The 144,179-nt window shown below is 42.0% G+C and overlaps 5 protein-coding genes across 11 annotated transcripts in view; 3 read left to right on the forward strand and 2 right to left on the reverse strand.

Moving 5' to 3' along the window:
• The window catches only part of CHRNG (cholinergic receptor nicotinic gamma subunit), a 19,096-nt gene extending 4,340 nt beyond the window's left edge, over positions 1-14,756 (forward strand). Inside the window, exons 3-12 of the mRNA XM_075266687.1 lie at positions 3,094-3,138; positions 3,569-3,678; positions 5,771-5,926; positions 6,352-6,449; positions 7,255-7,455; positions 7,712-7,826; positions 11,361-11,475; positions 11,926-12,136; positions 12,226-12,359; positions 14,574-14,756. Of these exons, the coding sequence (XP_075122788.1) occupies positions 3,094-3,138; positions 3,569-3,678; positions 5,771-5,926; positions 6,352-6,449; positions 7,255-7,455; positions 7,712-7,826; positions 11,361-11,475; positions 11,926-12,136; positions 12,226-12,359; positions 14,574-14,756 (1,368 nt within the window). The remainder of the gene's footprint in view (positions 1-3,093; positions 3,139-3,568; positions 3,679-5,770; positions 5,927-6,351; positions 6,450-7,254; positions 7,456-7,711; positions 7,827-11,360; positions 11,476-11,925; positions 12,137-12,225; positions 12,360-14,573) is intronic.
• Positions 14,757-18,769: 4,013 nt separating this feature from the next.
• Positions 18,770-38,304, forward strand: LOC142197869 (phospholipid scramblase family member 5-like). Its single transcript, XM_075268522.1, has 7 exons — positions 18,770-19,199; positions 28,196-28,270; positions 31,800-31,992; positions 32,945-33,056; positions 35,142-35,241; positions 37,224-37,282; positions 38,278-38,304. The coding sequence occupies exons 1-7, from the start codon at positions 18,770-18,772 to the stop codon at positions 38,302-38,304; spliced, it is 996 nt and encodes a 331-aa protein (XP_075124623.1).
• A 4,240-nt stretch (positions 38,305-42,544) lies between these two features.
• On the reverse strand, positions 42,545-60,619 carry EIF4E2 (eukaryotic translation initiation factor 4E family member 2). The gene is made up of 7 exons (XM_075268496.1): positions 60,534-60,619; positions 58,675-58,789; positions 57,482-57,616; positions 53,420-53,524; positions 51,350-51,502; positions 47,393-47,529; positions 42,545-43,257 (listed from the first exon to the last, which is right to left on the reverse strand). Exons 1-7 carry the CDS (start codon positions 60,551-60,553, stop codon positions 43,218-43,220), a joined length of 705 nt encoding a protein of 234 aa, XP_075124597.1. The 5' UTR covers positions 60,554-60,619; the 3' UTR covers positions 42,545-43,217.
• Positions 60,620-68,325: 7,706 nt separating this feature from the next.
• Positions 68,326-98,217, forward strand: RUBCN (rubicon autophagy regulator). Of its 5 annotated transcripts, none has more exons than XM_075268505.1 (21): positions 68,339-68,428; positions 73,031-73,184; positions 75,001-75,084; positions 76,022-76,178; positions 77,305-77,411; positions 77,496-77,646; positions 78,621-79,082; positions 79,313-79,357; positions 81,912-81,995; positions 85,813-85,928; positions 86,051-86,246; positions 88,385-88,486; positions 90,077-90,131; positions 90,249-90,381; positions 90,508-90,653; positions 91,283-91,347; positions 92,916-93,154; positions 93,245-93,306; positions 93,418-93,571; positions 95,339-95,429; positions 95,947-98,217. In XM_075268505.1, the coding sequence occupies exons 1-21, from the start codon at positions 68,391-68,393 to the stop codon at positions 96,105-96,107; spliced, it is 2,802 nt and encodes a 933-aa protein (XP_075124606.1). In that variant the 5' UTR covers positions 68,339-68,390; the 3' UTR covers positions 96,108-98,217. The 5 variants fall into 5 exon arrangements, with proteins under 5 accessions (XP_075124611.1, XP_075124606.1, XP_075124609.1 ...); XM_075268506.1 differs by having other exon boundaries at positions 68,354-68,428; positions 73,028-73,184; positions 75,001-75,075; XM_075268508.1 differs by lacking the exon at positions 79,313-79,357.
• Positions 98,218-101,320: 3,103 nt separating this feature from the next.
• On the reverse strand, positions 101,321-117,742 carry LOC142197866 (deoxyribodipyrimidine photo-lyase-like). Of its 3 annotated transcripts, none has more exons than XM_075268516.1 (10): positions 117,579-117,742; positions 114,675-115,153; positions 111,755-111,900; positions 111,493-111,675; positions 111,026-111,184; positions 107,486-107,684; positions 105,348-105,500; positions 104,667-104,788; positions 103,884-104,043; positions 101,321-101,870 (listed from the first exon to the last, which is right to left on the reverse strand). In XM_075268516.1, exons 2-10 carry the CDS (start codon positions 115,081-115,083, stop codon positions 101,716-101,718), a joined length of 1,686 nt encoding a protein of 561 aa, XP_075124617.1. In that variant the 5' UTR covers positions 115,084-115,153; positions 117,579-117,742; the 3' UTR covers positions 101,321-101,715. The 3 variants fall into 3 exon arrangements, with proteins under 3 accessions (XP_075124617.1, XP_075124616.1, XP_075124615.1); XM_075268515.1 differs by having other exon boundaries at positions 117,534-117,742; XM_075268514.1 differs by lacking the exon at positions 117,579-117,742 and adding an exon at positions 117,232-117,307.
• Positions 117,743-144,179: the final 26,437 nt, after the last annotated feature.

The raw sequence follows: 144,179 nt of genomic DNA on the forward strand, positions 1-144,179 counted from the left end.
CTAATCCTCTGGCGTGTGGTACTGAGTGCTGAGACGCGTATCTAATTCTCTGGCTTGTGGTACTGTGTGCAGAGGCATATATCTAATCCTCCAAAGTGTGGTACTGTGTGCAGACACACGTATCTAATCCTCCCCTGTGTGGTATTGTGTGAAGAGGCACATATCTAATCCTGAGGCATGTGGTACTTTGTGCAGACGCGCGTATCTAATCCTCCCCGTGTTGTACTGTGTGCTTAGACATGTATCTAATTCTCTGGCTTGTGGTACTGTGTGCAGACACAAGTATCTAATCCTCACCTGTGTGGTATTGTGTTAAGAGGCACGTATCTAATCCTGCGGCATGTGGAACTGTGTGTAGACGCACGTATCTAATCCTACGGCATGTGTTACTGTGTGCAGACGCGTATATCTAATCCTCTGGCGTGGGCTACTGTGTGCAGACGCACGTATCTAATCCTCCCTGTGTGGTACTGTGTGCTGAGATGCGTATCTAATTCTCTGGCTTGTGGTACTGTGTGCAGAGGCATGTATCTAATCCTCCAAAGTGTGGTACTGTATTCAGGCACACGTATCTAATCCTCCCCTGTGTGGTATTGTGTGAAGAGGTGTGTATCTAATCCTATTGCGTGTGGAACTGTGTGTAGACGCGCGTATCTAATCCTACGGCATGTGGTACTGTGTGCAGACGCGCGTATCTAATCCTATGGCGTGTGGTACTGTGTGCAGATGTGTGTATCTAATCCTCTGGCATGTGGTACTGTGTGCAGATGTGCGTATCTAATCCTCTCCTGTGTGGTACTGTGTGCAGATGCGCGTATCTAATCCTCTGGCATGTGGTACTATGTGCAGATGAGCGTATCTAATCCTCCCCCGTGTGGTACTGTGTGCTGAGACGCACATCTAATTCTCTGACTTGTGGTACTGTGTGCAGAGGCATATATCTAATCCTCCAAAGTGTGGTACTGTGTGCAGACACACGTATCTAATCCTCCCCTGTGTGGTATTGTGTGAAGAGGCGCGTATCTAATCCTACGGCGTGGGGAACTGTGTGTAGACACACATATCTAATCCTGCGGCATGTGGTACTGTGTGCAGATGTGCATATCTTATGCTCTGGTGTGTTGAACTGTGTGTAGACACGTGTATCTAATCCTATGGCGTGTACAACTGTCTGCAGACGCGCGTATCTAATCCTCTGGAGTGTGGAACTGTGTGTAGACGCGCGTATCTAATCCGACGACATGTGCTACTGTGTGCAGACGTGCAAATCTTATGCTCTGGTGCGTGGAACTGTGTGCAGATGCGTGTATCCAATCCTTTGGCATGTGGTACTGTGTGCAGACGCATGTATCCAATCCCCTGGGGTGTGGTACTTTGTGCAGACGCGTGTATCTAATCCTTCGGCATGTGGAACTGTGTGCAGACGCACGTATATCAAATCCTTCAGTGTGTGGAACTGTGTGCAGAAGTGCGTATTTAATCCTCTGGTTTGTGGGACTGTGTGCAGATGCGTGTATCTAATCTTCTGCAGTGTGATACTGTTTGCTGATCTGTGTATCTAATCCTCTGATGCGTGTATCTCAGCTTGGATATCAGTGTTGTATTGTGCATGTGGAGTGACCATGTGTATTGCAGTTGGAATATGAGTGAAAGTCTTGCAGGTTTGTATTGGCTAAGGGGGGGGCACTGTGTTTGAAATGCTGTATCTCAGCAATGGTACGTCCGAGTGAGTTGGAGTCTCGTCTTAAACCTTCCCGGATACCTGAAGTATCTCTGTACCAAATTTGGTGAAGATCGGTCCAGTCGTTTGGTTCGCATTAGAGCACAGACAGACAGACAGACAGACAGACAGAAATTCATTTTTATAATATAGGGAGATTAGTAAGTTTGCTCCAATGTACCATTTTATAATCATCATGGCCGACTGTATTTATGTCCAGAACTTTATTCACAATTCAGCAGGCTGTCACTTATATACTGCAATATGGATATTTAGTTTCCTCATTAGGTTAATGTACAGAGCTTGTTATAACTATAACATGTCCCAGATTTCAGATCTGTGTATACTTTGATCGCAAAACATAACTAGACCATAATAGACTAAAAGACTAATAGAGTACTATTTTTTAGGAAGGCAGGGTGACACAATACATTTACTTGCACACTACGATTTATTTTTATTACAGTGTTCACTGTGCAGGATAAATGACACTATTTTGGGGTAGTGTGGACTTATACGAACATGTGGGGTACCTAATATTATTATTTTGTTGACATTATGCCTTTTTAAATTATAAATAGTTTTTTTTAAACTTTTTATAATTAAATGTTTACACTTTCTTTTATACTTTTCTTGTTTAATCTTTTTTCTGTTCCAGAAGTGGACCGGAACCTGGAATCTCTTGATGCCCAGTGCAATGTACTGCAATACTTCAGTTTTGCAAAGCATCACACTCAATATAACTATGTGCAATAGGGAAGGCATCTGGGAGGCCGTTGACTGGCTTCCTGGCTGCCCTAGCAAACCATTGGACCCCACAATCTCATCACTGGTGATCTGAGGGTGGGGGTGGGGTGATAACGCCCCCTATCCACCCAAATGCTGTGACTGCAAGGCCGCAAGTGGTTGAAAGACATATAGTACATTACGCACATGTTACATGTTCCTTCCTTGCACAATCCTGATGTAGATCTGAGCTATAGTTTATGTATTTTTGGAAAAGTGGCAAACAGGGCATAAAACATGTAAGAATCACACTTTTTCAGAGCCAGAATATCATTGTAGGTATTGTGTAATTATTATAGATTCCCTTCAATGTATTTGGAATTTACTCGCTGTTTAATGTAGAATATATATATATATATATATATATATATATATATATATATATATATGGTAAACTGTAAAATGGTGTCTGGAATTTGAGAAATTCTTACCTTACCTGCACTCATTGGATGCTAGGACATGCTAGTAACCCATAAAACTACATGAGTATACTATATCACTAGATGTCATAAACATACTCTATCAATAGATGACTTTGTAGTCTTTCACTTGAGATGTACAAATTTTTTCTTCCAATTCCTCTCCAGAACGAAAAAAAAGAGGCCTTGACCACCAATGTTTGGGTTGAAATGGTAAGATAACAAGATATTGTCACAGGAAGTGTCAGTGTGTAACATCTATATTTTTCTGATTATTCTAGTCTGGATTATTAGTCATTGACTAGTGTGTATCCACATGCATGGACTGAAGTATCACGTGTTGGGCTCCTTTTACATTGTTGTTTAGTCTTTTGTTCTGTAGTCTGTTGTTAATAAGTTGTTCTATCAAAGGATCAGAACAATATACTGAAGACGAATAAAATGAAGGATTGAGATGGATCACATTCTTTCTGCATCTGCCTTTATTGACTGTAATGTAAAAAAAAAAAAAAAAAAAAAAGATGGACCAGAGCCATGGACTAAACAAGAGCAGTGTGCACATAGCCTTACATTAACCAGCACAATTGTACATATTAACTTGTAAGTGTGATCCCGATGATCTTTTCTTTTACTCTCTTTTCAGCAATGGACAGATTATCGTCTAAACTGGAACCCTGCGGAATATGGTGGCATTGAAATCACACGTATTCCTTCCACCATGGTGTGGCTTCCAGATATTGGCCTAGCTAACAAGTTAGTAATATCCAAGACCATCCAGGCAAAGTGTGAGAAAAGCTATGTGGATTGTTCTTGATGTTTTGAGGTCTTGTTTAACTAGATGTTAAAGGATATGACTATTAACGTGAGATTTTTCTGGTATGCAATAGTAAGCACAAATTAACAAAAAGCTTAATGCTGGCTATGATGCAAAGGTGTCAGAAAACCGTGTATATAACAGCTGCATATAATAGCTGCAAAGCATTTTGCTAATTAATCATATTTTTTTTCGAATCATTGGATGGCTTGGTCCATGCACTTTTCTATGACTACAATCACATCTGCATCGGAAGCTGCATTTGGAGCCTCCAACACAGAGTTGGTGTAATCATGGATAAAAAAGGCCTGCAAGCCTGATGTCAAGGAGAACACAACAGATACCGGGTGGACCCGATTACCACCAATGGGTCCCTCTGGATCCATTGTTGCCCATCATAGGAGAAATCTATCTTTATTGTTTAATCCATCCTTTTATTCCTACGATGGAACAGAACAGTGGATTAAAGAACACAGATGTGAATATAACGTTATCTGTGTAAGCAATGACCTAAGGGAAAAACACAAGCCAGGGAAGGTAACGTGATTTTTTATAATGTTCTGCTGGGAAACCTGAGGTGTTAATAAACATATGGATATAACTTTGTACCATGTACCACCATCACAAATATTGTTACAGACCAAGTAGGAATAAGAAGAATATTCGCTATTGGAAGTGGTCTCTTTTAACATAATAATGTACCCTGTCCCACACTGAAAAATTTTCCAGGAACAGTTTTTGGAATGTGAAATACCGTTCAAACTTTGCACTTGGCCTCTAAATGTCCTAGATCTCAAAACTTATAGAACTTAAAGAATCTGCTGGTAGTGTCTTGGTGCCAGATACCACAGGACACATGCAGAGGTCTTGTGGAGTCTGAGGGGTTCAGAGCTGTTTTGGCATCACTCTTTTGGGACTATATAATCCTTGAGCAGGTGATGGACTTATTTATTTCAAGGAGCTACAGTAATTGCTAGTTATAAGCAGGAGCATTAAAAGTTTTTTTTTCATGGCTGGGGGCCAGCATTGATAGAGATGGCCTATTTTCTTACCAATTACAGGGTGTGCTAGTCACTGAATTTACCTGCTTGGTGAATATGACTTCTGAAAAATTTTAAGCCATTAGAATTTACCAATTGAATATTTTCTTCTTTTTTTTTAACATTAAAGTTTATTGGAATTTTTCAAAGAATTTTTACACAACAAAAAGGAAAAAGCTGGGGGGGAGGGGAAGGGGAACAAGGAGAGAGGGGGCACAACTAGAATGAGTCTCTGAGGTGGCAAAGATGAGCGGATGTCGTATGGTAATCAAAGAGGCAGGGGTAGGGGGGGCAGGGGAGGGGAAAAGGAGGGAACAGAAGGGCTTTGGCGCAGCAGAGCCAATATACAAAGATAAACAAAAACAGCAGAACAAACCATATGATTCAGGCACAGCTGAACCGACATACCAAAACAAAACAACAGATCAGGTAAATCCATAGTAAGTGAAAGCTGCGAGGCAAAACCAGGGGGACAGAGGACAAATAAAACTGACAGAGTGACATCAGACAGGAGACATAGAAGGGAAGAGGGAACGGAAGTCAGCAGAATAATAGAAATGGTTCCAAAAAAGCCAAGTCTGCAGATGTCTGGCGTCATCCTGGTGAAGCTCAGCCACCAGAGTCTCCATCGTGCGAATAGACTGAATATTTTCTTTAATTGTCACTCACTCTTGCTATGGGAGTCAACATTGGGGAAACCACCAGGCAGAACTGGTTCGTGATTTACAACAGGACATATGTGTGATGTCCTAGTACAGTGGCAGGTATCTAGTACAGCGACAGAGTACGGACAGACCACATTATTAGTATAGATGCTTTCATATTCTACACTAGATCTTCTCTTGAGACAGTCTTGGAGAACATCTGCCGGAATAAAGTAAATCTCTGACCAAGCATTTTCTTCAATTGCAAATGTCAAAATGTAATATTTAAGAAATGTATTGTTGGAGACATTCTGAATTAATGGAGTTTTCATCTTCTACATTTGCAGTGTGGATGGCACCTTTAATATTGCTCTGTATACCAACACCTTGGTTTCATATGATGGTTCCATGTACTGGTTGCCTCCTGCCATCTATCAAAGCGATTGCCCCATTGTTGTTACATATTTCCCCTTTGATTGGCAGAATTGTTCCATGGTCTTTCAGTAAGTAAATGGATATCTATCGTTTCAATGTATTATTTACTGAACTGTAAACCTCCTGAACATACCGTATATAAGATACCAGATTCTAAAACCTTAAAAGAACATTGATATAAGTAAAGAGCCCCTATGTGCATGTCATAATACAGGGTGAACCACCAGGGCCTTTCCTCGTTCTGTTATATTTAATATATGAACTTCTCTATAGATAAATTAATCTGGACAATTTTGTATTCTTGAATTATAATAATGGAACGCATATTGTAAAGGCCAATAGTAAAATATCTTAGACCAGTAGATTCTCAATAGTACATTGTTCCTTGTGACAGTTATAGAATACTTACAGAATGAGTTATGTGTTATTGTACATGAGTATGAAGACAGAGGGGACATCCAATTCCAATTGTGACATTCTACTCTTTACCTAGGTCTCAGACATACAGTGCCAATGAAATTGAATTGCTCCTGACCCAGAAAGAGGGGGAGACAATAGAATGGATAGAAATAGATCCAGAAGCTTTCACAGGTACAAAGCTATAGACAGACTCTGTATCTTAACACTCAAGATGGTTTTCTTCAGTCTCAAACTTTTAGTTTAGGCCTAATTTAATGTTTGATTGTCCCCTGCTTACTAACGGTTTCCAGCTTCTTGAGATAAATAGTAATTTATATTCTACTGTTTGTGCTCATCTAGTCTAGATTGTCTAAATTTTTGCCACCTTTTAGTTGCCTTACTCTGAGCGATAATTTTATATGAAAATGTTGGTGCAATATAGCACATTTAAACCACACCCATTTCCCACTGAATATACACCCCTTTCCTGAAAGTCACACCTACTTGTCTAAGTATTTATATTTTTTGTTCTTCACAAATGCTCCCCTTTTTTTTAGCATATTTTATACTGGGCTCAAGTCAAAACCACAACAATAAATCTTCCTTTATGTGTTTTGCAACACAGACAGCTGAGAACTCCTTTACTCTTCATGGGCCTCTTTTTTTCCCTTTATCTCAACATAGGGTACCCCACAATCCACCAAAATTCATTGGCCATGAAGTTCATTAGCAAAGGCATTTACATGTAATGTAATAGACAGTAAAAAGTTACTGTTAATGTAAAAGGGCCCCCTAACTTACTGGGCCCTTTGGTATATCTGTCCCTAGGTCTTGACAGTTTTTGCTCTTCTTTGCTTGTTGTATTTGATTGTGACAAGAAATAGACCAACAAGTTAAAATTAAGTGATGATTTCACAGAATTTCAGTTACAGCCAATTGCTGGAAATTTCTTAAACACAATGACTTATTAAATTTTTTGGGAATTAAATTCTTTTAGAAAATGGGGAATGGGCAATAAAACACATGCCGGCCAAGAAGATTATAGACCAGCGATATACTCCAGATGACCTCAATTACCAGGCGATTGTCTTCTATCTCATCATCCAGAGGAAGCCTCTCTTCTACATCATCAACATCATTGTCCCCTGTGTCCTCATTTCGTTTGTTAGTGTCCTGGTTTATTTCCTCCCTGCCAAAGGTATCATTCAGTATTAGTCTACTGTCGCGAGCATGGGGGGTTGTTTTTGGTTGTTTGGGTTAATTTATTCACTTGTACTAAAGTAGTTACCACAGAGAAGCTGGTGTAAAAAGGGCACAGAATAGCATATAATAGGTAACAGAATTGTGCTATGGCATTATGTATATACTATTTATGGAAAAATAAATCTAGAAGTTCAATAAATAAATTGTTATAAAATAAAAGGATAAACAGATTTTCATTATCTTTTTTTTAGCGGGAGGTCAGAAATGTACAGTATCCATTAACATCTTGCTGGCTCAGACTGTCTTTCTCTTCTTGATAGCCAAAAAAATTCCAGAAACGTCCACCGCTGTACCGCTCATAGTGAAGTAAGTATTACCTGAAGTATGTGTTTTAATTCTACTTAGTTGCAGTAGAAATTTAGTTATAGCTTATTATTTTATCAGAGAAAATCAAAGGTTAACACCCATTTGGATAATAAGAACTCATTTACATACAGCTTGCCAGGAGCCATATCTTTTGAACTGATAAACACGTTTTGTTTTTTTAATTTTAAAATGAAAAAAAAAAAAAAAGATTAGCATTAAGTAAGGTGTATCACTAAGCATTTTTGCTGTTCAATGGGCAAGCCGAGGGCAAAACAGTTTGTGTCTAGCTGTAATGAGGCACAGCACAGATAGCACAGGGTCAATACAGTGGTTAGGCAGAGATCAAATACGGATAGTAAGAGTACACAGTGATAGGAAAACACATTTGCAGGAACTAAACAAGCTAGGGACCTTTTTGCTCAGGCACCACTTCATAAGGAAGGTGTCTTATACTGTATACCCCGGGGAAACACAAGATATATATATATATATATATATATATATACATATATATATATATATATATATATATATATATATATATATATATATATATATATACACTCACCGGCCACTTTATTAGGTACACCTGTCCAACTGCTCGTTAACACTTAATTTCTAATCAGCCAATCACATGGCGGCAACTCAGTGCATTTAGGCATGTAGACATGGTCAAGACAATCTCCTGCAGTTCAAACCGAGCATCAGTATGGGGAAGAAAGGTGATTTGAGTGCCTTTGAACGTGGCATGGTTGTTGGTGCCAGAAGGGCTGGTCTGAGTATTTCAGAAACTGCTGATCTACTGGGATTTTCACGCACAACCATCTCTAGGGTTTACAGAGAATGGTCCAAAAAAGAAAAAACATCCAGTGAGCGGCAGTTCTGTGGGCGGAAATGCATTGTTGATGCCAGAGGTCAGAGGAGAATGGCCAGACTGGTTCGAGCTGATAGAAAGGCAGCAGTGACTCAAATAGCCACCCGTTACACCAAAGGTAGCCAGAAGAGCATCTCTGAACGCCGCACAGTACGTCCAACTTTGAGGCAGATGGGCTACAGCAGCAGAAGACCACACCGGGTGCCACTCCTTTCAGCTAAGAACAGGAAACTGAGGCTACAATTTGCACAAGCTCATCGAAATTGGACAATTGAAGATTGGAAAAACGTTGCCTGGTCTGATGAGTCTCGATTTCTGCTGTGACGTTCGGATGGTAGGGTCAGAATTTGGCGTCAACAACATGAAAGCATGGATCCATCCTGCCTTGTATCGGTAACGGTTCAGGCTGGTGGTGGTGGTGTCATGGTGTGGGGAATATTTTCTTGGCACTCTTTGGGCCCCTTGGTACCAATTGAGCATCGTTGCAATGCCAAAGCCTACCTGAGTATTGTTGCTGACCATGTCCATCCCTTTATGACCACAATGTACCCAACATCTGATGGCTACTTTCAGCAGGATAATGCGCCATGTCATAAAGCTGGAATCATCTCAGACTGGTTTCTTGAACATGACAATGAGTTCACTGTACTCCAATGGCCTCCACAGTCACCAGATCTCAATCCAATAGAGCATCTTTGGGATGTGGTGGAACGGGAGATTCGCATCATGGATGTGCAGCCGACAAATCTGCGGCAACTGTGTGATGCCATCATGTCAATATTGACCAAAATCTCTGAGGAATGCTTCCAGCACCTTGTTGAATCTATGCCACGAAGAATTGAGGCAGTTCTGAAGGCAAAAGGGGGTCCAACCCGTTACTAGCATGGTGTACCTAATAAAGTGGCCGGTGAGTGTATATATATATATATATATATATATATATATATATATATATATATATACTTTTATACTTTATAAACAGACTCACCTTCTAAGTAATGCTAAGTAATGAAGCTTAGATAACATTGTACAATTATATGATTCAGTTTTGTACAGAAAAATAGACAAGAAAAACCGCGCTTCCTTTTAGATCTTGGAAATAGCAGGAATAGTTCGCCTTAGTGGAAAAAAAAAACAATTTTAGGTAAATAAAATCTCTTTCAAGATATGCCGAGTATACAATGGCAGCGTTGAACTCACGACCAGAGGTCGAAGATCATAGTGGGTAAGTACTGGATAAACCAGGGAAAAGGTAGAACGCGCTCACTCGGACCAATTTAAAAACAATTATTGTAGTTTATTCAGATGACGCGTTTCGGGGTTTACTTGGAGTCACACAGGATTCCACCCCTTCATCAGATCTAAAAAGATACATGCAGAAAATATATATTTTACACTAAAAGAATTTTTAACAAGTAAAAAATCGTAAACAAAATCATAAAAATCATAAAAAGAACTTCTTTTTCATAAATTCAATTCAAAGGTAGTTCTAGTTAACAATTTGGTCCATATATTGTCATATTTATCGCACTTAGAAATATTAACTGGTTAGATGTAACAGGTAGGACCCCTTGTCTAGATGGGTTAAATTGCCCTTAGAGAACATATGTCATATAAAAAGCTTTCCAGACAATAAAAGACTTCCATATATTAGGTAGTTTTCACCATCCTTATATACATACTGTGTGTATACACATATATACACATATACATACATACCAGTAAAAAAGATATATATAAGGGTCAGTTCACACGTGAAAACCGCCTAGCTTATTTGTGCGAGGTAAAAAACCTCGAGGAGTTTTTTTGACGCTGTTTTTTGCATTCCACGCGGTTTTTGACGAGGTTTTTGACGCGGTTTTCGCTAGCGGTTTTCGCTAGGGTTTTTTTTTCCTATATGTGCTATAGAAACTGCAAGTGAAAACCGCGCGTTTTTTTGCAAAAAACCGCGCGGTTTTGTGTGCAAAAAACCGTGCGGTTTTTTACCGCGCGGTTTTCGCCTCCCATTCACTTCTATGCAATTCTTCAGGCGTTTTCCGCCTGAAGAAAGGTCATGTCGCTTCTTCAGGCGGAAAACGCTAGGAAGAAAAAAAAAGCTAGTGGTCTACATAGACCACCATGTTAAAGGAGAGGTTTTTGAAGCGAATTCCGCTGTCAAAAACCTCCCCTTTGCCCACGTGTGAACTAGCCCTTAAGTAGTGTAGAGTTCCTAAGGAAAGTCAATCTAGTCTATTAGAACATAAATTGAAATATAGCCAAAGATAGGTTAAATTAAGATATACATATAAATACCTTGAATTATTCTGCTGAACAGCATGCAATGTTGGTTGCACGCTGGTCAGCATCTTTTAAATCTACAGAAAAGCCGCGAAATTAACGCACGCTTTGTGCCAAGCCTCGCTGCCATCGCGAGGTCGGCACTCCACGCATGCGTTAGACCTGATGAAGGGGTGGAATCCTGTGTGACTCCAAGTAAACCCCGAAACGCGTCATCTGAATAAACTGCAATAATTGTTTTTAAATTGGTCCGAGTGAGCGCGTTCTACTTTTTCCCTGGTTTATCCAGTACTTACCCACTATGATTCAGTTTTGGTGATTTTTCAACATATATGTGTAATTATCAATACTGTTCGTTAATTGTCATTTTTCCCATTTTATAGGTATTTAACATTTCTTATAGTGGTCACTATCACCATCGTAGTTAATGCTGTTGTTGTATTAAACGTTTCTCTCCGCACCCCAAACACTCACAGCATGTCCAGTGGTGTAAGAGAGGTATGAGGGAGCATTTGTTGTGTTACTGGGTGCATGCTATTATGGGAAACTACATGACTTAATGATGAAAAAGATACTTTGGTGTAAAGTTTTTACCATTTGAAACATAGTATGATACACTTTTGAGAAATCTTTGAGCCAGTTCTGTATTTCCGCTGTTTCAGTGTTTAGAACATTTCTTAAAGTAAAACTTTACACTATTAAAAATTATATCATATATAAATCTTTATGTCATTAACAACTATATTACATAAAAAAGTGTAGTATGTTAAAAACTATACTGATGAATCACATCTCCCTAATACATGTACCTGTACATAAGGCTACGATTACATCTGCATTTTCAGTGTTGTCATATATAGCATATACAGTATACATCATTACCTGGTCCTTGACCTTGATCTGTATCTATCATCACATTCTATACTTACAATTATTTTTTGTGCTTAGCTCTTTCTGAGAAAGCTGCCACGACTTCTTAAAATGCATCTCCGTCGAAGTGACCTGGCCCCTGAACCTGCTCCGCTTACACGTCGAAGCAGTTCACTTGGGCTGATAATAAAGGCTGATGAATACATGTTGAAGAAACCACGGAGTGAACTTATGTTTGAGAAACAGAGACAAAGAGATGGACTCATGAAGATTGTGTTAGAAAAAATTGGTAGGTTTTTTTTTCATGCGCTGAATTTAGCTGAAATTTGAAACTATGAAACAAAGAATTATATTAAATATATATTATTTTTATTTAAGGGAAAGGAATGGAGAATGGCAATGTACAAGACCTCATTCACAGTCTGAGCCAGGCTGCTCCAGAGATACGAGACACAGTGGAAGCTTGTAACCACATAGCAAGGACCACCAGAGAAAAGAATGAGTTTAAAAGTGTAAGTCTGTACATCTATAGTCTTGTTTTCTCCACATATCTTTTTTTGTTTTTGTAGATTGTGAGCCACACATAGAGCTCACAATGTACATTTTTTCCCTGTCAGTATGTCTTTTTTGGAACATGGGATGGAAATCCATGCAAACGCAGGGGGAACATATAAACTCCTTGCAGATGGTTTTGTGCCCTTGGTGGGATTTGAACACCAGGACTCCAGCACTGCAAGGCTGCAGTGCTAACCACTGAGCCACTGTGTGGCCCCTTGCTTATACACAGATCTATTGAACATGAACAACCTGTTTGGATCTATTATAAATATATAGTATTTTAAGCATTTTAGAAATAATAAGTATATAATCAAAGACTCATTTTTGGCATGGCTATATGCTTTAATAAAAAAAAAAAAATAGCATGATGTCCAGCACTGTCACCTTGTATCACTGTGGTCCTAAGTACAAATCCAACCAAGGACAACAACAAGGAGTTGGTATGTTCTCCTTGGATGTGCATTGGTTTGCTCCCACACTTCACAGGCATTCTGATTTAGAATGTGAGTAATGACAATGTCTTGAAAGTGCCGCAGAATATGTTGGCACTATATGAATAAGATAAATCAATAAGATTTTCATGTAACATTTGTCAAACTTTTTCTAAGTTTGGTAATGATTTCTCTTGGTCGCTCTCTGATGCTGTTAGCTGACCAGGAGTCTTAATGTTTCTTGTACTTACAGATATTGACACTTTTCTGTTCTGGTTCTAGTTAAAAGATCTATTTTTATGCAAAAGTGTTAAGAGGAAGTACAGACATATTTGTTATCCCCTTTGAATTCTCAGCAATTGATGCTAAAACTATAACTTTATTATTCCATTCCCAGATGTAATAGTAAGTCCTTGGGTACAGTAGTTGAGAGACCATTACATACAATTATTAGGGTCGATGACATAGGCACTACCAATGTGCCATAAGATCACTGGCTGGAAGATGCATGTAGACTCCTGCCACAGGTTATATCACTACTTGGCCTGGTGGTTGACAGCCATATTTAATTTAAAAAAAGAAGTAAACTTGGAGAAATAATTTATGAAATTGCAAACATTTGCAGATATTATACTATAAGTCTACTATTATATTATTCCATCCACTGGTAAAAGGTTCGGATACCTTTCCAATATTGTCAATATTTATGTAGCCAGTACTTATGGCCATAACTTAGGGCTTCTATGGCAAGTCACATAGATGAGGGTCACAAGCCACATGTGGCTCCTAAGCTGAGTTCAGCCACTTAGAGGACCACTGACTTATGTGAACAAATAAAACTCAAATCCCCTCTGTAAAGCAACTGAGCTGATCATGGCACTGTCCCAGGGGTGGAATATAGCTGTGACATGATCCTCCGGGCTGCGGTCACTAGAGATACAGCCTAGAAACAGATAAAGGTCCACATCTGTTTGCTAAAATGAATGAAAAAGGGCAGCCCAAGCATACGTCTCTTCATTCACTTGTACAAGAGTTATGGAAATAGGTAAAGTTATCAAATATTTAAAGCATAGATGCAATAGACAAAAATACTGAAAAGGAAATACTCCTTTAAGAATGATTACACGTATTAGTATCATGTTAAGTGTTAAGTACACTCAGGAAATAGTATAAAATAAAAAAGCAATGTATACACTCACCTGATAAATCCCCTAGACAACTCTTATTAAGGTTATTGATTGATAATAATGACAAATTCTGAGTTTTAGCATTTTCTCAAAAACATGACAACCACTATAGTTGCTTTTCTATTATAGACATATTTATGAACACATTGGCGGGGTGTTCACACTTGCACCTGTGTTCGCACTGTCTCATTCCGCCAGGTTTCCGTCCTCAGCTCTGGCAAAACTAGACAGAGGGCGGCTTCCCGGCAGTCAGCTTTAAAACGCATTCATTTGGAAGGGTTTTTAAAGATAACCGCCTGTGTCCGTATGCAGCCTCTCCGCAGGGAAACCATTTATTTTTTGGCCGGACACAAAGTCCTGCGTGTCCTACTTTGTGTCCGGTCAAAAATGAATGGGTTTTAAAACTGACCACTGGGACGCCGTCACCTGTCCAGTATCACCAGAGCTGAGGACGGAAACCCTTTGGGATGACACAGGGCGGACATGGGCACAAGTGTGATCAACCCCTTACCTGTAAAACAATTTGGCTGATTGTGTTTCATGTTTCTAGGAGAATGAAGAATGGATTTTAATTGGTCGGGTAATAGACAGAGTGTGTTTCTTGATCATGTTCTCATTGTTCATCCTTGGGTCCATTGGAACCTTCTTGGCTGGTCACTACAATCAAGCGCCAGCACAGCCTTTCCCTGGAGATCCAAAACTGTATCTGCCACAGCCCCAAGACTCTACCTGAAAGCGATACTGTATCATTGGAAGATATCTGCACATGAGCCTTGTTATAAGTCTACCTCCTGTACTAAAGACTGTGAACCTGTAGAGCTATTCATAGGTTGGGTCATTAATAGATGGTCACACATACTTGATGTGTTATGGGCACTTGCGTGTACTTGAATACAGGATAATGACTTAAGTCTAGACTAGGTGATCTATATACTTGGAGAATGTAAGACACCTGAGAGAAGTGTCTGTATTTGTTTATGGTCTATGAGTTTATGGTATTTATGGAAAAAGCAGGATAGAAATTCATGGAAAAATCACTTTTAATCCTTTGACACCTTTATGTTAAATTTATGACTTTTAAGAACACAATGTTTTTAATACAATGTCATTTTTTTTTTATAAAACATGATGCAATGTTATTTGGCATTTTTGACAATATTAACTACAAAAGAACATAAGAAAATATTAAATGTTGCCTTTTTTCTGTATATTGATTGACATGAATAAAGGTTTTGTTGGAAGGGGGTGATGTAGAGCGGAAGCATGCAGTCTTGTCATGGTGATGGTAAGAGAATTTTTTTTTTTTTTTTAGAATTATAAGAAATTTGTGTTATATTTTTTTTATTATTAATATTCAGAAAAGAAAATGTGTGTTATATGTCTTGTTTTTCTGTGTATGTGTTATTACCAGAAAACTAAAGCTTTTTTTATTATATATAGAAAGTTTATAACTACTCAGATTCTCTTGTCAGAAAACATTCCTTTGCCTATTATGGAGCTGGAGATCAGGTGTCCATTTTTAGGTCAAGAGGATTGACCATATTGGATATTTTATATGACTTTATTTTGTTTTCTCTAGGGATTCGCATTGTCAGAGGTTTGCAGATTCTCCTTTAATGTTCTCACTCCATAGACATTACAAGTCATTGGGTGACATTAATACACTGAATTTGTGAATATGTATAGTAGTAAGAGCAGCTTTAGCTTCATCTTAACTTAAATCACAATTTACATTTATTTTATACTCTTAAAAGGATGGTATTTCCCAATCCTATGAATGTGTGACATAAGATACTATCATTTATTTATGGAAAATATTGTATATAAGGCATGATAAATACTGCTTTATATTTCTGAAGGGCATGTTTGGCACTGTTCACACTTCTTGTAGGGGCTTCTGTCTGCAGTACCTTCACATCACATAAAAGATAGCACTGGAATTCTGCTGGCAATATCTGAATTGGATGCATCCAGCATGGTGTCTCGACTTCTGTTAAAAATACAAACCAAAACTGAAATGCGGACAAAACCTTTTAAACTGTGAACGTCTTGGTGTTAAGACCAACACTCATATCCATAGTTTGCACTCACTTATATAAATGCGTCATATTCTTTATACTTGAACTGCAATATATCTTATATACTCACATACATGCACTAAATATGTATATACTTATAGCTGCCAACTGTCCTGAATATGGGTGGTCCTGGCACAAAAAGGCTAGCAGAATGATGTCCCAAATTGGGAGGTCCTGTCCGATTTAAGGGCTATGAGTGGGACTTCAAATGTCCCTATTCTGCCAACTATAAAGTTGGTAAGTATGTGTATTGTATCGAAATCGGTTGTGTATTGTTAAAGGGTGATGAAGTGCTGGTTTAACACTGAGTCCCTTTTGCTTTACGCATCAGTGGGGTTCTAGGGTTGAGATCTCCCACTTATCACCATGTGATGGCTTATCCCTGTTATATGCCATCTCTTTATCAAATGAAAATAACCCTTTAAGCTAAAAACAAAAATGGTTAAAAGAAAGGTTCTCTGGCTTTTTGTAATATGCTTTTTATGCTATGTTGTGTCATCTTCAGAGGTCTCATAATCTAAGCCTTTAAACATTTTGTAGATTCTCAATCTTTTCTTAGTCTCATTCATACATTGTAAAACCTCTTGTCTGTATTATTGTGTATCCTAATAAATATTATGGCTGGTGTACCATATCTATAACTGTTCATTATCTGGCATCAAGACTGAATTATTATTCATGTAGCTTGAGAAGCTGTTCTCAGCCCCTGCCATATCCTGGGCCATTTTATCTGCCTGCTCTTTATTCACAGTAGTAAGAATTTCAATAAAATAAACCCATTATACAGTGAAGAGTTTGTTCCATATTGTGTCTTGCATGTTGTCGCCATTGTGAATGTGCCTTGCTATGTGGTGCCAGCAGGGTGCTGTTGCTGGGTTGTATTATGCTCTTATAGTGATGATTAGTAATGCCAAAAATTGTATTGCAAATGTTTTGTAATGTAAATAGCTATTGTATGTGACTGACAGATGTTAGGCCACATGACTGAGTATATTTGGTGACATCAGAGGTATAGGAATTGTGCTATAAGTTGTATAAGTTGTGCTACCCCCGTTGTCATTCAGTCTGACTATAGCTACCAGCTGAATATAGGTGTGCCTATGCTGAGCTGGATGCATTTGTACTGACATCCATTTCAGTGCAACTGCCAGAGATATCTGAATACTGTACTTCAGCTATTTCCGGGGCTCCCTTTGCTTTCAGGAACATTGATGCGTCCCGATCTGCACAAGCAATCCTACAGTCAGCCAGTGGCTCAGACAGGATGACTGCACAATGGTTGTAATACACCCCTGGACTCAAGAACGGTGAGGGGTTCAGCAGTCAGACCCCGCCAATCTACTATTTATCCACTGCTACCCTATGGATAGAGGATAGATATTCTTCGTGGTTTAATGCCTTTAAGTCTCAAATAGGTACAAGTATCAATAATGAGTAAATATTCCTTGGTGACATCTGAAAAGTTGCTGGGGGTGTTGTTATGTTAACACTGTATGAAGCTACATAATACATATAAAACCATACAAAACATCTCTGTAGCATGTCATAAATCTATACCTGGACTATTTGGAGGGGCCCAGAAAGATTTACTCAGTATCATAGACACCTATAAGGGAGTTTCCACAATTAAAAAAAAAACTATGCTGTTTTATTCCAAAAACAGTACCACATTTGTCTGTGGCTTGTTTCTGCCATTACAGTTCAACTCCAGTGACATGCATTCGCCTTGGCTGTAATACCACACACAACCTGTGGATAGGCATGGCACTGTATTTGGAAGAAGGCAGACATTTTTCTAATCCCAGGCAACCACTTTAATCTGACCCTGTTTGGCATCACTAATGAAATTCAATTCTCGAATTCTATTGTGAAAGACACTAGTCCTTGAGCAAACATGTGGCCCATGTGGATGTGTCATGCTGGCAGACAGTAAAGAGAACCTTTCCTGGTATCTGTTCCAAAGTAAACATTGCAATGAATTGTCTTTCTCTTGTTTGTGTGTGTGGAGTTTGGAGTAGACAGCAGCCAACAACTGCCTCATTTCCGAGAACTGTTCCCGCAATCTAGTCAATAAGAGCATTGTGCTTCACCCCACAGCATAGACTAACAAGCGAAGTGATGTGATGTGCTTATTAACTGCTATCCCGCTCCTGGGTCTATACAAAGCATAGGATGAATGCATAGGGGAGCCTTACATTTGTCTATTTTATAAATAGAACCTAGAAGTTCCCTTACCATCTACTCTATTGATCTGAATGCATTTCTCATGGAGAACAGCAGATGTCTGCTCTGGTGACATCAGCCTATGAAAATGTGAACTAGAAATATGTGCAGTTCTTGACCTGGGAAACCGATAGACAGTTGTCCCGAGTAAAGAATGTGTGCAATCTCTTTTCTTGCCAGTAATCCCAGCAAGAATTTAGTTGACTTTCGCTCTCTTTTCATGGTAACCCATCTCCTTGGATGACAGACCGGACAGCCTCCTGCAGAGAATTAAGCAACATCCGGCTGGTTGAGATGGTAACTCCAATAGGGAGAGGGGATTGAGAGTAATAAAGGGGATAACTCCCCTCACAATCTTTTACAGTCAGGCAATTTGGGACTTGAAGAAAAATAACAGTTTCTTACTGTTACCTGCTGCTTTACTCAGTAGACACTATATTTTGACATGTCAGTTGTACGTTCTCAGCCCTCACCTTTCACATATCTCCAGAGAGAGAGACACATTGAGCATTATACTAACTTCCCTAAAGAGAAGAAGATGTGCAGATGTATGGAAGTTTCACACAGACATCCTTCTTATCAAAAAGATGATAACCACAGACATTCAAACAGAACAAAAGAAAATAGTCGAGAATACGGAACAAAAGAAACTGAAAAGTCTTCTGATCCAAAGAGTGTAAGATCTTCAAGGAGAGGAGTCACTCCCATCACCTCTGTGTCTGCTCCATCTTCGCACAACAGACCCACAGACAGGGAGACGAGGGTTCAAAGAACACTTACAGTAGTGGAAGAATTAGATGAATCAGTCTGTTCAGAGCTGCAGATCTTAGCAAGCGCTCAGCAAATCTGTATAACTTCCAAAGCCAAACCGCAAGGTAAGATTTTTTTTTTAGAATACTTATTTCTTACATCACTTGTACTATTTCAAGCCACGGGGTCACCAGTATTTTACCTATGGCCCCTGGCTTTTTAGGGTGTAGTCCGTTCTTTTTTCTGTTGAAAATTTCTTGAAGCTTTAATACAAACAAGTAAAACTTTATAATAATGCGCATTGTTCTTGTTAAAATGCACTAGCCAATCTTGAATGCTAAGTGGGGTTATGGACAGGGCCGCCGATAGGCCAGTACTACTGCTACTGGCGTCAGGGGCCCGGCCAAATTTTAAAATGGGGGGGGCCCGGGCCCCCTGGCACCGGCAGCAGTCATTATATGTCCTGTTTCAACTCAGATCTGCGTCCAGAGGACGCAGATCTGAGTTGAGCACATAACGCGGCTGAAGCGAGGAGCTGACACAGGTCAGCTCCTCGCTTCGCCGCTGCCGCCTGTCTCGCTGACACATATGTGGCTGAAGCGAGGAAGCGAAGAAAATGCAGCGGAAACGCATCCCATTTTTTTCCACAGTTTTTCATTACATTTTTGCTAAGTTTTCCTCTCTGGACTTTTTGTCCCTAATGATCCTATAAGGAAAACACCAGCATTTCTGCAGGAATAACTGTCATATTGCGGTTTTTGAAAATGCACTTTTCTGCTGCGGATTTTTTTCTGCACTGTGTGGATAGGATTAGCCAGAATCGCAAGATGGGGCAACCGGCCTGTGTTTTCTGCTGAGTCATCTTGAATACTTTGACCTAGTACATTCGGGAAAGAGAGTGGTGTGAGGATTCTAACGAAATGGGTGGAACCCAGTTGTGCCTATTGGTTGTACTGTAGTGGTATCCTTTTGTGCTACCTGCAGTACAACCTATGCACGCTATAGCCTTGCAGTGTAGCCAAACAGGAAAATTCTCATTTACAATGGAAGCTTTCTTGCTCTTTTGGGTCTTCCCTCTGCAATCGTTGCATCTAACCATCTGTGCCATGCAGTCCTGCAACTTTGCCCAGCTGTATCCAAAGGCAATCACTGAAACCCTACCACGTATCTGAAAAGCAGTATCCATAAAATCTGAGTGCAATTCCCTGTGAGAACCAGGCAATTGCACTGCGTTGCCTCGAGACCGCTGCTCTTATGTTGTGAGAGGTTGTCTGAGTGTTTAGAGCATCTACTGCTGAACTGAAATGCTGTCATTGCTCCTTGCTGCAACTAAGCAACTGCTGTTAACTACTTTGTGGCTGGATAACTGCTACATCAGCATACCTCCCAACCGTCCCGATTTCTGCAGGACATTCACGATTTGGGGGACGTGTCCCGCGGTCCCGGTTGGAGGGAGGTATGTCCCGATTTCAACTCAGATCTGCATCTGGAGGACACAGATCTGAGTTGAATACATACGCGACTGAAGCAAGGAGCTGTCACAGCTCAGCTCCTTGCTTTGCCGCTGTGCTCCAGCTAGTGGCTGTGTAGAAGTGATATGATGACGTCACATCGCACCTACAACTGTGTTAGCATGACTACAGAGAGACCGAAGGGGGAGAGAGGAAAAGGTGAGTTTAAGTGGTTTTGGTGTATAGACATTGAGGTGGAACATGGAACTGGGGGCAGATGAAGGAGGAGATGGCATGACACTGGGGGCAGAGATGGGGGACATGATTCTGGGGGCAGAGATGTGGGGAAATGAATCTGGGGGCAGAGATGGGGGACATGAATCTGGGACAGAGATGGAGAGGACATGAAACTGGGGGCAGAGGAAGGGTGTATATGAATCTGGGGAGAGATAGAGGGGGGACATATAATTTACGGGTGACTGTAGGAGGATTATACTGTGTGGGGGCACATGAAAAATGAATGAGAATGGGCGGAGTCAACATAAGAGTGGGTGGAGCTAAATTTGCTGCAGCACGCTATGCGCGCCGCACATCTTGTCCCTCTTTCAGTTCTTCAAAGCTTGGGAGGTATGCATCAGTGCTGGTCCAGATCCTAGGGAAATTAAGTGTATATCTTTATCTTGGCAGCCTCTCTACAAACATTCAAGTATCAGGGATCCAGCTGTCCTGTCCTTGGGTACGATGGAGTAGGGGAATGTCAAGTTTAGCCATGTAACAATCTTGTTGCTTAGGGCCCCAGCCACTTTGAAGTACAAATGAAAGGAGTTCTCCAGGGATGGAGAAAAAAAAGGTTAGTGTACTTGCCTGAAAATGCTCAAATAATAAAAATATTAAAATATTTATCTCATATGGAAAACACTATAGCAAGGAAAAAAACAAAATCACCCAATTTCCTTTTGCTATTTCGCCTCCTAAAAAGAACTTTAGAAAGAGTGATCAAAATGCGAATTCTGGATAATCCCATCCACACATTGCAGAAAAATACTTGAAGTGGAAATGCTGCAATTTCCAAAACCATTGCGTTTTTGGAAAGTGCGGCATGTCAAATATACCTAAGGAAATGCAGTTTCCCTATAGGTATAATTGAAGGAAAACTCTGCAGTCTTTCTATGAAAAGCACTGTGGGAAAAACTGTGATGTGTTTCCGACGTGTTTGTTCCTGCAGCGCTATTTGGCTGTGGTCCGCTATGTGGGATTTTAGCCTAACATTATGTTTCTACTGGGGTTTCTCTGAAATTCGCCTTACCGATGCCTAGAACCAGCGTTATGAAGAGAGGATACAAAATAGCAGGTGACCTCCTTTGGATTTACATGCTAATATTTAGAATTGTACCAACATTGTACATTAGTAGTTAGATCAGTCCTTTATATTATGGGACCCTTATTTTAAATGCTTAGTCTGTGGTATTTTAGGATATAAATAAACTGGTGTTTGTATCCCACAATATGTATTCCTACCAATAAACACAAGGTTGGGAAATTATGGTTTATTTGCTCGCTGCCAGATCTAATCTATAGCAGTCATGAGCTATAAATGTATATCCACCCACTGATCAAGATATTTTGTCTAGTTGGTATCTGTCCTGTACTCTGAATTAGCCATCTTTCCTCCAAGACGTCTCCTACAGATACAATTGTTCATAACAGATTGAAAACGATATTGCTCTGATAATAGTTAGTATTTAATATTGTAGTGGTTTGTCCACATTCGTCGCTGGTTATAATGAAGTGATTTTTTTAGGTGTTGGTGAAGGGTTCAATGTGATGTGCATGTATCACGTTTCAGCCACAATGACAGCATACTGAACTGTGCAATATACTGAGCTGGTTCATTACATATATTGCATCATTTTTGTCCGGTCATATTCACAGTTCCCTGCACCTGTCTTCTGGAAACATTGAGGCTCAGGTTCCACACCACTTAAAGGTTGGGAAAGGCATCCTTATTAAGATATACACTCACCAGCCATGACACAGCTATGACACATTGAATGGATTCTGACTCATTATTAATAAGACATGGGTGCCATGAGCTTGTCTGTATAGCAAGTGTGTAACTGGAGGCCAAATATGTAAGTATCAGATATCAGGTTATAGGAGTAACAGCTGAGCTTACTCTGTAACCTACCAGGTCAATATAAATAATGCTGTATAGAAAATTGCGTCAGTATAATCTGGATAAATCTTACTAATATTACAAAAGTGAAAGTTTGTGTGTTTGGATGTTTGTTATTCAAAAACGGCTAAATGAATTTGGATGAAATTTGGCACAGAGATAGTTTGTAACCAGGATTAACACATGTAAATGACATGGCTTGTTATGAAGTTATGTTCATATACTATATTAAACTGCTCTTGCCAGCAGCATTATCTCAGCTAATTGAAGATTGCTGATAAAGCCAGGTCTGTTATCTCTCTATGTAAACACACAGATAAAATTGAGTCCATTGTGTACAAACATCTACATATTATCTGATCTGGTCCAGTGCTGAGACACCAACATAAGAAAACCCCTTTAATCCAAGATGGCAGTTTGCCTATTTTAAACATGCTGGGGAAAAAAATCTAATATGTGGCAAAATTAAAAAACAACAAGAGCTATGAAGGTAGCCAGAAGTCAACAAAGTTCTCCTCAAACGGAGCTGAGGAGGATTGAGCAATCTAGGCATCAAGCGACTCTTAGAGCTGCCGAAATGTCGGAGTAGGCGGATCATCCACGCCAACAACACGCTCATTATATGGCATCCCAGCCATCTCCTAAGATGCCAGAATAATCACAGGCACAGTGCAAGGAACAAGTTCAGCAGCAGGACAGCTTGAGAATTGCTGAAATGCTGGAGCAGGCGAACCATCAACGGGAGCAATTTGCTGAATATAGGCATATCATCGATGCCAACAACACACAGACAAAGTTGTGGGCAGAGGCTAGTCTACCTATATAATGCAAGTGGCTCTGAATTCTCAAAGCGGAGAGAGAAGAGCAGACTGTGGATAACCAGATGACCTGCCATTCCAACATAGCTGCAGAGACATGTGGATATAAGCCTGCCTGCATGTGGCCGAGACTTCGTCCGCATGAGTCTGCTGCCATACTATAACATAGCTTAAAACTATACATTAAAAACTGCAAGTAAAACTGTAACTGAATCTAAATAAATGTATCAAGTCACATGACTTATACCTATGTCATAAGCAAGGTATCCAGGCACAGTACGAAAAGTGTTGTGTTATATTTCTAATAATAACTTATTCTTCAATAAGCAAACTATGGGGTCTGAAAAACTGCAAATACTGGAATTTTCAACCATAATATTTCATCACATTATGATACCTGATCCTATTTTTGGCACAGAGATATATGGTAATACAAAGCGTCATAATATTGCACTAGCAATGTGCTTGAGCATGAGCTTATGTAGTGGTGTGAGTGTATTTGATGTTCTCCTGCCACATATAACATCCAATGAAATGACTTGTGACATATTTGAACAGTATAAGTTTCCTGAACATCGCTGCTGAAGTTATCCCCGATGGATTGTCTTTGGGAGCCCAGTACACAACAGTAAATAAATAGTTCTATACAAGCTGACTATGAGAAATATCTGGCTCCATTAAGTCAAACAATCGGGTTTACATGGGCTTCCTCCATACAACCTACGCCCTTCATTCACTGGATACATGGTGCGATAATATGAGGATTATGTAGCATGAAGATTGTTACCCTCATTCACAACCTGTGAAATCAAAAGGGTTAATAAGATCTTTAGGTCCAGAGCAAACATCTGGTAGGTTTCTGATGGGAGGGAGAACACAGAACACACTAAGGTTACATTCATATCTGCTTTGCAGTATCCACTGGAGAGTGCATTGCAATGTCCACCTGAAGAATTTCCTTTTTGACTAAATACACGTAGGAATAGCATTAAGAAAGGCTATTATTCTCTTATCTTTATTATTCTGATCCGTGCTGCCGTTCCTGAGAAAATTCTTTTTTCTTCCATACGTAAATGAGTTTTCTCGCAGCACTGGGGGCGTACCTTGTGCTGCTTGAAAACTCTCCAGTGACGCCTCTGTCTTCTTCTCTGAACTGCCTCTTCTCTCGAGCTGTCATTGTGTCTTCATCCAAAAGCGCCGACGGACATGCGCAGTCAGCCATTTTCCTGTGGTCAAATGGGAGAGACCAAAGGAAAATGGCCAACGGACAGGCGCAGTCGGTGCTTTTGGATGAAGATGTGATGGGAGCGTGAGAGAAGAGGCAGTTCAGAGAAGAAGACAGAGGCGTCATTGGAGAGTTTTCAAGAAGCACAGGGGATGCCCCAGTGCTGTGTTAGCACAGAGGAATGTCTACCCCCCCCCCCCCCCCCGAAAACTCATTTGCATGACAACGTAAACCGGGAATATCTACTGAATCGCGGCACGGAAAACATTTCTAAAGGTAGGCTTTCTTAAGGCTATTCCTACATGTTAGTAGTAAAATATGGGATTCTAATGATAGAATGATGGACACCCGACTGACCTTATCATGGCCAAAGGGGTTCGAGGAGCTCTTTGTGTAATGTGTATTAGCTGTCTGCCTGTCTATTGTTCATGTCCTCTGACGGACCAGAACACCAGAGAGGCAATGATAGTGTGAACCGAGCATTAGCAGTCAAAACAAAATACTGGACAATTATAGAAACCAAACTAAAAGCCTAGAAATCCAGGACCCCAGCCCTGCAAGGCACAATACTAAATACTGAGCCATTGTGCTGTCTATACTGTGCAATGGAAGATTATGAAGAATAGTGGATCTAAGTTTTGCTACATGTTTGCTGCATAAGATTCAGATTCAGGAGACATTTCTATAAGTTTCATACAGCAATATCCTCCAGTGCCATAGAAAACTGTATGTATGTTGCATCAATTGTGAAGTTATTGGTAGTGAGGTTTATAGTGTTTATACAAATGTGTTCTTACAGCTGAATCATTCAAATACAATTACAAATAATAACATATAAGAGGATGGGTAAGGTGGATATAATATACAGTATACCTCTCTATGTAATCACCTGTGTAAAAATGGTAATATGGCGCCACCTACTGACCAATGAAAAGAAATTGTGCAGGGGAGTTGCCTTTTCCCTAAAATCCTTGAACTATAATAAGTTTTGGTGCTTTCAGTAAGACTTTAAACACTTAAAGGGATTCTACCATTAAATTTTTTTTTTTTCTAGGTAACACGTCGGAAAGGCTAGGAAACGTCTCCTACCTTTGGAAGTGCTCTCCGCCGCGCCATTCGTTCCAAATACCGGTTTTTACCGGTATGCTAATCAGTTCTCTCACAGCGATGGGGGCATCCCCCAGCACAGGAGATGCGATGGGGGCATCCCCATTGCTGCTCGAAAACCGACTCCAGCGCCGCCTCTGTCTTCTTCTGCATCCTCCCCTTCCTTCTTTGGCTTGACGTCGGACGCCTGCGCAGTACGCTCTGTTCGGCAAAGTAACCCATTGTAATGGTAGAATCCCTTTAAAGGGTTTATCTACCTTTTAAAAATTGTTGGCCTATCCTACCTAACTGTTAGGACCCCGGCAGATCATTGGAACGTTCAGCTTCAGCCATGTTGAGGCAATGTACTGATCACTCAGTAGTTATGAGTGCTGCAGTGGTGTCAGATTAAAGTCTATGAGACTTTGGGATACATCTGATCTTCATGAGTCTCAAAAGTTAGACATCCCACAATATACATTGTTTTTAAAAGGTGGATAACCCATTGTAAAAAAAACATTCCTATTTCATTTCTATTTAATTTCCTTATACAATCCTTAAGGAGTCTCTGAGAGAAAAATACATATATAGGATTTGCAGAACAATGCTATGACTATTTCCTTTTACTGAATGCTCAGCCTTCCAATACTGTGACAAGCTGTATGGATTGATAGTGGGTTTCCTCCCACACTCCAAAGCCATACTGATAGGGAACTTAGATGGAGAGCCCTTTTTGAGACAGTGCCTGACACTAGCCTGTAAAGTGCTGTGGAATATGTTGGTGCTATATAACTAAGCAAAATAAAATAATACTAATGTGCCCCTCTGACAGTACGTGTCATCAATGTAACAAGTTGCATAGAACGTATCCTGATCCTAAAACAGCAGAGTGTCCTGTGGGGTTTAGTGTCCCAAATCAACCCAAAAGGTTCCCTTTTCATAGACCAACCTTGGTAATTATATTCCTAACAAAGGCCTGGGAGCCTTCATTAGGCTCATGGCTATCTTAGGAACAGGATGACTGCACTGATAAAGTTGCGGGGCTGGTGGGGACTGGCTCCAGGGAGACATTACAAAAATCAATTCTGATTGCAGGTATTAACTTTGGGTCTCCGCTTAAAATACAGCAGAGACCTAGTGGCTATGGCAGCCAGTCTGCTTCAGAGTGCCCACTATCTTTAAAGACCCAATATCTGCCGTACTATTTTGGTGGATGTTGGGAAAGGGTTAAAGTGAACGCTTTAATATTAAAAAGGTTCAGTGCTTAAAAAAGACACGAAAGATAAGTGACATGCAACAAGCATACAGTTAAAATAAACAGGAAAAACAACAGAGAAACCATTACAAGCCATAGGTGTTCTGATCCCATGGAGTTGGACAAAGGATAGCCACACACAGCTTGGCTGGCTCCACATGTGTCATGTTTATTTGTTGAAATGTTTATTTGTCCTTCAACTCAACCTAAGAAAGCCGTGTCTCTGCATTTACAACCCTCTTTATTAAGGCATGCCTTTTTCTTGTAAACATCCTCTTCCTTAAAAGTTATCAGTCTTAAATATCTTGTAAGCTAGAGACTTCAAAGAGAGATGCCATTCACAGTCCTAAGCTCAGAGGTGACAAAACTCCAGAAATTCTCTTAAGTGGGCACAAGTAATTAACATTGGAATAGTAAGGCCCAAAAATCTAGTAATATTTTCCTAGTGAACATATCATAGTCATTTCATGTACACACAATCCACAATACGTTTCCACTTACAGGCATATACAGTGGTGAACCTAGCCTCTCTGCCGCCTGAGGCTGCTGCCTCACCTCGCCTCATTAGAGGTGTGGCCCTGATTACAGAAATCATTGCAGGCATTTTAGAAGTTATCTATGTGCTGTATGTCTGTCCTTAATAATGAACATAACAAACAAGATAACTTTAGAATGAATAAAGAGCCTCTATTACTTCTGCTTCCATAGCCACCAGTCTATGTGGCCTTGCTATAAAATTTCTAACCTGCATTAAGACTATTGGTGAATATCCCGCTGTTATAAGTGCAGCTTATGGAAAGCAACAATTTCTACAATAAAGCAATAAAAAAGTGAGACTGTTCTGCATAATGTTATATGCACAAATAGATAATTATGTGTCCCCTAAAACTAACATAAACCTAAATTATACCCAGCACTGATGATAATGAGTGCATGTTGTAATTCACATTGGGTGCTGAATGTTTGTTCTGAATATTCATACAGTGGATGACTTAATGCATTCTACATTCATTACACAAGAGCACCATTTCATAGACATAATGATTACAGTCTATTTTGTTATATGGATTTTATTACTGGAATGGATGTAATCATTGCTTTCTGTTGCAGGATTGAGCTGTCAGTCAAAGAGATTATACATTATTTCCAGTCGCACAGCCAAGCAATTACTCGTGGCTATTGAAGGTAACCATATTATTATGGAAACACAGCAATCGGTAGGAATATATCTGTGGGTGGACTTCAGATTAGTGTTTTTCCGGTGCCATGATTTTGTTTAGAGTTGTTGCTGTTGTATATACAAGTAGCATAATAAGATATGTAAGTAGTATAAAAAGCAAGTCAAAGTATGATGTCTGAAGTATACACATGGTAAATTACGTTGGCTAGGTCATTGTTTTCTGGCATGTGCCATGCAAATGAACAGCAGGAAAGCTCTTGTGATTTTCTATTAGTTAATGCAGCATTTTATATAAATATGAAAGAGGAACTTTCACCACCTCTACCAACTCCATCTCAGGTCTACTGTCAAGTGGATGGTTTTGGGCCAGAGCAGATGAGGGGTGAGGCATGACTCTAAGCATTGACTCTGTCCACATTCCTCATTGTCCATTGATAACACAGAGTTGTAAGGCTGGCCTAAACAGTGCAAAAATATTGGCAGCCATAATTTATGAAAGAGTAGTTACTAAATTTAGTGTACTATCAGCTTTGCAACAGTATATAACACTCCCGATCATAAAGGACACGAAAAGCTCTCTTTAAATGAGCAAACAAATCGAGCTGGTAGAAGTGGTGGAAGATCTCCTTGAAGTTGACCATGGTGAAGATAAAATGCAATGTAGAGATACAATGCAATTCTCTATTGCAGTGCACTATTATCATATATATAAGAATCTAATCTCCTGGGTCCACACAGATGTAATCCTACTTTAACACAGATGTAATAATACTTTACTCATTACAAAGCACAGAAAGAGTACAATATCACTGGTAACTATAATTAAAGGGTTTGGCCTTCTTCTTATTATTATGCTTACTTATATAGCGCCATCATATTCCGCAGCGCTTTACAGATAATTTCAGTCACTGTCCCATATAGGGCTCACAATCTACATTTCCTATCAGTATGTCTTTGGTGTGTGGGAGGAAACCGGAGTACCCGGAGGAAACCCACGCAAACACTGGGAGAACATACAAACTCCTTGCAGATGTTGCTTCTTTTCGCTTCCTGTATTCACTAAGAAGCTGGTGAGCAACTTTGACTGTTTGATGAACAGGACACTATGAAGAATCTCACTAGTTATAGATACTGCCTTTATCATGAAAGATCATTATCATTTCTAGATATCTAATGTAAATGCAGATAAATAATATGCACAATAAATGTCTACTACATTACCTACATTACACAGGTTTGGAAAGAAAATTGACACAGTAAACTCAATGTTATCTTTGCATTTACATAGAGAGATAGCAGACACCGTCTGAGCCTTTATCAGCAAACTACAATTAGCTGAACTGATTGTCCTGAACCTCAGAAATGTACATAACAATTCTCAAAGTGAGAACGGTCTGGAGAACTCAGCTTTCCTACTGAGCAGTGAGTCATCCCTGACCTGTGTTATCAGTTATAGAACAGGTGTATTGACAACCCTGTGTAAACAATGGGAGGAATAATTTCACATATCAAGCAAAGTGAGGATGGGTTCACACCATTGTTCGGCACTCCGTTCACAGGTTCCTGTCTTCTGCATGCAGAAGATGGAAACCTGTCATACTGAGTCCGGCCGTGAGCGCTGGTGAGCGTTTTATGCTGTCCGCGACTAAACCGTTTTTTTTTTAAACTGGACACAGAGTACTGCATGTCTGACTCTGTGTCCGGTTTAAAAAGCCGGTTTCGCCGCGGAGAGCATAAAATGCTCATCGGCGCTCACGGCCGGACACTTTTCAAACCCTTTCAAATGAATGGGTATTAAAGAGTCCTGCAGGTTTCCGTCTCCTGCTCTGTTTTGTGCAGGAAACGGAAACCTGCAGAACGGACTCCTGGGTGCAGATGTGAACGAGCCCAAAGCAAAATTTCAAGTTTTTAGGAAGACTCTTGAATTTACATAAGCTATCACCATAGATAGGATCATTGAGGTGGGAATACACCTGTAATATATAAGCCCTTTTGTTATTATTGTCTTTCCAGCCCTTTACACTTATTTCACAGATATACAGTAACTGCTCCAAACGAGAAATGAAGCCCTTATAGCTCCCATAGGATATTAAACACTTAGGGCAGTGTTTAACTAGACTGTAGTCGAGGGTACTGTTAACCTAAGGTCAGATTACTTAGTAGCACTTACATTTTCCTTCCATGGCCTCCTTCACCTTCAGATAGTCTTCCCCATAAATAATTCAAATAATTCAAATAGCATAACTGGTAAGACAAATAATACCAACATAACATGACCAGTTATTACCACCGCACACCAGACAGATAAATGCAGTACTGAACAGGAATAGTCAGTGAATAAAAACAATTACAGCTGCCTGGTCGCTTTTTTTTTAATTATAGTTGCCAATCTTCCCCGTCTTTTTTTTCAACCTGGTCCAGGCTAATATAAAAGCTTCTTCTAGCTATGACATACTGTACCTCTGCCGAGTTTGCTCTCCAAACATCTACCTCAGAGGACAGACAAACTGCCCTGCCCCCAAAACTTTTGTGACAGTCATAGTGCCACCACAACAACCAATGCAAACTATGCCAACCATAATGACCTATGACGAGCACAATGTCCCACATTTCAGCCATTCCAGTCACCATGCTATACTTGGTGTTGAGACATAATGATGCCACTGGGGATTGTGTTACTCCTGAAGAGAATATCGAATATATACATAACCAAATTTATCCTTCTAGTAACTGTACACAAGTGTCAGGTTATAATGTGATTCTTGTGTCACTATTAGAGATGAGCGAACAGTAAAATGTTCGAGGTTCGATATTCGTTTTGAGTAGCCCCTCAATATTCAACTACTCGAATCGAATATCGAACCCTATTATAGTCTATGGGGGGAAAATGCTCGTTTCAGGGGTAGACAACATTCCACGAGTGAGGGTCGGGCTGGATCCTCCGAGCAGTCTTCTCTTTGCAGCGTCCCCGCGGCATCTTCTGGCTCTGAATTCACTCTGCCAGGCATCGGGCCTGGGCAGAGCCGACTGCGCATGCCCACGCTAGAAGCGGACATGCGCAGTCGGCTCTGCCCAGGCCCGATGCCTGGCAGAGTGAATGAAGAGCCGGAAGACACTGCGGGAAAGCTGCACGGAGAAGACTTCTAAAGGTAGGAGAAGAACCAGCGTTGATTGGCTGACTGTATAGCATTCGGCCAATCAATGCTGGTTCTGCATCAAAGGCTGCATTCACACTGAGTAACGCTGGCGTTTTTTGTGCTTATTTTTGCACATAGCGCCGCGTTAACGCGGCGTATACGCAGCGCTATGTGCAAAAATAAGCACAAAAAACGCCAGCGTTACTCAGTGTGAATGCAGCCAAACTTTTACATTCAAATAGCGGGTGGTACTCGATCGAGTACGAGTATTTCGAATACCGTAGTATTCGATCGAATACCTACTCGATCGAATACTACTCGCTCATCTCTAGTCACTATCTGGATGATACTAGATGGAGCTAGCTTATTAGTTACTGGTGTTCTTTCTCTGTTGCAGATTCTAGTTGCCTGTGCTACCAGCTGTGTGGTCCTGCTCGCTCCTGCTGCCTTCGACTCTATGACCAAAATAGAGAAGAGGTTCTACGATTCTGTAGACCTTACCGTGTGGATGTGTGCTGTTTGTTCTGCTGCCTCATGGTCATCAGAGTATTCTCCTCATCTGAAGCTCTCCTAGGCTTTGTCCAGCAGAGGTCAGTTTATAGTATAATTTGGAGACCCATCCAATAACATCTGCTTTAGCTGCCAATTCACAGACTAGCAGATAATATACTAGGTAAATAAGTTTACTGAACTCATATAGGAGACACACATAACATATATATTAAAAGACTTAAAAATCCATAAGTAACACAAGATACCCCTGACTAAGCTGCAAGTGAGGTTTACCTCCCTACAGCTGCTGGTTTTCCCATTCAAGGGCTGTATTCTCACTGTTGGGTATGGTGTTATTTTAAGTATATTTGCTTATGTTTAACAATTTACCCCCTTATTGTTTATTGTGTATATATCTGTTAGTTTATTAGCATTTTTTTCTATACGTGTCCAGACATTTGTATCAGTCTGTTGGTTTATTTATAACCATTCCAAGAGCCTAGGGTCTGCCCATATCATAGGGGGGACTTGTGTTATTGATTTTTTTTTTAAAATGTATATATATATATATATATATATATATATATATATATATATATAATGTCTCCTATGTGAGTTCAGTAACATGATTTATTTTGTATATATTTATGGTGTGCATTTTTTTACGTGCAATCTTTTTTCCTGTATGTCGTCATGCTCTATTTGCACAGTTTGATGACCCAGTCCATATTTTTTATTTAGGTATTTTTTTGTATTATTTTGGCATGGTGCCCCTTCATACTTACGTTATCTATCAAACTAACAGATAATAGCAACGTTACAACGACATGTGTTAATTTTCTTTTGCCACAGTAAATCCTAGAAATAGACCATGAAATGTTCACACACTGTTCACACTACTGTATAACTTTAGATCAGTGATCACTAAAAATATTATAAAGGTACTGACTATTTCCATATATACCAGCTGTCAAAAACTAGTAATGGTTGTCTACAGTTGGCTGCTAAATGAACCCTATGTCTATAGCTGTTACCTATTGTGTGGCTTAGATGGAGCTTGTTTAGCCCAAGTCTCTCGGTGCATGACTCAGAAGGAAAGAGAACAATGGACATCCAAGGCCCCTGGAGCGCAGCACGCTGTCACTCTGACCAGGAATTCCAGGTAACAATGATTATGGTGACAAGTACTGTATGCAGGGGTGTAACTAAAATCTTGTGGGCCCTGGTGCTATCTTTTATCCAAGGCCCCCTACCTCACCCCTACAGTGAATTCTTGGTAGTGATGGTTACAAGTGCTAAGGAGTTTAACCCCTTCCCGCCGATGGCATTTTTTGATTTTCGTTTTTGACTCCCCTCCTTCTAAACCCCATAACTTTTTTATTTCTCCGCTCCCAGAGTCATATGAGGTCTTAATTTTTGCGGGACAATTTTTTCTTCATGATGCCACCATTAATTATTCTATATAATGTACTGGGAAGCAGGAAAAAAATTCAGAATGGGGTGGATTTGAAGAAAAAATGCATTTCTGCGACTTTCTTACGGGCTTTGGTTTTATGGCGTTCACTGTGCAGCCAAAATGACATGTCCCCTGTATTCTGTGTTTCGGTATGGTTCCAGGGATACCAAATTTATATGGTTTTATTTACATTTTGACCCCTAAAAAAAATTCCAAAACGGTGTTAAAAATTTTTTTTTCTAAAAGTCGCCATATTCCGACGGCCGTAACTTTTTTATACATAGGTGTACGGGGATGCATAGGGCGTCTTTTTTTGCGGGGTCGGGTGTACTTTGTAGTTCTACCATTTTCGGGAAATGTTATTGCTTTGATCACTTTTTATTCAAATTTTTATCAGAATTAAAACAGTGAAAAAACGGCGGTTTGGCACTTTTGACTATTTTTCCTGCTACGGCGTTTACCGAACAGGAAAAATATTTTTATAGATTTGTAGAGCGGGCGATTTCGGACGCGGGGATACCTAACATGTATATGTTTCACAGTTTTTAACTACTTTTATATTTGTTCTAGGGAAAGGGGGGTGATTTGAACTTTTAATACTTTTTATATTTTTTTTTACTTTTTTTTTTATTTTTTTTTTGCATTTATTAGACCCCCTAGGGGTGTTGAACCCCAGGGGGTCTGAACACTAATGCAATGCATTACAATGCTAATGCATTGCAACGCACTGCAAAAAATCATCATCTCTTTTGCAGGCTGTATACACCAGCCTGCAAAAGAGAGAATTTGCAGACTGGCTGGGAGCCCTTAACAAGGCTCCCGGCTGTCATGGCAACGGGGGGTCGGCCCTGGAGCATGCTCCAGGAGCTGGCGATCCCTGCCAAAATGGCGGCGCCCATGCGCCGCCGGGAAGATGGCGCCTCCGGCGCCTTTGACAGCAGCGCCGGAGGGGTTAATGCCTCCGATCGGTCCGGGGACCGATCGGAGGCATTAGAGCCGGTTGTCTACTGCTTAAAGCAGTAGACACCTGGCGGCTATGACGGCCGCCCGGCTCCCGGGCGGTCGCCATAGTTACAGACCCGACACGCGCCGTACTATTACGGCGCATGTCGGGAAGGGGTTAATCCCCCTTAGTGTGGTTAGGGTAATCTGTGCATCTCCTTGGTTTATGGGCCAGATGGAAGCTGCAATCTCAATACTAATGCCAGTGCTTATGGGCCCCCTAAGGCAACTGGGCCCTGGTGTGACTGCACCTTCTACACCCCCTCAAGTTACGCCCCTGCATGTATTCATCTCGGAAGTGGGTAAGTCATATGTAAAATTATAAAACTGGTAAGATCTGCCAAAGATCTGCCAACAATTATATAATGTGTATGGCCGATTTAAAATAGTTTAGAAAATGAACAAACTGAAAAGCATTGAAGACCATTTAATCTATAAACTGTATTTTGCCTTTTGACCATGGCTGTATAGGTGTCATAGCTTAGGCAGAACTCTGGGTTTTACTCTTTGTTTACACAAATTTGACATTGCAAAATTGTGGCATGCTCCATCACATACTGTATTACATAGTATCATCTACAAGCATCACTCCAAAAGAAGAGTATATCCATAATATGGTGCTGTATGGAGGCACTAAGTCCCATCGGCTACTAGGATAGAGCTATATAGTCTGCTATGTACAGGAAACTATTCTTTTAGTCTCACCTTTGTTCCTTTTGAGAATGCAATTATCACATTAACAATACAATGTGCATTTATTGGATGCCCGATATTCCCTTCTAAATGTAGGTAACATCAGTGGATGGTCAGAAGATTGGTATCATATGGAAGAGATGGCCTGGATTTAATGAAGATCATAATATGGATCATGAATTCTTTGGCCTTGACAGTGAGTAAATTTACTAACCTGATAGGTCACACAATGCGTAACACAATAGAGAGGTATCCATGTTGTCAGTGCTCAGTGTCTGTATTCTTCTGTGTCTGTGGTGTGTAAGTACTCTAAAGGAAAGCAAGGGTTGTCCTACACTTTCCACTGGTAAAAACCATCCATATTTATTCTGATTATAGTAAGAACTATACAAAAACACATGAAAAGAACCCAGGACGCAGTATTCTTCAGGTTGGAGTATGTAATAAACCGAGTTGCACAAAGCACAGTTGCACTTAGTTATTTTCTAATATACTGTACAATACAGTTCGAAGCAGATTTATTAAGACTGGCATTTCACACACCAGCCGACTGGCTCAGGGTACAACAGACATATGAAGAGGTTCTGGCCTCTTCATAAATAAGTTGCACACCAGTACGCCTGAATAGAGAGCTATGTCAGTTAGGAAATGATATAGAATTACATTATAACTCATGCTAAAAAACTGGTGTGAGTTATAATAAATATTTTGGATCAAAGCACCCGCATTCACCACAGTATTGTCCCTCATTTCTCTGCCTGATGTCAGTAAATTGTTACATATGGGGCAGAAAATTCATTCTCATCATGTCTAAGGTCATTTACACACAGCAGCATTTTGCATCAAATTTGTGAGGCCTCGTTCACATCTGCATTGGTATTCCATTCGGGGGAGTCCACATGGGGACCCCCAAACGGAATACCAAATGCATTGGCAAGCGGTTTGCAGTGAAAGCACATGAACCCCATAGACTATAATGAGGTACATGTTCTCTCCGCGTGCTGCCTGCACGAATCATGCGGACATGGAAGTACTTCATGATCTACTTTCATGTCCGCATGATTCGTGCGGGCAGCGCGCGGAAAGCACACCGACCCCATTATAGTCTATTGGGTTCGTATGCTTTCACTGCACACCACTTGCCAGTGCGTTCGGTAGTTTGTTCAGAGGGTCCCCATATGGATTACCAAATGCAGATGTGAACCAAGGGTAAGACAAATCAATGGTGGAGGTGGAATGCACACAGAGAAAAGAAATGTAAACTATGAATAATAATACTCCATAACAGTGGGTGGAAATCTTGAAAGTAGTTGGGGAAAAAAGTTACCTTTAAAGCATTTCAAGTATTAGACCCCATGCAGATTAGGGAATCAAGACCAAGAAGTCCAGGCCATGCTTTGACCAGATTATTTGGCCCAAACCCAGCCAGGAGACTTGGACTTCTCGTATTATAGTGATTCATGATCCTAGGAGTTCCTGCCTCCTCACAGCTCTTAGGTCCATACTATATACAGTTCGGGACAGTGAAGCTGCGGGCAGGTAGTGACTCCAAGAATCATAGATCCCCATGATACAAGGAGACCTGCTCCTGACTAGGTTCAGGCCAATGTATAGAACGTATGATCCCATGTGCATGGGGCCTTAGTAAGTTGCATACAAAACAATAGGGTAGATTTACTAAGCAATTTACAAAATTAACATTGCAAAGTTAGACTATATAACATAACAGTGAATAATAACTCTCACATATTTTTAGACTATGTTTACATCCCTAACCTATCATATTGAATATAGATCCGGTAAGAAATAAGTTATAGAGCTTCAGCTGAGCATATTGATAAACACTTTTCTGATAAAACAGTTAATGGAATTTGTTAACTATTGACTGACATATCTTCTATGCTTAGGAGTCCAGTGGGCGGTCCTAATCAATGATTTTCATATTTCTTTGTATGTAGTCATACAGGGAAGGCTGTCAATCACTGAACAAGCCGGCCCATTGAACTCCCAAGTATTAAATGAGAAGGGATTTCAGTTAATGTTACAAGTACTAATGAGTCTTTTTCCATAAAACTATATCCATTTTCTCAGCTTCTTCTTCTCTATAACACACTGCCTGCACATTGTCGACAGGACAGGTTCTCTGTTACATCCATAATTTACTTCTCTTTATTTTAGTTTCAGCTTCGATCAGTCCAACAGACAAGGCTCTTCTCCTGTCGGCTACATTCTTGCTGGTATGACATATGAATTGGTGTTGAAATATACTTTAAGGCTAAGGCCCCACATTGCAGAAACGCAGTATATTACAGTACCAACAAACTTAAGGGCTCGTTCACATCTGCGCCCGGTCTCCGTTCATGCAGGTTTCCGTTTCCTGCACAAAACAGAGGCAGGAGACGAAAACCTGCAGGACTCTTTCAAACCCATTCATTTAAATGGGTTTGAAAGATGTCTGGCCGTGATCGGCGGTGAGCATTTTATGCTCTCCGCCGCGAAACCAGTTTTTTAAAATCCGGACAGTCAGACATGCAGTACCCTGTGTCCGATTTAAAAAAAACAAAAAACGGTTTTACGGCGGAGAGCATAAAACGCTCACCACCGCTCATGGCCGGACCCAGTCTGACAGCTTTCCGTCTTCTGCATGCAGAAGATGGAAAGCTGAGAACAGACTGCCGAATGCTAGTGTGAACCTAGTGTAAATGAGATTTTGATTAATTTCATCCACAAGTTGTAGAAAAGCTGTGTTTTCAAAATTTCACGCATTGGTAAAAAAAAAACAATGCAGCGTGTTAATTTTAGCTGCAGAAATAAAAGCGGTTTCCCTAGAGATTTAATATGGAGGTGAAAAAAATAGAGTTGAGCGAGTACTGTTTGGATCAGCCGATCCGAACAGCACGCACGCATTGAAATGAATGGAAGCACCTGGTGCTTCCGGTTTGACGGCAGACGGCCGCTTAACCCCCCCGCGTGCCGGCTGCGTGCATTGATTTCAATGCGTGCGTGCTGTTCGGATCGGCTGATCCGAACAGTACTCGCTCAACTCTAGAAAAAAACACTGGAAAATGCAGCAAAAACTCAATGAAAAATGCAAAAATACTTTTTCACTGCCTTGTTCTGCAGGTTTTTTTTTCTAGTTGCGTTCCTCTACGTGGGGCTTTAGCCTGTATGATCGTCCTCTATGTTTTGCTGAAATGCCAAAAATTGAACTTTTCCTTTTGCTTCATTTCAGAACTACATGTTTTTTGAGATGAGCTGAACTGTATAAGGAAAAAAATCAGAAAGACTTTCAACAGGGGCAGATGAAGTACAAAACTGTGATGAACTCTCAGACTTCTTTCAGACAGTACCGTTCCCATATTTATCTGTCCATATTTCAGAAGAAAAATTAAATAGAACTTAAAGCAACATCTATGGTAGATCTGAATGACGCGGAACTGTTTGGAAAACTACCTCAAAGCACGCTAAAATTCAAGCATCTTGTCCTATCATGCCATGGTTCCAGCTCTTAAACCACGCTGGGGAGGGGGTCACACATCGATTAGCTTGAATATAGCTAGTCAGTGCATCAACCCACAGCAGAAACCTGAGGCATGTGGATTTCTGTTACATACTACAAGACAAAAATACACCTCAGATTTTTCCAACATATATTTATTGCAATGTGAATATTCCTATAGGTACCCTGGCACATGCAGATTTGAGTCAGTGTTTAGAATGCTTTTTTCAAGCCAAAACCAGGTGTGGATCATAAAAGGAGAGCTGGTATTTCTCTCTTCTGAATCTACTCCTAGTTGTGACGGCAGCAAATGCCTGAATGTGTATGAACAGCCGTACACACAGGTTCATTCTGATGAATTCTTTGTATATATCAGATTGCCTGTGCTAACAATTTTCTTGTCTGAAAAACACACAGTAATTGTAAAAAATATGTCTGTATATTGCATTTCAAATGGGTCAGTAACTTTTCAACATGTTTTGTATAAATCAATAGTACAAGCCAATATAAGGCTCTTTGTAATGTATCTTATTATAGATAAAATCCTCTTTAGACTGATGCAGAAACACAGTATTTTTTGTTGCAGACTTTGCTTTGGTTTTTTGAGCCAAAGTCAGGAGTGGATTTAACAGAGGGGAAACGTCTAAGAGCTTCTTCTATATTTTCCCTACCTTTTAAAGCCACTCCTGATTTAGTTTAAAATAAAAAAAAGAAAGCACAGCAAAATCTGCAACAAAAAAAATGTTGCATTTCCGCATTGCGTGACTTTTGCCTTATTAGACTAATCAGGCAGTTTTCTTCGTTTGATCCCTGCTAAACTGACTTTCAGCCTTGACTCTATGAATTCCAACTTGATATAACTAGAGATGAGCGAGTACTGTTCGGATCAGCCGATCCGAACAGCATGCTCGCATAGAAATGAATGGACGTAGCTGGCACGCGGGGGGTTAAGCGGCCGGCCGCCGTCAAAGCGGAAGTACCAGGTGCTTCCATTCATTTCTATGGAGCGTGCTGTTCGGATCGGCTGATCCAAACAGTACTCGCTCATCTCTAGATATAACAAGACAGAAAGAAGATCAGCGGTGTCATTTTGCAGTCTACAATAGATGTCTATGGAAAGCATACGGGGGAGTAAACAGGAACTATATAAGGTCCAGTTCACATCTGCCTTTGCAAATCCGTTTGAAATCAGTATTTCAAATCTTCAAAAACTGATTTCAAACTGTCCGAATTAAAACCCATTGATTTGACTGGGTTTTAAAAGTAATCCACATGTATCAGTTTCCACCATTTCCATCTGGTTTCAGCTTTTCTGTGCGGAGGGAAAAGTAGAACTTGCAGGACTTTGTCTCCATACTCCATGTTTTTTTTGTTTTTTTTAACATTGAGGTCTATGGAAGACAGATTACAAACTGAGGGCGGATTCACACCTACACCCGGTCTCCGCGCTTTGTGGGTTTCCGGCTTCTGCCGACAGGAGACAAACCCAGCAATCAGTGTCTGCCCGTGAGCGTCTTCTGGTCTCCGCAGCGAAACTGTTTTTTTTTTTTAACCGGACACAAAGTTCTGCATATCCAACTTTGTGTCTGGTTAAAAAAATAACAACAAAAAAAAAACAACGGTTTCACCACGGAGACCAGAAGACGCTAACGGGCGGATACTTTGCAAACCCATTCAAATGAATGGGTTTGAAAACTGACTGCCGGTTTCCATCTCCTGTCCAGTTTCTAGGGCAGAAGACGGAAACCCACAAAGCGGACACCGGGCGCAGGTGTGAATCCCCCCTAACCCGTCTAAAAAAAACCAAAACAAACTGATTCAGGCATCCGCTGTGTAACCGTTTGGAATTCTTTCTGTACCAAACCATTTTTCTCTTATAACTATTTGCAAGCGGACGAATACCAGACACAGATGTGAACCCAGCCTCAGACAGATGACAAAAATACAGGCAGAGACTGCTGCAGATAACAGTAAGTTTTGTATCTCATCCAAGTGCTTCACATCTGTACTCCACCATAATAACTTAAATAATGCTGCTCATTGATGCTTCTGTGTGTTAGATGAGCAGTTACGTGTGTACTTTCTGATTGCAGCGCGTAAACAACATAATAGTAACTGAAAGACAACTAAAAACTGGAAATAGAACCTGTGGAGGGGAAAACTACTATAATGAAGAATAGAAACTTACTTTATTCACCCATATGACTGTATAGTTCAATTAGGTTATTTTATCAACTGAAGCTTTATTTGTACCCATTGCTGATATTATGTGACTTAAGTTTGCACTACATTTTTTAATAAGCAGAATACAAGCCCTATAATAGCTAGGAATATTGTTATTCTTCATGTGCACACACTGTACTGTTGACTTATGCAAAGTCTGTTGAAAGGTTAGGCACGATTTAAGATGAACAAAGCTGCACATGGCGACACAAAGTAAAACAAGAAAATTAAAAAAATAACTTAGCTCATCTAATATGGTTGTTGCACTCGAAAGTCATAAAGGTTATTTACATATATAAACATACAATATTTTTTGTAAAGCTTGCACTGAATGTGAAGCGAATATAAAATTTCTGACTTCAAACAAGTACTGCAGCTGAAATACGGCATCTAGTCTCATTTAAGAGCTAAGAAAACAATTATGGTTTATCCTTTGGTTCTAGTTGTGGCAGATGTGTCCTTCCTTACCTTTCCTCTTGCATCGAAACACATGGAGATGTGTGGCATGAGATGGACCACATCAAAGTAAAACTTTTGCAGACCAATGTTGGGGATTAATTAATATTAGGATATCATTAGGATATCTTTAGGCTAAAGCTCAAAAAAAATTGCTGCGGGAAAGTGGTTCAATTATACCTATAAGGAAACTGACATTTTTAGAAATTGCAGTGTGGCCGCTGCAAAGACGGTAAAACGCCGGTTATGTTCATGGGATACCGCTTTCAGTTAAGAGGAAAGATAAAGGACACAACTTTATGATTTTTTTTGTTTAAATACATACAAGTTTGGCAGTGAAAGGATTAAAAGCTTCATAGGGGTGACTGTGATTAGAGATTCTACTAATGTAATTCTTCTCACGTTTATTGGAAGACAACTTTGTCCCAACTTGACCAATCACTTCTGACTACATCACAGCGTTCTTAGACGTGCTCCAATGACAAGGGGAAGCGTAACACCCTGCTGTCAACTGATATATACATTTACTGGAATGAATAACAAAAATGTCACAAAAAAGAAGAATGTTTTTTCCATTCTAAAGAAACGTGTGAAAAGGCCTCTTTCTTGGCACTTATACACTTTGGATTTTGTGCAGTGGAAAATTTGCAGCCGCAAGCAAACCACCGAACAATGAGGTTTGTAACTCATCTGGGTTTATTACAGAATGCACCAAGGGGTGAAAATCTGTTTAGAGATACCTGAAATCTGCATTTTAGGTCAATGTATGTGTGAATTTCACTGAAGGGTTTTCACTGCATGTGGATCAGATTTGTTACGATATCTCCTGCTTTATTGCTACCATAAAAGTTACAGATTTTCCTACCTGGAATTGCAGTTGGAAAATAGCAGCGTATGCCAGGTGTGGACAAAACCCTTATGCCAGGGCCCCATGGGTCGGAAACGTCTCGATTTTCCTGCGGCGGAAGCGCAGCGGGAAAGATCACTGCATTTTACAGTATCTGCAAAGTGGATGGGATTTATGCGAATCCTATGCCCACTTTGCGTTTCAAACTGGCACGGTTTTGGAAATCACAGCATGTCAATCATATCTACGGAAACGCCGGCGGCATTGCCATAGATATAATGATAATAGAAAGTCCGTGGAGGAAAACTCTGTGAACTTTCTGTTCAAAGCAATGCAGGAACAACTGCAGTGTGTTCCTGCCGCGGTTTTTCCTGCAGTGCTTTAGCGCTGCGTGTCGTCCCATGAGGCCTTAGCCTCAAAGAGGAAAAAAACATATATATAAAAAAAAAAAAAAAACGAAATAAAAACAGACAAAAGACCCAATGTTTTAATAGTGGAGCTGCAGCAGAGAAGTTGACATACAGACAGCTAAAATGAATTCCTTGTACACCGATACTTGTAATAATATTCATATGTCTCAGTAATGGGTCTGATTATACAATGTTCACTATTATACACAGAAAAAAATCCTTTGCGTAAAACATGAAAGGAAACTAACAAAGTGCTGAAGAAACATTACAAGGCAAATTTTGAGAGCAAAGAATTTGCTTGTCAGGAAATGAAAGCATTTAACTCCATCCACATGGGAGTGGTCACAATTTACATGTCAACAATAAAAAAAAAAAAAAAAAAAAAAATCATGCCGATTACCTGCCATCCCTTTAAAAAAAAAACCCAAGAAATAAAACCACAAATAAAAGTGTTAAAGAAACGTAACATTTTCGTGCTTTTCTTCCTCCCAAATGAAGCGGCAGCTGTGCGTCACAAATAAAGTGAGGGCTGGTGGAGCAAAGTGACAGGAAGGCCATTCTCACAAATATCCATGACAAGGGTCGCACAATTCATTGCCTTTTTTTGGCAAGAATTGCTAGGATCTTTGTCAATGAATAGGTTAGTGATGTCACTAGAACACAAGAATACTGTCCAGAAGTGGAAGTGATGAATTCAGACACAGCAAAATGACAGCACAGACGTTGACTATTTTCTCTCATAACGCGATTTTTGTGTTACGAAAACTTGTCTTGTCCCTGCAATGGAAAAAAGTCAATATGGTAGGGGTAAATATTAGCAAAGTAGTAAATGCAAAGCTGGTAACTCGTGGGTTTTAAATCTCAGGGAAACTCAACTCTCTCATTGGCTCTATCAGTTGTCAATGGACATCAAACACAGCCACAATCTTCTCTTTTTCCCCAAAACAATGACACAGTCACACAAAAATGTCATCTTGCCAAAGATGATCGACAAAAAAAAAAAAGAAAAGTGACTTTTGGGAAGAATTAAAATTAGGCCGTACCGCTGCATGCAGGGGAGTGGGAGAATACACTCAGCGGCCGCTGTTGCTCACCAGGCCGTGAAATTCTTCCCAGGCCCTGAGCAACCAAAGATAAGAAAAAAGTAGAAAAAAAAAAATAAAAATCTGATTTTGTAGAGTATTGATGGGATAACCATATAAGCCAAGCATGCACTTTATATAAAGGTAATATGGAACGAGTTTAAAGCTTCAGCTCTGTCCATATTACCACTTCTTTCTCTCTGCAGTCAATACCATAGTTCACACATCTTCCCTGCTTAGCCCATGACTAGGAGGCATCTTCCATAACTGCTTCTAGACTCCTTGGTGAAGCCTCACCGATCGGTTCTCTCACAGGCCCCTACTTGTATTATTTCCGGTTGGCCATACACTTTACCATACTTGAATGGCCAACAGCTAATCCCTTCCAACTCCCCACCCTATACATGTACATGCCAGGCCAAACATGTATGTGTTCTGAATGGTAAAAAGGGGAAAAAGACGTTAGATACGCCTTGCAGCAGATTATTTCTTTGAGAACAAAAAGAACGGGCAACAAAGTCAACACTTATCCATCCTCACATCCCCTGCTAGAGAAAATATAGGCGGTCCCATTCACATTTGATATCAGGCAGGTAGGCCCAACATTCATCTTATGTGTCTGGTCATCTTAAGAAAATAAAAAACACAAAAAAACATTCACTGGTAAGCATATTCTTATCATGACTACACTGTACATACAGGGACAGCAGAAAAGGTGCTATCTAGTAAGAACACATTGCAAGTTATAATACACTTTGGGATTGTAAGATGCACAATTTAGCAATTTAAAAAGTCCTACTTCCTATAGTTTGCATTAAGATGGCCCCTGCTTCCGTAATGCTAAAATCAAATAGATTGAATGGAGCAGGAGGGAGGAAGGAGATGATAATGGACGGATCACTGGCTCCAGAACCATTGCCTGACCTCAGTCATCAGCAGAAGCGCACTACTGAGCAGATCTGTGTCTCTATACAATACTGTATAACAGAGTGATACAATAGTCCCATTATTGTTATATGTCCATTCTCCATTCATCTGCTCTATTCACAGGAAGTCTGTAGGCTTTACAACTGCAGATAGTAACAGTATATTCTAATAATTCTAAAATATTAACCAGATTCCCTGAATTAGGACACCAAGAAAGGCAGCACTACTCTCCAGCAGCCAGGAGCGGTAACTCTTCTACTTTCTTGAACCACCATGGAAGTTTCTACTTAAAAAAATTTCCCCCTTTTTTCTGCTGTCTAAATAGTCCAAAATATGGTACCTAGATCTCAGCTTCATGAATCCTTGTGAGTGTGACAGGAGTGCATAGCGTGGTGGAAACTTTCTTCAAACATGGATTTTCTTTCATTTTGAGTGATTTTAGACTTTATATTTCTACACCAGGAAAAACAAAATTACACAAGGAGCACAGCTTACTTTTATCCCACGTTTACATCTGTATTTTATCAAATCTTCTCTCTGCTAGGATCCAATAGCATTGCTGGCATAGAAAAATTTGGAATGGAACCAGTTATGGACTATAATATGGGTGGTGTGGAAGACTGCATGGAGACCAACGCTCTCATTACAACAGGCCCAAGAACACCCAAAGTACCCATATTATAATCAAGACTGGAAAGGGACAGAAGAAACAAGACATAATCCTTGTATTCTCCTGCTACCCATTTCCTCTAAAATGGTAAGGTCCCCACTAATACGGTAAGGTCATGCACTCTGCAGGGCTCTCTACACTATAGTGATGAACAAGAGGACAAGTCTCTGGCTCTCTCACCAGTCCGGGAACTGTGATGCCAGAAACCTGAAGAACATTAACATAAAAGACAGAGTGGGGGCATCAGGAGCATACTAAGACCCCAGTCTTAACAGACATAATGGAATTTTTTGTACTCACCATTAAATCCATTTCTCGTTGTATTAACTGGGGGACACAGCACCATGGGGTATAGACCTGGCCACTAGGAGGCTGACACTAGGAGAATGAAAAGCTGTCAGCTCTGCCTCTGGGTTATATACCTCCCAGAAACACAGTGCTAGTCAGTTTGTACCCCAGAAGTAGGAGAAAGGCACCAAAGAGAAAAAAAGAGCATGGAACCAAGAAACACCAAACATGTCTTATACCCGAAAATGCAGCAAAACAGCTCTGGCAGGAACAACAGGAAAAAAGCAAGGGTGTGATCTGTGCCCCCCAGTGAATACAACGAGAAAAGGATTTTACAGCGAGTACAAAAAAAATCCCATTTTCTCGCTTATTTCAATGGGGGAAACAGCACCTTGGGTTGTCCTAAAGCAGGTCCCAGAGGGTGGGAATTACACAGCCATGCGAGCAATTCAGAGCGCAACTGTGCAGAACCGCATGGCCCAACCTGCATTGGTGGAGGACAGAACAGACCTGGGAAAACAGAGAAAAGTGAGAATGAAGCCCAGGAGGAAACCTACAGACTTGGACAGCAGAAAACTGATGCAGAACATCCCAAGAGGCTCCAATAGCTCTCAGAGAGAGACGACACACGGAAGGGCAGGGCCCAACCCCTAAGCCATAGGCCTTCAGACTGCAGACCGGAGACCTAGGAAGATGCAAGCCCAGGAAGCAGGCAGGTTCAGCGGACGGCGAACAAAGTTACTGAATGAAGGAAAAAGTCAGGACAAGCGAAATAAACCCAAATGGCCAGGTAACATCCAGGCAGGGAAGAGAACATGGATGCTCAAGTACCAGGCAGAAAGATGGCAAGCTATGCCCTGAGAACAACAAGGGAGGAAACCCCTGAAAGCCGAAGGATGGAGGTGGAGAAAGGACAATGTTCTCCCAGCGGACAACAAGAAGAAAATACTGCCAGCAGGACAGCCAGCATGGAGGCCCTGCAGATGGAGATAATGGTTACAAGAAAAGTGACCTTCCAAGACAAAAGGGAAAAACCTAAAAGGTTGGAAGGGTGCAAAAGTACCCTGAGGAGAGAAAAGATCCCACAGATCCACGGGAGGACTGTGAGGAGAGGGGGAGGCAGCACACCACTCACGATAGCTTTTCATTCTCCTACTGGCCAGGCCTATACCACATGGTGCAGTGTCCCCCAGTGTAAGCGAGAAGGAGGAGAGCCAGACTCAACTTTACATGTATATACTGTACCCACACACACTGAAGCTGTGTAGATAGTGTGTGCATATACAGTGCACTACCTTGTGTATTATATATGTGCATGTTTAATATATCTTAAAGTAGTAACACACACACATATAAATATATATTTATTTTTTACGTGTGTGTATATACATGCATATATTTGTATACTCTCAACCACAGAGTATATATATTATACACAGGTACCATGCAATATACACACTTACTGTGTGAATCATATATATTGAAATATACACATGTAGCAAACGTAAACATGACACCCAATGAATTAACTGCACTGCATTTAATGCATCAAGTGTCACATTAACAAATGCTACAACCTTACTGTCTGTGTGTGCTATACAGACATATACACTGCACCTGTGTGTACAATATAAAGATTAACACAAATTTATTCCCTTGTCCTAATTTTAAAAACTATTTATTTATGCGGCATTGCAATGAGTAAAATTAGCATATTTGTCATAATAATTTGGGAGTTTTTAACATCATATACAGTACAATGTGCTTCTAAACTAAAATCACCACAAATAGTATAATCCTCACTACTTAAAAAAAAAACAAAAACATTTTACTCAGTTAAGGGCTATGATATTTTGGGTCATTTTTTTTATTTTTTACCAGACTTACTTTAGAACTTTAACTTTCAGATAAAAGACTAAGGATGTACATGCTATTTTATACGTACTTGATACTGTCTGTGTGTGTTTTATATTCCATCACTGTATTTGGAGGCAGATTCAGAACTCTCCGTAAAGTATCCCGAATCCGAGCTGTGGTAGCTTGGTCACTTGCTGTTTTATTCCAAATAGAGATGATGTCTTCCTAAAATTAATGTGTTAAATCATCATTATAACAAAACCTAAATAACCAGATTTGTCACATAACTGACAGTGCAGTCCTCACTATCTTTAGATATTGTGATTTAATGAGGCCCTTTCACCAGCTCCAGTTCTCTGCATCCTTTAGTAAGTGCCACTCCCCTGGTTCTGACACAGTTGGAATTTCTGTAGCTCCCATCGTTCCCGAGCACTTAGTTTTGGTGACTGATATGCTGATAAGACTCTGTACTGTCATCAAATGTCTTGAGGCAGAGCAGAGAAGCTCTCTGACACTATATAATCTATAGGTGAACATTGTCAGAGCTCAGAATCACACCCCCCGCCGACCCTTAAACCACCTACCTGACAGTACAAAGACTAATCATCATATCAGGCACCAGAACTAACTGGACTGATTGCTCAGGAACTCAACTTTCATTGCTCTCTTCATGGCTAATGAAAAAATACCAACTGCAACAGAATCAGTGGAGCAGTGTCTATTAAAGGATGCAAAGAGCGGGTGTTGGTAGATCAGCAACCACAAAACTATTAAAATACACAATGTACCTGGTAGATGAATTAACCATAGTTATGTTTGTGCTTTGTAATCTGATGCAAATGGTCTATGTCCATTACTCCAGTTCAGTCCAGCTCCTGACATCATAATTGAACATTGTCAGCACTTTAAATATGGCGTCCGCTGAGCAGCATTTTGGGTTCTATAACCACTGGATCTCCACTGTTCTGCCCCCATGTCAGCCAGGAGCCTTGTGTAGGCTACTTATTCAGTCATTGCCTGTAGCTATCCTCAATAGTTACATAGCCATTTTGAAATACATTGCAATAAAGTTGTGTTGCTGTCTGTGGAACAAGCAAACTAATAATAGCAGGTTTAAGCTTTCTAGGGAAACTGAAAAAATAAATAAATACAACTATAAAAATAAACCTGAACTACAAATTTTTAAAGTTAGTTGAGCATCTAAGTGGGGAGGGAGAATCAAATCTGACTAAAAAGCAATGAAAGCATCTGATATTTCCTAATATAGTATAAATAAAAAGTACACATCCCCATATAAAGAAATCTAAAAAAGTTAGAAGTGTCAGAATATGGTAATCAGTACTATCGTATCAATCTAAAACTCTAAATTTCCTGGGTCCACCGCTATGCAGTGTACGGGACTGCTGCGCCACTCCTATTACTCGAATGGAATGCTGCGGCATACGCTCCCTGTCCACTAGAAGCATGTGGCAGACAAATGTTATGGGAATAGTTGATCTGTGCAGGGTCAAGACAGGTCATCAGTATGAAAAAAAAAACTACGGTACTTAGGCACGGACAACTCCTTTAAATAGTACCACAAAAAAGTACAATCTGTCCTACAAAAAATAAGTTCTTATGCAGCACTGTGAACGAAAAAATTAAAAAGTTGGAAGATGGGAATTAAAAAATGAATTTCAAATAAACTATTTTTTTATAATTTATAAATGACGTTCTCTGACATTATCATGAATACAATATCAGTGAATCTAATCCATATTCTCTCAAGGACAAATAGCAGTTACAGAAGATGCAGGATCTCAAATTGCCCTTACACATGATCTAATATTAACATTTGTGTTGCATGCAATATGTTGTTCCACTTATAAACATCCAATACCACTCAAGGCTCAGGAGTACAACAGATGGCCAAGAAAGAAGAGGGTGCACCAAATGAACTATTCGCACTTCATTGTTAAGAGGGATAGCAATGAATTGGTCATTGGGGCAAATCGGTGACGTGATGCTGGCTTCCTGGGGAGGTGTGGAGTTACTTTATATCTTTAACCTACAGTATATTTGCTGGTGTCCTTGTGGACATGGTTGATACCAGTTTTCCTCTTCTTGAATCTGCGGACATCATCAGATATAGGAGGCCTCTACTCAGTTACTTATTTTATTATCGGTACGCAAGAGTTTATACAGGTGTTTTATTGTATTGTATTATTAAATAAAAGTTATGAGTTCTTTTCCTATTCTGTGATAGTTACTAACATATAATATATGATTATTTTGCAACATATATATATATATATATATATATATATATATATATATATATATATATATATATATATATATATATATATACACACACACACACACACACACAGTACAGACCAAAAGTTTGGACACACCTTCTCATTCAAAGAGTTTTCTCTATTTTCATGACTATGAAAATTGTAGATTCACACTGAAGGCATCAAAACTATGAAATAACACATGTGGAATTATATACTTAACAAAAAGTGTGAAACAACTGAAAATATGTCTTATATTCTAGGTTCTTCAAAGTAGCCACCTTTTGCTTTGACTACTGCTTTGCACACTCTTGGTATTATCTTGATGAGCTTCAAGAGGTAGTCACTGGAAATGGTTTTAACTTCACAGGTGTGCCCTGTCAGGTTTAATACGTGGCATTTCTTGCCTTATAAAATGGGATTGGGACCATCAGTTGTGTTGTGCAGAAGTCAGGTGGATACACAGCTGATAGTCCTACTGAATAGACTGTTAGAATTTGTATTATGGCAAGAAAAAACAGCTAAGTAAAGAAAAACGAGTGGCCATCATTACTTTAAGAAATGAAGGTCAGTCAGTCCGAAAAATTGGGAAAACTTTGAAAGTGTCCCCAAGTGCAGTTGCAAAAACCATCAAGCGCTACAAAGAAACTGGCTCACATGAGGAGCGCCCCAGGAAAGGAAGACCAAGAGTCACCTCTACTACGGAGGATAAGTTCATCCAAGTCACCAGCCTCAGAAATCGCAGGTTAACAGCAGCTCAGATTAGAGACCAGGTCAATGCCACACAGAGTTGTAGCAGCAGACACATCTCTACAACAACTGTTAAGAGGAGACTTTGTGCAGCAGGCCTTCATGGTAAAATAGCTGCTAAGGACAGGCAACAAGCAGAAGAGACTTGTTTGGGCTAAAGAACACAAGGAATAGACATTAGACCAGTGGAAATCTGTGCTTTGGTCTGATGAGTCCAAATTTAAGATCTTTGGTTCCAAAGATCGCAGAAAAGGTGAACGGATGGTCTCTACATGCCTGGTTCCCACCATGAAGCATGGAGGAGGAGGTGTGATGGTGTGGGGGTGCTGTGCTGGTGACACTGTTGAGGATTTATTCAAAATTGAAGGCATACTGAACCAGCATGGCTACCACAGCATCTTGCAGCGGCATGCTATTCCATCCAGTTTGCGTTTAGTTGGACCATCATTTATTTTTCAATAGGACAATGACCCCAAACCCACCTCCTGGATGTGTAAGGGCTACTTGACCAAGAAGGAGAGTGATGGGGTGTTACGCCAGAGGACCTGGCCTCCACAGTAACCAGACCTGAACCCAATCGAGATGGTTTAGGGTGAGCTGGACCGCAGAGTGAAGGCAAAAGGGCCAACAAGTGCTAAGCATCTCTGGTAACTCCTTCAAGACTGTTGGAAGACCATTTCTGGTGACAACCTCTTGAAGTTCATCAAGAGAATGCCAAGAGTGTGCAAAGCAGTAATCAAAGCAAAAGGTGGCTACTTTGAAGAACCTAGAATATAACACATATTCTCAGTTGTTTCACAATTTTTTGTTAAGTATATAATTCCACATGTGTTATTTCATAGTTTTGATGCCTTCAGTGTGAATCTACAATTTTCATAGTCATGCAAATACAGAAAACTCTTTGAATGAGAAGGTGTGTCCAAACTTTTGGTCTGTACCATATATATATATATATATATATATATATATATATATATATATACACACACACACATACCGTAACTGCAAGTTCTCACCTGGAAACGAACAGAGACAACAGCCCCACAGATCTCCTCCCCAACCATGAATTGTTCCCCTAACATCGCAAGAATGAGATTCTCCCAGCAGCGAGAAGCTAGTCCTTTGCGCAGTCGGATTATCCACTTTCCTCCATTCTTATTTGCATCATCCTAGATAGGAGGAAACAAAAGACATACTTGGTGTATGATGTGGGCAAGGTATAAGACACCAGAGCCATTAGCAGCCTGAACATCTCAAAGCATATCTCCTGATATAAAGAATTTCCATACATCAATAATACAGGTGAAAATAAGAAACTTTGTAATAACTCTTATTAAAGAAATGAGTTTACTTCTCCATTTTTAAGGCAGTTTCTTTCTACATATTAGTCTATGAAGAGGAGGGGATTAAAAAAAGACACTCATATAATTGCTGCTCTTACACTGTGCTGTTCCTAGTTTTATGTACGGAACAAGCTGATAAACACAAAATCTTATCTTACTAATATTATAAATGTGAAAGTTTGTGTGCTTGGATGTTTGTTACGCAATCGCATAACGGCTGAATGGATTTGGATGAAATTTGCAACAAATAGTTTGCAACCTGGATTAACACATAGGATACTTTCTGACCTTTCTGTTATGAATTTATGTTAATATAATATATTAAACTGCTCTTGCCTGCAGGACAATTCAGCTAATTGCAGTTTGCTGGTAAAGCTGCTCTGTTATCTCTATGTAAACACACAGATAACACAGAGTCCATTCTATACAAGCATCAGCATATTATCTGATCTGCATAAGTGTTCAGCCACAGGGAGGAGAAAAATACAGGAATTGAGAAGAAGACACTGTAGGCAGAGTTCTGAGACACTAAGATGGGAAAACAGCTTTAATCCAAATTGGCAGTTTCCCAATTTTAAACATGCTGGGAAAACGAAAATCTAATTTGTCCCAAAATTCTCAAAAAATGAGAGCTATAAAGGTAGCCAGAAGTCAACAGACTTCTCCTCAAGTGAAGCTAAGGAGGATTGAGCAAGATAGGCATCAAACAGCTCTTAGAGCAGCCGAAACACCACAGCAGGTGGAACATCGATGCCAACATGCTCGGTAAATGGCGTCCCAGCAAGCTGCTGAGATGCCGAAACAATCACAGGTACGGCACGAGGAACAAATTCAGCAGTAGGCCAGCTTGAGAGATGCTGAAACGCCAGAGCAGGCAGCTCATCGATGCCAACAACACACAGATGAAGCCACGGGCAGATGCTAGTGAGGCAATAAATCAATTAACCAGCCAGCAGGAGAATTCAGCTCAGCACCTCCCTGCTCCATAGAGTTGTATGAGTCAAGCTAGATACAGAGACATGTAAACAAAGCAGTCAGACTAAAGATAAGGAGCAGAACAGCTTAATAAGTGGCAAAGGAAATAATGTTTTAAGGCAATTTTTTTTTTTTAGAAAAAGTCTGTTAGTGTTATTAATGGGCTAAAAGTACACCTATACTTTAGTACACCTGTGTTTCTAGGTGTCTGTGGGAGTTCCTGGTATCTTCTGCATAAGTTTACATGATGTTAGCTTCCTACTCATGTAACTTCCTATGTACCTTCCACATTACCTCCCTGTCACTGATTTCCCTCCTCTCTCTCTCTCAGGGGACGCTTCAAGAGAATAGAAGAGGAGGAGCCAAGGGGTTGGGGGGGGGGGGGTGTAAAGAGTACTGGTGAAGTTCTGTTTCGGTGACCACCCCAGGTATGTAGGTAATTATTAGAGATGAGCGAGTACTATTCGAAACGGGAGTTTCGAATAGCTCGCACCCATAGGAATGAATAAATGCAGCCGCTTCCATTCTTTCCTATGGGTGTGTGCAATTCAAAACGGCCGTTTCAAATAGTACTCGCTCATCTCTAGTAAATATACATTTTTTTTTTAATAGAAGTAAATTACAAGTTAGGCGGGTGGAGGGGGTTTAGTTTAGGGGTTAATTCGTAGTTTATCCCAGACAACCCCTTTAAGAGTTATTACAAAATTTCTTATATTTATATGCACTATTCATTTAGTATTTCTTTTGTTTAACGCCAAAGTAACTCACCTCCCACATTGGTTTGATCCCTTCCTTAAATAGATGAAAGTCACTGTGTCCAGTCAGGTCACCGGGACGTACCATGTGGCTGTAGAACCTCCAGAACTGTTCCACCTAGTTAACAAAATAGAGGCATCAAATAGAGAATTAAATGATTTGTCTATGCCTAGAAATAAAGTTTACAGACATGTCAAAAAAGATACGTCATAAAATTATGATCAAATGGTGCTAGATATCTGGAAGTCTCAACAAACCTAAGAACGAGGGTAGATGCATGATTCCTTGCCCTTAAAGTAAATAGAAGATACAGAAACAGACGGGTGCTACAAAAGTCATTGGGTCTATGTAGACTACTTAAAGCAAGTGCAGGTCTTTACATCATGTATTAGGTGCTGCTCCACTGATTCTGGCATAGACTGAATTTTTTTCTAGCCCCCACCCTTCCCAAGCAATCACTGGTGTCTCATATGCTATTTAGGCTCTGTACTGTCTGCTTAGGAGTTTCCAGTGGAGAGTCCGACATAATGTCCACCTGAAAATTGGTGAAGGAACGTCAAGCACGGAGAGCTGCTTTCAGTCTTTTAACTATGGACACCTGACAGTCAATCATCAATGGAGTCTGTCAGACTCCATGTGTTACCTGTTTTAGTGGTCTGTCAATCCATTGTTAGGGTCCCACAATGGACTGAACAACGGAGAGGCAACGATATTGTGAAAGTAGCATAAAAGTTGCTGCTCCACTGATTCTGGCAGAATCAGAATATTTTCTCTAGCCCCCACCGTTCCCAGGCAGTCACTGCTAGTAGTTTTGGTCCCTCATATACTATTTAGGCTCTGTACTATCAGATGGGTGGTGTCAGGCAGGAGCAGGCAAGGGGTGTGATTCTGAGAGCTGATACTGGCTGACTATGATTTAAGCTCTAAATCACACCCCCTTGCATGACATTGCCCTTCTGATATTACAGACCCTAAATAGCACATCTGACACCAAAATTAACTGCACTTGTTTCTGAGGAAAGGTGGAGGCTAAAGAAAAAATTCCAACTGTGGCAGAATCAGTGACGTAGCAGCTATTAACAGATGCTAAGAACTAAAATGGGTGGAGGTAGTGAAATGGTCACTAACTTTTTGTAAAAGTTAGCCCAATTACAGCATGTGATCTTGGACCAAAATGTAATGCAAGGAATCTTTTCAGCTGCATCATAACCTGGATTTGCAACACAGCGTTCCTGGATCTCTTATATTATGGTCACTTAGGCTTTTCTCATATATTTCTTTGCTATATTAGGCTGAGGCCCCAAGTTGCAGAAATGCAGCTTTTTTTGCTGCAGATCTTGCTATTTTTTGAGTCAAAGCTAAGAATGGCTAAAAATGGAATGGGAAATAGGAAGTTCTTATACTCTACCTTCTGCTCAATCCACTCCTGGCTTTACATCATGGAGTTTGGACCCAGCCAAACCACATTATGTCATACGCAGAGTTCATTATTATGCCCTGAAGGGGGAAATCATGCAGAAAGCTAGGGTGCTCAAGATCATCGAATTCGGTGGGGCCTGGCTCTCTCACTTCCCAGATTTTTCCCGCTATACCCTGCACCAAACAACCACAGAGATCTCTGCTGCTCATTCTCCATTCAACACCAATGGGGGTTCCCAAGACAAGATGTTGACATTTGCCTCCCCTGAGAACCTGCCTTCATTTCTATAAGAGCTGGATTTGCTGTCCTTGCTGGGAGCTTGTTTTGAACAACCCTAAGGTTGCTGACCTTCGCCTTATCTCCAGTGCCACTGACAGTGATCGCCTTCAAGGCTCACCATGCCCTCAATGCTCTCGCCGCAAACAGCGACCTGTTCAAGACAGAGACCCCCTCCCAGCTAAAAGATCACATTCCAAGTAACCCCCAGTTATTGCACTGTATGGCTCTTTATGTTATGCTCTATGTCTTTGACTTCTTAGAGTACTGCTGTTTTTTTCCATGCTTATGAAGCAAATTAGCATATGAATAAAAACTGACTTATTCAAAAACCACTGAGGCGATTAACATACAAAAGGTAGGTGTGAAATAGCATTTCTAAAGCCTATGCAAGTATGTACTTAATTAAAAATGACTTTTCCCAATGATAGAGCCCCTTTAAGTCCTTGACTTTCACACATCCAATCGCCCCCTTCCAATGGTGATCATTACTATCTCCTTTTTCAATGTCAAGGGGCCTGAACACACCAGCACCCCTTGAGGTACCAGTGCAGCTGCCCAACAGGGAAGACAAAGGGGGTTGCTCTCTTCTTCTCTAAAAATCTCCCTGTCAAGATAGTAGATCCCCATGCCCGTTACCTGTTCATAATAATTCATTGTACCACTTACACGATAGATAACATATACTCCCCCAACTCTGGTCAAGTCCCCTTCTTACCCTCCACACTCACCACTATGCAATCCTTCACTCGCGGTCATCTCCTCCTTTCTGGTGATCGTGCTATTAATCCCTTGCTATATTCCTCCAATGGCCGAACCCAAAACCCTACACTCCATGCTGCTGTGCGATGCCTGGTGCATTCTTCATCCTGACATGAAGGACTTCTCTTTTTACTCACATGTCCACAACTCCTACAAAAGACCGGACTACATTTTTATGCCTCACCCCCTTCTTCTGCATATGGCCATTCCCTATTTAAAGAGGACCTTTCACCATTTTGGGGACATGCGGTTTAATACACAGCTAGAAAGCAGACAGTGCGCTGAATTCAGCACACTATCAGCTTTCCCTTTCTGTGCCCCCGGTGAAAAGCTATCGGTGCCAGTACCGTAGCTCTTCACTGTCAGAAGGGCGTTTCTTACAGTCAGTAAGGAAAGCCTTTCCTTACAGCAACGTCTATAGCGCTCTACTGTGAGAGGGGGCGTTGCTTACCGTCCAGTGATGACGCTGAGCGGTGAGGAATGCCCCCCAGTACTCGTCTATGGACGAGTACTGTGAGAGGGAGGGGGCGTTCCTCACCGCTCTCACAGTACAGCGCAATAGACGCTTTCTGACTGGATAGTTTACATTTTGGGGGAAGGTGCCGCCAATACAGACCCCTGTAATAGAGAGGCGGATGCCGGGGAGGGTTAGACGCTGGCACAGGTGCCGGGGCCTGCGACATCGCTACGCTCCTGCAGGAGCTGCTATTCTGGGGGGGACGGAGGAGCGGAATAGCAGCATCGCTCCTGCCGCTGCTGGCTTCCTGCAGGAGCGTAGCGATGTCGCAGGCCCCGGCACCTGTGCCGGCGTCTAACCCTCCCAGGCATCCGCTTCTCTATTACAGTGGATGCCGGGCGGCCACATTCGGACTATAAGACACGCCCTTCTTTTCCCCCCAAATTTTGGGGAAAAAAAGTGCGTCTTAGTCTGAAAAATACAGTACCTTGTACATAAATTGAACCAAAAAATTGCACGTATTTGTATATTTTTAATATACCGGTACTTTAAATATTGTGGTATTACATTTCATTATTTATCAAAATTCTTAGCCAAGCTTGAGGTAGCGTAACCCATAATACGAGGAAGGTTGACCCAAATGCACAATTCGCTGACTTTATTAAAAGGATTGGACATGATTGACATAGCTGCCTTGTTTCAGAAACAGCCCCACACTTCCTTAAGGGTCGTGTCTGATATTTCAAGAGGTTGTCTAAGATAATTTTCGGATTTTCGAGTGGGGAAGTCCTCGTGGCTGTGATGTTCAGGGTCCCTTTCCTTAGGCCGTTGATTGGGCTCAGTGATCACATGCAATGACTACTGCAGGAAGAAAGCTCCTGAGCAGCAGTACCAGGCCATGCTGGGAGACACTGGAGCATCAGGGGCAAGTATGTTTTGTTTTTTTAAGTTTTTTGGGGTTTATTTTTAGATTTTTCTCAACCCCTGGGCAACCCTTTTAAGCTCAGCTCAGCTACTACCACAGACAACCTTCACTTAGGGGGGGGGGGGAACAGCCATTTTTTCTAATCTTCCAAAAGTTTATTGAACCATAATGAGAAATATTTTCTAAAAAGTAAATAAAACTTAACCTAGGTAGTAACATTTAGCAGGCACTCACAGAGGCAAAGGTACCAATCTGCTTGATGTTCTGTTCATAGCTCTGAGAGCTTGTTGGTCTTCCTGGAGTTCTGCGGGAATACCAAAACGTATAGTTGTACTGTAGTGGGTGCTCTGCAGGTCCTGGCACAACCGTCTGTGAATACAGGAGACATAATACATATAATACTGAGAATTGTCCGTCTACAAAATTATACTTACATCATTTTCTGTTATCCATAACTGGATCTGTACAAACAATGTTTTGTTCTATCATTAGAATCTGTTTTTTAACTAAGTACATATAGGAATAGCCTTAAGAAAAGTTATTCTTCTCTTACCACTATAATTCTGATCTGCACCACAGTTTCTGAGAAATTTCTTCTTTCTTCCATATGTAAATGAGTATTCAGACAGCACAGGGGGTGTTCCCCTGTACTGTCTGAAAACTCTCCAGCGACACCACCGTCTTCTTCTCCGAGCCACCTCTTCTCTCTCTCCCATCACGTCTTCATCCAAAAGCACCGACTGCACATGTCTGTTGACCACTTTCATGTGGTCGAACGGGAGAGGCCACAGGAAAATGGTTGACGGACATGCGCAGTCGGCGCTTTTGGATGAAGATGTGATGGGAGAGAGAGAAGAGGCAGTCTGGAGAAGAAGATGGAGGCATCTCCCCACAGTTTTCAGACAGTACAGGAGGCGCCCCCAATGCTGTTTCTGCGTAGGGGAATGCCCCAAGTGCTGTCTGAAAACTCATTTACGTATGGAAGAAAAAAGATATTTCTCAGGAACGGTGGCGCGGATCAGAATAATAAAGGTTAGAGAAGAATAGCCTTTCGTAAAACTATTCCTACGTGTGCTTAGTTAAAAAATGGATTCTAATGATAGAATCCCTTTCATTAGTTGTTAAGCAAAAAAAATATTGGCAACTGCTCCCCCAATAACTCAACAACTGTATTGTTTCACAAGAACACAAGGAAATGGAACAATTACCACTTTCTTGGGAAACAACAGCAATCCAACTGATAATTAAAGGGGTTTTCCTGTCATAGAAAGTGATGTCATATCGCTAGAATATGAAGTCACTGTTGCCGGCCTCCCACCACTGTCCCAAAAGGAAGTATGTTTAATCATTATTTTTTCCCCTTCAGTAGTTGACAACAATCACCTAGTGCACTGTGTCAAGACAAGGAAGAGCAGAATATGTCCTACCTTCTTCCTGCACGAACTCTGATTCTTGTCCTTGTCGCTTTTTTCCTTCTCACTGTCTTTCTGTGTGCCGTTCTCCTCATTTTGATCATGATCTCCACTGTCATCATCCTTCAGACTACACACAAAACAGCATAGTCACAGGTTAGTATTAATACAGAAGGCATACTTTATACAGGTTAACCCCTTTCCGCTGGTGCCATTTTTCTACTTTTTTGGACTCCCCTTCTCCCAACCCCTTAACTTTTTTCCCATTTATTCTTCTGTACTGGGAAGCTGGAAAAATATTCAAAATGGAGTAGAATTGGAGAAAAAGTGCATTTGAGCGACTTTCTTCTGGGCTTCATTTTTACAGCGTTCAATCCGCAGGGCATATTTTTTTTTAACAGGGCTAGGTGTTCTTTTTGTTAGACCAGTCTGGGGAATGTCTAGTGCTTTGATCAATTTTTATTAATATTTAAATCAAAGGTGAAGGCGATTTGGCACTTTTGGTTTTTTTTTCCCTGCTACTGCATTCACTGTACAGGAAATATATTTTTAGAAGACTGGACATTTTCAGGCACAGGGATACCTATTGTGTATTTAGTTTTATACTTATTCTAGGGAAAGGGGGGCGATTTAAACTTTGATCGCGGGCATTAGTTCCGCCTCTCCGCTATAGATTACCCTGCAACAAAAGCGGCAGCAACCGCCGTACTATTATGGCAGATGTCGGGAAGGGGTTAAAGAGGACCTTTTACCACCTCCAACAAGTCCAGTTCTTTCCATCATTTAAAGAGGACCTTTCATGTCCTCAATGTGCAATTGAAAGCCAACAGTGCACCGGAAAATCCAATAGTGGCCCCTATTCTAAGTCTTTATCTAACTAGGGATATTTTCTTAATTTTGGTCCCCTGATGAACTTCAAAAACTAAAAGAGGGAACACATTGGGCCGTGACGTAATCATGGACGTATTTTGTACATAATAGTAGTGTGAATTGCAGGCTTTGTAGCACATCTACATGCATGCTATAGTTTTGAAGGCAGGTGACACTGCACAATTCTTGGATTATCCTCTATGTACTGTGGCTAGGGTACATGTAGGGACGAGTTGATTCTTCCTCCGGATATTTTGCTCCACCCTGGCTGTACTTGTACTCGGATATTTACAGTCTCTGCCTGGATCGTGGCTGCCTGTGGTTACATCTCCCAAGTCAAGCTCCGCCACTGGCCAGCTGTTTTGCATATCCATAAAACGATGCATTGCTTCACTGGTTTCGGATGCTAATAGAGGCCACCACATGGCATTGTTAGTAGTACTTTGGGAGGGATTTTGTACCTGACAGACTCCCTTTACGGGAAAAGCCAGATGTGCCTCAGCAAACCTACCCAGTTTTCTTTTATATTATTGTACACTGAATTTATTGCTTTTTACTGCAAATTCATTCACAGTAACCAATGTATTAATAATCATGTGCCATCATGATTCATGGAGCTATGCTATAAGCATTTGGGTTATGATCACAACTATTTCCAATGGTGACTATTCCCATTTTAGTACAAAATCTGTGCATGAGTAATGTTGTGATACATAGGCCAGTTACTGGCCAAACACTGGGCTCCTGATCTGCAGAGTCTTCATGAACAATTGTAATCTATGCAGAGACAGTATGCAGCAGCCAGGTGTATAGTCGCCCTGTTACAAGCCTCAATCAGGACACACACTGTAAGACCCCTCATACATCTGCAGAACATAGCACAAATCCTCCGCAGACCGCGGTTACAGCACACTGGCTACTTCCGGTCACACATATGTCCACCCCGGAGCGACCACTTTGTGCCGCCGTCCATAACTATGTCAGTGCACAAGACCCGCACTCACGCATCAAATTTGTTGTTCATCGTCTCCGAGCTCCTCTCCCCGCCACTTCCGCTTCCACAATAACATTCCTCCGCACGCCGGCCGTCGCTTCCTGCAACATACGGAACTCTAAAGCCAAAGCTATTTCTATCCGGACTAATTTACGGTGTGAACAACGACAAGAACTAGCGGCCATGTTGAGTGTGGCAAATATTACACCTCCACCTCATTCTCATTGTAGAAATACTGTATTTTAGTGACCCTCCTCTGGTGACCAAGCAAATAGGCTGCCTTACACTCACAGTACTTTGACTTCAAAGGTTTGCCCCAGAATGACATCAGTGAAAGCTACAATCCATCCCAGAAAAAAATCTCATAAAGTCTAATAAAGCATAGTGGACAAAAAAAAGCCAAAATGTGGGTTTGAAGTAAGTGGTAATAAAATGTGTAAAAATAAAGAGCTGTTATTTCCCAAAAGTAGAAAACTCTATAAAAAGCTATATAAATGTTGTATCACTGTAATACTAATGACTTGCTGACTAAGGTTATCATATCATTTGTGCTATTATACAAGGGCCATTTTAACACATTGGTGGGCCCATTGGAAAGGTTTCATACGTGGGACCATATCACCATGAATTAAATAAACATGACCTGCACAAATTGTTATGCCCTGTCTGTGGCCCCTACATAGTATAATGCCCCTTATGGCACTCAAACAGTAAAGTGCCTTCTTAGTAACTCCATACAATGACCACACCAGGCACTTTTTCAGATTTTCCTATGATGATCTAGAAATGGAACGTAACCTATTCAAACCCCCAGCCCATCATACTTACCTGTCTTCCTTTCCGAATCTTCTGGGCAAAGGACATCACTTCCTTCTGGGCCAATGCAACAGCGCATGCTGACACTTTCAGACAGGTAAGTATGATTGGGTGGGTGGTGAGTTGAATTGGGCTGAGTTCACACTGAGCTTTTTGGTCAGGAATTTGGTCAGGAGTCATCTGTCACCAATTTAATATGCCCCTCCATGTGTACCCAATTTAATGTCCCCCTTCATCTGACACCAGCTTAATGTCCCTCCTTTATCTGACACCAGTTTAATGTCCCCTTTTATCTGCTCCCAGTTTAATTGCCCACTTCGTCTACCTTCAGTTCCCCCCTCTTGTTCACTCATGCTGTCTCTTCTCTCCTCCTTACCTTCCATTAGTCTCCGTTCTCAGCAGCTTCCTTTCTGAATAAGAGCCCCTTCACACAGAGTTTACGCTTCTTGTATTCTGTCCATTTTACACGTGTAAAAATACACGTGTAAAATGTAGTTAGCCATTGAGTTTAATGGCTTTTTCGTATAACGCGCGTCTTTTTGCGCACGCACAGACAGGCGTTATACGAAAATGCCATTGAACTCAATGGCTAACTACATTTTACACGTGTATTTTTACAGGTGTAAAATGGACAGAATACACAGAGCGTATACAGAATACACGGAGCGTAAACTCCGTGTGAAGGGGCCCTAACATTGTCCTGTAGTATCAGAATAGCTCCGCCCACACAAGAGTCTGATCAAATGGTCATGACGTCATCAAAGGTCCTTTAGTCCACTAGGTGTTAGCATATACCATTTAGCCTTTACCCTACCGTGAGATAAGAGCCAGTGGAAAGGGGCAAAGTTTGTTAACAGCACAATACTTCAAGGGCATAGCAGGACAAACCATAAGCTTATCTAGGACAATGGGAACGCAGTGTAAAATCGGGACTGTCCCACCGTATCTGGGACATTTGGGAGCTATGAACATGGCATTGTTATTACCTGTAGCCATGCTGTCTCGGTACAGCTGATCTGCAGGGGCCCTGGCAGTGGGCCCCTAGAAACAACTGCACTAGTGGGCCCTAGACATAACAGTGTGACACTGGCCCACAACATAGGTAACAGTGCTCTATTAGTGTCCCCTCTACAGGTAATAGCCCCTAATAATCTACCCCGCATAGGTAATAGTGTCCTAAATATCCCCCACAGGTAATCCCCTCATAGTGCCCCTCATATAGATATTAGTGCCCCGCACAAGTAAAAGTTCTCACCACCTCACTCCTACAAAGGCAATAGGGTCCTCACATCACATCTACTCCAGTTCTCACCCCCACATAGATAAAAGTGCCCCCACAACACTTCCAGTCCAGTTTCTAGTGAATTTCATTCATATCTTTTCTTCCTGCAAAGAGCAAGCAGTACCATAGAGCAGGAGTCAGCATAGCATTAGAAGAGACGCACAGCTGGCTGGGGCATGAGCCCTCTGCAGGAACAACTCACCACAGCAGAAGGAGTAATGTGGCAGGGGGCCTTCTGTCTTAGGGGCCTGGTTGCAATTGGGCCTCATAGGCTTAAGGGGCCCCTATGCATCTGCACAGTTTGCCTGATGATTAAAGCTGCCCTGCTTAAAGGCTAACATTAATAATTGGATGATCTACTCTTAATAATAATAATAATAATAATAATAATAATAATAATTAGAGATGAGTGAACAGTGAAATATTCGATATTCGATTCAAGTAGCCCCTCAATATTCTACTATTCGAACGAATATCGAATCCCATTATAGTCTATGGGGAAAAAAAGCTTTGTTTCAGGGGAAACAACTATTCGACTCAGGAGGGTCACCAAGTCCACTATGACACCTCAGCAAATATTGACAACACCTCTGGATTGCAACTGGGACAGCAGGGGAAGCATGCCTGAGGGCATCTAACACGCCCAAGTCACAGTTTTACCACACCATCACAGCCTATCAACTAGACACTTTCCACACTCAAAAAAACCTCTATGAAAGTGGAAAAATACCTGGAAACCTTCTTTCCTCCACAATTGTATGGACAGAAACCCAAATTTTAAGCTAAAGAAACATTACCAAGCATTCCCTTTAAATCACGTTGCCCATGACATCCACAGATGGAATAGGCAATGGGAAATCCAACAGTACCCACTCTTAACTGTCATTGTGGATGCGTGTGTGTGTGAGGAGTTCATCACAAGGCTGACAGACCCAACTCCAAATGCTGCAGCACAAGCAACCAACAGTCAGCCTAAGATTGTCTCTTCTTCAAGAAAGACACAAGATTCTTTGGAACCAGAACAGGAAAACCCAGTGATTGCCATTGCAGCAGTGCCTAGGCCATCTTTCAGAGCAGTTCATTCAGAGATTGAATTGGAGAAAAATAAGAATATATACTGTGATCGAGTCTTCATGCACAGTAGTGGGCATGGACAACCTAACGTACAAGATGCTCATGCTGAGCTGGCCTTATTACTGAACAAGATCAACCAGGATAATCAGGGCTGGAAACAGCCATCACATCTTACCGAAAGGAATCACCCTCGGTTTGGAAAGAAGCCATCTAAACGTTGCACCTTTAATTGAGTTGAGCATTGCACCAGCAAAATGTTAGGCCCTTTGGGTGAGTTGAGCCTTTAACCAACAGAGATTTACTTTTTGGCCCTTTGGGTGAGTTGAGCCTTGCACCAGTTGTGTTTTTGGCCCTTGAGGTGAGTTGAGCCTTGTACCAGCAGTGATTTTGGCCCTTGGGGTGAGTAGAGCCTTGCACCAGCAGTGTTTTGGCTCTTGGGGTGAGTTGAGCGTTGCACCAGCAGTGTTTTTGGCCCTTGGGGTGAGTAGAGCCTTGCACCAGCAGTGTTTTGTCTCTTGGGGTGAATTGAGCCTTGCACTAGCAGTGTTTTTGGCTCTTGAGGTGAGTTGAGCCTTGTACCAGCAGTGATTTTGGCCCTTGGGGTGAGTTGAGCCTTGCACCAGCAGTGTTTTTGGCCCTTGGGGTGAGTAGAGCCTTGCACCAGCAGTGTTTTGGCTCTTGGGGTGAGTTGAGCGTTGCACCAGCAGTGTTTTTGGCCCTTGGGGTGAATTGAGCCTTGCACTAGCAGTGTTTTTGGCTCTTGAGGTGAGTTGAGCCATGCACCAGCAGTGTTTTGGCTCTTGGGGTGAGTAGAGCCTTGCACCAGCAGTGTTTTGTCTCTTGGGGTGAATTGAGCCTTGCACTAGCAGTGTTTTTGGCTCTTGAGGTGAGTTGAGCCATGCACCAGCAGTGTTTTTGCCCCTTGAGGTGAGTTGAGCTTTGCAACAGCAGTGTTTTTGGCTCTTGGGGTGAGTTGAGCCTTGAAGCAGCAGTGTTTTTGGCTCTTGGGGTGAGTTGAGCCTTGCACCAGCAGTGTTTTTGGCCCTTGAGGTGAGTTGAGCCTTGCACCAGCAGTGTTTTTGGCCCTTGGGGTGAGTTGAGCCTTGCACTAGCAGAGTATTAGGCCTTTAAATTGAGTTGAGCCTTGTAGCAGCAGTTTTAGGCCCTTAAATTGAGTTGAACCTTGTAGCAGCAGTTTTAGGCCCTTAAATTGATTTGAGTCTTGTAGCAGCAGCAGTTTTTGGCCCTGAAGTTGAGTTGAGCCTTGTAGCAGCAGTTTTAGGCCCTTAAATTGAGTTGAGCCTTGTAGCAGCAGAGTTTTAGGCCCTTAAATTGAGTTGAGCCTTGCAGCAGCAGAGTTTTAGGCCCTTTGGGTGAATTGAGCCTTATAGCAGCAGTTTTAGGTCCTTTGGTTGAATTGAACCTTGTAGTAGCAGAGTTTTATGCCGTTTGGGTGACCCGTAAAAAACTTAGATTTCAGATCCTTGGGGGGGGGGGGGGGGGCCCTAAAACATTACTTTTCAGGCCCTTGGGGGGGGGGGAGCCCTAAAACATTAATCTTCAGGCCCTTGGGGAGGAGTCCTAAAACATTAATGGGGTTTCTTAAGTATTAAATTACGGAGAAGATGGTGTTGGAGGAGGACGAATAAATTGTGTGCTGGCAGCACTACACCCTGCACCCCGCTTGATGTTGTGGCACTGCTGGCTGCACTTCTCAAGTATATAATTGGAGTCGAGGTACTGTGGACTGGATGCCCAGCTGGATTTCCACGTCCACGTCCCCTTGTGTTACTGACGAGGGGCACTGCTGGCTGCACTTCTCAAGTATATAATTGGAGTCGAGGTACTGTGGACTGGATGCCCAGCTGGATTTCCACGTCCACGTCCCCTTGTGTTACTGACGAGGGGCACTGCTGGCAGCCCCTCTCCAGTACCTGGACTGTGGACTGGATACCCAGCTGGATTTCCACGTCCTCTTGTGCTACTGACGAGGGGCACTGCTGGCAGCCCTTCTCCAGTACCTGAAATGTGGACTGGATGTCCAGCTGGATTTCCTCGTCCATTTCCTCGACCCCCTTGTTCTACTGATGAGGGGTACTGCTGGCAGCCCCTCTCCAGTACTAGGACTGTGGACTGGATGCCCAGCTGGATTTTCTAGTCCATGTCCTGGCCCCCGTCCCTTGCTGCTACCCTGATGCATCATTGGTAGGTTTAGTGTATGCGTACACTGTTCCTGCAGTGTAGCTCTGAAAAGAGCTGTTGTTTCAGAATGTTTTCCTGCCTAGCAGAAGCGAATCCCTCTCTAGCCCTCAGCAGATCTCTGTCCCTATTAGAGATGAGCGAGTACTGTTCGGATCAGCCGATCTGAACAGCACGCACGCATTGAAATGAATGGAAGCACCTGGTACTTCCGCTTTGACGCCGGCCGGCTGCTTAACCCCCCGCGTGCCGGCTACGTCCATTCATTTCAATGCGTGCGTGCTGTTCGGATCGGCTGATCCGAACAGTACTCGCTCATCTCTAGCCCCTATCTCTCCAAGCCGCAAATGAGACGAAAATGGCGGCCACTATTCTTATGAATCCGAAGTCACCTGATTTCAGCAGCCAATGGCTTTTTCCTATTTTTTTTCAATGCCTACGTCGTTGTAGTTCCTGTCCCACCTCCCCTGCACAGTTGTTGGTGCAAAAAAAGCGCCAGGGAAGGTGGGAGGGGAAATGAATTTTTACTGCGATTGCCACGTGGTATTCGATTGGAATCAAATATCTCGAACAGCCTGATATTCGATCGAATAGCTATTCGATCGAACTCTGTTCGCTCATCTCTAATAATAATAATAAATTTTATTTATATAGCGCCAACATATTCCGCTGCACTGTACAATTTGTAGGGTTCAAATACAGACGGAAAGATACAGTACAACAAAAGTCATTTCACACAATGGGACTGAGGGCCATGCTCGCAAGAGATTGCCATCTATGAAGTAGAGGTAGTGGCACAAGAGGAAGCAGGGGCGGCATCGGAGGTAGCATTGCTTATACAACCTCAGACAATTTTGTAATAGAGGTTACTGTCATTACACAAACATAAAACTTTATGAGCCATCACCAGTCGTGTCCTTTAACATGAGGATGGTGCTTGGACATATAACGTTAGCCTGAAATGGCATCATACCGTGGGGTAATGTGGGAGCGGGGACAGAGGAAGGTAATATTTTAGAGATTCTAACTACGGTATGGAAGGTTTTTACATAGGAATTGTGATAGGCCTGTCTGAAATGATGTGTCTTCAGTTTGCTCTTGAAACTGTAGAAATTGGGAGTTAATCTGATTATACGGGATTGAGCATTCCAGAGAAGTGGTGCAGCTCGGGAGAAGTCTTGTATATGAGCGTGGGAGGTTCAGATAATAGAGGATGTAAGTGTTAGATCATTGAGTGAGCGGAGAGCACGGGTTGGGCGGTAGACAGAGATGAGGGAAGAAATGTAGGGAGGGGCGGCATTATGGAGAGCCTTGTGGATGAGAGTAATAACTTTATATTTTATTCTATAATGAATAGGCAGCCAGTGTAGTGACTGGTACAGACCAGAGGCATCGCTGTAGCGTCTAGCCTGATAGATGAGCCTGGCCGCTGTATTCAGAATAGATTGTAGAGGGGAGAGTTTAGTGAGGGGAAGACCGATTAGTAAGGAATTACAGTAGTCCAGGCGAGAGTGAATCAGAGAGACAATAAGTGTCTTTAGTGTATCTCTGGTAAGGAAAGGGCGTATTCTGGAGATGTTTTTGAGGTGGAGGTGACATGAGTGTGCCAGTGATTATTTAGAGGGAACTTGTCAGCTCGATTTAGGACACTAAACCACTCACAGGTCATTATAAACCTGGGGTTTAGTGTTCCAAATCGCCCTGTCATAAAGCAATACATGGCCGCATTAAAAATATAACAAACTTTATACTAACCTAGAAATAAATCCAATGAGTCTCTTAGGACTGATCTCTGTGCTCCCGATGCTTGTGCTGTTCTTCAGTGAAGTTTAGGACGTACACCTCGGCTTCTTCAGTGTGCAAGTGCCATAGGTATGGGGCATGTGCACTGAGGCAGAGCTGTACCCCTCTGGCTTCAATGGAGAACTGCATCGGTGTGGGGACTACAGCGACAGGCGAGTATAAGGCTTTTTATTTTTAACATGGCCACAGAAGGCTTTATAACAGGACGAGTTGGATCTGTAGGTGGATTTGTATCTCAAATTTTCCTGACAGAATCCTTTTAATCTGTTTTTATTTGAACCAGGGGGTGTAGGGGTAACAGTCGCTACTGGGTCCTTGATCCTGAGGGAGATTCAGTTGTCCCTGTGCCACATAAAACTCTTCTAAATGGCACAAGGTAGGTTGAGCCCCCACTTTTGCATTGGAGCTCAGGTAACACCTCAGCTTTGTATTTCTGAGCTTTAATGTGTCAAGCTTTCCCATGTGTAATATGTAACAACATGACACACCCCTATAACATCAGCACTGAAACTCCCTGCCCCGCCACCTGCTGGCAGACATGCACATTGCAGAGGTTTCACTAGCAGGAGGCTCACGGGACTTGTAGTCTTGACGCTCGCCGGAAGTACGAAGCACGAGTGCGGTGGGCGGGTTCAGGGCAGGGCTGATCTATGTTTTGACGTGAGATGGAAAGTGTTTTCACCGGGCACAGACATGGAGATCAGCGGCCTGCGCCGGGAAGTATGTGCTGGGTAAGTCACCGCCTGGTTGTGGGCATGCAGAACATGGCTGCAGTATACCTTGGGTACATGTAACACTATATGGTGATCTAGCTGAGCTGTGGTGGACGGCGGCTGTGAGCTCTGAGCTGGGGCTTGTGGAGTATTCTGGTAAGTACTTCAGACATGTCGCTGCTAGGAGTGTCCAGGGGCAGGTTGGGGTCATTGGGGGAGGTGAGCACAGCAGGGCTCCTAACAAGTGTCTTCAGTATCTTGTACATAGACACCAGTAAGGCTCTGTTCAGTACTCTGGTTTTCTGGGACATAATATTGAATGGCCCATCCTTAGGTTATCATGTATACATTGGTCAGGGCCGGGTCTCTGACCTCTGCCAGTCAGTAGTTTGAAGGCGCTGGGTGATCACCGCAGTCACTTCAGTACTTGCTGTACACTTGTGCTTAGTATCACAGCTCCACTCTTTATCTGGAATGGGACTGAACTGCAGTCAGACCATGTGACCTATAAACGTCAGTCAGTCGGAGTGGCACTGCCACTTCTAACAGCTGTTCTGTGTGCGTCCTGGGTATCAAAACCTTGTTAATCTTCAATTGGTGACCCAGATTAAAGACAGTTCATCAGTTAATAAGTCTCAGAAGACCCCTTTAAGCCATGGCCCAATGGGAAGGAAACGCCGCGATTTTCTGGGAAAAATCGTGGTGTTTTACAGTAAGGGCAAAGTGGATGGGATGCTAACGAATCCCATGCCCACTTTGTGGTAAAAAAAACCACGGTGCGGACAAGCTGTGATTTTCAAAACTGGTGTAGTTTTGGAAATCACAGCATGTCAGTTATACCTATGAAAACACTAGCAGTTTCCTTATAGGGTAATTGTAATGGAAAATGCCGCAAACTTTCTGTCTAAAGTGCTGCAGGAAGAACCGCGATGCATGGAGACCCCCCCCGAACGGAATACCAACGCTAATGCAAGTGATGTGCTTGCAAAGCACATGGAGCCCATAGACTATAATGGGCTCTGTGTGCTTGCCGCACACTGCCCGCACGAATGATTTGTGCGAGCAGCGCGCGGCAAGCACACGGAGCCCGTTATGGTCTATGGAGGGTCTCCATGCGGACTCCTTGCAGACGGAATACAAGCACTAGTGTAAGCCAACCCTTAGGCTGAGACCCCACGCTGCCAAAAAGCGTTTTTTTTTTTTTTTTTTGGAAGCCAACGTTAGGGGTGAACTTGGCAGAAAGGAGAGGTTTAAGAGCTTCCTATATATTTCCCATTCCCGTTGAAGCCACTCTTGGCTCGAAAAAATGCTGCAAAATCTGCAATAAAAAGGCAGCTTTTCCGAAACGTGGGGCCTTCGCCTTAAAGGGTTTGTCCAGGATCTGAAGGTAATTGATACTGATGACCCTTCCACAGGAGCCACATTCATTCATTTGGCCATCGGTGGTGCAATGGGGAACATTTAGATGGGGCTAAAATTCGTCAACTTGCTGGACGTGGAGGTGGATTCTCGGAAAAATGAATATAAGGAAATGTGAAAAAAGCTCCTACATTTATTAGTCCTAAAAGATGACGTTTCGGCCATAACAGGACATAGCACGACCTTCATCACCTATTTGATGAATGCAGCAGATGGCTGGTGACATTACCAGTACTTGTGTGTGTTTGTTAGCTAGAGCTGGTCCTTGGTGACAGAATGGTGTCACAACTCTAGGCATGAAACACTTGCTGCGTGACACACAATGAATGTCACAACTGACTTGTTCTAAGTACTGTAGGTCACAGGGTGAACACTTCATGGATTTCTCACCTTTGCATGTACTAGTGGATCATAATCTCTGTTATATAATGACTCTTCTTGCCAAAACTTCATTAGGCTTCAGTCATATCTGTGTCAGAGACTCTTACAGATTTTGCAGGAAAATTGGCAGAGAAAAAAGTTCTGCATGGAGTCTGCAGGTAACCGCTGTTTTAGGGATTGTTCCCACGGCGAAATTTGCATTCCGTGTGTGAATACTATTGCATGGCTAGCCGTGATGGGATGCCGGTGCAGTGCACTAGCATTCCTCTCTGGATTAGGCCCAAAGAATGGGCCTAATCGGGAGGGAGCCTTGTGCCATGGAATCCACAGTAAGATAGGTTATGTCACTTCTTTTTTCCGCTACTAGCTGGCAGAAAAAAAAAAGAGCGGCTCCAAATGAAGTCAATGGAAGCCGTTTTTGGAGGCGGATTTTGAGGCATATTCCACGTCAAAATCCGCTCCAAAAAAACTCAGTGTGAACATACCCTTAGGGGACAGGCTCTCCGTCGTTTGGATCCCAAGGCGGATATGGACGATGGAGAGTAGACACAAGTCTGAACCTAACCCTATTTAGTTCCACTTTGACTCTACCATATTATTGTTGTTTCGTCTCTGGATTGATTTTGTTGTATAGTCCTGGCCTCAGTGAAGAACTGGGCTGGCGGAGATACAGCCATCTGAAGTGACCTTCCCCACTTGGTAAATGCTTCAGATCTGCTTATGGCCCTCAGTTAGAGGGTTGCTAAGGAGAATGTTACAGCCTGTTTTATAATAAAAGGGAAGCTAGATGGGTTAATAAAGTGTATTAGAAAAATGGTCGCCAAACACCCCCCCAACAAAATAGTGTGGGGGGAAAAAAAAAAGGTGGTTACGCTTTAAGCAAAAAGAGGCGGTGTGCTTGTAGTACAGTACGTTCTGGTCTAGTAACCTGACATGCTTCTTTACATTTAGTAATTGTAATTTTACGCTGTAGCAGTTTAACACTTTACATTCTAGTGACAGTCTCTGTGTATAGAGTTGTGTAGACCTTATTAGCCTTCATGGTATATGTGTAACATGTCTATAAACTCGTATGATGTGCTGTCCATATAGCATCAGATTGGTAATTTCAGCTCGAAGGTCTAATAATGTTTTACTATGCCGTATACATTACAAACACTTGTCACTTCCAAGAACATCTTTCATAGTGTTCATGCACAGATATGGGAGAGGCCTTTATACGTATGTATAGATGAGGAGGTGGCGTCACTCTGCTTAGTCTGTGGGATGTGTGAATATACGGTATAAATAGAATCTTGTATCTCCAGTTGTGTGAGTAATGGTGGCTGCTCTGAGCAGTGAAGGTGCATAATAAAAAGTGATGTCATAGATAAGAGAGCCAGAAGAAGCGACCTCTGATCAGATCATTTTCTGAGTGCTCTGCTGTGCTATATGTAAAGTATGAGGGTGAAGCTTTCAGTACGCAGGGGGTATTACATGGCAGGCAAAGCTATTTCTGTGTGATTAAAAAGTAAGTGGAGAGATATGAAGAATATTGTATTACATGTGCGTCATTTTTGAGTGAAGAGATTATATCATATAGGGATTAGTTAATAGACTCAGATCTATGGGGATCCGTGAAGACTGTATCCCTTGGATGTAAAACGTGGTCCTGTGGCGGCTTTATTTCCCGCTCAGACCGCTGGTATAGTGCTATACAATTATTCGTCACAATTTATTGAACATTTTCCCTAAATTACGGTTAATAAATGATTTGTAGGACACTCTTTATATGCCACGCGACTGAATGTGGTTTTGGTTATTTGTGTATTAGCAATCCTGATTGGATAGTGTATAGTTGGTGACATATCCTGTAGCCAATGGCCTTGTGATGGAACGGCATGGATGCAGAATAACTGAAATAATGGATATGAGACATTCATGGATTCATTGAGCCGACTTTTGGATTTGATTATTTTGAGGTTAATTTCCCAGCTGTACGTAGCTGTGTGAATAAAACTCAATGTGAGTTATGATGCAGTGACTTCTCCCCTTCCCAAATGTCCAGATCGGTTTGTAATGAAACCAGTCCAGCACAAAAGTGATCTGGAGGTTTAGGAGCTCTCTGCATCTTAAGTGACAAGGACACACTGAGATCCATTGACACAGCCATGGATAGTCTGGGAAATACAGCATGCATACAGACAGTGTTTCATGGCTCAGCCATGGTCTTACAAATTGCTTCTTAGGCTAGAAGGGGGGGGGGGGCTGGGGGTCATTTGATTTATTGTCTGTTAGAATTGAATCAGTTCATCCTCTGTCACCCTAGCTGCTTTATCCACCATTGTTTAGAGATGTCCTCTTGAATTGTCTATTTACTGGCAATAGACGGTTTATCTATTGAAGATACTTATCCACTTTTGGCACCAGACACCTGAGTCCATTGTTTCCAACCAAAAGGAGAATTAATGAACGTGTATGGTTCAGATGTTATCGCATGTCATTGAATGCTTTGGAGTGTGTAAACGGTGCCGATCTCCATATACATATACCTAGTCTAAGGTAGGGTCCGCACTGGGTGAGTGTGATGTATAGTGGTGATGTGTAATGGCTGGATCTCAAAAAATCCTATCTATACTATGCAGAAAAAAACCCCACAGAGCAAAGTGATTTCCAGGTTCTGATCCATTAGTATGGCCGTTATTACTGGGGGTCTGTCTGAGGTGTTTCAACAGTTGACCTATTGCCTAGCCCCTCCCCCCTCCCGAAAATGGTGGCTGAAGGTCAAGGTGTTTTATTTATTTTCCTCTGGTCTAATGATATTGTGCCAATATTCAGCAGGGATGAACACTGGAGGCTCCTGGATAATCTGAAAACCACTGTGGAAGGACTAGTATCAGGCAACAGCCGAAATGTGTGGTCCAAGTATGGTGGCCTTCAGAGACTCTGCCGAGATATGAGCGACATTCTTCAGCATGGTCTTGTATGTGATCAGGTAATATCCTTTCCGTTATTTGAATGGGTTTTAGGTCAAATTGAAATGTATGACAGTAATCGGAATATACTGTACTATTTTTATTTATCCGAGCATGTCCTGAAATACAGGTATATACACAACTGTTTTCTTTGTGTAGAACTGATGGGCATTTAGGCATTGTGGACGGGGTTACCAGAAGAAAAATAGTAAATGGTTTAAAAAAGAAAGTAAATAAAAGGGGGGGGGAGGCACGTCAAAATGGAGAAATACTGGGCTCACAATCTCCCACTGCTCTCATTTCAATGCTTACCTGGCCCCTGTTGGTTTGTACTTTTGTCCCGCCTGAGTGTGGCAGGGGATCAGTGCGACAAGCACTGCTGGTTTTTGTTTTCATTACCCCCCACCTTCCCCGGATGACCCATTTTAACAACATGAACAGATTGGCACAGACTGACACGTCTTTACATATTTTTTTGTTATGTTATGGTTTGGCATAATTGTGTTGAAATATAGGAGCAACTTGACTCATATACAGAGCTGTCTGCTTCCTGCCCCATTCTCTGTGTATCAAGTGCCAACAACAGCAGATAGTGGGGATGTCAGATCCTCAATGATTTTATATTGAAGACCTATCTGTAGAATGAGTTAATGGTAATTTTAGCCTGGAGAACCCTTTAATAATCTTAATCTGCCAAGCAAGTAATAGTATCAAGTAATTGTTATATATGAACGATCAATTTTGATCAACAATATATCAGTTTTACACATCTAGACTATTAAACAATTATTGAAGAGGAACTTTCAACAATTCCCTCAAGTCCAGCTCTTTGCATCATTTAATAGGTGCTGCTCCACAGATTCTAGCAATTGGAACTTTTTTGTAGCCACACTATTCCCAAGCAATAAGTGCAGTTAGTTTTGGCGCCGTGTTGTCAGGGTGGTGGGTGTGATTCTGAGCTCTGGCACTAGCTGCCTGGAGCTCTGAATCTTGCAATACAGAGATATAAGTAGCGTATCAGGCACCAAAACTTACAGCACTTATTGCTTGGGAACGGTAAAGAAAGAAATTCCAGCTCTGCCGGAAACCATGTCCATTAACAGATGCTAAGAACTGGAGATGGTAAAAGGTAATCTCTAAAAAGTGTGGTCCACGGATAACTTTTATTTCTTCTCCACAAGATGATAAATTTATGATTACTGAGACTTTGGCTTCTCGAACCCCTATAGGTCATGTGAACAGTGGTTCTGATAGTGTGTTAGTGCGCATATGGGAGGACTGCAATCTGTTCTAAAGGACTGACTAAGATCTCTACTCAGACACTCCCATAGAAAGGAGTGGAACAGTGGATATTAGATTTTCTTCTGGGTGAACCCCTTCCAGACTGCCACTTATGGACGGTCTCTTGTTTACATTGTGTTCTACCTTTTTGAATTTTTTTTTATTAGGAATCTCCTGCTCTGCAGCAACACTGCTGAGGAGAGTAACGCATAAACCATTGATACATGGGTCTAAAGATAAATGCTCTGTAGCTTGGAAGGCTACCACAAGCATAAACAATTACTTTTTTTTCTTTTTTTTTTCCCTTTGCTTTATTTTTGAATTGCTGGTTGCCTCGGGTAGCAAATTCATTGAACTGATTTCAATTGCAGTGATATTTGTTGGTGCCCTTGCAGAATTGTTTGTTAGATTTGTTGGCTGCTGTACATCCCTTTCAAGCAACATGTTTTGGTGGACTTACTGTTCAGGAGTTTGGGAATTCTATTTAGAAACCCCTGTGGGAGTTGTACTTGTAGTAATAGACTGTGGGATGTTAACCTCATCATTGTGCTTCAGGTCTACAGCAAACAGCAGAACTACTGGAACTTTGTGAAGAGCAGTCCACGATTCTTCCCCGGATCGTCTCCTCAGGTAGAGAAGGTAAAATATGAAACCTAACTTATACAAGTCCTTGATGTGACCTGGAGGCTGATCAGATAGGTCTGTGTTCACAGTTCTGTATATATATATATATATATATATATATATATATATATATATATATATATATATATATATATATATATATATATATATATAATTTTTTTTTTTTTTTTTTTTACTTTACATATATAAATTATTGCCTTTTAATAGCTTCTATGGAGATCTTCCTGAACCTTACTTGTTTCCTAATGAACACTCTTGTCTAGCCCTACATCTGTAGTCAGTGTTTCGTTTAAAGGGGTTTTCTAGGATATTCAATATTTAGCAAGCAAAAATAAAAAAACAAACAAAAACATACTCGTTTATCCTCGGTACTTTGCTGTGCCCCAATACATTTTCTGGTTGAAGTTCTCGCCTCACGTGACCACTGAGGCCAATCAACTGTCTAAGGAAAGGAACTGGGACGTCAGTCTCATACATAATACATACAGACGTACATATGTTGTGTGGTGTTGTTTTTTTTTTTTTTGTTTTGTTTTGTTTTTTTGTTCCCCCCTCCCACTTTCCCTCGCCTTGAAAAATTGTATATCCTGGTCAACCCCTTTGAGTAAATGCTGTAATCTATTGTGTACTCCCCTACTTTACTACTGGCTGCATGGTAACCTGTAAAACTGCAGTAAAAAGCCGCTATCTGCTCTCGCTTACTTAGTATGGGCTCACTGTTGCTTATGTGTCAACAGCCTAAGATTACATAATGTAGGAGATACATCTGAAAATGTTATTGGTCTGGCTGTTTCTAAAGTTTCAACCCCCTTTGCACATTGTACACATGGGTGAAAGTTAGCACAACTTTACGTGTACTCTGTTGTGGGAAAAAGCAATTGGTTCAAGTTCTTTCTTTTACTTACAACATATCTTTTGCTTCTTTATCTAGTTCCTCCTCTTCTGTGAAAACAGCCAGAGGAATGGTGATGGTACCAGTGAAGACAGTGGAAAGTTATGGTTACAGCATAGCCTGCAATTCCACAGTCTCTCTGCACAACTCAAGGCCCTTCTTGGGAACAGACAGTATACTAAGAAGTTCTACTCTGGTAAGAAACAGTGTGCATCGTAGTATGGATTTACAGAAACTCTCAAATGCACCTTTCTCCTCTCAGTAGTCACAGTAATGGATCTATGCTTATCTCCTTCAGACGCCTGTATTTCTCTTTTCGTTTGCAGTTTACATATGAACAGCCTATTGGCATATACTGTGTTTACCTTCCTGCACCAGTTTATGCCAACAGGGACTGATGCAAGATGAGTGCTAATAAGTGCTTCTTCACAGCAGTGCCTATAGCGCTGTACTGTGAGAGCAGGGAGGAACGCTCCCTCTGTCTGCTCACAGTACTCATCCATAGATGAACACTATCAGGAGGGGGAGGAGGCGTTCCTCCCCGCTCACACAGTACAGCGCTATAGGCGCTGCTGTGAAGAAGGATGTTCCTGACAGATTGTCAGGAACGCCCTTCTGACTGTGAAGAGCTATGGTAACGGTACCGATAGCTCTTCACCTCGGGCACAGATCGGGAAAGCCAACAGTGCGCTGAATTCAGCGCACTGTTGGCTTTCCAGCAGTATATAAAACTGCCTGTGCCCAAACCCATGAAAGATCCTCTTTAACGGCTCTTTCACATTTGCGCCCGATCTTCGTCTGTCGGGTTTCTGGCTTCTGCAGACAGAAGACGGAAACCCGACAGAGCGTGTCTGACTGTGAGCGCCGGTGATCGTTTTGTGTTCTCCGTGGCAAAATGTTTTTTTGGTTTTTTTTAACCAGACACAAAGTCCTGCATGTCCGACTTTGTATCCGGTTAAAAAAAAAAAAAATGGTTTCACCGTGGAGAGCACAAAACGCTCACTTGCGCTCACGGCCAGACAGTTTCCACAACCATTCCAATGAATGGGTTTGAAAACCGGTTTCGGGCAGGAAACGGAAACCTGCATAATGGAGACCCCGGGCGCAGATGTGAACCCGGCCATAGACGCTTACGAGAAGACTATTAGGGGTACAGCACAAAGCACAATGTTATTTCATGAAAGATGCAAGTATAAAGTAGAAAAGAGTAAGGAGAAAATAGAGATCAGTAGAGGCAAGTAGAGTACTTGTTCTTTAAAACATAACTCCGTGCTCCCCCTTGGTACTAAAAAAAAAATGTATTGTCTTTGCTGTTTCCATAGATTCTGCCTTCCTGCTGAGTGACACTCACGTCACAGCCATGTTTCAGTGTCTAGAAGCTGTTGAACAGAATAATCCCAGATTACTGGCACAAATTGATCCATCGGTGGTGAGCGGTCTTATTCTCTCTACCTGTCTCTCTAACTGAGATTTATTGAAATCTGTAATTAACTTTCTTTTTTCTTAACTCCAGGTTGCTGGAAAAAGAGAATTCATTTCAGGAAAAAGTTTGAGCCTTACTGCTCTACCTGTTACACCAGTCATCCCATACACTGAAAATCCACACCAGCTTCTCTATAGGTCCTGCAACAGCCTGCAAGTTCCAGCCAGTATGCCCAGCAATGGTAAGACTTAGCAGCAAATGGCTTTATATTGACCGGATTATATGACTCAATAAATGCGATTGTGTGTGTATATGTATATATACACACAAATTAGGCAGTTGGTGCTCTTTGGGCTAAAGGCCCTCCCCCAGTGCTCTCTCATTAGCATAATACTTCAGAGTTGTTTCTCTCCAAATCTTCACAAGTGACATACAGAGCAGAGGAGCATTGTTTGTCACTGTAATGTGGCATGTAACCTGCTTGGGAGAAGTGGTAGACTGGCATCAAGTAGCATTATTAAAATCTATTTAGGAAAAAAAACCTGAAATGTGTTTCATGACCCTGGAAAATGTACCAGCCATAAACTCCTCCGTAAGAGTCTATTCACTGGTTCAGGATTGTATGTGGTTTTCTGTATGCATTCCATGCTGAAATTCACATATAAATCTCATGCACGTGGATGAATTTTTCACAACTCTATTTGCTCGCTAAGGAAAGTGTGTGTGTGTGTGTGTGTGTGTGTGTGTGTGTGTGTGTGTGTGTGTGTAAAATAAAGTATCTGGCAGAATAAGTAGCATCCACACAGAAAAGCTGTCAGCTTAGCCTCTGCATGTGGAATGAGGCTATTTCGAATACATATATTTGGTACATGAAATTGCTCCACAGAGATCTTGTCAGCCTCAGGTTTCTGCTGGATTTTTGTAGTAAATACATGTTAGACTGATCTGACTCGTGTCAAGCTCTTCTAGTCAGGGATTGTTTTTAGTTACACTCCCCTTCTATGTCACTGAAGATGCCACTGTCTGCTATATCCAGGATCTAGTGGAGAGAAAATGGGAGAAACTGCTTTATATAACCCTTTTTGTGCTCTTTTATCAGACAAGGCACACACCCTTAGGGATGTGCAGCCTTATACTGGCCACACAGTCCGTGCCCAATAATGTGTCACTTCCCTATTGTAAGCTGATGATTCCATTAATGTTCCTTTCTTTCAGGGTTTCATTCCAGCATAGTAGATCAGCAAAACAACATCTATAAAGAAAGTGCCTCGCTGCCTGTGAATGAGGCCGTGCCTCACACCAGAGACTTGTCTCCCAATGAGCCCTTTTCTCCTGTAAGTGAAATGAGCATCAGCACTATGACCAGCCACAGTGAAGAGACTGCAACTCCAGATGACCCGCCAAGTGAGGCAGATGACGGCCCAGAGTACCTGGCAATAGGAAACATGAGCCGCAGAGCATCTTCTCAGAGCAGCAGTAGTTCTAATCTCTTCTCGGGATCCCAAAAAACAGACACTCCAGTTCCAACAACACCAGCTTTACCAAGTCTCACTCTGCTCTCTGTCCCTCGCCGCTCTAGCTTCTCAGAAGGCCAAATAAGTAATGGATCAAGCCAAATCAGAAAGAGCCACATGCGTTCACACTCTGATACTCATGTAGCTATAGGTAAAAATTATGGTAAGTGTAATGCTCGCTACAAAACTCTTGCTTTTATGTCCAGAAAATTTTCATGTTTCATTCTTAACTATAGTAGGATCACAGTGTAGTCTCATGTTTAACTACTTAAGATGCTCCCTGATCTGTTACTTAAAGTGTATGTGCAATATGTCTGTATATGGCCTCTAATATTTGGTATTTCTGCACTCCGTAATCTGTTTTCTTACTTTACCTCTTACTGCTGACACTAGGAGGTGAACGGATTATCACTAGTATAATGGAGGATCCAGTAGCAGGTTCAGCCTTACTTATTGTCTGAAGAGCAGAAGCACTGGTCTACTGATACATTGGTTATATAGCGAAATCCAGTGGTTTGACATATGCTGGCTAGTATGACACTGGGCAAGTGTCTTCATTGGAGTACTTAAGTAAACAAATAGAATTTTACTAGTGAAAATGAAAAAAGGGAACTAAGTTGTATGCAAATTTTATACTGGTTCCTGTCTCCTGTTATAGCTCAATAGACTACATTCAGATTACAGTTTGGTACATGTGAATGTGGTTTATAAACCTGCTTATTAAATTTCTTTCCCTGTCTTTTCTCTAGCATGACATTTATTGTGTAGGATGGTTCACAGTTCATGATCTGTGCATACACTAAATATATCCATAGAATTCTGTGAACTCAATGCATATCAAAATGATAGCTGATATATACATCTTGCAAAAATTTAAAAAAAATCAATACAATGGGAGGCAATACAGAGGTATATTCCACTGTTATTCTGTATGATACTTTAGAAACATTGCTGGCAGTAAAGATGGCTGTGGGGGTTATGGAGCCATGTTGCAGGGGATGTAGAAACAAATGTGAGGCAATCTGTTTAACCATTGTTTGAAAGAAACCAATGTTCAACCCATCAGAACCAGTGCTTTGCTTCTCTCAATATCCTTGTATGTGTATTGCATGGATTATTACCGTATTTTTCGGACTATAAGACGCACTTTTTTTCCTCCCAATATGGGAGGAAAATGTGTGTGCGTCTTATAGTCCGAATGCAGCGTGCGCAGCGTCTGTGTCCCGTCTGTGCGAATGAAAAGAAGAGCAGCACGGTGCCTGCCTGCTCTGCCCCTCCTTCCCTGTCTGTGTCGCGTGTTTGCAGGAGCGAGATCTGAGAGGCAGGGAAGTAGGGGCGGGCCAGACAGGTGAAGGAAGCGTGGTTTCAAGCTTGCCGAGAAAACCACGCCTCTTTCACCCGTCTGGCTCGTCCCTCCTTCACTGCCTCTCAGATCTGGCTCCGGCAATGAAACCACACAGACAGGGAAGGAGGGGCGGGCCAAACGGGAAGCTTGAAACCACGCCTCCTTCACCCGTCTGGCCCGCCCCTATTTCCCTGCCTGTGTGGCATCATTGCAGAAGCGACATCTGAGAGGCAGTGAAGGAGGGACGAGCCAGACAGGTGAAAGAGGTGTGTTTTCAAGTTTGCTTAGAAAACCACACCTCCTTCACCCGTCTGGCCCGCCCCTTTTTCTCTTCTTACATAGCTTCACTGCAGGGTGTCTCTTTCCATCCATGGATGAGATTAGATAGAATAGATAGATAGACAGACAGACAGACAGACAGACAGATAGATAGATAGATAGATAGGAGATAGATAGATAGGATAGATTAGATAGATAGGATAGATTAGATAGATAGATATGTTCAAATCACCCCCATAGCCCTACAATACATATAAAACAAAAACATTACTGTGAAACACATACACATTTGGTATCCCTGTGTCCGAAAGCCCCCGGTTCTATTTACATTGGTGAAATATTATATTATTAGGTTATTAAATATTTCACCAATTTTTTTTCCTTAATTTTTTTTCCCCCTATTTTCCTCCTCTAAAACCTTAGTGCGTCTTATGGTCCGGTGCGTCTTATAGTCCGAAAAATACGGTATATGATTGTAAATTCTTATTCCTGTAGATTGCATGTATTGTATGGTTGTAAATTGTATACAGTTTGTACGAGACTTTTATTTGACATGATCTGACTTGATATTAGGGCTGGGCGATTATGACCTAAATCAAAATTGCAATTAATCAGGCATTTTACCTTGGTTATAATTTATGACCATTTAGGCAACACACCTTTTAAACTACACCCCTTCTGCATTGTTAGGAGAACCTTGCATGATTCGTCCCATGAGTTTCATCTGCCAATTTCATTCAGACCAAACATGACCAAACCAAAAACTGCTATTGTTATACTGTGGGGTCTGAATAGACCCTAGCGTATAAGCAGATGCTCAGGGGAGGTGATCATACAAAAAAAAATATTGTAATAACCGAAGTGAAGAAAATCACGTTGGTTATCTGACTTTATGTTCAGTTATTTTCCACTTAAAGGGGTTATTCAGCTTCCAAAAATTATCTGGAAATACATTCACAGCAGTGCTAAATACTGTTCCTTGAGCTGCCTTTTATTGTGCATACTGAATGCAGATGTGAACCAAGTCTCACAGATACACTGCATATAATGGAGTGTGATACCAGGAGTCTCAAGTAAAATAAAGCCAAGAAAAGGCTGCGCATGAAAACCGTGAGTGGTTTAGCACTACTGAGAATGTATTTGCAGATAATTTTTGGTAACTGGATAACTCCTTTAATCGTCCAGCCCTACCTGATACGTTATCGGAATCCCTGTCTAGGGTTTGACTTCCATCACTCTCTGTTCTTATATAGTTCTCAATTCTTTTGGTGTTCTTGGTTTCATTTTACAAACCATGTAAAATATCAATTTTTCTAAGTCAAAATATATTTCATATCTCTGGTGCCTAACTCCTCTCTCTCACTATAGAATCCCATGGAGATGTTTCCAGGAGAAGCAATAATACATTTAATGGAGGAGTAAATACTCCCAACTCTCTTTATGTAGATTATGGTAAGTACTTTGGTTTTCTGGCATTAACTTTTTTTTTTTTTTTTCTTAAAACTATTGTTCAAAGAGGATCTTTCACTAGGTTTCCCCATACATCCTGCACACATTGGTAAATAGATCTGTAAGACCTGATGAGGATGTCTACTTCCTTCTGATAATGTCTTAGAGCAGTTGCATAATTCTGCAGAATATTAAAATAAGCCAGAGACTGGCAGAGCTTATGAGTCCAGTGCATTCATGATCTAAGCTCAGTCTCTGCCTAACTGACAAGCCACAGCTTCTACTGAGCAGGGTGGGATTACAGTAGCAGCCGCAGCGGAGGAATACAATGGAATTTGTCAAGAACTAAGTTTAGTTGGTATAAGACACTGGATTTCTGAGTGATGGCTTTCTAGCTGTTCTGAAAATGTTCACTTTAATAATTGTTTTATGCAACCATTCTGACATGGATTTTCAACACCGCAGCATCAAGTGATCTGTTTAAAGCGACTGTCACTATGAAAATGCAGCAAGGCAGAGCTGAGCAGATTTATATAGTTTGGTAGTTTTAATGGTGAAAAAACAAAAAAGAACCTTCGGCTCTCTAGCTCAAGACTTGTTCATCTGGTCATCAAGGAGAGTGCATGGAGAAAGCCAGGGCAGGGAATAGCTTGAACACTTATTCCTTAAAATAAAATAAACTCCAGCAAAAAAAATAAAAATTGTTAGCTACATGTTGTATTTTGCCATTATTCAGGTACCATATGTCTATTTATGCTTTTTTTTTTTTTTTTTTTTTTTTTTTTTTTTTTTGGGGTGGGGGTGGAAGCAGGAATGTTTTAACACAATGATGTGCAAAGATTTCAAAAGTTAACCCCACCCCCACCTGACTTGCACAAATTATAATGCTCCTACTAATGGTCCCCACATAGTATAACGCCACTCAGTGGCTCTCACACAGTATAACATGTCCCCCACAGTTTCATACCCCCCTTCCCCAGGTTGCCTCCACAGTTTTGTGTAGTTTTGTATTGTGAGTACTTTGGTGTTTTGTTTTATTATTAACTGGTTTCGAAACAATTCTGTTGTATTGGCCACTGCGGAGCATGTTATACTGTGTGGGGGGGAGCACTTGGGAGAGCATAATGTGATTTAGGTAAATGAAAAAGTTTGGCGCCAAAACAAAAATTAACCCCTTAAGGACGCAGGGTACTTTGGGCCTTAAGGCTCAGACCCTGTTTTTCAAATATGACATCTTTTACTTTATGTGAGGATAGCTTCATAATGCATTTACCTATCCAGGTGATTCCAAGATTGTTTTTTTGTGACACCTTCTACTTTATGTTGGTGGTAAATTTTGGTCATTATACTTTGCGTTTGTTTGTTAAAAAAAAGGACAATATACTGAAAATTACATAAAATTATCAATTTTGAAAGTTTCTGTTATTCTCGTGAAAACACAGACAGTCCTATCACACAAAATTCTTCCTAATTAACATTTCCCATATGTCTACTTTATATTGGCATTGTTTCTTCAATGTCCTATTACTTTCCTAGGAAGTTGGAAGGCTTATAACTTTAGTAGCAAATTGTCAGATTTTCAAGAAAATTTCAAGATTTTGTATTCTAGGGACCTATTTAGTTGTGAAGTGACTTTGAGGGGCCTATATAATAGAAAACTCCCATAATTGACCCCATTTTTGAAACGGTAGTCTTCAAACTATTCAAAATTGTATATAGGAACTTTATTAACCCTTTAGGTGTTCCACAGGAAGTAATGCAAAATGAAGGTGAAATTTCCAAATGTCACTTTTTTATGCACATTTTCCATTTCAAACCACATTTTTCCGTAACAAAGAAGGGGTTAACAGCAAAACATACCATAATATTTATTCCTCTGATTCTGCAGTTTGTAGAAATATCCCATATGTGGCCCTACTGTACAACGTGACTCAATACGTGTCCTCAAAATCAAAGAGCACCTTTAGGGATTTCGGGCAGCAATTTCATTAGGATGGTTTTTAGACACCATGTTGCATTTACAGAGCCCTAGAAGTACCACAATAGTGGGAAACCTCCAAAAGTGACCCCATTTTGGAAACTGCACCCCTCAAAGAATTTATCAGGGGGTGCAGTGAGTATTAGTATCCCAGACGTGAATGCACAGCGGATGGTGAAGAGGTAATATGTAAGCGGTGCGGAGGACATTGGGAGCACCAAATTCCCTACTATGTCCCAGTAGCTACTATGATTGGGGGGGGGGGGGTCGCTTTGGGGGTCTCTTCTATTGTATTTTCTCTTGTAAGCTGCAAAACTGGTCTGTACCCTGACATACGCTCGCACCACTTATATATTCCCCTCCTGACGCATTTGGCGATTTTGGTTTTTTTTTTTTGTCTTCGCATTATTCAAGCTATATTTTTTTATTTTTGTGTTGATGTGGCCATATGAGTGCTTGTATTTTTCCGGGATATGATGCATTTTGTAATGACAACATTTTTGGGTGCCTATAGCTTATTGGCTATTTTTTATTAACTCTTTTTTTTTGCTGGATAAAAAAAAAAAAATCAATTCTGGCATTGCATTTTACTTTTTAAATGTTTTTCCACATGGTGTACAGCATAAGTATCATGTGACCTTTATTCTGCGGGTCGGTACGGTTACGGCGATACCTCATTTATAGGTTTTTTTTTATGCGTTAGTAATTTTGCTGAACAAAAACCCATTTGGGGACATAAATCAATGTTTTTTTCATTGCCATCTTCTTAGAGGCGTAAAATTTTTATTTTTCGATTGACAGAGTTGGTTGAGGGCTTATTTTTTGCGAGACAACATGTGCTTTTCATTGGTACTATTTTGGTGTACATACGACTTTTTGATCACTTTTTATAGCATATTTTTTAAGGTGAGATGGCAAAAAAATCATTATTTCCGGCGTTTTTTTTCCGTTTTTTTTCTTTACGTATACCATATAGGTGAAATAATGTTTTAATTTTATGGTACAGGTTGTTACGGACGCGGCGATACCAAATATGCATTGTTTTTATTATTTTTTTAGTTTTTTTTTTTTTTTTTCTTTTTTAACTCATTTGATATAGAAAAAGGGAATTTTGGGGCTTTATTAATTTATTTCACACACTTTATTAATTTTTTTTTTTTTACACTTTTTTTCACATTTTTTATTTGTCCTATTAGTGTACTTGAACCAGCAATACTTTGATTGCTGGTCCAGTACTATAGCCTGCAATACACATGTATTGCAGACTATAGAGGAAGTGTGTCTATGGAGACGCATAGACACACTTCCAGCAACACAAGCAGGATCACCAGGTACGAGGGGTCCTAGCAGCCCGGGGTCACTATCCAGATCTCGGGCTGCATAAAATTCATCAGGGCACCCCCCCGATCTCGCCGCGGGGGGTGCCCAGGGGGGAGTGATGAGCAAAAAAACTCTCTCGATGTCGCGGACATGTGTCCGCGGCATCGGGAGGGTTAATACCGCCAATCGGAGCGGAGCTCCGACCGGCAGTTCACATGGACAGCTCGTCCTGGCCCTCGGCTGTGTAATGCAGCCGAGTGCTGGGTGTAATGGCGCAGGCACAGCTTCTGTGCCCACACCATTACTGGTCAGTAATAGTACTGACCTGAGCGCGAACGTGCTACTTGACAGGACGTACTATTACTGACCAGAGCGTTAAGGGGTTAATAAAGAGCCATTGGGTACTAAACTAAAATTTTAAGACTGTATAAAGGAGCCATAGGAAGAGCCATACACTGTATAATGACTAGGCGGTGTTATTACATCTCTGCTTCCATTGGTCTTTCTTCCATTGATTTGCAGACGGTTCCCAGTACTTGAACACCACAGATGGAATATTTCGAAGGCCTTCAGAGGGACAGTCTTTAATCAGTTATCTTTCTGAGCAGGATTTTGGGAGCTGTGCTGACTTAGAGAGGGTATGTATAAACATATTCATTGAAGTTCTATTTGCCTTTAGAACATATTGTTGGGTATTTATTGTATCCATTGTACATAGCCAGTCAGCTGTCTTACCCAGTCAGCTATTCTTTTGGTACAGGAAAACGCTCACTTTAGCATTGCGGAGTCTCTGATTGCGGCAATTGAACTCATGAAGTGTAACATGAGGAGGCGGCAGCTTCAGGAAGAGGAAGAAGACAGTGATCGGGAGATCCGAGAACTGAAACAAAAGATCCATCTTCGCCGACAACAGATCCGAACTAAGAAAACACCCAGTAATGATGAGCAGTCAAGCAGTGAGTAACAAGGGGGCAGAGGCTATAAATGGACCTACTATGACTTCTGGTTCAAGTCAGTTTGTAGTTAATAATTCCACTTTTCAGTAATGAAAAATATTATAAACAAGTTTTTCAGAAATTGTCCAACATTCTTTATCTGGTGTTACAAATGGTGATGCCTTATGGGACTTGAATGTAGGTCATTTCTCATTCTAACAAATTATTCATAAGTGCATAGTCATTTTTCTTTACAACATTTGCAGTGTTATTCCTCATGTGCACACTCGCATTATACAATTGAGTTATGCAGGTTTGTAGAAAGGTGCATTGTCACTGAATATATTTCAACAAGTCTGGTAGTTTATTTAGGCGTTCACTTAGTTTGACCCTGGCCACCTCTTTGCATCTCCATGGATCTGAATAAGATGGTTGTGGCGCTCAGTAACACTTAAGCTGTCCTATTCTCTTCTCTTCTTGCTCTCTAGATACACATACTAATATAGCACATCCCTTTTATGGGCTGCTAAAGTGGGCTTGCTTCAAAGGTCACTGTTATGTCTATATGCAAATATAGTAAAGAAAAAGTTCAAACCATCATAGCAAAAAAAAGTAAACTTACCCGGGCGCAAATCCTCAGTAAGATAGTAGTTTCAAACCAATAGAGAGAAAACAAAAACGACAGCACTTTCAGTAGCTGTAATAGCTAGGGTATCTTAATTCCACTCAGCTGTAGTGTGTGTGTTATATAATATTATATGTATGTGTGTGTCTCTTTGGAATAATCACTATTAAATGTTAGAATTGGATTGTGAGAAGTGCTGTTGTTTTTGGTTTAGCTATATGTAAATATAGAGATACATGTGTACTTTGCAGAAATCTAGGACTTAGGCAGAGGAAAGCTTGGGAGGCTACAAATGCTCCTTCACATTCCTAAAGAGAGGGAGAAGGAGACTACGTATTTCACACCCAGCTGGTTATTTCCAGTCTTCCCACTCCTCTGTCTAAAGTAAGTGGTTGGGGAAGAGCTTTAAGAAAAACAGAGCAATGAGTTTTCTAACTCTGTGCACCCACAGAGCCCTGCAGAGCAGTGCTGATAAATGCTAAACATAGAAGAGGAGTACATTTTTATTTTTTTTTTTGCTTTAAGAGGACCTTTCACTACCTCCACTAATTCCTTTGATTCCAACACGGTTAATTTTTTTTTTTTTCTCTCACCGCTGTTCCTGAGCAGTTGGTATAAAATAGAGAACCTTTCAGCACCTCTGAGAAGTCCAGCTCTGTACATTAATAGCTATCATTCTACAGCTGGAATTTTTTTCCCCTCTATTTTTAACTGTCCACAAGCAATCAATGCAGTCTCTGTACTGTCAGGAGGGCGGTGTCGGAGCTCAGAATCACACCCCTGCCTGATACTGTCCAATTGAATAGCCTATTGGGTGGAGGAGAGAGAGAATTCCAGGTTTCCTGGAATCGCTGGAGAAGTGCCTCTTATCAGATGGGGGTGAAAGGTCCTCTTTTAGGGAGTCTACCACTCCCCAAACATGTTCAACTGATAACTCCATGTTACAGTAACCAAAGCTGAAATACTAAAACACACAGGAATAATATAAAATACTATACTACTTTGAAGCCTTATGAAAATGAGACAATTTGTGCACTGGGGCAGGCCTTTCCACCTCGGGAGCACTGTTTTTGCTGCTCAGGTAGGATGGGTGATGTCATAGCAGTGGAAAGGTTAATTCTCACTGCACAGGGTGGCACAGGCAGGACATGAGCTGAAGGACCCCACCCCCAGTGCACCAACGCCCTTATTTGCATAATACTTCAAAGTTGTTTTCCCCAAATCTGCAAAAGTGACCTATAATGACAAAGATCTGATGATTATCATTGCAATGTGCTCTGTAACACGATTGTTGAATATGCTTGGAGAGGTGATCTCCCGTGTCATATATATATACCACATGGGGTGCTAAAATTCCTGAATTCAATGATTGTGATGACAATTCAGCTTAACCCAATCCTTTTGTCCATGTGGTGTATGGTTAGCTATTCATTCCATTCATCATACTACTTTCACCAGAACCTCATTTCTTTTTTCTACAGTAAATTACCAGCCAGATTTGTTCTGACCCATCTTTTCTAATTGTCTTTTACAGGCCTTGGTGTGACAGACAGCAGTTCCCAGATGAGTTCACATGACTCGACTCACCTGTCTGATACGGCCTCTGTAGATGGAGTGGATCAATGTGAAGTCAAAGGTACATAATCTTCCTATATAGCATTTCCTATATAGCTCCAGTACTACAGGAAGATTCGGGTGTCTCCAAACATGGGGAAATGGTTACTACCTATGCAGACTTCCCATTTACCCTGTAGTTTTTATTGCTTTATTAAATGGAACCTGGGTGAACTACAGGACAGGTATCATAAAATCCTGGAAGGAAACTTTAATTGACGGTCATTTAAAAAAAATAAAAAAACTGTAGAGGGGCAGAGTACTCATGCAAAAGAGAAATCCTATCCATCTTCCAAATGTCCCTATGTTCCTGTGATGTTGGTCTGGTTCCCAAGGTCTCTGTTCTCCATTGGACTTGAAGCTGTGACTGTGTCATTTATTGGTTATGTGCTCATGAACGGCCAAGCTGACCATTGGTATCAAAAGATGAAATACACTTTCGTTTCAGAGATGTCTGATTTTTTTTTTTTTTTTTTTCTTTTTTCCCACCCCTTGCCAGACGTCTTCGTTAAGTTTGGGGTCTTGTTCTTCTTAAACAGTCCATGCAAGATTGCTGTTGGCCAAATGCTTTTTTTTTGCCAACAGATACTGTATTTTGCCTGGTTTGATACATGAGCATGTGCCGAGCGAGCGAGTGTCCTGTATGAGGAGAGGTGAGAAAGCTACTGCCAGAGTTCTGGAAATGGCTTCTGTCTCCAAGAGCAAAAAGACTGGAAAGTGGAAACAAACCGTCCTTTCCTTATATAGTCTGGCATCTGCTGTAGCAGGAGAGTTGGAAGGAACCCATACACCTTAGGTGGCATCCATTAGTACTGGCGAAATATCCATTCCATTGTACAGTTGTGAGCTAGTACTGTACAGTATGAAGAAAGCCTGTAGCAGTTATGCTGCACTGAAAAAGCTCAAGAAGTTACGAGCACTGTTAAAACTGCGCTATACTCTTACATGGGCTGAGACTAGTAGTATGTAGACTCTGCGTAGAAGTGGACTCTCTGGTTTTGGTGTAATGAAATGAGGTTTATGATAATCCTCTTGAGTGCCCCAAATGCCAACATTAATGGGCATAACAGAAGTGTTATTGTTAGTGCACTTAGGAAGCTGCATCTCTAATGTATGTCTAACTAGGGAGTAAATAAAGTGAAAACATGACCTAGAAATGTGTAATCCTTCTGTATTACACCGTACACAACCTTCATGTAATGACAGGGAATGGACTGTCTGCCTCGGTGGCGTTTCTGCTCTCAGGTACTATCATGAATGTTGTAAATAGCTTTCATGTACCACAGCAAACTGTCATACTGGATGTCATGTCCTATACCATAGTTGAAAGACTGAACAGTTTTTTTAATTTTACTTATTGTCACTTTTGACATTTTGTATGTGTGTAGAATAAAATAAACCCCTTGCACATGTGAAGTGATGGCCATGGATGATATCAGATTGAATTACTTTTATGCTGGCAGTGCAATTGTGACTATAGGCTTTTTGGGTATGACCTAATGGAAAGCTACAGATAGATCTAATATTACATGTACTTTTGTTTCCTTTTGTATGTACCTTCAGTTTGTAAATATGTCTATCTTTACCATTGCTGTTGCCTGCTCTTATTTAGATGCAGACATCAAAAGCTCCACGAGTTCCCAGCCTCTGCAGAACTCGGAGTCCATGTAAGTGTGAATAATACATTGAAATAGCTAATGACATAAAAACTGGTCTCAACAGGTTTTATATGTAGTATTTCTGAAAACAAACCTGTTTTATACATGAGATGTATTTACTCCCAGATCCTACTCCTTCCTTCACTCCAATTCTGCTGAAGCCGTTGCCATGAATCTGCTGAAACAGTTTGAAGGCATGCAGTTACCGGCCGCCTCTGAGCTGGAGTGGCTGGTTCCAGAACACGATGCTCCTCAGAAGGTATGGGCAAAAAAACATGAAAAAATTCACTAAGACCATGACGTATGTTACCCAAACTATCTGGTGTCATGTTTATTTGTTGTATTATACAGTACATGTATTTACAAAAAATGTACTTTGTTTCAGCTCTTGCCAATTCCAGATTCTATGCCAATTTCACCTGATGATGGAGAACATGCAGATATATATAAATTGCGTATTCGTGTTCGTGGGAATTTGGAATGGGCACCTCCACGACCGCAGATTATCTTCAATATCCACACAGCTCCCACGTATGTATTAAACTGTATCTTAAAGGGGTTGTGCAGGACCCAGAAAAGTTGGATGTTGGTGACCTGTCCATTGAATAGGTCATCAGTATCTGATTCTTGAGTAAACAAGAATGTTAATAAATCACATGAAATACAGATAAGGCTTGACACCAGCAGGGCTTGCTTACGAGTTTCAGGTTTAAAACAAACCCTTAGCCATAGCATGAGATCAACAATATCAGATTGGTTGTCGTCTGGCACCTTGGCCCTGTACCAATTGTCTGTTTCGGATGCCGTCAGCCATATAGCAGGTATATAGCCATAATCAGCTCTGCTCCTATTCCATTAAATTGGAGCAGAGCTGCAGTTCTTGTAACCACTGCTAAGCTGCACGGAGCTCCATACACAGCATACAGCTTCCTGTCTGTTAACTGTAGTGGCGGCGCTGAGATTTGCAGCTGGTTCGGGTTGTAAACCTGGCACACGGCTTCCCATGGCTGAAATGAGAGATCCAGGTTTTCGACTCTGATTAATCTGGTAATAATCCTGCGAAAAGGTCACCAGTATCCAACTTTGCTTGGTCAACCCCTTTTATGGGAATGTCAGTAGCCCTTGTTCCTTCACTTATATCTGGTGTTTTGTTTTAAAAGGAAAAAAGTGGCAGTCACAAAGCAGAATTACAGATGTGCTGGCTGTGGCATTAGAATTGAGCCTGGTGAGTGCTATTTAGTAAACCCAATTGTCATTATTTTTGTGGTTTTCTGTGCTCAGTTGCAACCAACTAAAACTGCTCTTGTAGAGAAACCTTAGCAACTTTTTTTTTTTTTTTTTTTTTTTTTTTTGGATCTATTAGTACCATACACAAAAAAGCAAAAGGCTTACTACATGAGATGAATTCACAAAACAGATGAAAAAATTGTCAGAGACAATCACCATAAAAATATGAAAAATGTATTAAATAATATTATTAAAAACATTTAACAAAATACATTTATGTTGTATTTTTGTTTTTAATAAAATTATTTAATACATTTTTTTTATATTTTTATGGTGATTGTCTCTTTGACGTAATTTTTTTCATCTATTAGTACCATGCAGATCACATGTAACCATATACAAATAGTTACCGTATTTTTCGGACTATAAGACGCACCCAGGTTTTAGAGGAGAAAAATAGGGAAAAAAAAATTTTCAGGCAAAAAATGGTAAAATATTTAATGTATGGGAGTTGTAGTTTTGGAACAGCTGCAAGGCCACATTGACAGGTGACCCTGCAGCTGTACGGTGATGTATAGGGCATTTTTTTTGTGGGGCCAGGTGTACTTTTTAGATATACCATTTTGGGAAATGTTTATTGCTTAGATCACCTTTTATTTAATTCAGAGGCAAAACAGAGAGAAAAACCCAGCGGTTTAGCACTTTTGATTTTGATGTTCACTGTACATAAATCTATTAGTAGACCGGGCATTTTCGGACACAGGGATACCTAATGTATATGTTTCACAGTAATGTTATACTTTTATATGTATTCTAGGGAAAGGAGGTGAACTTTTATTTATTTTATTTTTTATTATATTTAAGTGGTTTTTTTTTTTGGTTTTTTTTTTACTATTTTATTATCCCCCGCCTAGGGGACTTGAACCTGCAATCATTTGATTGCAAGTCCCATAGACGGCAATACAAGTGTATTGCCGTCTATGGGAGATTCTATACATTACTATCGCGGAGTGTCATAGACCAGCCGCGATAGTAATATATATCTATGACAGGCCTGGGAGCCTTCATTAGGCTCCCAGCTGTCATCGGAACAGGTCGGCTCCTGCGGCCTCGCCGTGCAGGAGCCAGCCTGCATGACTAAAGGTATGGGGCCGGTGGGGACCAGCCCCGGGGCTAACTAACTGCCGGGACCTGCGGAGGAGGAGCGGATTTACAGCATGGCCGCGCTACTGCCACCGCTGGTTTTCTTCAGCAGCAGGAGCGTGGCAATCTGCAGGCCCCGGCAGCTAAGACAGTCCCCGGCATCTGCTGTAATAGACCGGCAGATGCCGGGGACTGTCTTAGCTGCCGGGGCCTGCAGATTGTCACGCTCCTGCCGCTGAAGAAAACCAGCGGTGGCAGTAGCGCGGCCATGCTGCAAATCCGCTCCTCCCCCCCACATTCGGACTATAAGACGCACCCTCATTTTCCTCCGAAATTTTGGGGAAAAAAAGTGCTTCTTATAGTCCGAAAAATACGGTACATTGGACATAGCCAGCTTAATTATTTATCTATTTTTCCCAACAGATTACATTAAAAGGCTCCGGTACTGTGAGTACCTGGGTAAGTATTTTTGCCAGTGTTGCCATGAAAATGCCCAGTCTATTATCCCTGGCCGAATTTTACGGAAATGGGACTTCAGCAAATATTATGTCAGTAACTTTTCCAAGGACCTTCTTACCAAGATCTGGAGTGACCCGCTCTTTAATCTGCATGATATTAACAATGCAATGTACAAGAAAGTGAAGGCTCTGGAGCAAGTTCGGGTAGGTGTCCAATCTCTGATTACATAAGGTAACTAGAACCTACGGTTTTACTTGTTTGTGTTACTAAGGTTGTTCATTTATTATGTGCAGCTACTCCGAATCCAGCTGGTGCATCTGAAAAACATGTTCAAAACCTGTAGACTGGCCAAAGGGTGAGTCCACATTTACATTCTCTAACAGGGCAGGGGCTTATAATTCCAATTCGGAAAGATTGTAAGTATGGAAACAAGTTAATAATCTTCCTGAATCTTCTTCCATCACAGTATTCTAGAATTGTACGACAGTGTCCCAGGGCATCTGACTGAAGACTTACAGCTATTCTCCTTGAGTGATCTTATGGCTATAAAGAAGGGAGAATTGGTGCCACAACTGAAGGAGTTAGTGAGACTTGGAACCTTACATGTGGATAAATGCATGGTAAATATTTAAATATTATATAAATACAAGATGGGTCGTGTTTTATACAACAGTGAAACTTCCTTGAGACCACTATCCAAACTTGCATAGAAAAGCATTGGTCTGCTATTCTCAGGTGTCCAAATACATAACTGGTGAACTGAAAACCTATCACAGGAAATCTGGTCTGGCTAAAGGGATGGTTTTAACAAAGTTGGATGTTGGAACTTTTGTGTTTCACTGTTTCTTGGTTAGAGAGGCGTATTACCTAATTGTTCAGTTGAAATAGTCTAAGATCTCCCTTAGCATTTTGTGAAGGAGTCCACTTTTCAGTTTGCATAGCATTCAAAATACATTTATAGAGATTTCTATAGGGCATTCATACTGCTCATGCCTGGTTTAAAGTGCAAGAGGACCTGTCTTTCAGGCTCTTATCTCCCAAAGGCCTTTGGAAAAAATCAAATCAGTTGACTTTTATTTCACAATATGCAAATGAGCAATCTCGAGTACGAAAGGCAGCTCCATTGCTACAAATTGTTAAACCCCACACTTCTTTAATACATCTGTTAAACTACAGAGCCAGGTGAGATTTCAGCATTACTCCCTGAACCTGGTGGTCGAATAATGGAAGGGGAGGGGCAACACGGTGGCTCAGTGGTAAGCACTGCCAGGAACAAGATCTGCAAGGAGTTTTATGTTCTCCCCGTGTTTGTGTGGATTTCCTCCCATTCTACAAAGACATACTGATAGGAAAAAAATAATGTACATTGTGATCCCTATATGGAGCTCACAATCTACGTAAAAAAAAAAAAATAATGGAAGGGGGGGAGGGCTTATTAGATCTGGGTAGGGGTAGGGAACCTTTGGCTCTCCAGCTGTTGTGAAACTACAACTCCCAGCATGCTCCATTCACTTCCATGGAAGTTCCCAGAACAGCAGAGCCAGTATGCATGCTGGGAGTTGTAGTTTTGCAACAGCTGGAGAGCCGTACATTCCCTACCCCTGGTGTAGGGCATAGTAGTTTGGTGCAATGAAGTCACCCTCGGTGCTTGTCTAGACTGCTTATTTGCATATTGTGGAATAAATAAATTATTTTGGTAATAGAGTTGTTAATTTTCATGGAGAAAAACATGTTGCATTCAGGTGAGCCTGAGCTATCTGTGGCAGGTCTACTATGCTTCACCCTGGTGACAGAATCCATTTTAAAGGGGTTATGCCACAGAGCCTTTTTATAAATTGCTGAGCAGTGGGGGGTCTTAGTGGTCAAACCTCCACTGATCCTGAGATTTCTCAGACTCTCTTGAGTCCTCTGCATAGAACTGTGGGAAAGGACAACGGTGAACTTTTGTATAGAAAGAAGGGAAAGCCACATCTTTGACTACCGACTTGGCATTATATATCTGAAAGTCTAGCTGTATGTTCACACAGAGGAATTTGACTCCAAGTTTGAAGTGGATTATGCATCAAAACCAGCACCAAATTCTGTCCTGAATCTGTTTCTATTGTATTCAGTGGAAAGCAGAGACTGATGCAGGACGCTAAAGGGTCCTGCTCGATCTAGTGGCAGATAACTGTGGTGTGAGCCATGGCGGAAAACCAGAGGGCCGGGAAGTGGAGAGGAATTTGATGCAGAATTTTGCCTTACATTCCTTTTCAGTTTCCACCTTGTGAATGCAACCTGAAGGTTGACCTACACGTAACTATATATCTTAGACTGTTGTTGAAGTACATTTTCAAGGGGACCTTGCATTGCTTTAACCAATTGGTGGTTTGTGTTTTGTTCACTAGTTGTGTCAAGCGAAGGGCTTCATATGTGAATTCTGTCAGAGTGATGTCATCATCTTTCCTTTTGAATTGACGAAGTGCCGCAGATGTGAAGGTAGATGCTAACAAATAAATACCTTTTAGTTGTGTAAACTCTTGTTTCTCTTATTTCTTCTGTTAAATATATATTTATACATCACCGGAAAAAGCAATAACTGACTGACATCCAATTCCAAGCTTTTGCAGTCTATATAATGATTTGGTTTTTGATCTTTGGTAAAGTCAGTGTTATAACGAACACATTAGATGCCTGGCCAATTGCATGTTCAGCTAACAAATTATTTTATTCCCCCCCCCCCCCCCCCCATACACACACCCTCAATTACACATGTTCAGTTAATGCAGCTCATAATGTATGTCTTATAAATGGGGAGAAAAGTTGCAGCTAGATGCCTACTATTGAAATCATCTTTCTCCATTAATAGTTTTTGAGGGGAAAGTGAGGACACCCTGATACTGACTAAATGGTCGGTGGGTATGGCCAACATTAATCTCTTGTATATGGCCAGCCTCGTTCACTGTTTGATTATTTTACTATACGTCTAACCTTAATTTCTCTCTGCCCTTAACAGACTGTAAGGCCTGTTATCACAAGTATTGTTTCCGTTCGGATTATTGCCCAAAATGTGAACGGTTGCGGATGAGGAGGGATCAAATGGCCAGACAAAGTCTTGAGTCCTACAATTCTGAGCAGGAAGAAGATGAAAACTCACCGGAGAAGAATACGAACTGACTGGGTTGCAATCTGAAGCCTATGACATTCCACTGCAACTTGGACATTGTGAAAAGCTATTCCCAAATGAGCTGGTCTTCCCAGTCACAGTCTTCTCATCATCCATTTTCCAAGCAGGTCACTCTTAGTTTATTGATGACTGTCAGGCTGCTGTGTTCAGATGTGAGGTAACTGATATCTTTCCAATAGGTGACAGTATTTTATCAAGTTATGTGGTTATAAAAACATATCTGTGATGGTGAGAAGTGATTCCACGAGGTATCTTATATGACTAGACTTATGAGCTTGCAAGTAGACGTACGGAGAACTTGGACCTATGTAGTATGACATGACTTCCACAGGCGTGACCAAACCATGTTAAGTATTATTGGAGAAAGGGAAATATTTGACAATACATACCCATTCATATGCTTTCCCTAGCATAGCTAAGCTTCATGTAAGCAGTACATTATTCCTATAAGCTCTGTATTTTTCCAGAGCATGACCAGAAAGAATGCCATTTCAGACTTGACTGGGTTTCTTTGGTTTTCATTTTTTGTCAGGGAGGTTGTCACATAACACAGCAGGTTTAGGTAGTATGAAATCCTAGTTGCCTTTGACTGTCAGTTCTCTTTTTGTTTTTTAGTCAGCTTCTAGTATTGCATGCTGGAAGTTATTTGCCTACGCCTGGTTAAAACCCTGGTGACACCATTATTTGTAGCAAACTGCTGAGTGTAATAGAAGCCTATATTAACCTTCTCTTCCAAACTGTGTTTGGAGAGCAATGATCTAAAATTGAACTGACATTACCTTGAGGTCCTTGGGTCACATGAGTGTCCTACTGTATTGCACTAATGTACTAACTGATTGTATACCCAGATCCAGTATTGATTTGTCTCAAGTGTTCGGCATCTTGTCTGTTTTCTGTATGTTTTGTATTATTTAATTATGCACTTTCCTTAGGAAACAGTAAAGGCCCTTATTTAGCTGGAGCCTTGTTGAGGATAGCTTATATGTAAATGACTGATCGACAGAATGTATGAGAGACATAGGTGGAGTGTCCCTAATATGTTCTATGTAAAAAGGCAGCTCTAGGACGCTCTCCTGTGCACTTTTACCTCCCTGTATCTGAGCTGGACTAACTGTTGTTGGTATGAAAGCATCAGCGCAGAACTATGTATAACTTATAAGATTTACACTGAAGGTTTACGACCATCTCTTTAGTCTATGGTCACGCACAAGCCAAATAAACTCGGGTACCATTTACTCCAGATGAATGTTCAGTGTACTGTAGGTATTTAAGCCTTTGAATCAGTGCTATTCCTCATATGAATGCAGTAGTACTGGCAGGGCATATCCATCAGACAGTTAAAAGGGTTTTCTCTCAATACACAGAGTAGGGAATAAAAGTCTCAATATTAGGGTGGTGCGGCCCCCACTAATCACGAGAATGGGAGTCCCAAAAGCTCCTGTGTGAAGTGGCAGTGTACATGTGCCATATCCACTACTGTAGGACAGACAGTGCGCAATACTTGCTATCTCCATCAGTTTCATTGAACCTGTGCTCACATATATTTGTACCTAGGGTTTAGACATTATATTTTCTATTATTTTGATAGAACCTGTGCTTTTTGAGGGAAAACCCCAGTTTATATATAAAGGTACTATAAAAACAGCTGCAAAATGCATTCCTATGTGTCAATGCTATGGTTCTTGATTTACAGGAAAGGAAAGAGTGTTCCCCCCCCCTTTTGTTTTGTCTGAAGGAATTAAGAGTTTTCCAGCCTTTTGGGTATCCATAGGAGTCTGAAAAATCAGGTCAGTGGAAGTTTGACACCTCCATTGATCACAATGGACACAACCACCAGCTTTTAGAACTTGCTGTGAGCAGCTGCTCGGAATAGGTGTGGTGCTTTATTTGGAAGAAAGCAGCTATGTTTTTGTAATCCTAGAAACTATTTAAGCTTGAGGCTCTCAACGATTTTTGCTATTGCAGAAAACGCAATAAGGGCGGGTTCACATCTGCACACCGGTCTCTGTTTTCAGGTTTCTGTCTTCTACCGACAGGAGACAAAAACCTGGAAGACAGTGTCCGCCTGTGAGCGCCCCTGAGCGTTTTGTGGTCTCCGCGGCGAAACAGTTTTTTTTTTAAACCGGACACAAAGTCCTGCATGTCCGACTTTGTGTTCAGTTAAAAAAAAACAAAACTGTTTTTGCCGCGGAGACCACAAAACGCTCACGGGCGCACACTTTTCAAATGAATGGGTTTGAAAACTGACTGCTGGTTTCAGTCTCCTGTCCAGTTTCTCGGGCAGAAGACGGAAACCTGAAAGCGGAGACCGGGGTGCAGATGTGAACCTGCCCTAAGGGAAAAAAAAACAAAACAAAAAAAAGTGCTTTTTAAAGCCCCAGCAAAATTAATGAGATTTAATCTTTTCTCCAGATAAAGAGGAAAAATGTGGACAAGACTGCTGTCTATACTTGGCAATTTCCTTTGGGTATCCTTCTTGTCATATCATCAAACAGCCCCACAGATTTACCTGCTATTGTATTACAGTAAAATACCGCTGTTCATTGCACAGGACCAAACTTGAGTTTTAATACTGATTTTATGCTACAAAGCAAAATGGGTACAATAGGCCTAGTGACAACCAGATTTTGAGTGAGTTGCCTTATTCCTGTAGGTATTTGCCTTTGTTCTGTCTACACACTCCATAAAATACCGTGCAACTGCTTCTACAGGCTCCAGCTAAATAAACCAGCGCCTTGGTCGTGCAGGTGAATAAATCCTTACACTTGGTGATGTTGTAAATACTAATTTGTCCAATTGTATTATGCTTCAAGTTTATTGCACAGAATGATTGGAAAATAAATCCGTCCTGATTAAAAACGATTTGGTTATTCATTTTAAAGTGACTATAAGGGTAAGTTCACACTGAGTTTTTTTGGTCAGGGTTTTGAGGCCATATCCGCCATCAAATCAATAGGAGTCACTCAGGTCTTTTTTTCCGGGAGCCGTTTCCTCTGGCTTCCGCAAAAAAAGAAGCGTGTTCATTCTTCAGGCCGAATCGCCTCGCGATTCACCCTGTAGAAACTCCCTCCTCCGGACTAGGGCCATTCATTGGGCCTAACTTTCAACACTAGTATATACTGTAGATATTCCAGTAAAAAAAAAAAAAGTACATTGCTTAGCTTAAACATCTTAATAGCGTATCCTTATCCTTGTAAAATGGTACAGCTTTACTCTTCCAAGGTCTGTTGTCTTTGACCTGGACTGGTGCCTCCTAGCTCTTATCTGGAACAATGACTAAGAGGGCATTCACACTACCGTCATTGTCCGACAGGTAATGTCCGCTCCTAGTGTCCATTCAAAATCTTGCACGGATATTAGCAGCGGACACTAGCTTTAAATGGCGATCGGGTGCGTTGTTTTGCACTCCGTGCCTGTCCTTAAGTGTCCGTTCATAAAAATGTCCAACTTTTCAAGCGGACAGAAAAAATCTACATGTCGGGTTTTGCTGTCCGCTTGAAAAGTCGGACATCTTTAGGAACGGACAGTTAAGGACAGGCACGGAGTGCAAAACAACGCACCCGATCTCCATTTAAATGAATGACAAGTGTCACCAGGCAGCTTCAACACAAGGTTCGGATGCAGTTCGCAGGGATCCTGTTTGAGGATAAGCTTTCCAATCTTAATATTCCTCCTGGAACTCTCAGGCTGGCAGGATGTTTCTATCCTGTGTTACTGGGTAGAGATATTAGGGATCTGGTGCTTAAGACTATGAAATTGGTGCCCCCTCCAACCTAACAGCAGATTTCTCATACATCAAGCATGCACTGTTAGGTTTAGTGGATTTCAGCAAGGCTTTAGAAACCTGCTGAAAAGCAATGAGGCACCATGCACTTTTTACTGTGGTCTGGCCTAGCTGTTCAGGGTTTTTTGGGAACAAGTGCATAAATTTCAATGTGGCAAAATGGGTGAAGCAGTCATTGGCACTGTATGTGACTAAAGGATCATTACTACACATACAGTACTAATACTGTTACCAGCACATACTTATCTCTCCAAAAATACTTATTTTTTGCTCAAAAAGATAGGGATTGTTTTCAAGCCGCCCCCACCTTGGACAACAATCCATTCACCAGATCCCCTTAGACTAAAAAGAATTAGAGTAGGCAAGTGTCAGTTTTCTTTTACTAATGTCCTGACATGAAAAACATTTATGTGCAAAGTCGAGGATTTTTATTCAAGTCTATGTACTAGAGCAGTGATGGCAAACCTTTGAGATAGTGCCCAAATTGCAACCCAAAACCGACAAATTTATCGCAGCGTGGCAATTTAACCTTAATAGTGTGCAGATCTACAATTGCGTATAGTTATGAATCCACAAAATACGGTAGTGTGAATGGGACTTCACAGAGCTTTTAATGATAAAACGCTATATCATTGGGCAAATTTACCCTTTCACCTGGTTTTGGCATTTTTTGCGAGCCTTGTTTGGGACAGAGTCTGATGAAGGTCTTGATTGTACAGACCGAAAAACGTTTTACCACTCTACCATATATGCACTTGTGATGAATAAACATACTTATTTGCACGTTATGTTGTGAAGTCCATCATTACGTTGAAAATTTGGATTTGGTATATCTCACAGTGGCCCACAACACAGTGTAATATACTGTGTAGGGGGCCACTGTGGAACATAATGTACTCCACAGTGGCTGTCACACAGAAATAACATGCTCCTGTACTCCCACAAAGAGCAGCCAGACTGCCTCCTTCCACTGCAAAGTAGGTCTGGGACCTGCATCTGGGAAGAGGTACAATCCTCAGTCAGTGTAAACTACAGTCCCACGGCCTACACTGATAGGTTTCAGGTGTATGTGCATTTGCCCATAAGACTGAAAACCGCGCTAGATCGCTTGCCAGGGATCTGGGACAGTTGTCCCAAATTCACTGTTAGGAAGTGATCCAGGAGCCTAGCTGGGGCCGGTGTGCGTGCCCACAGAGATGGCTATGAATGCCCCCTCTGGCACGCATGCTATAGGTTTGCCACCACTGCACTAGGGGACAGTTTAATTTGGAATTTTTGGACCATTCACTTTCTGTATTTGACATCATACAAAACCAAACCCAAACTTTAACTTTTTTTTTTTTATGAAAAAATGTACAAAAAAGATAAACATGTAACAATGTAACAGTCTTATCAGCAAAACCTAGCGCTACAGAAATCACCAATCCCCTTAAAGTAAACATCCACCTTTAAATGCCATGCTATATTTTTTTTTTTTTTTTTTAAGTTCTACCACTTCTTTACTGATAAACTTCTTATCTCTTTATAGGAGTTGGAGTCCTGTTTTTGGATGAAATGCATATAGCATTACAGTAGAGCTTTTTAAGTAAACACTAGTTTTAACAATGTATTTTCTTTCTCGTAGTAAAAGCATACAAGTAGTAGCAGTGAAAAAAAGTTCCATAGACAGACGTTTCCAAAATGAAATGCCCATAAGCCTTATTGTCCCAGCACTTATTAGGAGGGGGAGAGAGTAAATGGACAGCGCTAAGTGTAGCCCCATTAACCTGAGTAAGACAAAAAAATAAATGTAGCATTCCATCATTATTAGGTTGCTACGACTTGAATTTTTTGGGGTGATAGCGTTGCTCAAACTGCGCCACATCAAATTTCCTTTTGCATCCTTGGTAATTCATGTAGCGAATTTTCCCAAAAACAGCTCTTTCAGCCCAGCCCTGGTCATGGATTCCACAAATGGACCACATACAACCTGTGGAAGAGGAGCAGGGTTAATCTTAAAGTGTACCTCCAGTTATAATCAACTTTGCACAAAGGAATAGTACAAGTTCATATAAGAAATTTTGCAATATATAAAATTAAATTTGTTTGCTTCACTTTTCAAGCAGTTACTTTCTACGTATTAAGAGTTCTATGGGTGAGCCCGTGCAGTGCTGTAATTCACGGCCATTACGGCCATGTTCTATAAATTGCGGACCTCAGTTGCGTTCAGGCCACACCACGGATAAAATATCCGGTGGTGTAACAGGCCTCATTGAATATAATGTGTCCGCAATTGAAAACCCTCACTTGTGGACTTACATTACGGCCGTGTAAAACCAGCCAAAGGCTAAAGCCCTACATTGCAGAAATAAGGCTTTTTTTTTTTCGTGTTTTTTTTTAGCCAAAGCAAGTAGTCCATTGAGCAGAAGGTAGAAATATAAGAACTTCCTTTTGAAGCCAATCTGGGCTTTGGCTCAAAACGCAACAAAAAAAAGTTGTGTTTCTGCAACATGGGGTCTTAGCTTACAGAGAATATTTCACCACTTCCAACAAGTCCAACTTGCATCAATTACTAGGTGCTTCTCCACTGATCCTGCCAGATGGATTTTTTTCTCTAGCCCCACCAATCCTTTGATACTGGCTGCCTCTGATTGGTGCTCTGACTCACAACCTGAACCCATCCCTTCCTCCAAACATTGCACTTCTGACATGGCATTACTAGTGTCAGCCTGATCAACTCAGTTGACATTGATACATGTAGCTGCATTGTATCTGTCTGCTTCCCCTCCTTCTTCATTCTTAAATGCAGCGGGTCCAGTTGCAAATAACGCCAAGACTTGGTGGAGTCTACAAGCCCATCATTTTCATGATAGATAGGGACGTGAACGATCAGGTGATAATTGATAGCATATTCCAGCAATATGCCAGAACATACCGTATTTTTCGGACTATAAGACGCACTAAGGTTTTAGAGGAGGAAAATAGGGAAAAAAAAAATTAAGGAAAAAAAAATTGGTGAAATATTTAATAACCTAATAATATAATATTTCACCAATGTAAATAGAACCGGGGGCTTTCGGACACAGGGATACCAAATGTGTATGTGTTTCACAGTAATGTTTTTGTTTTATATGTATTGTAGGGATATGGGGGTGATTTGAACATATCTATCTATCTATCTATCTATCTATCTATCTATCTATCTATCTATCCATCTATCTATCCATCTATCTATCTCCTATCTGTCTATCTGTCTGTCTGTCTGTCCTATCTAATCTCATCCATGGATGGAAAGAGACACCCTGCAGTGAAGCTATGTAAGAAGAGAAAAAGGGGCGGGCCAGACGGGTGAAAGAGGTGTGGTTTTCTAAGCAAACTTGAAAACACACCTCTTTCACCTGTCTGGCTCGTCCCTCCTTCATTGCCTCTCAGATCTTGCTCCTGCAATGAAGCCACACAGGCAGGGAAGTAGGGGCGGGCCAGACGGGTGAAGGAGGCGTGGTTTCAAGCTTGCCGAGAAAGCCACGCCTCCTCCTCCCGTTTGGCCCGCCCCTCCTTCCCTGTCTGTGTGGTTTCATTGCCGGAGCCAGATCTGAGAGGCAGTGAAGGAGGGGCGGGCCAGACGGGTGAAAGAGGCGTGGTTTTCTCGGCAAGCTTGAAACCAGGCTTCCTTCACCTGTCTGGCTCGCCCCTACTTCCCTGCCTCTCATATCTCGCTCCTGCAAACACGCGACACAGACAGGGAAGGAGGGGCAGAGCAGGCAGGCACCGTGCTGCTCTCCGTGCTGCTCCTCATAGACAGGACACAGACGCTGCACACGCTGCATTCGGACTATAAGACGCACACACATTTTCCTCCCATATTGGGAGGAAAAAAAGTGCGTCTTATAGTCCGAAAAATACGGTAAGTTAAAAATATAATTTTAGGTAACTGCACCAGATTTACCCAAGCAGCAAACATTGGCATGCCTAAAACACCACAATAAATGTATATTGCACTTGCCTACATAGCCATTTGGATCACGTCCATCCAGCTCAAAGCGATCATTAAGATAAATGGAAAATTGTAAGGCTTCTTGTGGGGAGCTGGTCCACTCCAGTATTTTCTTAGCCCAATACATTCGCAAGAAGCCATGCATCTTGCCTTCGTGGACCATCTGTAACTGGATTCAGATAAAGGGAGTACATAACGTTAGATCATCATTTTACTATTCAACTCATTGCTTACAAATCCTTCATAGTTTTGTATATACAATAATCAGAAATATAGACAGCATCCCATAATAAGGCTTTGTATACATGTTACACATCTGTTGGGATTTATGTACGGATCCATCACTGAAATTCTGCAGCTTTTTCAATGCGTTGTTGTGAATGGGGTAAACTTTACAGAATAAAGAATGCCTTGAGGATTTTAATATCCCCATCATGTTCCTTACAGCCAGATTACTTCCACTGAATTACAGAGGAGCTATTGGAATAATAAGAGCAGATGTGCTGGTCACTGACCAAAAATATCCACAGTGGATTGTCCAAAGCAAATATTTAGGCTATGTTAACACAATTTTACTTTGATACAATATATTACAAAAAAAATGGTTACATTTATTTGTATTTTTCATTTAGGGAAAACTATTTTATAATTGGAGATGTGTTTTAACTTGAAACTTTATTATAAAATTACTACTCAAATTTTAACCCCCCTTAATATTATATTTTCATGATTATGAACATACGGTAATAAAAATACATCTGAAAACCACAGATACATAAGAAAGGTTATTACCTGAGCTGCATTCCAGAGGGGGTCATGAGTCTTCCCACTTTCCAGTTGCTCTAGAGTGTACAAATGAGTCCGCTTGTCCTTCGAATGATCTTTTAGAGTATTCTTTGCCCAGTCATATGCACCTTGTCAAAAGAAATCGTTTTACTAAAGTACACAGTTTTATTAAGTCCTCTAAAATGCTCCAAACATTTATTTTATTTTTTTTTTTAAGTTTAATTAAATTACAAAAAAAAAAATAAAATCCTATGTTTCTTTATACACATATATCCAATACTACACTGCCTTATGGAATACTTTTTTTTCTTACATCAGATTATGCCATAGTACCAGGTGTCAAGTCTCCACTTTGCAGAAGGCGTCAAATGGGATTTTTTTTTTTATTCTGAGAGACAATGAAACACATGTATGTTGGGACAATGGAGTCCATAAATCTGCCAAATTTTGCTCACGAGAAGAATGACGCAATATAGGACAGAATATTTGTTAAATATATTAACCCTTCAACTGCCTTTTCCTTATACAGGTCAGAAAACCTTATTTAAATGCATTAATAATATACAACTCGACTACTATACACATATACTTAGAATAACAGCACTGTGAGATCTAGGTTCATAAGACACAGTAGGTCAGCAAATACTCCACATCATCTCTCTAGTGGAAACACAAGTAAATGCATACCTTCAACTTTGTCATAGTTTTTGTTGTAGTAACAAAAATTGTCCGCCAGCTCTCTCCTCACTACAGCCTCCTCCACAAAGCTGTCCACAGATTCCTTGTACTTGCTACGATACTTCTGCACCTCCAGGATTGCTCGCTGCACAGACAGCTGACCTAACACACAAGCATATAATATATGGAATGTATGTACATTACTGTGCAAAAGTTTTAGGTAGGTGTGGAAAAAAATGCTGCAACGTAAGATTACTTTAAAAAATTTAAATGTTTCTAGATTATTTTGTCACTTAATGGGGTTATCCAGCTTTCCAAAATTATCTGCAAATACGTCCACAGCAGTGTTAAATAGAATTCCCTTGTGCTGCCTTTTCCTGGCTTTTTTTTTTTTACTTGAGACTCCTTGTATCACTGTTATTTGCATGCAGTGAATCTGTGAAAAAAAAACAAAAAACAAAAACTATTTCCCATGATGCATCTCTTTGAGGTTACATGATGCTGTGATGTTTTGTTCAAGCTCACTCCCCCCCCCCCCCCCCCAAGAAAACGCTACACATGAAAACAGTAAGTGTTTAGCGCTGCTGTGGATGTATTGGAAGATAATTTTTAACTCATTTAATATTGGTCTGAAACTAGACAACTCCTTTAAGGGATAAATATTATTGTTTGTATGATGAAGTTATATAATTTTCTATATTAGTTCCTCACGGTTTTCTAGATCTCTGCTTGCTGCCATTACATCTTCTTAATTCCAGTGGATAAAAATAAGTCCATGGTCATCTGATGAACATACAGGTGCACAGCTCCTTATAGTCACAATCAGAGATCTGTCTGGTAACAAACTGTGCCCTTAACCATGCCCATGGACCAATTTTTAACCACTGGAATTAAGCAGAATGAATGACAACAAGCAGAGATCACGAAAATTGCCAAAAACTAATACAGAAATTATATCAGAAGATTGTTTAACTTTTCATTATATAAGCAATAACATCTGACTTTTAATACTGGTCTGAAACTGGACAACCCCTTTAACAAAATTAGGTGAATGAACAAAAGGGAAATCTCACACCAAATATTGATGTGATTTAGGAGTCCTGGAAGTGATGATACAGCTCCCACGGAACCATCACATCAACATCATCCAGTCTGTCTGGGATTACATGAAGAGACAGAAGGATCTGAGCAAGCCTACATCCACTGAACTTCTGTGGTTTGTGCTCCAAGATATATGGAACAACCTCCCCGTTGAGCTCCTTCAAAAGATATGTGTAAAGGAACTTAGGGCTCGTTCACATCTGCTCCCGGCACTCCGTAGTTCAGGTTTCCGTTTCCTGCCTAAAACAGAGGCAGGAGACGGAAACCTGCAGGAGTCTCTCACCCATTCATTTGAATGGGTGAGAGAGATGTTCGGCCGTGAGCGGCGGTGAGCGTTTTATGCTCTCCGCCGTGAAACCGGGTTATATAATCCGGACACAGAGTCGGACATGCAGTACTCTGTGTCCGGATTAAAAAAAACGGTTTCGCGGCGGAGAGCATAAAACGCTCACCGCCGCTCACGGTAGGACCCGGTCTGAGCTTTCCGACTTCTGGCATGCAGAAGACGGAAAGCTCAGAACGGACAGATGAACACAGGTGTGAACCTAGCGTTAGAACTAATATAGTTTTGAAGGTGAAGAGAGGCCACAGCAAATATTGATAAGATTTAGATTTCTCTTTTATTCATTCACTTCATTTTAAGTGACAAAAACTATTAGCCCTTCTATTGCAGCATTTTTTCCACACTACTGTATGCATTCATGCATGTATTAACAGTCTGCAAACAGATCAGGGTCACGAGATGTGTTAAGCAAGAAAAAACAAAGTCCGTGAGATGTGTTCCCAGTGGCACAGTGGACCACAGATACAAACTGGCATTATTAGACGTTTTTTCCCAGAACGAATGTCAGTGCAAGCTTTGTGAAGACCCAGAACAAGAACTGTGCTCAGTGAGACCTCAACTTTGAAGATTTCAGAAAGATATTTCAGTCCAAGATATTCAATGTAGTGAAATACCTCTTTGTTTTAAACAAAATAAAATAATAAATAAAAATTGTGATAATTTGCAAAATTCCAAGATTTTTCTGTTAACTTTCCCAACTTACCAAAATGAAACCATGGAGACAGGTTGCTGAGAGCTTGCCTGTTTGGGTTGTTACGGTCAGCATTAAAAAATTTGAGCCTTTGTGATATAAATGAGTGAAGCATGTTCATTCCTGCCCTTTCTCCTGGTTTTGCCCATTCTACTTCTTTAACTGTACGGTCCACTTCTAAACTGGCATAGCATTTATCCCAGTCTATAGGCTAGAGAATGAAGAGGAGAAATACCACAGCACATTAATATCTAGACAATATCTATTGGTATTAACAATCCAACAGTACATGAAATGTAAGCACACCATACGTAAAGCTAACTGGTGCCCTTCTATATATTCTACATGGTGGGGTTAAAAAGGTTAAAGGGGTTGTCCCATCTCAAGGATCCCATCTATACTGTTAGCTGATGTAAATTGAAGACTTTTCCTAAATATGTTGCTTTAGAAATTCTGCTTTGTTTGCCTGGTATGTGAATTTATTCCTTCCATTGTTTACACAACGTTGCTATAAGCACGGGCCTGGGAGATAGGACAAGTGATGTCACTTACTCAGTGCCAGAAGGACAATGCGTTCAGATAATTGCAGTTTGCTGATAAAGCCAAGTCTGTTGACTCTATGTAAACACACAGATAACACGGAGTCCGTTCTGTACAAGAATCTGCATATTAGCTAATCTGTACAAGTGTTGTGAGACTTCTCCAGCCCGTTTAGCAAAAGGGAGGAGAAATACAGGAAGTAAGAAGCAGATACTGCATACAGCCTGGAGAAAGATTGAGATGGGAGAACCCCTTTAAATAAGCACTGTCATTTCAGCAAGTTTCAGAGAGAAGAAACTTTGTAGTATATATCAGAGGGCTGCAAATCGGACAGGCGTATAACTGGTCTTGAGCTCTGCACTGGGCTCACTGCTCTACACATGGCCATGTACACTCACCGGCCACTTTATTAGGTACACCTGTCCAACTGCTCGTTAACACTTAATTTCTAATCAGCCAATCACATGGCGGCAACTCAGTGAATTTAGGCATGTAGACATGGTCAAGGCAATCTCCTGCAGTTCAAACCGAGCATCAGTATGGGGAAGAAAGGTGATTTGAGTGCCTTTGAACGTGGCATGGTTGTTGGTGCCAGAAGGGCTGGTCTGAGTATTTCAGAAACTGCTGATCTACTGGGATTTTCACTCACAACCATCTCTACGGTTTACAGAGAATGGTCCGAAAAAGAAAAAACATCCAGTGAGCGGCAGTTCTGTGGGCGGAAATGCGTTGTTGATGCCAGAGGTCAGAGGAGAATGGCCAGACTGGTTCGAGCTGATAGAAAGGCAACAGTGACTCAAATAGCCACCCGTTACAACCAAGGTAGCCAGAAGAGCATCTCTGAATGCACAGTACGTCGAACTTTGAGGCAGATGGGCTACAGCAGCAGAAGACCACACCAGGTGCCACTCCTTTCAGCTAAGAACAGGAAACTGAGGCTACAATTTGCACAAGCTCATCGAAATTGGACAATTGAAGATTGGAAAAACGTTGCCTGGTCTGATGAGTCTCGATTTCTGCTGTGACATTCGGATGGTAGGGTCAGAATTTGGCGTCAACAACATGAAAGCATGGATCCATCCTGCCTTGTATCAACGGTTCAGGCTGATGGTGTCATGGTGTGGGGAATATTTTCTTGGCACTCTTTGGGCCCCTTGGTACCAATTGAGCATCGCTGCAACGTCAAAGCCTACCTGAGTATTGTTGCTGACCATGTCCATCCCTTTATGACCACAATGTACCCAACATCTGATGGCTACTTTCAGCAGGATAATGCGCCATGTCATAAAGCTGGAATCATCTCAGACTGGTTTCTTGAACATGACAATGAGTTCACTGTACTCCAATGGCCTCCACAGTCACCAGATCTCAATCCAATAGAGCATCTTTGGGATGTGGTGGAACGGGAGATTCGCATCATGGATGTGCAGCCGACAAATCTGCGGCAACTGTGTGATGCCATCATGTCAATATGGACCAAAATCTCTGAGGAATGCTTCCAGCACCTTGTTGAATCTATGCCACGAAGAATTGAGGCAGTTCTGAAGGCAAAAGGGGGTCCAACCCGTTACTAGTATGGTGTACCTATTAAAGTGGCCGGTGAGTGTATGTAAAGCCAGAGAGACTAACAAGCTAGTGTGCTAACAAAACATGGATACTACACTGAAAGTACATGTTTGTGTGCATAGAACCTTGGGCTGATGTTGGATGTTCTTCACATCAGAACACGTCAGTGCTTCTCTATACATCTGTTGCATGAGCCTGGAGCTGTTTCTACATGAAAGACAGTTGTAGAGCAGATTCCTCCCGCACTTACTATGGTTACAGTACAGCAGCTGGTGTCCACCCACCAGTTCAGAGAGCACTTCAAACTATAGTTAGAAATACTGTTTAGCCAAGATACCGTATTTTTCGGACTATAAGACGCACTTTTTTTTCCCCAAAATTTTTGGGGAAAAGAAGGGTGCGTCTTATAGTCTGAATGTGCCTGGCCTGGCACCCGCCGTAATAGAGAGGCGGATGCCGGGGAGGGATAGACGCCGGGGCCTGAGACATCGCTACGATCCTCTGCCCTGCCTGAAGCCAGCAGCGGGAGGAGTGATGCTATTCCGCTCCTCCGTCCCCCCGCCGCTGGCTTCAGGCAGGGCAGAGGATCGTAGCGATGTCTCAGGCCCCGGCGTCTATCCCTCCCCGGCATCCGCCTCTCTAGTACAGCGGATGCCGGGTCAGTATCGGCGGCACCTTCTCCCCCGGGGCCGGTCCCCACCGGCCCCGTACCTGTAAAGTTGCAGGCCGGCTCCTGCGCGGCGATATCGCAGGAGCCGACCTGTCCGGGTGACAGCCGGGAGCCTAATGAGGCTCCCCGGCCTGTCACTGCTGTATTAGTATTGCGGCTGGTCTCTATGACCAGCCGTAATACTAATAGACAGAATGTCCCATAGACGGCAATACACTTGTATTGCCGTCTATGGGACTTGCAATCAAGTGACCGCAGGTTCAAGCCCCGGGGGGGGGGGAATAAAATAGTAAAAAAAAAAAAAAAAAAAAAAAAAACTTTAAAAATATGAAAAATAAAAGTTCTAAATCACCTCCTGTCCCTAGAATATATATATAAAAGTAGAAAATCATATGTCATAAACCACCGGGTTTTTTTTCAATACAAGGTGATCTAAGCAATAGATATTCCCCAAAATGGTATAACTAAAAAGTACTTCTGGCCCCGCAAAAAAACCCACTCTATGCGTCCCCGTACAGCTGCAGGGTCACCTGTCAATGTGGCCTTGCAGCTGTTGCAAAACTACAACTCCCATTATATTAAATATTTTACCATTTTTTGCTTCAATTTTTTTTCCCCTATTTTCCTCCTCTAAAACCTAGGTGCGTCTTATAGTCCAGTGCGTCTTATAGTCCAAAAAAATGGCAGAGGGGAATATATTTATTATGATAAATCGCCTATTATGGTTGCGCCTATTGATTATTTTACCGGCTGAATTTACCAATATCAGTACTAACCTCAGCCTCCAGTTTGGAGTTGTATGGGTGTGTAATGACTGGAGGGAATTCTGTAAGGAACTGAGAGAGCTGGTCATGGATTTTCTTCCGAATGGTACGCGCTCCATACTCCTGTTTATTGGAGGCAACCCAGCATGGGACAATATTATGAGCGTCCACCTAGAAATGAACATGAGGTTTTAAAAACTCATATTTCATACAATTATTCTAGCATATTTACACATAGCAGATTTAATGCAAAAATGTTATATATTATGTATAATTATTAGATTCATTGCTTGGTACATATTTATTTTCATGGGAATTCAATCACTGGCTTTTTTTTTGTGAATTAGAAGGGTTTTGCTTTTTCCAAGACGGTCAGGCATTTATAAAGGAATTGAGCTGTGAAAAACTACAGGGGTCAAAGTTACTGAATTGGCCTTCTGAATCCACAGCCGTGTACATATCTGCCTATAAAAATTCACCTGGACGAGAGGAACATCTTTAGGTAAACGTTCACAGACATCTGACACCCACTGCAAGGGAACACGTAGAGGAGCAAAGTCAGTCACCACCCCACCGATGCCATTCTCTTTCACAAAGTCTGGGAGAACATCCTTGGCATATCCAATAAGCAAATGGAAGGAAATGTTGAGACCCTTACAATCCTGAAACGAAGACAGTCTGGATGTTAGAATGTGTATTTTATATGCAATCCCTCTAAACCTTGATATTCTTAAGACATACCTCAGCAACTTCTTGCAGGCCCTTTAACATAAAGCCAAAGTGTCGAATGGTAGCCTCCAAGAATTTTGGAACTAAACAAAAGACAACATGCAATGGCAGCTTTTGCTTCAGAGCCAGACGCTGAGCATACAGAAAGGCCCAGTTATCTGAAAGAGATACAAGTAATATCTATTACAATCTTGCAGAACATCTCAAGTTGGAGAGATCATATAAAGGCATTTGGGAGATTTATCAAAGCTACTGTAAAGCCAGTCATATATTTTAGATGTTGGCTGAGTTCATGGATCCATGAACATACCCTGAAGGTGGTGAGTGATAATATACATCTACTCTTCCATAACTAATGACTTTAGTCTCTATGGCCCGTCTTATACTGCACATTGATGAGGACATGAAAGTTCCTCTTTAAAGGGGCTCTATTATTGGGAAAAGTCATTTTAACTAATCACATCCTTGCATAGGCTTTAGAAAGGCTATTCCACACCTACCTTTAGTATGTAAATTGCCTCAGTGGTTTTTGAATAAGTCCATTTTTATTCACATGCTAATTAGACTCGGTGCACCATTGTGCACCCTCTTTGCTATTGTTTCCTATGGGTGTATACAGCACAGGCTGCTGTTGCTGATGACTCAGCTTCCTGTTTGCACACACACATAGGAGAGAATAGCAGAGACGAGTGCTGCTGGGAACTTCCTGTGCTGGCTGGAAGCTAATTAGCATATGAATAAAGACGGACTTATTCAAAAACCACTGAGGCAATCTACATACTAAAGGTAAGTCTGGAATAGCCTTTCTAAAGGCTATGCAAGGAGGTGATTAGTTAAAAGTGACTTTTCCCAATGATAGAGCCCCTTTAATGTCAGCATTTATTTTTTTTTATTACTGGTTCTTTTAATATTGTGATCAGTGTACTATTTGTCATAATCATCAATATATTTTTTATTGGTGTCATAACTGCTACTAGCATGGTTTGTTTTTATATGGCATAGTTTGTTTTTATATGGCAATGATTAAAGTATACATTTTGGATCTTTTAAAGAAACTGCCATCTTGAAACCAGTAAATAGGACATATAGTTGCTATATTGCATGTCCATGTGGTATTGGATTATCCTATTGATTTCATGCAAATTTGGTATGGTCTCTTCATTTACATCAAGTTTTAGAATCCAATATTTTCTTTCTAAGGCCCCATCCACATGCCCACAAATGGTGCCAAGAGCCAAGGGGCAAAACTCAGGTCCTATCAGGACGTGACTCTTGAGGCCTGGGCTCACTGAAGTAAGTGATTCAAGCTGTGGAGACACTGGATATCATCAATATGTCGTCTTACTACATGTTGGGCACATGCAGATGAAAATCTTAATGTGTATGTACAACCTTAGGTTAATATTAAAACAGTTGCCCTTAGAAACAAAAAGTCTTGCTATCAATTTTTTTTTTTTTTTAAATGTCAGCTGGGCACTCGAACAGAAGACCAATACCCGGGAGCTATGGCTGGGCTGGCAAAGCCTAGGACAGATGAGAATACTTTGTTATCTTTCTTTTTATTAAACCCCATCTCTGGCTCTGCCCACTGTTAATTTTTACTTGTGGTCTGAAAACTCCTTAACGGGGTTGGCCACTTTCAGACCAATAATGACAAACAAATGTACAATAAAATATATGCAATTTTCCAATATACTTTCTGTATCAATTCCTCACGGTTTTCTAGATCTCGGCTTGCTGTCATTCATTCTGTTACTTCTAGAGGATAAAACTCTCACCATGGTCATGTGATTTACAGTCCATGGTCATGTGATGAGATCACAGGTGCACAGCTGATTACCAGGCAGATGTCTGATTAGTGCGCTGTGACTATGAGCTGTGCACCTGTGTGCTCATCACATGACCATGGACCGTAAATCACCATGGTCAGAGTTTTATCCACTAGAAGTAACAGAATGAATGACAGCAAGCAGAGTTCTAGAAAACTGTGAGGAATTGATACAGAAAGTATATTGGGAAAGTGTATATCTTTATTGTACATTTGTTTGTCAATATTGGTCTGAAAGTGGCCAATCCCTTTAATGTATTCAATTTCACTTACGCTAGGTTCACACCTGCGTTCAGCCTTCCGTTCTGTGCTTTCCGTCTTCTGCATGCCAGAAGACGCAAAGCACAGACCGGGTCCGGCCGTGAGCGGCAGTGAGTGTTTTATGCTCTCCACCGCGAAACCGGATTTTTTAATCCGGACACAGAGTACTGCATGTCCGACTCTGTGTCCGGATTATAAAACCCGGTTTCGCGGCGGAGAGCGCAAAACGCTCACGGCCGGACAGCTTTCTCACCCATTCAAATGAATGGGTGAGAAAGTCTCCTGCAGGTTTCCGTATCCTGCTCTGTTTTATGCAGGAAACGGAAACCTGCACAACGGAAAGCACAACGCAGATGTGAACGAGCCCTTAGTGAATGTATATTTGTTACAGAGAGCTAAAACAATTCCATAACATTGTGATTGTTTTAACTGCACAATGTGAATACACCTTTACTGTAGTACAATCAACGGTTAATAAACAGTCAACAAAAGTGAAGGGAGGATGTATAATAGGCAATTGCATTGTGAAGCATCTGAGCAAACTATAAAAGAAGTAAAAGGAAGTTGCAGCAAATTTGTTTTTCTGCCACTGGCTGGGAACAGATTAACAGAAACTATAGTTACTTAAAGGGATTGTCCCGTTATGGACACTATTACCATATCCACAAGTTCACTGGTGCGCTATACACTTTTATGAGGCTACGGCTGCATTACAGTACATAACAAATGCAATCATTAGACATTAATTCAGACACGCAATGTCACCTTCACATTATATAGACGCACCCCTATATATAGAGTTTGAGGTGTTTATAAGAACCCTAGAACATACTTCATACATACCTTGAATTCTCTGATCTCTCGACATCCAATACACTATACCCAAGGCGTCATCTTTCAGGTTCGCCTCAGGAGACACTAACCGTACCCTCTTCTTGTTAAATTTAAAGTCAGACACAGAGGTGGCAACACTTAAGCGAGACTTCTTCACTGCCTCAAGGAGACCTCCATCTACTTCAACAACTTTTGTCTCTTGCATTTTCCTTTTCTTGGCATCACCATCTGAGGTCTCGCTATTACTTGCGTCAGATATCATTTTACACTTGCTCTTATTTTCTTGGGCTTTTCTTTTCCCTTGACTTTTAGCAGCAGTTTGAGATTTTGTCTTGGAGTCATCTTCCTGGCTTATGTCAGACTTCTCACTTCTCGACCCTTTACTTTTACTATTTGGAGCCTTCGCCTTCTGAGACATGCTTCTGACTTTTGTCAAGGGAAGAATTAAATGCCAATATCGCCGAATCAGTTTGGTAGATTAGAGTCGTCTAGAAGAAAAAAACAAACTTGGAGTGAAGTAATATAGAATATTACACTTTTGTTAAAATAAAAGAAAAACTATTAGAATATAAACGTTAAGACACCAGGTATCCTACTTATATTAGAAATGTGAAAGTTTGTGTGTTTAGATGTTTGTTCCTCAATCAAGCAAAAATGGCTGCAGGGATTTAGCTGAGATTTGGCACATACATACCTTGGGACCTGGAAAGAAACATAGGCTACGTATTCAACTGGTACATGCCCGCACCTCGTGACCGCAAGCCCCAAATTCGCCGAACCGCAAGGCTAACAGAACTGAGATGACGTCATCCACTCTGCTTCAGGCACTTTGCGATAGGCCCATGGGATTAGGTGGGCAGCGCTACGAATGCTGGTGAACATGGCGCATACTCCATGCTCCCGAGCCGCAGGCTGACCTTTGCAGGAACCCGTGCGTGCATCTCTGTGACTCCGGTGGCAGACTGTACTCAGCAGCCTCTGCCTGCTGTGCAGCGGGGGTCAGGCCGGACTATGGTGGCACGAGGAGCTTGGGGGCTGCGCGGGTGTAGGGGGAATACAGGAAGGGGGTCAGCGTGGCGGGGGAGCAAGAGGGCGGGCAGGAAGCAGGATTGTTGACGGTAGTGAGCACGCCGGTGGGTTGTGGGAGGGGGTAGGGGGGCGGCGGACGAAGTCAAAGCGGGACTGTTGAAGGGAGTCAGTGCGCTGGTGGATCGCTGACGAAGTCGTGGGAAGTGCTAGTATACGATAAATGCATATTCGACTAATACATTTATGGTAAAAAGGAGACTCTCATTTAAAATCAACAAATACATTTAACACTTGGTTTACACCAAACAGCAATCCAAAACGAGATGATTTTTCCATTAAAATTGACAGAGCAATATCTACACGTCATTGTATTGGAAATCGCAGCATGTCAATTATGCCTACAGAAACGGCGGTGGTTTCCATATAGGTATTATTGAAGCAGAAAGTCCTCAGAGGAAAACTCTCCAGACTTTCTGTGAAAAGCGCTGTGGCCAGCTACATGGGGCCTTAGCCTAAGAAAGGAAAAAGCTGTGACCTTATAGAAGCCAACCAGAAACAGTTCAGCTGGAAAATCTGCACTCCAACTTAATGGACACTCTTGTACATAAATGGACAAATATGGTCTGGAAAATCCAGACCATATATTGCCTAAATTTCCCAAAATGAATGAGGTGCAGAGACTGGGAATCCTTGCATTATAGTAACCTATGGTGCTAGGAGTTCCTGTATCCCAAGGCTCTATTGTCCTACGCTATACACAGTATAGAACAGTAAAGCCATGGGAAGTCAGGAATTTCTGGACCATATTCAGCTTACGAAATAGAGTCTGTTATTTCCCAGAATGCACTGTCCAGAGACCTGAACTTAAGCATTATAGTAATCTATGATACTATGGTATCTCATCCACATATTCTCTTCTATTCACAGCTAATAGAGCAGTTTGTCAGCTCTGCAAACTGATAAGGTCAGTTTCTTGATCAGTGTTTCTATTATATGTGGATGTAAATCCGTAGATACCAGTGTGTTGTCTAGAAGAAGATGCACACTGTTCACATCAGATCATGGTGCTGGCCTGTCTCTAGGTTCAGATCTGCGTTCAGGTTTCTGTTCTCTGGGTCTGCTTGGGGAAAACTAATCTGCCCCACAAAATCTCCGCATTTTTCAAGTGGAACAAGGAAACCAAATGGAGACTGAGCACAGGTGTGAACCTCCCCTTACCTGTGCCATCACATAGGCAAAGCTCACCCAACAACTTCACACTCTTTTGGTCTCCTTTGCTATACAGAGGTCTATGAACCCATTTATCGGAACTGTCATCAGCAAAATACAGTACAATATTTCAGGGAATAAATGATAGTGAACTCTTCCCCATAAAACGATATATGAAACTGCTCTGCTCCTCCTGCTGCCTGTACATTGCACTGCATTTTCCTGGTGACAGGTTCCTTTTAAGATGAGAACAGGATTCTTCCCAATGCAGATGTGAGAAGACATGTAGAAGCAATTAGCCAAAGCAAACAAGGAAAGTGATCAGTACCTTGTATTGTGTGCAGTAGGCGATCTGTGTCAATTGGACATTGCTGTATGAAGTTAGTTTCTAGCTAGGATTTCTATTCACTGACAGCAAGCATGCATCCCGGGAATAGTCAGCAACTGAAACATAAAGTACAGTATATCACAATGCTGTATAATTCTGTACAAGAGAGGATTTCCCAGCATCCTACACTACCGGAGCCCTCCAGTAATGAGAAGCTCCATAGAGTCTACAGGGGAGCACCGGAGGGTATGGCGTCTATATATGCATCGTATAGCGCACACATCGGGCAGAGCCCTCATTACCGTGCTCGGTGTTTATCGTACCCGCTCCTCTTCAGCCCTCATTACTGTGCTCGGTGTTTATCGTACCCGCTCCTCTTCAGCCCTCATTACTGTGCCCGCTGCTTCTCGTACCCGCTCCTCTTCCTTGTGTAACATTCACATGGACGCGCCACAGCAGCACATTACATAAGGCGCTACATAGAAGGCTTCCAAGATGACGTCCTGAGCACATTTCCGGACTGTTGTGGGCGGACAGCGACACCTGCTGGTACACCCGGGTAAAATATAATACTGGTATATAATAACTGGCAGTGTAGTGCAGCACAGGAGAGAGGATGGCAGTGTACAGTAGTGTATGTTATGCATATACATGACCCTAAAGGACTACTGATCTAGTAGACATAACAATATCCAACATGTAGAAAGCCGCCTATATGTAGGAGCATTGTCATTTCTGTATGTAATACATACCTCCCAAATTTTGAACAACAGAAAGGGCTAGTTCACACGGGGGCAAAGAGGCGGATTTCGCCTCAAAATCCTCCTCATTACAATAGTGGTCTATGTAGAAAAAAAAAAAACGCTCCAAAAATTGAGGCAAGGTCCAAAAAAAATGCTTCCTAATTTGGAAGTGTTTTTTTTCAGGACCAAAATAAGCCACACGTAATTTCCGTGTGAACTAGCCCAAAGAGGGACAAAATGTGCGGCGCGCGTAGCGCAGCAAATGTAGCCCCGCCCACTTTTATGTCGACTCCGCCCATTCTCTTTCATTTTTCATGTCCCCCGACAAAGTATAATCCTCCTACAATCACCCATACATTATATGTCTCCACATTGTAATATCCCCCTTCCAACTGCCCCACCATATTAAGTCCCTCTGCTAATCCCCTAGTTTAAACATGAAACTGGATCAGCTGGAGGGGGACATTAGCAGTGGGGGTAGTTGGAGGGGGCAATAAATAAATGGCAGATGAAGTGGGACATTAAACAGTGGGCAACTAGAAGCAGACATTAAACTGTAGGGGTAGCTGGAGGGTGACATTAAACTGGGGGCAACTAGAGGCAGACAGGTCCCCCTCCAGCTCCTCCCACAGTTTAATGCCCTCTCCAGTTGTCCCCCAGTTTAAGTGCCCCCTTTATCTGCTCCATTTCATGTCCCCTCCTTCATCTCAGCCCCTGTTTCATGTCCCCCCCTCCATCTCTGCCTCCAGTATAATCTCTCTCTCTCCCCCCCCACTTCCCCCTCCCTTCTCAGTACCTGACACGGATCTCTTCACTGCACGGGACACTGACACGCCCACCTAGTCACGTGACTATGTGAGCGTTCCTCCAATCACCGCAACCTCTAATCTGTTATAAGATCAGGCGGTGATCAGAGGAATGATTGATCAATAAATCATTAAAGGGTCACAGCGGGACATGTAGGGATCTACGCAGGATGGCGGGATAGGGGTAGGAAAGCGTGAGTGTCCCGCGGAAATTGGGATGGTTGGGCGGTATGTGTAATATAGTCTGAACCTTACTATTGTTATGAAGAACTTTCACTCAGATGGCAGCGCCTGCCAAGCTCTAACTATCATGGCATCCTGGTTTGGAGTCCCAGGTGTCAGGCACTGGTATCCTAGATACAGAAATAGAAAATGATCTATAATTTATTAGAACGTGTTACAAACCCAGACCAGTTACACGGATACCAAATTTATAGTTATTTTTTGTTTTACTATATTTGTACAATAAAAATGCATGTTGCCACGATCAAGCGTCCATAACTTTTTTTATTGTCATGTCTATGGCTGTGTAAAGGCAAGTTTTTTCTGGTGGTCAGTAGCAGAATTACTGCTAGAGCAGCTGTAGCAGTTGGTACAGGTCCCCCGACCTTAGGAGGCCTGATGTCCCCCTGCATTTTTTTTCGACTTTTTAATAGATCATTACCTGCTGAAATACTCTAGCAAGTAACAGACCCTCTTTACTTACTCATCCCCACACCTGCCCATTGCCACCTCCGCTTCCCCTTCAGCTGTCCAGGGGCCCCCATGCATCACACTGAGGTGGCCATGGGCAGGAGCAGGGATCGGTAAGTAAGGTTGCGGCACTTACAGTACTTGTAGTGTGAACCTCATGACATTTGTCTTGTGAGAATCTCCTGGCAGTTTCTTCAGGCCCCAGAGTATCATGATTTGAGGTCCAGTGAAGGCAATTAAACATAATAAAAACTATTACTCACCTCTTCTGGTGTAGGTCTTCAATGATGTCTTCACAGATGTCTAAAGAGATCCCATAGTATAATAATAGTTTGTGGGTGTTAATTTCAGAGTTTGTAATAAACACATATGACCAACTGTGGCAGGGCCACCATCAGGAATTTTGGGGCCCCATACAGCCTAAGTGTTTGCCCCCCCCCCGCCGCCATTTTAAAACTACTTTAAGTTGCGACATACCCATTCTGTATTATATTTCCCTTTATTTAGCAGCATTACAAGGCTTAATCAGATTCTATTTGCAGGTATAATCTGCTACGTGTGACCGCGCCTATAGAGAGCCAACACCATTTATAAGAGCCCTCTTAATAAATCCTCAGGGCTTTTTCACATTGCGTTTTTGGCCTCCCTTGCCGGGATACGTTGGTAACCAGTCAGAATCAGCTGTCAACTTATCCCTGCACGAAGAACTGGCCATTAAAAAAAGGGGGGCCTGCAGTTCTCCGTGCAGGGATAAGTGGGGAGCTTATTGTGACTGGTTACCAACGTATCCCGGCAAGGGAGGCCAAAAACACAATGTGAACACTCCTTTATATTGAAAGTCCCACCCCCAAACAGGCTGCTATGCTAGTAACATAGCAGCCTACATCATTATTAATACAAAGCACACAGACCTTTGGAGCTATTGTGTGCTTTGTAGTTCTCCAGCTAAAAACTTATATATTATTGCCCCAGATGTTCCCTCTCCACAGTGCCGCACACCTGATGTCCCAACAATCCCACCACCCCCCTCCACCTTCTAACATCTTTCCACTGCCCCCTGTACCCATACCTCCCAACTTTTGAAGAACCAAAAGAGGGACAAAATGTGCGGCGCGCTTTGCGCGCCGTGGCAAATTTACCCCACCCACTGTTATGTTGACTCCACCCATTCTCATTAATTTTTCATGTGCCCGCACACAGTATAATCCTCCTACAGTCACCCGTACATTATATGTCCCCCCTCTATCTCTCCCCCAGCTTCATATACACTCTTCATCTGCCCCCAGTTTCATGTCTCCCACTCAATCTCTGCCCCCAGATTCATGTCCGCCCATCCATTTCTGCCACCAGTTTCATGTCCCCCCTCCATCTCTGCCCCCAGTTTCATGCCCCCTCCATCTCTGTCCTGTTTCATGTCCCCCATCTCTACCCCCAGATTCATGCCCTCCATCTCTGCCCCCAGATTCATGTCCCCTCCATCTCTGCTCCCATATTCATGTCCCTCCATCTCTGCCCCCATTGTCATGCCGTCCTCTCCATCTCTGCCCCCATATTCATGTCCCCTCCATCTCTGCCCCCATATTCATGTCCCTCCATCTCTTCCCCCATTGTCATGCCGTCCTCTCCATCTCTGCCCCCATATTCATGTCCCCTCCATCTCTGCCCCCATTGTCATGCCGTCCTCTCCATCTCTGCCCCCATTGTCATGCCGTCCTCTCCATCTCTGCCCCCATTGTCATGCCGTCCTCTCCATCTCTGCCCCCATATTCATGTCCCCTCCATCTCTGCCCCCATATTCATGTCCCTCCATCTCTGCCCCCATTGTCATGCCGTCCTCTCTCTGCCCCTAGTTTCACGTTCCACATTACACTGACTGACTTACCTTCTCCTTCGTTCCCTCGCAGCTCTCTGCGCGCCTGTCTCTCACTGGCGCACAGTTATAGACGCGATGTGACGTCATCACAGCGCGTCTACAAGCCAGTAGCGGAGGCGGCGAAGCGAGGAGCTGACACAGGTCAGCTCCTCGCTTCAGCCGCATATGTGACAGCGAGAGAGGCGCACAGCGGCGAAGCAAGGAGCTGACCTGTGTCAGCTCCTCGCTTCGCCGCCGGCTACTGGCTTGTAGACGCGATGGCTGAAGCGAGGAGCTGACCTGTGTCAGCTCCTCGCTTCGCTGCTACCGCCGGCTACTGGCTTTTAGACGCGATGTGATCACATCGCGTCTACAAGCCAGTAGCAGCGGCGGCAGCGAAGCGAGGAGCTGACACAGGTCAGCTCCTCGCTTCAGCCGCATATGTGTCAGCGAGAGAGGCACGTAGCGGTGAAGCGAGGAGCTGACACAGCTCCTTGCTTCAGCCGCGTATGTCTTCAACTCAGATCTGCGTCCTCTGGATGCAGATCTGAGTTGAAATAGGACATACACAATGACTGCTACGGGCGCCAGGGGGCCGGCACACGGTGGCGGGCCAAAACCGGGCCCCCCCATTTTTCAATTTGGCCGGGCCCCTGACGCCAGTAACAGTAGTACTGCCCTATCGGCGGCCCTGAACTGTGGGACATTATACTGTATAGTAGGGCCACTATGGAACATTATACTGTGTGCAGGGGCCACTAAGAGACATTATATTATACAGAGGACATTATGGAACATTATACTGCAGGGAATCATACTTGGTGAAGCTTACCAACCATGGTCCATTGTTGAATATGGACAATGGACCATTGTTGATTATCAATGGACCATTGTTGAATATGGACAATGGAGAGTGGTTGCTAAGCAACAGACCATTGTTGAAAATGGACAATGGACCATGGTTGCTAAGCAACCGACCATTGTTGAATGTAGACAATGGAACACTGTTGCTTAGCAACCATGGTCCATTGTATAATATCGACAATGGATCATTGTTGATTATGGACAATGGACCATGGTTGCTAAGCAACGGACCATTGTTGCATGTAGACAATGGGACACTGTTGCTTAGCAACGATGGTCCATTGTTGAATATGGACAATGGATCATTGTTGATTAACCACTTCCGGACCGCCCATAGACTATATACGTCCGGGAAGTGGTTGCCTTGTTCTGCCAGGATGTACCTGTACGTCCACCAGAACACAGCAGCTGCACGGAGATCATGTAGCTGCTTTCACTAGGAGCCGGCTGTAACTTCAGCCGGAGCTCCTAGAGAGAAGACAGGGCAGATTTATTACCTCCTCTGCTATCTCGATCGCTGTGTATACAGTGCTCAATGATGCTGCCATAATTTAGCTGCCCTCTGACCCGGCGGACACGTGATCCGCCGGGCTCAGTGTCCTGCCAGAGCTGTTGGGTCCTACAGGACCCCAGATCAGCTCTGCATACTGTGTATACAGTGTGCAGGAGTCTGTATTTCTCCTGTAACTGAGGTTAAATGTACCAGCCCCAGTTATAGGAGAAATCAGCCTCAAGTACAAAAAAAAAAAGTGATCAGATGTCCCCAAAGGTCTCTTATCACCTTATGGGGACACAATCTGGGAAAAAAAATAAAATAAAAATACAATAAAAAAGTTTTTAAAAAATGTAAATAAAATAATAAAAAATAAATAAATAATACGCTAATAAAACGCCGTTATTAAAGGTTATAGCCCCACCCCCAACGACACCATACAAAATAAAAATTACCGTAACGGAGAGGAAAAACTATATTATAAAGTTTTTCAGTGACACTTTGTGTTATTAAATTAAAAAAAATTATAAAATTGAAAACCAGACACAATTTCCCTCCTATTTTGTTTATATTTTTCTGGATATAAAAAAAATTAAAACACATTTGAAAATAAAAATAATATAAAAATAAAGCCCTATGTGTCCCCGAAAAAAGACGCAAAAATTAGTTGACTGAGACATACGAGAAAAATTTTACAGACCTCAAAACCGCACATACATAATAAACCTAAAATGTGTCTGGTCCTGGACCACAAATTGGCCCGGTACTGAAGTGGTTAACAATGGACCATTGTTGAATACGGACAATGGACCATGGTTGCTAAGCAACAGAACATTGTTTAATTTAGACAATGGAACACTGTTGCTTAGCAACCATTGTCCATTGTTGAATATGGACCATGGTTGCTAAACAACCGATTATTGTTGAATGTAGACAATGTAACTCTGTTGCTTAGCAACCATGGTCCATTGTTGACTATGGACAATGGACCATGGTTGCTAAGCAACGGACCATTGTTGAATGGAGACAACGGAACACTGTTGGTTAGCAACCATGTTCCATTGTTAAATGTGGACAATGAACCATTGTTGATTAACAAGGGACCATTGTTGAATATGGACAATGGACTATGGTTGCTAAATAATGGACCATTGTTGTACATAGACAATAGAACACTTGTTGCTTAGCAACCATTGTTGATTGTTGTATTTGGACAATGGACCATTGTTGAATATTGACAATAGACCATGGTTGCTAAGCAACCGACCACTGTTGAATGTAGACAATGGTACACTGTTGCTTATCAACCATGGTCCATTGCTGAATATGGACAATGGACCATGGTTGCTAAGCATGGGCCAATGTTGAATGTAGACAATGGAACACGGTTGCTTAGCAACCATGTTCCATTGTTGAATATGGACAATTGTTGATTAACAATGGACCATTGTTGAATATGGACAAGGAACTGTGGTTGCTAAGCAACGGACCATTGTTGATTAATATATTTCCGCTTAGTATTAATATTACAGTAAATCTTCTGCTCTGAGCCTTGTGTTGCTGCTCTTATATATAATGTATATTAACTAGACATCAATGCTATTTTATTCATAGTGATGTTATAGAATATGTCCTCATATATTTATGATGGGTCCCTACACTAACACTTCACATATAGGAGAGGAGATTACTTTCTTATATTCTTACAGCACAGTCTCTATGAACTTGATCTCTGGGGTCTTGTGTGTAGTAGGGGTATAACACATAATGTCTTAGTGTAGGGACCCATCTGAATGAGGTCACCGTGACGTGGCAGATGGGCTCGCAGAATTCATCAAACTGTGCGCTAAGAAACTCACATTTATAACAGGGATAGAGAGTGCTATATGAAGGTGTAGACAAAGAATTTTTATCTAAAGCTCTGCATCATATGCATAAACTCACTTATTAGAATTGGGTCTAGTGTCCTCTAAAATCTTTGGAGTCCTGAAGCGTTCGGGGACTCCATAGTGGGTAGTGCGGACCTCATCTGTCATCATGTCCACAGGTATTGAATATTCCAACATTGGCAGATTATGTAACCTTTGAGTGAGGATACTGATATTTACCATATGGGCATTATTTTTAGAATTCATTATTCATTAGTAGAGATGAGCGAACGCCGTTCGATCGAATTGGAATTAAATCAAATATCAGGCTGTTTGAGGTATTTGATTCCAATCGAATACCACGCATTAAACGCAGTAAAAATTTGTATCCCCTCCCACCTTCCCTGGCACTTTTTTTTTGCACCAATAACTGTGCAGGGGAGCTGGGACAGGAACTACAACAACGTAGACATTGAAAAAAAAATTGAAACAAACCCATTGGCTGCTGTGACATTTGGGGGTAATTTAGCATCAAAGGTAAGCGGTTTTCCTGGATTTACAGAGGTGTTGGTGGCGCTGGTTGTCAAATAAACAGCAGATCAGGTGGTACAATCCAAAATAAGTGGCTTTATTCAGCTTACAAACAGGAACAAAAACAACAAACAGCCTAGCCCACACACAGAGCAATACCTCACTTCTTGAACGCTCATTAACCTATTGGGGCAAGATACTCTCTGAGGTTTCTTCTCACCAGTCTGGCTCAAAGTCCTTTCTGGAATCCAGTCCTCTCGGGACAGACCTCCTGTCTGTCTCTAACTGGTCCACCTTCCACCTGCTCCTGCAAGTCACAAGCAACACTCCCTCTCTGGAGGTGGGCTCCTTTTGGATTCCAGTCTTCTTGGGAAAGACCTCGTGTCTGTCTCCAACTGGTCCAGTCCACCTGCTCCTGCAGGTCACCAGCAGCACTCTCCTGCTGTGTGCACTCCCTCTGGAGTTGAGCCCCTTTCTCTCTGGGTGTGGTCAGAGCCCTTTTTAACCCTGCTTTTGGTCGCTCTACAGCGCCCTCTAGGTTCACACCCTTACACTGCCGAAAACATGTGACCTCAGATCTATAAGAATAGTGGCCATCTTTGTCACATTTGTGGTGAGAGATAGGAGAGAGATCTGCTGAGGGCTAGATAGGGATTAGCTTCTGCTAGGCAGGGAAAAACTGAAAAACAACAGCTCTTTTCAGAGCTATACTGCAGGGAGAGGAGTCGATAGACGCTCAATCTAGCGTTGCACAGTGTGTGTCCTCAAACACCAAAGTGGGATACACAGCACTTGTCTGGCTATGTACACTCAACCCAGCTTTCCACAGGGTGTCCCCCCAAAAACCTAACAGGGATACAGAGCAATTAAGTCTAAATTATAATATATTATATTATATAAATTATATACGCTCAACTCAGCTTTGCTCAGTGTATAGACCATAAAAAGCGCATTACTATACATCTAAAAATGCGTAAGGCTAGCGCAACGGGACGGGGATGAGGATGGGGGCGTGGAAATGCAGATGGGGATCAAGGTTGTGGTCAACCAACAGCATATCCTGTGCCTACTGCTCTGTGGCAGCAAGCATTGCGCTTCCCCACAGTCCTCGGCTTGATGGCCACATTAAGTAGGGTGCAGGGTACAACACTAACCAGGCCTGAGCACCAGGAACAGTTGAAGCAATGGCTAGCGGATAATGCTTCCAGAAAATTCTCCACCAGCCCATCAGCCTCTACCTCAACTCCTCCTCCTACCCAACAGTCTGGTCCTCCTTCCTCACACCATGCACAATCTTCCCAGCAAAGTAATACCACCTTTCCCACCTCCCAGGAGCTGTTTTCAGGACCATTCACTGTCCCTCTCTCTGTCCCACCACTTCCCGAATCACAGGAGCTACCAGATGAGTTTCTGTGTCCTGATGCCCAAGCACCCGCCATCTCCTGTTGTTGTTGACCAGCAACGTGCCCTCAGTGACGATGACGAGACACAGTTGCCATCAGGGAAGCCTGTTGCCATGGGCGGTGTGCAGGAGGAGGAGCAGAGAGAGGAATTGGAAGAGGAGGTGGTGGACGACAAGGACACTGACCCGACCTGGACAGGGGCGATGTCAAGTGGTGAAAGCAGTGAAGATGTGGAGGCAAGTGCAGCACCAAAGAGGATAGCTAGAGGCAGAGGCATGTTCAGAGGCAGAGGACATCTGCTTCACCGAAGCCAGGCCACAGCCAGCAAGGCTCAAAATGTTCCCTATTCTAGCCAGCCTAGAAAAACTCCCCCATCGAGGCCACGGTCTTCGGTAGTCTGGAGATTTTTCAATGTATGTGCGGAGGACAAATACAGTGTGGTTTGCAAACTTTGCAATTCGAAACTGAGTAGGGGCTCTGAAAAGAGCAACCTTACGACCACTTCCATGTGCCGTCATTTGGAATGCAAGCACCGGGCTCAGTGGCAGAGAGCAAACGCAGGACAATCGTCGTCTGGCGTTGCCGCTCCTGCCTCTCCCACTGTTGCCATTGCTGGCATTGCAGTCCAGACCAGAAGTCAGGACACATCCACATCTGCCTCCACCACTTTGGGGACTTCTCCCTCATCCTCCCCTTTTCCTGCCTCAGCTCCTTCTCCTGCACCATCATGCGCCTCTTCCCAGCAACCCACCATCTCCCAGACGTTTGAGCACAGGTAAAAATACAGTACTACCCACCCATATGCACAAGCCTTAAACGGGCACATCTCCAAACTCCTGGCCCAGGAGATGTTGCCATTCCGGCTTGTGGAAACTCAGGCCTTCCATGACCTGTTGGCAAGTGCGGCACCTCGCTATGCCGTCACTACTTCATGTGCTGTCCCCGCCTTGCACCAGCACGTGTCACTCAACATCAGGCGGGCCCTAAGTTCAGCGATTTGCACAAAGGTCCACTTGACCACCGACGCGTGGACAAGTGCATGCGGACAGGGACGCTACATTTCACTGATTGCACACTGGGTGAATGTAGTTGAGGCTGGGACCAGGTCACAAACTGGGGCGGTCTACCTCATTTCCCTGCCCAACATTCTTTGCAGGGGCACTGAACCACCACCCTCCTCCTCCTCCGCTTCCGCCATCACATCGACCCTAGCTACCTGCTGGAAACGCTGCAGCACTGGCATGGGGAGACGTCAGCAGGCCGTGCTGAAGCTCATCAGCTTGGGGGACAGCACACTGACTCCGAGGTGAGGGATGCCCTCCTTGATGAGACGTCAACATGGTTTTTGCCGCTGCACCTGGGCCCAGGCATGGTTGTGTGTGATAATGGGCGGAACCTGGTAGCGGCTCTGGAGCTTGCCAACCTCCAACACGTTCCATGCCTGGCCCACGTTTTCAATTTAGTGGTGCAACAGTTTTTAAAAACGTACCCCAATTTACTCGAGCTACTGGTGAAAGTGCGGTGCTTGTGCGTCCACTTTCGCAAGTCTACAGTAGCCGCTGCTAGCCTCAAATCACTTCAGCAACGCCTCCATCTGCCAGAACACCGGCTGTTGTGCGAAGTCCCCACACGCTGGAACTCGACATACCACATGTTGAGCAGAGTGTGTGAGCAGCAGAGACCCTTGATGGAGTACCATCTTCAAAACCCACGGATTCCTCAGAGTCAGCTCCTGCAGTTTCTGCAACATGAGTGGCCATGGATGGCAGACTTATGTGAGATCTTGCGTGTCTTTGAGGAGTCCACCAACAGAGTCAGCTGTGACAACGCACTCGTGAGTGTAACAATCCCGCTCCTGTGTGTGATGCGGGAATCTCTCATCGCCATCAGGAATAACGCATTGTACGCTGAGGAGTTGGGCATAGAAGCAGAACCATCCCAGCAGGATAGTCCGCTTCACAGCGTATATTGATGAAGGAAGAGGAGGAGGAGGTTGACAAAGTGGCAGATGATTTCATTGTCACACAGGAGGCTAGTGGGGAAGTTCATTGCATCCCATTGCTGCAGCGCAGATGGGGCGAAATGGAGGAGGAGGAGGAAGAGGAGGAAATGGAGAGTGACCATTCCGGTGGGGGCAGTGAAGTCATGCCAAGTAACACTCTGGCACACATGGCTGAATTCATGTTGGGGTGCTTTTCAAGTGACAAACACATTGTCAAAATCCTGGAGAGCAACCACTACTGGATTTTTGTAATTCTCGACCCCCGGTATAAAAATAATATCTCTACTTTTATTCCGGTAGAGGGGAGGGCCAGCCGCATTAATGACTGCCACAAGCAACTGATGCAGAATATGATGGAGATTAACTCGGCGGCAGAGAGGAGAGTTCCTCCAACAGGCTAACAACTGCCATCCGGTCCACACACGACAGGGGCACACTCTCCAAGATCTGGGAGACGTTAATGGCACTCCCTCGCCAAAGTACCGCCACTGAGGGGCCTATTGTCACCAGGAGGGACAAGTATAGGCGCATGTTGCGGGAGTACCTGGCCGACCCCAGCCCTGTCCTCTCCGATCCCTCTGCGCCCTACACTTATTGGGTCTCCAAGTTGCATTTGTGGCTTGAACTTGCGCTGTACGCATTGGAGGTCCTTTCCTGCCCTGCCGCCAGCGTGCTATCGGAAAGGGTCTTCGGCGCAGCCGGTGGCATAATCACAGACAAATTCAGCTGACAGTGCTGACCGGCTGACTTTCATCAAAATGAACAGCCACTGGATAGACCCATCATTTTCATGTCCACCGGTGTCAAGCACCCCGACATGAAGTTTCATGTGTGTGCTCACTTTCTAGAATTCCTCCTCCTCCACCATCAGCGCTGCACAATTCTGCTCCTACTAGGCTTAGTCCACCCTGATTCCCCCAAACTCTGCTGGTTAGAGTCTCAATCCACCCTCATTCCCCTAAACTCTACTGGTCAGAGGCTCTACTCACTCCAAGGGCCAAAAACAATTCTGGTGCATGGCTCAACTCACCTGAAGGTCAAAAAACTCTGCTGCTGCGAGGCTGAACTAAGTTAAAGGGCCTAAAACTCTGCAGGTAAAACGCTGAAGTCACCTGAAGGGCCTCAATCTCTGCTGGTAGCTCAGCTTAAGGGCCTCTAACTTAATTTGGAAGGGCTCACGTTAAGGGCCAGAAAAGTGAATTTTGGAAGGTCTTACCACATCACACACACACACACACACACACACACACACACACACACTTACAGTTCAGGGTGGGTACTGTTGGATTTCCCATTGCCTATTCCATCTGTGGTTGTCATGGGCAACGTGATTTAAAGGGGTGCTTGGTAATGTTTCTTTAGCTTAATATTTGGGTTTCTGTCCATCCAATTGGGGAGGAAAGAAGGTTTTCAGCTATTTTCCCACTTTCATAGAGGTTTTTTTGAGTTTGGAAAGTGTGTAGTTGATAGGCTGTGATGGTGGGGTAAAACTGTGACTTGGGCTTGTTAGATGCCCCCAGACATGCTTCCCCTGCTGTCCCAGTTGCATTGCAGAGGTGTTATCATTTTCTGAGGTGACATAGTGGACTTAGTGACCCTCCTGAGTCGAATAGTGGTTCCCCCTGAAACGAAGCATTTTCCCCATAGACTATAATGAGGTTCGATATTTGTTCGAATAGTCGAATATTGCGGGGCTATTCGAAATGAATAACGAATATCAAATATTTCACTGTTCGCTCATCTCTATTCATTAGGTCATGGGTTTTATTTATACCCCCCCCCCCCAGTGATTATTACTCTATATAGCACACTCCACTTGACTATTTGTGCTTATTTGTTGCAGAGTGTGCAGTGCGATTTGTATGTTTCCCCTTGCTCAATTGAGTAAGAGTGTGTAGTAGAGTGTGTATTGTGACCTAATTGTATTTGTATGCTCTCCTTATGTCCGGTTCACATTAGCATTCGTCCTCCGTCCGCAAGGAGTCCGCATGAAGACCCCCCCCCGAATGGAATACCAACTCTAATGCAAGCGCTGTGCAGTTAAGCACACGGAGCCCATAGACTATAATGGGCTCCGTGTGCTTGCCGCGCACAATTCATTCGTGCGGGTAGTGCGCGGCAAGCACACGGAGCCCATTATAGTCTATGGGCTCCATGTGCTTTGCAAGCACATCGCTTGCAATTGCGATTGCATTCCGTCCGTGGGGGGGGGGGGGGGTGTCTCCATGCGGACTCCTTGAGGACGGAATATAAGCGCTAGTGTGAACCAACCCTTACTTAATCGTATACTTATTACACTTACCTGTGATGTGTACCATCATATGTATGGATATCTATTTGATAGATGTATAATTATACTATTAATTGATTTATCAATATCCATACTTTGTGACACATTTTGGTCCGCGTGTGATTACCCTGATTTGTATCTGGATATTTACTTTTCTGTTCCATCTGCCTTGCTGACTCTATTCTATATTTATTGAAAATAAAAATGTATATATTATTACTTATTGACTCGAGTATAAGCCTAGGGGGGAAATACAGCAGCTACTGGAAAATTTCAAAAATTAAAATGGCCGGAGTTTTTTGGTGCAGTAGACGCTGAGGAAGGGGAGAGGGTGTTTTGGTTGTCTGTCTGCCCCTTCCCTGAGCTTGAGGACTAGGGTTTTTTTCCCCCACTTGGAATTCAGTCTGGCTGAATATAGGGTATCTGCAGTGCTCCTATTAACCCCTTCCCGACAGAACAGGAGCACTGCAGATACCCTATATTCAGTAGACCGGGCACTTTCAGACACAGGATACCTAATGTGTATGTGTTTTACAGTCATTTTCTACTTTTGTATGGATTCTAGGGAAAGGAGGGATTTAGAACTTTTATTTTATTATTTATTTTTTTTTTTTACTTTTTTTTTTTTTTCACTATTTTATGGGAGATTCTATACAATGATATTGTGGATTGTGGTTGGTCATAGATTTTTTTTTTTTTTTTTGCTGACTCAAGTATAAGCCGAGGGGGGCTTTTTCAGCACACAAACTGGGCTGAAAAATTCGGCTTGTACTCGAGTATATACGTATATATATATATATATATATATATATATATATATATATATATATATATACTGAGATGCGTATTTTTGCCATCTATATTTGAACGCGGCCTGTGTTTGTCTATCAGATGTTAGATAATGCCATTTAATTACATTCTTTTGATGAGTCAGCCCTTTTATTGTGTAGTATAGTATTTTGATTTGCTGAATAAGCTTTTTAAAAACGTTAAAAAATGCTAGCGGAAAAAGGAACCCTTTGAAGTCAATGGGAGGCGTTTTTTCCACATGGATTCTGACGTGGATTCAGTATCAAAATCAGCACCAAAAAACTCTGTGTGAATGGACCCTTATTGTGGCCACATGTGGTTGTGTTTAAGTTTGGATATTTAGATACGGTATAATTTCTACTGTTAGAAACATTAAAGCAGTGCATGTAATCCAGTGTAAATGATAGTTTGTGAGCGATTGACCAGTATTTTTTACCAGAAGCTTATGATCATGAATAAGCAGCGATATTGGCCTGTAAGACTGCACAAATAAAGGGTTCATGTCTTGTTTTGGCAACAGGGCTGTTATAGACTCATCCAGACTTCATCCTGGATTATCCCGGGGTCGAGTAAGGAAGGGGAAAATCTCCAGGAAGAGGAATTTGTAGTATTCAGAGAGACAAATGTACGAAGTCCACGAAGGAGTGAACAGCATGAGGGTTGGAGAGATCCGTCCAATATAGGGATCCTCATAATAGTTATTAAAAAGATGGGATATCTGCCTGTGATCAGTAGTCACAAGGCCCATCTTGGAATCTTTTAAGGATTATTCTTATTTTCTTTACCCGATTAGGAGGACTGCCATCTTGCCTGCACTCATCCTCTGCTCTGTTAATAGCATTTAGTGATTTGCTTTACTAGAGATTCATGGCCATAGGCAGCAATAGATTGGAGACGACTGATTGAGGTCTATGGAAAAGTATTCTAGGTATATTCTGTGTAGGGTGAGGGAGTAAGCTGTGACGACATGTGTTTTCAGTACTGGATACAATGACTGGTCAATGGGTTTATCTATAGACTATTGTAATTATGTTTTTCATGGAAATGATGTGACTGGTGCAATGAAAATCCCTAAAGAATTGGCAAGCGTCAACTTAAAAAATAAAATAACTACAGGTAGTGCAATGGAAAATTAAAAAAAATAAATAAAAATCTATATATACACACACATATAAGATATATATATCTCTAAACAATTCTTAAAAATACATCTTACGTAAAAACTTGGTTTAAATAGGTCATGTTCTGGTGACACATTTCCCATTAAGGAGGAAGTAGTCCAGTCTATGTTCCAAAACAGTATCTTGTAAGGGTTGTTAACTTCAATGAAATGAGCTGCAGTGTATGACACAGGTACAATGGACACCGCATTTGTAGGTGTGCCACTTCATTGTGATGATCAGCAGATGTCATGGATATTAGATCCTTACACATCAAATATTGATGGCTATCCTAAGGATATTTGTCCTTAAGACATTTGGGGTTACAGCTGTTGTTTCATCCATATTTTCCATTCATGTGTTTATTCCATCTGTAATATTTCTATGTTGCGATTCATATTGTTCTTTGTGACCTGAGCATGTTTCTTGTTATTAGTGGTAATTTCTCCACATACATATGTAAATGACAAATGGTTACTTGTCTTTGTACACATGACTCTTTGTATCATTATTTGGCATTCATGATCCAGCTCTACCATGCATTAGGTATTTCTGGCATTATGTGGGACCTCCCAAGTCCCTCCCCATTCTGTGTGACTTGTCTGTAATGTATGTGTTTTTATCGCATATCAATAAATGTATTTATATTTTTTCCTAGTTTTGAGTGAGTTTCTCTTTTGTGGTATGCTCATAAATACATATAGCAAAAACTATACACAATAAGTAAAGTACTTTGTAAAGTACTGTTATTTAAGAATAATTGAAAAATATTACAATTATCTGTTAATAATGGCCTCTGCTGGTGTGAAATATGTATAAGCCCGGGCACGTCATTTTGTGAGACTCTGTTAAACATGCTGTATATTCATGGCTGAACATGCTTACAGATTCCAAGCAGAAGGGGAGAAGCTATTACAATCTCCCCAACAATCCATGCTCCTCTCCTCCATATCGGGGACAGAGATAAGAATGAATTTTCAGGACATAACAGCACAGACTGGTCTGGACCTTATCTAATGGCTTCTCCACTCAATATGTGGAGTCATTTAATGCAAAAAAGAAAGCAGAGGAGCAAGCACATTAACAGAGCCTCACTAGAAAGATTTGCACAGGCCTACACATTGTGAACACCAGGGGGAGCTATTACAAGCAGATAATTGCAAAAAACACATTGCATTTTTTTCTGCTGTGTTTCTCCTTGTGCTTTTGCTGAGGTTTTTCTATACATTTTCTTACCTTATTAAACCTATAGGGAAAACGCCAGAATTTCTGCAGGTATAATTGACACATCTTTTCTGCAGCGTTTTTTTCTTTGCAATGTGTGGATGGGATCAAACCAGTGCTCGGTGTTCATTCAAGGATTCCATCCCCGATTTTGCATGAAAAATGTGAAGAGAAAAGTCCTGCAAGCATGTGTTTTAACACATTGGTGAGCCCTGTGCAAAGGTTTCATAATTAGGTCCCCCATCATTATTACTTAGAAATACTTGACCTGCACAAATTATAAAGCCCCCTCAATGGCCCCAACATAGTATAATGCCCCTCAATGGCGCTCACACAGTATAATGCCTGTCTAGTGGCTCCATACAATATAATGCCCCTCATAATGTCCCCTTCCAGATTGCCCAAACATTTTCATGCCCACCTCCAGGTTACCCCCCGGATTCATGGCCCCCCACCCCCCTGGTTGCCCCAACGGTGTCATGCGGCCTCGCCAAGTTTGCTCACACTGTCATATCTCCTTCAGGTTACCCCCACAGTATCATGTCTCCCCATCACACAGTTGGCCTTACTGTATCATTTCCTCCCATCCCCTGGGTTGTCCCAACGGTATAATTTTCCCCCTATTCCCCAGGTTGCCCCCACACTGTCATTTCCCCACTACACTGTCACATCTTACTGAGGTTGCCCCCACAGTGTGATGTCCCCCACAGGTTGCTCCTACAGTATCATGTCCCCCCACTCTCCAGGTTGTCCCCACAGTGTCATTTCTCCCCAGGTTGCCCCCAAACATTGTCATGCCCTCTCTCTTAGGTTTCCCCCCACAGTTTCATATCCCCATCAAGTTTCTACCTCAGTTGTTATGGTCTGGGGATCTCTGACTATGGACCGGCCCCTGATTGATAACTTCTCAGTCAAGTTAAAGAAAAAAAATACAAAAGAAAGAACAAAAATCAGGAGTATGAGCAGTTTGGAATACTAGTGTGGATACTCCTACACTCTGCCTTGCACAACTAGAAGTAGCCATGGGCCCGACTAACTTGCCTGAGTGGGCGCAGACACAGCCGGAGAAATAACTCACCTAATAGTGAAACAGAAACCCCTGACAAATTTCACATTTATGAGGAAAGAAAAGATACATAAAAAGCCCCCCACAGGTGTCTGACTGGACTGACAGTGAATATGAGGAACACAAAGTAAAGTGCAGAAAATAAAGGAGAAACACAGAATACTGAAACTATGCAAAAGGATGGGATAAACAGAACTAAGTCTCACACACCAAAAACTCTACAAAAATATCCAAACCTCCAAACAGCGAAATAAACCTAGGGTTCACTGCACCCACAACACTATGTTGGAGAAGGAGCTCAATACGTAACAAAAAATATCAGGATGGTGTGAACAGGCAGCTAAGGACGCTGAATGGTCCAGGACTCAGGTGCAGATGGAGTAGCAGCTTCAGACAGACAGACCATGTCTGGGACGCAGGAACAGAAGATTAAGACCGGCATCAGGTAGCATGCACAGTGGCTTTAAATAGTAAAGAGTAGGACTCAGAACCGCCCACAGCCCATAAAGCTTTCAGCACTGCAACGGACTTAACCCCTTCAGATGCCAAGACACACCAAGCACCAATCCACAAGGCAACTCAAAACATGATCTACGCCCGAGTGCCACCGCAGAAACAGCACGCCTAGTGTGAATATTCCCCTGCAGCACATCAGGTGATCCACGCACCGAATGCCGTCCAGACACTCTACGCCTGGACCCAACAGGCTGAGACCGCGTCATAACATCAGTGTCATGTTCCCCCCACTGGTTGCCCCCACATTTGCATGTCCTCCTCCAGGTTACACCCCCAGATTCATGGTCCCCCACCCCCCTGGTTGCTCCCACAGTGTCATGTGTCCCCCACAAGTTGCCCTCACAGTGTCATGTCCCCCTCATCTCTCAATTTGTCCCCACAGTATCATGTTCCCCCATCCCCCAGGTTTTCCCCACAGTATCATGCCTCCTGCACATTGTCATGTCCCCCCTAGGTTGCCTCCACAGTATCATGTTCCCCCACCCCACAGGTTGACCCCACAGTTTCATGTCCCTAACTGTATATATCAAATAGAAAAACAAACCTTAATACTCACCTTTCCCCGTTCCCCCATTCACTCCTCTCTGGTCCCAGTGTCTTTAAGGAGTAACAGGTGCGATATAAGTGATGTCACTACATTGCGCCTCCTGCTCCCAGGACACCTAGAGTAAAGACAGTGGTGAAGCATGGAGCAGACGGTTCCCTACTTCATCACTGGCTTCAACTCTGCGGTGTCCTGAACAGAGGGACAGCAAATGCAAGACTGTCCAGCTGTCCAAAAGGGGCCCCTGCTACCATAGGGCCCAGTGCAAATGCACAGTTAACCCTATGGTTAAAGTGGTCCTGCCCCAAGCAGACCCGAAGAACGGAAGCCCCAGCGCAAGTATGAACCTAGCGTCACTTTGCTGGTACTGTTAAATACTGCATTTTTTTCTGCTACATGGGGCTTCAGCCTAAAATGTATTTTGTATTTGTTACCTTTTTTTGTTGTTGGCTTACCCACTTTAGGTTGAGGCAGCAAGCATGATGGTTACAGTCTTACCAAACCCAATAGGCCTAAGGCCTAAAGGTTACGGAGTCTAATATAAGACAATTAGCTCAACAGTTATTGAACTGTTGTTTAGAGCAGAGTTCATTGTAGTCTTGACAGAGGCACCATCTTCCAGAAATAGAACACAGTTTTTGTTTGGTAACATTGAAAACATCTTTGTAGAGAACTCTCTGTATTATGAAGTTCTAGTGGATCAAGTTGAATTGGTTTCTATTGGTGTCATGTCCTTTGCCCCAGGGTCAGGGCAGATTTAGTGTCTCAACTTACATTTCTAAGGAGACAATGGCATTGAAATTGTTCAGAATTCTGAATTAAAGTGCGTATGTAGGAAACAAGATCTGTCCAGAGGAATTACTACTTGGCCTTTAGTAGCTGGTATCTTGTCACTTTCTCACTGTGATGCATATCATGTAATGCACTCACGTCATTTTCTTTTCTACCATTTTGTGACTATTGTCTAGTTAAAGTTGTGGTTGTATTTTATGGTGTTTGATACAGCACTAAATGTTAAATAACTCATTTAGACGATATATGGGTCTGAAGGGGTACTATATTTCATTAAAGAGGACCTTTCACTTCCTGGGGCACATGCAGTTTTATATACCAAAAGTGTGCTGAATTCAGAGCACTATCGGCTTTCACGTTTCGAGCCCCCAGTGAAGAGCTATCGGTGCCGATACTGTAGCTCTTCACCGTCAAAAGGGTGTTTCTGACAGTCAGGAACGCCCTTCCTCTCAGTAGTGCCAATAGCGCTGTACTGTGAGAGCAGTGAGGAACGCCTCCCACCCCTCCTCGTCCATAGACTAGTACTGGGGGGGCGTTCCTCACTGCTCAGTGTCATGGCTGGGCAATAAGCAACACCCCCTCTCACAGTACAGCGCAATAGACGCTACTGTGAGGAGGGGTGTTCCTGACAGACTGTCAGAAACGCCCTTCTGACAGTGAAGAGCTATAGCACGGTTTTCTAGATCTTTGCTTGCTGTCATTCATTCTGTTACTTCTGGAGGATAAAAGTCTGTCCATGGTCATGTGATTTATGGTCCATGGTCATGTGATGGACACAGGTGCACAGCTGATTACCAGGCAGCTGTCTGATTATTGTGCTGTGACTCTAACGAGCGCCACCTGTGTGCTCATCACATGACCATGGACCGTAAATCACATGACCATGGACCGTAAATCACATGACCATGGACCGTAAATCACATGACCATGGACAGACTTTTATCCCCTAGAAGTAACAGAATGAATGACAACAAGCAGAGATCTAGAAAACTGTGAGGAATTGAGATAGAAAATATAATGGAAATGTGTACAACTTTTTATTATACAAACCATAACATTTGTCTCTCAATATTGGTCTGAAAGTGGCCAACCCTTATATGGAGATTCAGAGCCATGCATTGTGTAAAACTATTGCAGGCAGTGTCAGGTAATAGCTTCCCAAAATCCTTCAGAAGCACAAGACTTGGACTGGAACTGTACTAGTCATGCTTTGACCCAGAAATCATAACTTTGGGTGTGCAGAGCATGTGTGACATAAATGCTTACAGATGTGGGTAGTTTAGCAAGTATGAAAGACAATTCAGTAGCAGCAGCAAGGAGCCATATATGTGCAGAGCGGCATCCTTACTGACTTCAGCGGAAATGGCCAATCCAAGAGCGTGGAGTTGTGTATCAGACTGATGAAGTATAGCATGTATAGGATACAGTCTAAGGCATTGTGGAAACGCAGCTTTTTTTGTTGTAGATTTTGCTCTGGTTTTTTGAGCCAAAGACAAGAATGGCTACAAAAGGAATGGGAAATATATAGGAAGTTCTTATACTTCTACCTTCTGCTCAATCCACTCCTGCCAGGGCTTTGGCTCCAAAAACCACAAAATCTGCAACAAAAAAAGCTGTGTTTCTGCAATGTGGGGCTTCAGCCTAAAGATGGTAGCTGTTATAAATAAGGCAGGTGGACTAAAATGAAGGAATCAGGTACTTTATCTTTTCATTCCCCATCTTATATTATTTTTTTTTGTGAAGAACTCAATAATTTGGCTGTGTAATAAAGCTCTGCAAACCCCATTGTGTAAGGTAATAAGGCTGTACAGCACACTACAGGAAATGTACTTCATAATTCACACTGAACTCCTATTATCTTACTGTCACCGGATCTTTGATGTCTGACAAAGAACGCATGTCATTAATCTGTGTTTTTACTGGTAAACAGATATTGTGTTACTCTACAACCTTTGTGGCTAGATCATTGTTATGCAATTTATAATCTGCTCCCACCTTTATTGTGGCCGACTTTTGACTACACTTGAGATCTTTTTAACCTTGTACTTTGTGATTTCTGCTAGAACTAAGAAGACAACTTACGAAAAATCAAAAAACACAAAAAAAAAAGTTTAAAGGTATTCTATCATTAAAATCACATTGTTTGTCGATCACACGTAGGAATAGCCTTAAGTAATGCTATTCTTCTCCTACCTTAAGATGTCTATTCAGTGCTGCCATTTGGTAGAAATCCTGGCCACAAGAAAAATGGCCGCTTACGCAGTAATTAAGTGGCCATTTTCTTGTGGCCTGTGGGCATGCGCAGTTGGCACTGCCCGAGGCCTAGAAGTTTGAACCCAGCTCTGGAAGAAGACGCGCAGAGAGGCCATTCCTGAAGAAGATGGAGGCGGCACTGGATATTTCTCTTGCAGCATTGGGGACGCCCCCAGTGCTGTTTGAACACTGGGGACCCCCCAGTGCTGCGAGAGAACTCATTTGCATACAGACGAAAACCGGGATTTCTACCGAACGGCGGCGCGGAGAACACATCTAAAGGTAGGAGACGAATAGCCTTTCTTAAGGCTATTCCTACGTGTGATCGACAAAAAATGTGATTTTAATGATAGAATCCCCTTAAAAAAATAAATTAAAAGTTCTAAATCACTCATTTCCCTATAATACATATAAAAGTAGAATATTACTGCGAAACACATACACATTAGGTATACCTGTGTCTGAAAATGCCCGGTCTACAAACCTATAAAATATTATAAGGGTGAACATCGTAGCGGGAAAAATAATCAAAAGTGCCAAACTGACATTCTTTTCACCGTTTCACTTCTGATTTGAATAACACGTAAATATAACCATAAATATTCTCTAAAATGGTATAACTAAAAAGTACACCTGGCCCCGCAAAAATAGACACCCTATGCATCCCTGTACAGCTGCAGGGTCACCTGTCAATGTGGCCTTGCAGCTGTTGCAAATCTACATCTGCCATATATTAAATATTTTACCACATTTTTTTGCTTCCAAATTTTTTCCCCTATTTTCTTTGTCTAAAATCTAGGTGCGTCTTATAGTCTAGTGCGTCGTATAGTCCGAAAAAACGGTAATTGACATGCTGCGATTTCCAAAAACGTAACGGTTTTGGAAACTGCAATACTTGTGCTGCAGGTAATTTTCTTCGGCAGTCCCGAATGGATTACTGAACGCATTGCCAAGAAGTGAGCTTATCAAAGCATACAGACCCCATAGACTATAATGGGGTCTGCGTGCTTTCAGCACGGTGTCCGCGTGGAACATGCAGAGAGAAAAGTAGTTCATGAACTACCTTCCTGTTCGCATGACTTGTGCAGACTCTGTGGGGAAAGCAGACGGACCCCATTATAATCTATCTTTCACTGCTCACTGCTTGTCAATATGTTTGGTAGTCCGTTTGGGGGATCCCCATGCGGACTCCCCGAATGGATTACCAAACGCAGGTGTGAGCCAGGCCTAAGACATAGGCTGCATTCACACAGAGTAACGCCAGGCGTTTTTTGTGTGTTTTTTGCACATAGCGCCGCGTTTACGCCGCGTAGCGCCGCGTTAACGCCGCGTATACGCCGCGCTATTTAGCGGTGGCGTTGCCCGGCGTTAACGCGGCGTAAACGCGGCGCTATGTGCAAAAAACACACAAAAAACGCCTGGCGTTACTCTGTGTGAATGCAGCCATAGACTAAGAATGCTTCAAGTTTGTTTTAAACATTTCAGTTTGTTGCTCTGATCCAATGACTGATCAGGACATTGGACTAAATACCAGAACCCAGTCTTACTTGTGCCGTCAAAATGAGCCATTTACATGAATTTTACAATGCTGAACTTAAATCAGTTTTATCCTGGTGGCACAGTTATAGCTGTGAATCGCATATTACATAATGGTGGGTGGAGGCTTACCTTATTGTTTTCATTTGTAAAAGACTTGACATCAGTGTTTCATTCATCCGTCCTGTACAATAAGGTTGTCAAATGATATGTGTTTCTTTTCTATACCATGATGTATATCTCTAGCTTAGTAGAAATCTCCCAGTTGTTCAGTCGCCTTCATTCCATCATGAAGCTGTTTGTCGTTTTGATATTTGTCTTCATCAGTAGCGTGAAGGGTCAGTTCACAGGTAAGGAGATAATGGGATGGTTAAAATATTATAAATATTAAGATTGATATATAATGGTGTGATGTTGTGAAATAGAATAATCCAGTTCAATGTTTCCAATATTATGTTACATGAGATCAATGCAAAATCATAAGGAATGCTCTATGGGTTATGATTCTGTAACAAAAGTATACAACTTGTCCTAGTAAGAACTGTATCATTTAATTGTTTAGAGAATTGGGAGTTATAACTGCAATTTGGTATTGCAAAGACATATTATACTGTGCTCGTCAGAGTCAATATCAATACCAGTACAGGTTTTTACAAGTTTGTAGTAAAGTAGTAGATTGATCCAGACATTCATCTTACAAGTTTTTACTATTGGAAATGTGGCAGAATTCTGGCACAATTTCAACAAAAAACTGTTGTGTCTGTATTGCACCTAATGTATTAATAGTTTTTGGTTATTTCTGTGCCTTTGACAATGGACTTACCTGAAAGTGAATTAGTTTTATAGATTGCAAGTAGAGATGAGCGAACAGTAAAATATTCGATATTCGTTATTCGATTCGAATAGCCGCACAATATTCGACTATTCGAACGAATATCAAATCCCATTATAGTCTATGGGGAAAAATTCTTTGTTTCAGGGGAACCCACAATTTGACTCAGGAGGGTCACCAAGTCCACTATGACACCTCAGCAAATGAGGATAACACCTCTGCAATGCAACTGGGACAGCAGGGGAAGCATGCCTGGGGGCATCTAACAAGCCCAAGTCACTGTATTACCCCACCATCACAGCCTATCAAGTACACGCTTTCCACACTCAAAAAAAGCTCTATCAAAGTGGGAAAATACCTGGAAACATTCTTTCCTCCCCAATTGGATAGACAGAAACACAAATTTGACGCTAAAGAAACATTAACAAGCAACCCTTTAAATCACGTTCCCCATGACAACCACAGATGGAATAGGCAAAGGGAAATCCAACAGTACCCACCCTTAACTGTCATTGTATGTGTGTGTGTGATGTGGTAAGACCTTCCCAAATTCACTTTTCTGTCTCTTAACGTGAGCCTTTCCAAATTAAGTTAGAGGCTCTTAAGCTGAGCTACCGGCAGAGATTGAGGCCCTTTAGGTGACTTCAGCCTCTTACCTGCAGAGTTTTAGGCCATTTAACTTAGTTCAGCCTTGCACCAGCAGAGATTTGTTGGTCCTTTGGGTGAGTTGAGCCTTTAAACAGCAGAAATTTAGTTTTTGGCCATTAGAGTGAGTAGAGCCTTTAAACAGCAGTGTTGTTAGCCCTTGGAGTGAGTAGAGCCCTTACAAAGCAGTGTTTTTGGCCCTTGGAGTGAGTAGAGCCTTGCACCAGCAGAGTTTTTGGCCCTTGGAGTGAGTAGAGCCCTTAGAAAGCAGTGTTTTTGGCCCTTGGAGTGAGTAGAGCCCTTAAAAAGCAGAATTTTTGGCCCTTGGAGTGAGTAGAGCCTTGCACCAGCAGTGTTTTTGGCCCTTGGAGTGAGTAGAGCCCTTAAAAAGCAGAATTTTTGGCCCTTGGAGTGAGTAGAGCCTTGCAACTACTTTTAGTGCTGGTTTCATCAATGTATTTTGTCAGCCCCTGATGATTCTTATATAGAAGAAACGTGTTAGGCTAGCTTTTTTGCCAATAGAACAGTCTATTTAGTGTATATCCACTTACAGCCTCTATGTTAAGTCCGGTGTTGCCCAGGAGAGACACCTTAGATCACTGAATACAGTTGTTGTGGCATTAGGCCAGTAGCCTCGGGATAGGTGGTCTGGGGGCTTTCCTTTTGCCAAAGATGGGCACACGCAAAATTTCTCGGACGTTCAAATTGAGCTGGTGGGCATACTGAATACTGTAGGGAAAGAGGGAATAGTGCTAGCAGTATCTCTCCATTTGTAACTACTTAAACTCCCTAGTTGTATGTGTATATGACAGCTGTTCGGCTGGAGGTCTGGATATGTATAGAGACCTCTTTAAGTGACTCCAAGTGACCTTTTTTATTCTTTTTAGTTAAAAAGTTTTTAATTACATCTATTAAAAGTGAAGTTTTAAGCTATTATATTATTTAATCTTCTAGTTTGTGTACAGTCAGTGAACCGAGCATTGCACCAGCAGTGTTTTTGGCCCTTGGAGTGAGTAGAGCTCTTAAAAAGCAGTGTTTTTGGCCCTTGGAGTGAGTTGAGCCTCTAACAGCAGAGATTGGGGGAATCAGGGTGGATTGAGACTCTAACCAGCAGAGTTGGGGGGAATGAGGGTGGATTGAGACTCTAACCAGCAGAGCTTGGGGGAATCAGGGTGGATTGAGATTCTAACCAGCAGAGTTGGGGGGAATCAGGGTGGATTGAGCCTAGTAGGAGCAGAATTGTGCAGTGCTGATGGTGGAGGAGGAGGAGGAATTGTAGAGGGTGAGCACACACATGAAACTTCATGTCGGGGTGCTTGACACTGGTGGACATGAAAATGATGGGTCTATCCAGTGGCTGTTCATTTTGATCAGCGTCAGCCGGTCAGCACTGTCAGCTGACAGCTGGCTGCGCTTATCCGTAATTATGCCACTGGCTGCACTGAAGACCCTTTCCGAAAGCACGCTGGCGGCAGGGCAGGAAAGGACCTCCAATGCATACAGCGCAAGTTCCAGCCACAAATCCAACTTGGAGACCCAATAAGTATAGGGTGCAGAGGGATCGGAGAGGACAGGGCTGGGGTCAGCCAGGTACTCCTACAACATGCGCCTATACTTGCCCCTCCTGATGACACTAGGCCCTTTAGTGGCGGTACTTTGGCGAAGGGGTGCCATTAACATGTCCCAGACCTTGGAGAGTGTGCCCCTTCTGGGTGTGGACCGGATGGCAGTTGTTATCCTGTTGGCACTATTAGATCTGCCAGTTGCTGGGAACAAGTGCTTGTATGAGTGTTCTTGCAAAAATTGGCTGGAAAATCACCCTGTCTAATAGGGTCTTTAGCCACCACGATACTGTATATCTGGAATGTTTTAAAACGGTCTAAAATGTGAGTAGTATTAGAAAATCTGCTCCACTATCTCCTGTTACATCCAAGGATCTCCACTTGTCAGTCCATAGCCCACATGTCAGTTTTGTTGTTCTAGTACGGTAATTACCCTTTTTTTAAAAAAAACAAAAAAACAAAA

Source organism: Leptodactylus fuscus, chromosome 3, assembly GCF_031893055.1.
Source record: "Leptodactylus fuscus isolate aLepFus1 chromosome 3, aLepFus1.hap2, whole genome shotgun sequence".
NCBI lineage: Eukaryota > Metazoa > Chordata > Amphibia > Anura > Leptodactylidae > Leptodactylus > Leptodactylus fuscus.

Bases quoted from the DNA above. Each gene is read 5' to 3' on its own strand.
- LOC142197869 (XM_075268522.1), top strand. From the start codon at position 18,770: ATGTCAGTTGTACGTTCTCAGCCCTCACCTTTCACATATCTCCAGAGA. The intron at 19,200-28,195 runs GTAAGATTTTTT...TTTCTGTTGCAG, and splicing joins TTCCAAAGCCAAACCGCAAG to GATTGAGCTGTCAGTCAAAG. The intron at 28,271-31,799 runs GTAACCATATTA...TCTCTGTTGCAG, and splicing joins ATTACTCGTGGCTATTGAAG to ATTCTAGTTGCCTGTGCTAC.
- EIF4E2 (XM_075268496.1), bottom strand. From the start codon at position 60,553: ATGAACAACAAATTTGATGC. The intron at 58,790-60,533 runs GTGAGTGCGGGT...TTTTGTGTGTAG, and splicing joins ATGAACAACAAATTTGATGC to TCTGAAGGATGATGACAGTG. The intron at 43,258-47,392 runs GTACGTATAAAA...TTTCCATTGCAG, and splicing joins ACACACACAGACAGTATCAA to GGACAAGACAAGTTTTCGTA.
- RUBCN (XM_075268505.1), top strand. From the start codon at position 68,391: ATGGAGATCAGCGGCCTGCGCCGGGAAGTATGTGCTGG. The intron at 77,647-78,620 runs GTAAGACTTAGC...CCTTTCTTTCAG, and splicing joins AGCCAGTATGCCCAGCAATG to GGTTTCATTCCAGCATAGTA. The intron at 81,996-85,812 runs GTAAGTACTTTG...ATTGATTTGCAG, and splicing joins CTCTCTTTATGTAGATTATG to ACGGTTCCCAGTACTTGAAC.
- LOC142197866 (XM_075268516.1), bottom strand. From the start codon at position 115,083: ATGTCTCAGAAGGCGAAGGCTCCAAATAGTAAAAGTAAAGGGTCGAGA. The intron at 105,501-107,485 runs GTAAGTTGGGAA...CTTGTGTGTTAG, and splicing joins GTCTCCATGGTTTCATTTTG to GTCAGCTGTCTGTGCAGCGA. The intron at 104,044-104,666 runs GTAATAACCTTT...ATCTGAATCCAG, and splicing joins CCCTCTGGAATGCAGCTCAG to TTACAGATGGTCCACGAAGG.